Here is a 144179-nt window from a genome sequence, read left to right on the forward strand (position 1 = left end):
ACGTAGAAAATGTGGATTTGTGAAAACCTACGCAAATGTGAGAATTTGTCAGGTTAAACGTGGATCACAATGCTAATAGTTGGATATATGTTTAATTATACGATACGGAAACAATAAAAAAGTCGGTAGATTATTAAGAGGAGTCGGATTTTTGATGTTTGGAAGAACCAATACGCTGTTGTAACTGCCGGTTACCTGTATCTAGGATCTTTTTTTGAGCTCATTAACGCCTCACAGACCCCGCCCCTCTCCTGTGGATACTTAGTCTCCTGCGGGCGTTAACGGCAAAGTTGAGCTGTCGCTCCGGTGGTTCGGTCCCTCCGAGGAGGTCTCTCTCTCTTTTTCCTCTGTTTTCAAGTTTTCGGTTCAGGTGGACGAACTCACTCTCATCTCCGCCGTCAGGATGTCTCCGTCCACGTCCCCCCGGTTCTTCACGGAGAGGGAAGTGGCCCGACACAGCACCAGTGACTCCTGCTGGGTGCTGATGGGGACCAGGGTGTACGACGTGACCGCCTTCCTGCGGATGCATCCCGGCGGGGAGGCGCTGATACGCAGCCGCTCAGGGAAAGGACGTGAGGCAGGCGATGGAGGGTCCCCCGCACCGGCACTCGGAGAACGCCCGGCGGTGGATGGAGCAGTACTACATCGGGGAACTGGACCGGGACAGCGACCCTGACGGGGCACAGGTACGAAGCCAAGGATAACTCCTCCACACCCACCTGTAGCTAACCAGCTAACTTAACTTAACTAACTAACGTTAAGCTCAGCTAGCTTGACAGCTAACAAGAGTTTAAGGCATCAAAAAGTTAGAAAAACCTGGAACATTTGATTTTTAAAAAAGTTTTAAAAGGCCTCTCTCCTTCTTCACCTGTAGTGAGGTGTAAAAAAAACAAAAAAAAACAGAGAGAGTAGTATTTGTCCCAGGTAAATATCTCATTCCCTGGGTTAATAGATGTTGTCAGTCCTGATACATAAAGGGATCCAAAGCTTTGTTTATTAGCCACAAACTTTAGGGCAGGTGTATCAAGCATATTTTAGTTCAGGGTCCACAGTTTGATTTCCAGACAGCCGGACCAGTGACATAACTCCATATTCTTCCCTTTGTTTCAGTTCAAATAAGCATATTATGAATATTTAACCTTTTATAAATGTTACGAACAATCAGGCATGTCTTCAGATAACTTGCATGTCGTGTGTAATGTTTAGTTCTTTTGAGTAGCAGTTACTTTGATTGAAAATTTGTCGGTTCAAGTCAAATTCATGCCTCGGGACAGATTAGACCTTCTGCTGGGGGGGGGGGTCTGTTTTGGCCTGTGGGGCCGTATGTTAAACACCCCCACTTTATAGTATAGATCCTCCGTGATTAACAAATGTATAATCCTCCTGCTTGACTTTAAACTGGGCGAGAGGACTCCTCCTTCTTTCTCCTAGTTTCTCCTCTAGGACGGTATTGATAAGATGGGAGGGAATGAGGCGGCGAAGGACGCAAAGTGTAATTGTGTAATTGTTTACAGGTGATACGGTGTTGTTTGTGTGGGCAGGTTTCAGCCAATAATTCAAGAAGTCTCTCTCAGAATGAGGTGGGGTGGGTAGGTAGGGATAGAAAAAAAAAAGGGAACTGGTTTGTCTTGTCCCAGTCGACACAGAGGGGACAACATACAAGGGAAAACTTGTGGGAAACTGGAAACTTTCCATCTGCTGTTGTTACAAGGATCCACACCCAATTTAGCTTTTCTCTCCGTCCCCGCGTGTGTTTGTCTGTCCGAGAGGAGGGACTTTGCATAAATCTCTTGCACACGAGAGTCGACATTTACATGGCTTTCCCACTCTCATGTCTGTCCTCGCATGGTTTTCGGTTGCAGAAGCTGAAGCTACGATCACAGAGTAGCAATAGAGCAGTTGTCACGTTTAGACCGTCAGTTACCAGATCCTCTGTTCACAGGAATCATTTGTGTAACATGCATGGGCACTTTTTGTCACAGTCTGACTTGAGCTGTTCACACTTTAGAGACGGCGGTAGTTTCTTTTTCACAGTTTTTGCTCTCGCAGTCTTTTCATTTGGGCCTCTTCTGTTTAGACTTGATTCAGCGCTGAAGTAGACGACTTGCCCGACTCACGGCGTGCAGAGGGAAACCCGTTAATGGCTAGTTAAATATGACAGAGGAGGTCATGGGACAGCTTTTCTAGTGAAATATGGCACACTTTGTCCTCCACGTACGGCTGCGGAGCACTTTCTTTTGGGAAATGTTTAACTCGCCCCTCGCTTTTGTTCTTTTAATTACTGCCCTGATGGATTTAAAAGGCATGTTTCAGAAAAAGGGTGTAGCTTTCAGTCACACTGTGTGACTTTTAATGGAGTTTTAATGGCGACCGCTGAAAAGATTTTTTTCACAATGTTAAATATCATAGAAATCACAACTTTTGCATTCAGATAATAAATAATTTTGTTACACAACTAAATGGAAAAAGAGGCTCATGTTACTGGTAGAGTCGTTTATTGTGGTGCATAATGCCGGTGGCTTTAGTATTTTACCGCTCATAGTTTCTCTCTAAACTTTTCTGCCACCTCCTGCCAACTCTCAATTACAGTCTTAATTTAATGATTTATCCGAAAACGGAGATAAAACAAATTGGAGTTCAGCTTTTTATTAGGCCTGACTTGGAGGATGTTGTTCAGGTTAACCACGGTGACTTCCTGTTTATACCACTTTCAACCTTTACTCCTCGTGTCTTCAAGAAAACAATACTGGCTTTGTTTTTGTTTTTTGGATATATCATGTCCTGGATGGCTGTTTATATCTTCACAGGCAGCTTGATTGAAGTCAGAATATAAGGAAATGACTCATTAAAAATGTTACTTAATCCCTACGGATGCTGTCCGAGACGCAAGATTGCTAAATTGACTCAAAAAACACTTAAAGTCCGTCTCTAGGACTCTGTATAACTACAAATTCCCTGTGTCGATTCAGGTCTTATTCACAAATTTGATTCAAATTTCACTTTTGAAGCAGTTTTACTTAAAATTGATGCTAATGTCGTCATAGATTCCTAAGATTTTTTTCATCTTTGCTTTCACCCACCTCTTTCAAAAAATTTTTTGCAAGATTTGTCGTTCGATAGCAGCGTTGCGAGACCACAAAGCAAAATTTCTAACAAGAACATGCAGGAAAGGGCCTCAATAACTCAATATGTTGACTTTATTTCTGTTAATAAATCAGCTGCTAGTTAGGAAAGGATGTAATGTAATTTGATTCCATCTATGTCCAGGTGATAAAGGGTTCATGAATGCTGCGCAGACTCAGGGGAGACTTTTCTGTGATGTCAGACAGTGTGTATAAACAGATAAGCTGTCTAGAATGACTAGTGGACATTAAAGGACTCACTGAAGCACTATATTGGAGCCTGCTCATCGTGTATAAATATCTTTCCAAGAACTGTCAGTGACGTGTTTTCTTAACAATTATTTATTCTTGATTGGATTCGATTATTTTTCCCTCTGCGATGCCGGAGAATCCTGCGAGACCTGAACCCTGGATCCACGGGAGTAAGAAAGGAGGCGTTTGGGAGCAGGTTTACAATCAAACAGAGGTGCTGTTTGCACCGTCAACAGATTGAACAAGTTTGCATTAGGATGGATGGCGATCGTGTCTTCTCACAAACCAACGTCGCGCACAGCCAAGAATATTCACAGTTTATAGCATAAGTAAATAGTTTGAACATAAATCCGCCCTTTTAAGAATTTGCAAACACCCACCGCCTTCATTTGCCACATTCATAAAGTTTTCAGTTTATGGGATAAAATTAGTAAGTTGATATAGAGAAGCACGAGCATGAGCTACTGTGATCAAACTATTTCCCTTGTGGTCTAAGTCTAGTTAAATTGTTCTTTAACCTTTAACATTCAGCTGCGTCGTTTATGGGACAGCTGTAGCTTTCATCACACACAAATTGTGCTTGAGTAAAGTGCTGCATGTAATATAAAGTCAACACAGTCGACATGAAATAGCAATAAAATCAACAACAAAGCAAAACTTATTTTTTTTTAACTGTGTGCCAACTTTGATTGTTCAAGAACAACACCACTTGGAGTGATTCTGACTTTTGTAGTAGAAACTTGACTTTTAAAATAGACCAAGATCATGAATGAGCTCCAAAATGTTCATGAACAGCATTCAGTTTACATACTAAATAGGCATTTGGTTTTTCGTTTTTTTTTTTGCAAAAAGGCTGGAATGATAAGAGGTTAAGTAATATTTTGTGTAGCATCTTCCACGTCTTAACTATAAGTCCTGGTACAAGTGTAACAGCGTGTTTTTCATTGCAGGGTAAGTCACAGTGGCACCTTTATTTGCTCTGTACTCCCGCCTGTTTAGTTTTGAAATAAGAAGTGAGCCAGCACTACCTAGAAATAACCAGCTTAAAAAAAAAACTAAAAAAAAAAACGTACATTTCCGTTGTTTGTTTCTTGTTTGTCTCGTCGTAGAGAAATCCCCCCGGGGTATTAGGTGAGGCAGAGCCGAGATGTACAGGAAAATGTAGCTGCACGGTCATGAACTTGAGAGAATAGTAGTTGTATTGTCGAATAATAAGTGGTATCACAAATGAGGGAGTGTGTGAATGAATGAATGGACAATGGAGATGGTATAGAAGCAGAATTTGAACATATACAGACTAGTTTGACAACAATTTAGCGCGTGCTGTGCGTGTATGGGGTGGGGATTGTAATGAAGGATCGTAATAAAGTAGTTGATTAGAGCCGAGGTCGTGATGGTGAGTGTTGATAGGTTTTTTTTTTAGGCTGGAATGCCGGAGGGCGACCGGGTCGGGCCGGTGGAGCGAAGGCAGGAATGCAGAATGTTAACATCAATGATGGGTTTGTCTTTTGCCAGAGGGCACAGAGTAGGAAAAAGGAGGCAGAGGACTGACTCTAAGTTCAATATTAACAAGTCACATGTTGATAAAATTTACTTAGGTTAAGTTTGGTTAATTGTTAAAGACGTTGTCTTTGTAGGTAATCAGAGGTGAAACCATCTCTCAGTCGCATAAAAGGAAAATAACTACTAACATCTGGATGATTTAATTAATTAATCGCAAATGGAAAAAAGGTGCAGTCTCGTCCAGGGCTGGATTCTTATCGACCTGCATTTGAAAGATCCTATATCAATTCATTTTCTGCATCTTCTTTTTAGAAATCTTTTGAGACCACACAGTAATTCATATAAATAAAAAGATTAGGGTTATTTGAATTGAATTTGAATTGGATTTGGAAAAGTGATTTATTAAACCCAGCCCAAGACAAGGACGGTTGATTTTATCGATACTTTATTGACACCACTGTAAACATTTTATGTCGATCATAACTACCTGCAAGGGCATCATCTTTAATAGTTAACTAGACTTTATTCCTCTGCCGTGTTGCCAAAAATAATCACGTTTTATCAACCCCTCTGGTTTAATACTGAATTTAATGTTGACATGTGAGACATCCTCAGCTGACTGGATTGTAAAAATATGACGACAGGGAAGAGCTGCACAAAATCAAAGCCGCATGAAAAAGAGGGAAAGTACTGTGGAAAGGACACAAGTAAAATAGTTTTTTGGGACCCTGGGAATTAGAATCAAAATGATTCAAGAAACCAGCCCTGAATCCTGTTCGCACAGGATTAGTTTTGCCTGGGGTCCTCTAGTAATTTATAATAAGGTCATCCCTAATCTGTAAAGTAAAACTGACACCACACATTACTGACACTGCAGTGTGAGCGCAGCATCTATTTGATCTGAGAGTGTGTTTTTAGCATTTTTGAACATTTTATTTTTGGTTCATGCCCTCAAGGCTGTGTTATAAATCAAAGTATGGGCAGATGTTTGGGTGCAAGGTCAAGAAAAAGAAAACTCGACTCAAACGAAGAATGAAGGGTGATGAGATGGATGACATTTCTGGCAGCATATTTTGAAGTGTAGGATTTTATTTAGTGATCTTTTAACATGTTAATCAGATGGGTAAATGTAGAACTAATTTAAAAAACCTGACAGTAGCTGTAGTCTCATCACAACGTGTTTTATTTAATTTAAATATATGTTTTTATTATTAATCCATAACCTCAAAGTGAATAAAGCTGATGCAATAATATATAGTATTGAATCTGACATAGAGGCGTCGTAACCATGGACAAACTTGGTAAACTGGTGAATGAGCCACATGAAAGACAGACGTAGGGGGGTAATTTATATATCGCGTGCGCTCTGCAGATGGAAGTTATTTGCCTCACGACACATTTTGTGTTGTTCTCCACACGTGATGCGTTGCCTGCTCACAGTGGCGTGGTGGTTAGGTTGCAGCTTCAAGGTAGCGGCGCATATGATTTATTTTTATGTATTATTAGCCTCTCAAGCAGAAGCACGATGCAGCCATAACTACGAGATGCATACGTTAAAAGATGATGGTGCATTTTAATCTATTTCATGTCTAAAAGACAAATGTACAATTAATATTTAATTTCTCACTTGTAGTTAACTTTTAAGAAAAGGAAATTGTAAATTGGTTTTATTTTTAGGCCACATCCCCTAATCCTGCGTTACATCATGTCCCTCTCTTACAACTGTGAAGCGCTGCTCCCAGTTTATCACCGCGGTGACATTTTGCCTGGCACATTGTTTACCTCCGCAACCACGGAGACGGCCAACAATTAGCGCTCAGGTGCAGGCCACAGGTGACTCCCCTCATCGTCACGGTAACATCGTCAATGGATAAAAGACAGAGCAGGCGAGGTGGAGCAGGGGACAGCGGGCAGATGCTCGGAGGGGATGGAAATGAAACATACGCTTGGAAGGACACAATTGATTTGGGCAAAGGTCCCGCGGGAGTGATGCCAAAAGCTCGGCGGTGTTCTCGTCTTTAATAATAATAATAATAATGATATAATGCATTTCAACATCGTATTCTGTTCATATTCTATACCTTTTTCTGTTAATACAACCTTACAAAACTAATTGTTATGACTCATTTCGGGAGAGGTAATACGACGCATCAGTTTCCCTGTGTGACTTTTTAAATGCTCCTTCGCCAAACAAATACCACAGGCCACAGAAAAGAATGAGTTGGAGTTCCTCCGTCATGCCGCCCTGTGTCCATACAGAGTAGGTGGATGCGACAGAGCTGGCTCATAGCTCGGAGCGGGGGGTTGCTCCAGAAAAACAAACAGTTGGAAGGTGTGGAAGAAATGGGCAAGATTTAAAAGACACACCCCTTGAATAGGGAGGGAGGGAGGAGATAAAAAGGTATCCTTCCTGAAGGAGCAGCAGTCCACAGGGAGCCTGAACGTCTGGGGCAACAAAACACGTGGGTTTTCTACACCAGAGCAAGTGGGTTCTGAGTGGGATAAAAATACTGACAGAATATTGTGTTTTGTTTCAGTTAATCTCCCGTATGTAGTCATTTACGACTTAAATAAATCTTAGAGTTGGCAATTTTCCCCAAAAATAAGCGCTGGCAGGGTTGTGTTGCCAGCGTATTCTGAATTCCTGCATATTTTCATGCTGTGTTTGGACTCACTGGTCGATTTAAAATGATGCACAGCAGGAGTGGAGTGTGTGTCACAGTGAGATTTGGGTTGATTACTGAATATATCGTCACATTTCATTCATCATTTAAATGCTACACCATATTTAGTCAGTGCGGAGTGTCTCATCCAGAGTGTGATGAAGGAGGTTTTCTGTGTGTTCACAAGGCTCTTAGCTCACCGGTTACCGAGTGTACAGTAACACGACACCTTTCGACACAAGCCGGCTAGCTACACACAGCCTCTGATTCTTGCACATGCTCACAGAGAAACCTGCAACAGGTAAAGGAAGAGGGTGGAATTCAGAGTGCTGGTCAATCTGGTTTGACTGGTTCTTTTAGTTTTGTGTGATGAGTGAGCTTGTTATCTACACACACAAACACACATTCATGCATGTGTCATCACTCACCTTCATTTCTTTTCTTGACCCCCTCCGCCCCTCGGCCACTAAATAACTGAATGTGCTTTTGTGTGGAGTCTTCTGGTTGAAAATGATTGGGTACAGCACAAGCATGCGTCATGTATACACTAGACACTTCCAGTTGTGTTTGCATTGTGCCGTTTGTAAAGACGATGATGACAGAAAGGTTTACACAGGGATTTTGCAAGATTTGAAGGTGCTCGGTCATCCAGGTCTTGGTATATTCAATGGAGATGTGTCTGTCTAAGTAATACACTTAGGCAGAAACTGGCCCATCCCAAAGACAGAATGCCCATTCAAAAACAGAGCCATGTAGTTAATGCTGTTCAGTGTACACACTTGGATAAACCAAACAACCCATCCACAAACGCATGTACCATCACAGGAGAGTCAGCTCATCAGGAAATGATTCAGCAGTCCACCTCCACGTGAAGGACAAAGGACGCTGCTTTGAAGATAAAAATGTTCAAATCTTAGCCAGAGAAGACAGATGGTCTGGAAGAGGAGTAGTTTCCCTGAGAAGTTTCAACACCATTCACACATTGAGACTGGAGCCTCTGATTAACAAAGGCTTCTTCACAACACCATTCATAGGGAAAGAGGACAGAGACAAATGAGTTGCACCAGTCAAGTAAGTCAAGCAAGAAACCCACTGAGTTTCTCATTTAAACTTCCCACCAGTCCCATAGAACTGAAGAAGCTACATGGATGAGCGGTGAAATGTCTTCTCAGAACTCTGCAAGTCTTTTTAAATGCTGGCATAGCTGCAGTTATTGGGTTTTAATTTACACAGTAATGAGTTTATATGGTGAGAAAGCTTTCAGCACAAATATTGGATACCACAAGCACCTTAAACACACACAAGCCCAGTCTTGAAGCTTGAAGTCTTCACGTGTCATCACTGCTCAGATCTGGTATTAATATGTGTCCGAAGTGATCTGGGCACAAGTGGCCCACTTAAAGTACAAGTCTGAGTACAACCAAGACACATGCTTTTGAGATCTGATCATTCAGACCATATTCAGAGGTGGTCTGGACCACTAGTGACCATTTACTTTGAGTCCTGTGAACTAGGGTTTTCCTGGTCGGTATTGAGGCCAATGTAGGCATTTTTAAAATGGTGGGTATTGGGTTTCAGCCAACCCTGATCTTCTGTAGTTATTTATTTTATTTTCGGTCTGCCATAAACCAAAATCTGCCAAAAAAACAAATCAAGTAGAAGACAACTATTACGTCTTCATTTTCTTCTTCTTCTTCTTGTTTAGTGGTGGTTGTCTAGCATCACATCTGCCAAAAGTTCAAGATGCCAATAAATTAAGTCAGCCAGACAGAAATTTGTAAATTGTGCAATGTGGATGCTTGGTGTGGTGTTAGGGGATCACCATTTAACACTACCAAAGGCTGTAGTGAAAAAAACAACAACAAACTCTGCTGCATTTAAAATTAGAGACAGGTTTCCTGGAGACAGTTAAAGGTAAAGATATTCCACAGAGGGTTAGGGAGTTTATGGCCAGAACATTCGTGGAAAATACAGAAGTTCTGGAGCCAAGGTACGAACTACCCTCTCCACACTACATTAACTTTGACAGAGAGATTTATTGGACTGAATTGAGTGGCACCTAGGAGAACAAGTAAGATAATAAAAGTTTTAATGAATCTCCAGGGAAGGGAGGGAAGTTTGTTTATCTAAGATCGGATCAGCAGATACTCAGTATTAGAAGATGGATGTAGGATCAGGGTGCAAAAAAATGTTTGATCTGGAAATCCCTGGTGTGAACACACAATGCCACCTGGCCACACTGGTCGACTGCAACCACAAATTGCAGTTTGACTAATCTCCTGAAAAAACAACAAACACTGTAAGTGTGGTTTAATGAGGCCTCGCTCAAGCTGCAGTGACCTATGTCAGTAGATTTACGAGTTTGATTTCACGTGACCTGCTATTCAAGTTATGAATAGCTGTGTCACATGAACAAGTTGGCACCACAGTGTCGGCAAAACTATGAAAACACGATGGCGCTTTTGTGTTAAAGAGCATTTTGAAAGAACGTGATAAAACTGCAAGTGTTGACCGTTTATTTTACTACCCTTTGTCCTTATAGTTGTTAACTTTCTAAATGATAAATCAACGTTGAAGCCACAGGAATGGACCACAACCACAACTCCTATTCTGAATAATCCTCTGAAAAGACAAAAGAACCGTATGTGTTGTTTGTTCCATTTGATACCCTTTGTCCTTGTAGTTGTTAACGTAATAAATAAATAAATATGGAAGAATTAAAAGTAGTCTTTGTGTAATTATGTGGTTAAAGAAGGGTATTGACAGGTGGTTAATTAACAGTGTGTTCATGTTACTAGGCAGTTACCAGTAGTAATATTAGTGTATTTATTTTATTTTAGTCACAGCTCAGCAGGGACATTAGTCTGTTTGTGAAGGGTTCAAGTTATTACTTCTAATGGATAAGTAGTGACTTAACGTGTGTTTTTTCAGTGACCTGGACTTTACAGTTCATCATGTTCTACAATTTGTATCATATCCCCATGTCAGGGTGTACACACAACCACTATCACTGTTCTTGGTTCTGAAACAGTAGATAGCGACCCATTGAGACGGAAACTGTGTTTTGCATAAGGTTCTACTGGTTTGTTTGCATACAAAGCACAAAACTGAGACAGGATCTAATGTGCTGACTTTTATATGATTTCATTAATGGATCACAGCGCGACGTTTCTTTTAAAATAAAAATAGTTCTTAAAATGCCTGAAGTATTAGATCGACTCAGATTCAGATATGACGCTCCAGATGCTCTGCACACTCCTCACAGGCTGCGGTGTCATCGTGTGTGAGGGTTTGGCCGCATTCATCCAAACCCTGCTTTTTGCATTTAGGTCATTTGGGTGCACAGTGAAGAATCTTTCAGCCAAATATAAACGCTGTTTTGTGCAATAAAATGAATAATAGGTGCTGGTGTGATTGCGTCTGTGGGTTAAAATCCAGGCAAAGTACAGGTGTGTCTGTTTGCTGTTGTAACCTCATTTATGTCTGTCATGTGATCTTCCTCCTGACTCTCTTGTCATTGTTATCAAATCTGAACTGCAGATGAGGACAGTGACTTGTGTTGGTGTGTAAATGATTCAGACCTGATATATATGTCTGAATTATGTCTCGTGTTGCTCGCTTTTAAACGGTCTCCTCCTCCATTACTAACTAACTAGTTGTCGGTGCATGGTCGTTGGTTACAAGCATTGATTGTACGCACACATTAGGTACACTAGTATATAACAGCCCTGAGTTTCATGAAGGTTCTGGTATTCATTCAACTGTTTTCATTTCGGTAGCTGTGTTTCGTAGTATTATTGAATTGTTGTAACGACACATGCGTATTATTTTGACAACCCCATATTGGCCAGTGGGGTTTTGTTGCAGTTGTCTCCAGGTAAGGACAGTATAAAACCATCCAACCAGTTCCTCCACAAGAAACACACTTTGCTGCAGTTGGACGCATGATTTGCCCAGACATGCTTGATGTGAAACAAGAGTAGCAAATAAGAAACTTGAAACAAGTGCAACACAAGGCAGGTTCTGCTTTATTAGTGTGGCGTTCCTGACCACAAATGGTGACGTTAAATGAATGGAAGGATAAAAGGAAGGGGAGGAGATATTTAGTTATATTAGTTATATGTGATATCTTAAAAGGTAGATGTAATAAAACTACTTCACTCTCCCCAGGCTGGCTGACTGACCGTCTGTAACCTGAAACCATAGGGGTTATGAAATTGTTGTCTAACACCTAGGTCACCTGTGGAGCTGCTGCCTTCAAATCTTCACATCCAGCAGGGCTCAACATTAATCATTGTGCAGAAACATAGCAAAGATTAAGTTGTGATGCAGGTTTTTGGGGTTTTTTTAGTTAAGGGGCCATGTAGACAATTAGGAAGGAGTCGTCTCTGTGACTGAGCTAAAAAATCACGTCACGAGGATGACAAAAATAATTTCAGGAAGTTGTTTCTTTTTTTAGTTTTTTAGCAAAATGAAAGTTTTATGTTTCTACACCAGATAGTTTCTCCCTTTAATAGCAAAATCTCAACTGCACAAACCAACCGTGACCAGGTCTGCTTACACAGCGGCAACCCAGAGGTTGACGTCACCTCAACCTTTGCCCCTGACACACAGTTCTTCCACCTGCAGTAGGATCACTCGCCCTATCACCGGCCATAAACCTCACAGTAATAAAATGCAGTGATGGAAACGGGCACATACATATATTGTTTGTGTTTTGCTTGTTTAACCTTTTATAAAAGTCAAAAAATAAGATGATGGACAAAGAGACGCTCAGACTGATCAGCCACAAGATTAAAACCGGTGAAGTGAATAGCTTTGATGATCTCTACAGTGTGAAACCTGGGGTTTATGTGGCTCTTACTTCCAAGGTCCAGTGAAACAAACTGTGATGCACTGTTTGTTCTTACGCCTTTCTGTTATTTTTAGCTATACTTAGTCTTTTGAATCCGTTCATGATCTCGTCACGGGTTCACTGGTGGACCATATTTAATAGATACACCCCACCGAAGCTTTAGTTTGGGAGATTCTCCCACCCAGTTATCTGGCTGTCGCAATTAAGTCCTCATCAAAGTTGCTCAAGTTCTTCTACGTCAACACTATTTCTAACATCAGCTTTGACCCCGGACAAAAAGTTCCCTATTTATATCCTGCGCAGTGACAGGTACCGAGATAAACAGATAACTGGTGATTACGTATCAGTAGATTCCTTGTTCTTTTGAAGATGAACAGCAACTCTGAACCCTTTTTTTTTTTTCACGGAATGATAGGACTACAGCTCCTGAAATTCTCAAATGATTCAGGAGATCAGGCACTGGCAACGAAAGAAAGGTCGACGACTTTTTTTTTTTTTTTTTTGTCATTTGACATTGAAGCTAGGTCCATTCCAGCTAGTCTTGGTTGTTGCTTACGTCCTCCCTCCCCTTTGGTAACTTGGCAACAGTGGGTAACATCATGCAATCATTTACTGCGAGACTCTTTGCAGCCCCAGTGTTTTGTCACTATTGTTGAGGACTTCCATCGAGTTAATAAAGTTTCAGAAATTTGCATAAAATACGTACTATGACAGCACAGGTATTACGTTTTGAATATGGGTGCAGAAAAGTAGGGAAAGTCAAAAATTTACCTCCTGTTTGCCTTAATTTTGGAAAACCAACAAAAGAAAATGCAGCCTGGAACATATGCAGCTACTTCTGTATATATTTGTACAGCTAAACAGTGTCTTTAAATATTGGAATCTGCACCAACATACATTTAAACACCCTTCAAATCGGTTTATATGCTCCTCACTACATTCATTTAATTCATTATCCTCCTCCTCCTCCTCCTCCTCCTCTCACCATGGGGCCTGACTATAGTTTCAGTGTTGTGATGGTACCAGGCCACTCCAACCATCTCCTTTTGTTTTTTGTCTCTTTTAAATTTCTCCTCCTCCTGCCCGGGACAGAGCTCTCCGTATGTTTTTTTCTATTTGCTAAGAGGCATCTTTCTTTTTTTTCTTTTTTTTTTGTGTTGCGTCCATTTAATCACAACTTTGAAAGGGGCCTCAAAACTAAATGTCTCAATTAAAGATTGAGGTTTGGCCAAAATCAATATTGTTGTGCATCTCGTTGATGGCTCTCTGTCCGTTCTCTCAGTATTATCTAGTCAATCGGTGTCATTCTCGACCTGACAATGGGCCAACCTTCGGGTGAAAGTTATATCAACACTGCGGGCATACACCCCATTGTCTAAGCGCTGGCCTGAGGAGTGTACACAGGCACTCCCGCATGGGTAAAAACACAAATGAGCACCCACAAGTAGTTACTGAACGTCGATCTCTTCTGTGTTTGCTTAACAACGAGCAAATAACACGCCATTCATTTATGCTGTTGCGTTCTGGCTATAAGGTTATAATGCGTTAAGGTTATAATGTAGTGGGAGGTATATGAATATAGGGCCCGATGAAGAAATGTCTAAAGAGGCGGTTCGTCACCATGGCAACCTGTACCTGAGCTATGACACATAAGATAAATATCTAGACCTTTCATATTTGTAGTTATTCATTAGAAGTCTATGTAACGTGAATAACAATGAATTGCATTTAATGTGAATAACATTTAAAAGTAAAACTTCTGCATTCGTGTCTTTTTTCTTTAAAGAGTTCATTACTAATCTTCTGCATCAGCTTCCAGTTCTCTTGTGACTGTGCTTCCCCTTAAATTATGTTTGGCATTTGTCATCATGATATATGTTTTGAGGGTTTTTTGTATTTCACACATTATCTGTATTTTTATTTTTTTTACTTAAACAGGAACATTTCATATTTAGTTAGTTGACAGTAAATAGTTGACATTAGGAGGATTATATTTGGAAGAAAATGGGTTTATATTTTATCAAGGCTCATTTAGACATTGTCAGCTCGGTTATACAGATTTAAGGCGTTCCTATATGTTTCTCCATTAAATCTGTCCTAATCTAAAAGGACATTAATACTAGAGTAGAAAAAACAATCAACTTTCTTATGTGAGAAATTCAGACATTCACTTAATTTCACTTAATTCTCACGCTACATTGCACTACTTTCTGTGTGTATAAAAGGAGGAGTTGAAGGCAGCACCTGCCAATTCATTAGGTTCACTGGTGACAACATTCGAATATAACAGCCCTGCACGAAATCCTGTCTTCATGAATGTGTCTTGCGGTAGTACTGAACTGTTTTGTGTTTCTATTATTTTGGCAGTTTTATTCAATGGATGAAGCTAAATAACAGAGAGTTTAAAAGTGTAGATACCACCTTTTTGATGTTATTAAAACTTAATGTTTGACAGTCACAGGAGAGGATGTAGTTCGAGACTGTGATATAAGAATGCATTTGTTTTCATTAGTGTACCTAATGAAGTGTCAAGCAGGTGTATATACTAAATACCAATAAAGCCAATTTTCAATTTAGAATATATCTGAATTTCTACCAACAAAATGGCGTAAAATACACCAGGGATCTCCACTTATGAGGAGAACAGAAAAGAAAATGAAGTCTGGACGCATCTACACATGTCTGTCAAGCTTTCAAGACATTTTTAATCCCCCCCCACCCACCCCCTCTCCCCACCATGGAAAAACACTATTTCTAACATCAGCTTTGACCCCGGACAAAAAGTTCCCTATTTATATCCTGCGCAGTGACAGGTACCGAGATAAACAGATAACTTGTTATTACGTATCAGTAGATTCCTCGTTCTTTTGAAGATGAACAGCAACTCTGAACCCTTTTTTTTTTTTCACGGAATGATAGGACTACAGCTCCTGAAATTCTCAAATGATTCAGGCGATCAGGCACTGGCAACGAAAGAAAGGTCGACGACTTTTTTTTTTTTTTGTCATTTGACATTGAAGCTAGGTCCATTCCAGCTAGTCTTGGTTGTTGCTTACGTCCTCCCTCCCCTTTGGTAACTTGGCAACAGTGGGTAACATCATTCAGTCATTTACTGCGAGACTCTTTGCAGCCCCAGTGGATTGTCACTATTGTTGAGGACTTCCATCGAGTTAATAAAGTTTCAGAAATTTGCATAAAATACGTACTATGACAGCACAGGTATTACATTTTGAATATGGGTGCAGAAAAGTAGGGAAAGTCAAAAATTTACCTCCTCTTTGCCTTAATTGTGGATAACCAACAAAAGAAAATGCAGCCTGGAACATATGCAGCTACTTTTGTATATATTTGTACAGCTAAACAGTGTCTTTAAATATTGGAATCTGCACCAACATGCATTTAAACACCCTTCAAATCGGTTTATATGCTCCTCACTACATTCATTTAATTCATTATCCTCCTCCTCCTCCTCCTCCTCCTCCTCCTCTCACCATGGGGCCTGACTATAGTTTCAGTGTTGTGATGGTACCAGGCCACTCCAACCATCTCCTTTTGTTTTTTGTCTCTTTTAAATTTCTCCTCCTCCTGCCCGGGACAGAGCTCTCCGTATGTTTTTTTCTATTTGCTAAGAGGCATCTTTCTTTTTTTTCTTTTTTTTTGTGTTGCATCCATTTAATCACAACTTTGAAAGGGGCCTCAAAACTAAATGTCTCAATTAAAGATTGAGGTTTGGCCAAAATCAATATTGTTGTGCATCTCGTTGATGGCTCTCTGTCCGTTCTCTCAGTATTATCTAGTCAATCGGTGTCATTCTCGACCTGACAATGGGCCAACCTTCGGGTGAAAGTTATATCAACACTGCGGGCATACACCCCATTGTCTAAGCGCTGGCCTGAGGAGTGTACACAGGCACTCCCGCATGGGTAAAAACACAAATGAGCACCCACAAGTAGTTACTGAACGTCGATCTCTTCTGTGTTTGCTTAACAACGAGCAAATAACACGCCATTCATTTATGCTGTTGCGTTCTGGCTATAAGGTTATAATGCGTTAAGGTTATAATGTAGTGGGAGGTATATGAATATAGGGCCCGATGAAGAAATGTCTAAAGAGGCGGTTCGTCACCACGGCAACCTGTGCCTGAGTTATGACACATAAGATAAATATCTAGACCTTTCATATTTGTAGTTATTCATTAGAAGTCTATGTAACGTGAATAACAATGAATTGCATTTAATGTGAATAACATTTAAATGTAAAACTTCTGCATTCGTGCCTTTTTTCTTTAAAGAGTTCGTTACTAATCTTCTGCATCAGCTTCCAGTTCTCTTGTGACTGTGCTTCCCCTTAAATTATGTTTGGCATTTGTCATCATGATATATGTTTTGAGGGATTTTTGTATTTCACACATTATCTGTATTTTTATTTTTTTTACTTAAACAGGAACATTTCATATTTAGTTAGTTGACAGTAAATAGTTGACATTAGGAGGATTATATTTGGAAGAAAATGGGTTTATATTTTATCAAGGCTCATTTAGACATTGTCAGCTCGGTTATACAGATTTAAGGCGTTCCTATATGTTTCTCCATTAAATCTGTCCTAATCTAAAAGGACATTAATACTAGAGTAGAAAAACAATCAACTTTCTTATGTGAGAAATTCAGACATTCACTTAATTTCACTTAATTCTCACGCTACATTGCACTACTTTCTGTGTGTATAAAAGGAGGAGTTGAAGGCAGCACCTGCCAATTCATTAGGTTCACTGGTGACAACATTCGAATATAACAGCCCTGCACGAAATCCTGTCTTCATGAATGTGTCTTGCGGTACTACTGAACTGTTTTGTGTTTCTATTATTTTGGCAGTTTTATTCAATGGATGAAGCTAAATAACAGAGAGTTTAAAAGTGTAGATACCACCTTTTTGATGTTATTAAAACTTAATGTTTGACAGTCACAGGAGAGGATGTAGTTCGAGACTGTGATATAAGAATGCATTTGTTTTCATTAGTGTACCTAATGAAGTGTCAAGCAGGTGTATATACTAAATACCAATAAAGCCAATTTTCAATTTAGAATATATCTGAATTTCTACCAACAAAATGGCGTAAAATACACCAGGGATCTCCACTTATGAGGGGAACAGAAAAGAAAATGAAGTCTGGACGCATTTACACATGTCTGTCAAGCTTTCAAGACATTTTTAATCCCCCCCACCCCTCTCCCCACCATGGAAAATCTCAACCACAATAAACACCACAGACAAATTAGCACGTTCAGTTCAGGTAAATCTAACTCCAGTTGTGGTCGGAAAAGAAATTGTGGTCCAGTGTGCCATTTTTTTAATGTGTGGTGTTTCAAAAAAATTGATGAAAAGTAGGTCGCTGATGAGGAAGATGTGGTTTTGTTCAGTTGTCTCTGGTAAACGACAGACCTGGTTTCCGTCCAATAAGGTCTCATTGCTCGGTGAAATATTTTTAGGAAGGTTGTTAAATGCACTTCAACGGGGTCCTGATCACGTCTGCACACACACTCTAAAATATTGTCTTTATATTCACCTAAACCAAACAAACGCTCACTTTTGCGTTGTTCAAAGGTGAAGTCATAAAACAATAAATGGAAGTGCTCGCTAAGGCCACCGCTGAATTGCTTCCTGTCTTAGTTACTCCCGGTCAGATGCATTTGCCCAACAAAACTTTGGTGTGCCAGCATATGAACAGCACCGAGGAACACCTTGTCCTCATGGTGCCGTGGCTTTTAAATTTCCCTACTGACCGCGCTTTCCTCTATTACCAACTCAAAATGTCCAGCTTAGATAATATGCAAACCAAAAATCAGATGCTGAACATTCACGTGGGCCTCCTTTTACTGTCGGTGCTGCTATCTGCCACGTGACGCCTTTTAAAAGTGGATAAAAACCTGTGGATGGTTTCAGTGGATCATAAATTGTTAAAATTGCACGGCAAAACCTTGTGTAAGTTTACAAAGCTTTTCTCTGATAACATCCTAATTAAAAAAACATGAAAGTGTATAATTAAAATTCTGGTTTATAAACCTGGTGCAGACTGGAGGATTCCCATCTTGACCTCACTTGTGTCTTTTCCACCAATAAAGTATCAATGCCCTACTGTTTTGGTGATAATATAAAATAATCCCTAGCCTCCAGGAGTTGGCAGATTACTTTGGCAACTCTCTTAAAAGTATTATAAAAGTTATTTTGTCCCGTTAACTGGCGAAACTGTTCGTCTTTCTATATGAACCTCTGATTATCCCTCCATATGACAAATGCTTTAAACTCATTGGTGCACCGTTAGCTAAGTCATTCAGAATGAAAGACTGAGCGAGTCAAGTGAACCTACCCACCTATCAACTCAAAACTATCCACGTTAACTAGCTGTTTCACTTCTAGTACCAGTTGTTAGAACATTTTTGGGTAATATGTATAAATATATAAACTTTGTGGTGACGAAAATCCACCTTCCCGTGTTGCCATGAGAGTTTTCAGTTTGCTCATAGACGACTTCCTTTTATCTTTCAAAGCATTTCTGGTATTTAAGCCTCTGGGTATTTAATAGATTCCACTCACATGAAGTCCTTTCGAAGTAATAATTGACAAAACGTCTTCATGAAAACTCAAAACAAGTCCAGTAGCTTTTGCTTTATCTTTGTTTAAAAAAAATATTAACAGCAAATGCAGAATTGCACTTCTGTGAGGACCTAGAACTGCCACCAACACTCGTTTAATCTTCGATTAAACGCCTGAATGTAGCGTTCTCATCTGCTCTGATGGGTTGACTTGTGCAGGTCCTTTTTTAATTGTTTGTTTCCACTGTCAGCTCCTTGGAGATTAAGTCTCCGAGTTGCTCACTGGGTATGATTTGCTCTGTCAGGGCATTATACAACCGACGGTGCACATGTGGACTGACTGAGCCACTTTGAAGAGATTATGTCGAGGCATTACCTGCTCATGTGTTCGATTCCTAAACTTGTTCACATGTGCCAGATAGGATAAACAACTCAAAGTGCTTTACCAAGTCACTGAAAAGTGCAAGTCCGCATATTAAGAGATTGGCTCGTTGACCATCACAGTTGGCCGATAGTAGAGGGGTCCCAATCAAATGTTTGTGCCCCTTCGTCAAATACCTGTCAAATTTAACGTAGTGTGGAGAGGTTAGCTTGTATCTTGAAATACTTCAGAAATGGGATGGTTATTTAACGCTTTAAACTCTGTAAACTCACTCTACCTTTTTTAATTTTTTATGTATTTAAGGAAGTCAGAACTAAATTTTAGGCCCAGATTTCTTTTGCTAACGAGGAGCTTCTCTATATCTTTAGTGGAAGTGAAAGCTCTGATTTGATTTGTTTAAAATAATAAAACACAGCTTTGGTGTTCACGTTGAAGTTGCTTCTGTATTATTATGATCCAAAGGCTTCAGCTACATCAATCAGCATCAAAACTGACCTAAACTGATGCTCAAATGAATGTCACCCTAACACCTTTATCAGAGCAGTAACCCACCAGGAAACACGACTGTAGCCACAGAGACTGCTACATCTGTTGTGGTTTCACTCACACTCACACACTATAGAAGCTACAACTCTGAGAGCGTCGTTAGACCATGCAAGATGTCAAATTAGATGCTTTGTAATAAACTTGAATAATGCCTATTGAATCAGACCAGAGTCATCCCCTTTACGCCTTCCCGTCCCATTTTTGATGAAACTCTTGGTCACTGATGTCACAAATCATTAATCACTTTTTTTTTTTTGTTTTGTGAGGCCGTACATGTAAAGTGATATGAAGTGGAACATTTCAAACATCACGTTAATCACAGGCTCACGTAGGCCATGGCTGCCACTGATACAGAGGGTGTGTCCAACCATTACACTCACCATTACAAAGCTATCTGGCTGCTTGTTCTGGTGTGTGTCAGTAAACCATGGAAAAAAAAAAGGGGGAAATAAAAACACGTGCGCAATATTTAAATAGAGGTGTGTGTAGCTGTGTTACCTTTGGTGCTAGTTCTTGATACTGAGTGTTATAATGGCTGTATTGCTCATAACAACATAAAAAAAAATATATATTTTTTTAATATTGTGTTACCACTTCATCAATGTTTGCTAAACATTGTCTCACACTCACAAAGGATTGTCACTAGCTTGCGCGTTATCTCTCGTTTTTGTAACTGACACAATATAATGAGTTACAGAGCAATAATAAACAGTGTTATACAAAACCTTTGAGCTTCAGTATCATCGAGGAGGTTTGTCTGGTCAGAGGTAATGACTCAAAACATCCAGTGTGCAGATTAAATAAATCTCAGTTGATCCATTGTTATTGGGGTTAGTGAACAAATGGAGAAAAATATGATTAGTTGTGATAAAATGTATGCCGATTAGCGAGATGTTCAAGACATCTCGCTAATCGCCTCTTTCTGCCTGTTCTTCATCTGTTTGGCGTTTTCCGGTTAAAACACATGTAAGACTTTGTGAAAATGTATCTCCAGTCAAATGCTGGTTTGTAAAGAACACATGTAAGCATTGCAGTGTTCACCAAAAAATCTGTAAAGCCTTGTTAATATTTTCATCGTGCGGACGGCAGTGATACGATTTATGGGTCAAACCTGCCAAAATCTCAACAAAAAAGATAAGGTGGTTGCCAACTGTAGCTGTGCCGAGGAGTCGTTGTTGTATCCTTGTCAGTTGTTTTTGAGAAGGTAGTGTAGATGCTAATAGCGATGCCACCAGCTAGTAGTTTCTGCACTTATAGACTTTTAAAACAAAATGATGTAAATTTCAATCAACATTCAATCAACTAAGTGGGTACAGCAAAAGGTTGGGGTTTTTATGTGGAGTCGTAAAGATTGACTGACTACTCAGAAAATAGTTGATACGGTCGTTGATATGATCGTTTGTTGCACTCCCAATCCAGTCCAACAAAACCGTAGAAAAAAATACATTGAAGATTGAACTCTTAGCACAAAAAGCATGCGGCTCATGAGCAAAGACACACAATGCCCACGGTGAAGCATGGTGGTGGCAGCATCATGCCTTTGTCCCTGAGAACTGAAGCTCTGGTGAAGCGGGATGGAAAGATAAGAAGCTCAAAGTACAAGTTAATTTGGCACCGCACCTTCTGCCATCTTGTAGGAAACTTTGACGTTCTGCCATAACAATTGTTTTATTTCTTTATTTCTCTGTTTCTGACCCCCATTAGTCACTTTTTCCTGGGATCGGGGTCAGGATAAAATACAACAATTAAAGTGCAGTGGGTGGAGTTTGCATGTTCTCCCTGTGTCTGCGTGGGTTTTCTCGGGTACTCCGGTTTCCTCCCACCCTCCAAAGACAGCCTCCCATAGATATTTGACCAGTTTGTGAATTTGGAGGCCATGTCGATGTTCTTCATGTTTTCTGAGTTGATCCTGAAGCATTTTTGTGTGTGTTCCTGTGTCAGGCTGTATCCTGATGAGGATGGCTGCTGCCATCAAACAATGTCATTGCTATGAGGTGTGATGGCTTGGTCTGGTGTAGGTAGATGGTGCATTGTCTAAGTAACATCCACACAAATGCCAGGTCCAAAAGTTTCCCAGCAGAACATTGAGTTGTCACAAGATGGTTGATGTTATTCACTTCTACTGTCAGTGGTCATAATGTTGTGGCTGATTGACGAGTATCCACAATAATGATGTACATCCTTATATAATGTATTAGTAATGGCTGTACTTTGATTATATAGACAATGTTCTTTCTTAAATAAGATCACTACACTACACTCACTAAAGAAATATTCTCAAATTACCAGTCGTCACAATCCAGAAGGAGTTCCAACATTAACATCTATTCTGTCACGATGGACGAGACAATTTAATTGCCCACGAGTTTCTGTCTTTTGTTTTGTTTCAGCACAATGTGATAATGGGGAGGGGGGGTGTAGCGTTGCCTGTGCAGGTGTTGAATTTCTAAGGTGATGGGAATAAACCTTGGGAGACATTGTGTACTTGTCTGAGACCAATCAGCTGATAAATATTTCACCTGACTTTGAGAAACTGCCAGACTAATAGGATGTGGAGCAGCAGCCAAGTGCAGATTAGATCAGGGAGTTCATCACATGCCTCCCTGAACTGAGTTTTTTCTTACAAAGGAATATTCCACGGTTTTCTTTACAAATAGACGTGGATCATAATTTTATTTAAAAGCATAATCCACTAAATATCCACTGCATTTAATGCAACTTTAAAGGTGGTTTTCTGCATTTGGGTTGATGTCATTCACAAACAATCAAATCAAACCAGTTTCTTTGAAAATGTGTAAAAAGTGACAACTTTTTGATTTATCTCAATTACAAGTGTGGAGATTGTTGAAGTTTAGTATAAGACAATAGGGTCCAAAAATGGTTAATGTCTGTAGCTGCGTTTCCATTACAATATTTCACGAAATAAAAGCGATGTTTCTGAAATTTTGATGAAGTACATTTGCAATTACATTTGTACAAAGCGCAATCAATTGCACTTTGTACGTGTTTCCATTCAAAGGTGTTTTGTGAATGAACTGCAACTCTTGTAAAGTCTTGTCTCATGATATTCCATAATTATCTTAATGAAATCAAATGAACCGGTCACATGACCCCTTGCATCATCTCCAGTGACACTGATGATGGGGAAGAGCAAAAATTGTGTTTCGATTGCACTTTTGCAGTCAACACGTCTGAAAAACCACCTCATGAGAGCGTAAAAATGTTTTGGCGATATTTGAGAGTTTTTTTCGAAATGTATCCATTTTAATTACCTTTTTATTTGTTGCAATATTTATTTTTGGTGCATTTCTAGGGATAATGGAGATGCCGCAAATGTCTGCTTGGCAAAATATTCAACACATACATTCAGACGGACAAAACTGGTGTCAAACCTCTCTTCTCAAAAATCTTCTCATCACTAATCATTAACCACATATTTGGATGTCTGTTGTATGCTAGCTAACTGACATCACTTTAGTAGGAAAACATTGTATCTTAGCCCAACAAGCTCCAAATGTCATGAGAATTCACATTCAAATATGGAAGAAAAACTGGGGGGAAAGACAACATGAGAAGAAGTACTCTAAATATATATTATTTCTAAAGAAATATTTTTGTGCTCATCCAGACACATCCATCCTATAGCGCGGAGCCAGAAAAGCAAATGTGATGCAAATCTGACGATTCTGACGTGGCACTTTAATGGACTTAAATTCATACCGAGTTATATCCAGTGTCGACATGCAAAGGAGCACCATGGCAAACACTGGGCAGCTCTTCTCCTACACTGTTATTGCTCCCCACAAGCTCTTCTTCCTACATGTCAGTATTTTGATGAAGATTATTCAGCTGGTGTTGTAACATGTAGGGTTGGCTTGTTTTATACTCCTGCTACTGACCAACGGCTACTCATCAGTAGATGGTTTGTAGGAGGGAGGACTTAAAACATGAATGTGTAAATAATTTTTGAATCAATATTGTTGTAGCATAGCTATATGTCCGGCAAACCATATGGTAGCTTAGCAATAACATAATAAATGAAATAAGACTGGGCACATATAGGTTTAGGTCTGGCTCTTGATTCATTATTTATTTATTTAAAATACACTCTTTTTCCAGCATGGTCTCGTTCCCGAATCTCGTCACAGTCTTGTGAGACTGGTTTTGCAAGTTAAATATCACAAGACAAGATTACTCCCTGTCGGAGGGGAGGTCCAGAACACGACAGAAAGCACAACTCTGAGAGCAAAGGCAGAACTGAAAGCTGACAAGCACATGACGGACGTGAAACTGGGGGTTTTGAAATGATGTCTAAATGTCGCATAACACCACGACAACAGTCGTTTTAGTTTGAATTAAAATTGTTTTAAAACTGAAATATCTCTAAATCAATTCATGAAGAGACGTGTCCCTGCCGTGTCTTACCAAATACAAAAAGCTTAGAAAAATAGTTTTGAAACTATTTGTAAATTAAATGGATCCGATGATCAAATTAATTGATTTTGAATCAAACCAAATCATGTCAGGAAATCAGTAGCGATACGGAGCCCAGTGTTTCTGTTATTCACCCTAGTCCAGTGACCAAAACGGGGTCGCCAAAATAATAGAAACACAATAGCATAAACTAAAAACCACAGCCTCCAAAATGTTGAATTAACAGCTCTCTCAGGTATTTTAGACAAATTCTGAATACCAGATCCTTCTTGAAACCAAGATTTAGTGCGGGTCCATTGTTTTAGCATCTTGTGTGTTACGTTATGTGTTTATCTGTAACCATCTGCATGTCACACCTCATCTCTTCCTGTTACGTCTTAACCACGCACACATCTAATCGCATCTCTGCTTCTTCTTCTGACCGCGTCATTTTTTTCCTCTTTTTTTTTCAGACTCTGAGAGAGCGAAGGAAAACCAGTGAACAGGCCGGAGGAAAGACGGCAGGAGAAAAGACAACGCAGGAGGAGAAGGTGGAAGAAGACGACACGACCTCGCCGTACAGCCGCTGCGCCCCGGTGGACCTGGACAAGGTGTGTGTGTGCGATGACATGAAGAGAGAGCATTCCTGTGTGAAGCATCTCTTTGTGAAGCGTTTGTTGTGCAGGATTACGGGCACTGGCCAGGAAAAACAAACCGAGGGGTGGAAGACGGGCGAGCGTCCGTCAGGTCATTCACCCGGCGGTTTTTAGAAACTGACCTTCTCACGTTGTAGACGAAGAGCGTGTGCAGTCATGTGAAACGCCTCCCCCATTTAACCGTTTAACCTGTCTGGAGATTGGATTTGTTTTCCTTTATAAAAGGATAAAAACCTCTAATGATTGATTGATTCATCCATTCATTAACAATGTGCGATTGAGCAACCAGGCAGTTGTTTTTCAACTATCTGCCGCAGATACTACACGCCACAGTGCCACAAAGACAGATTCAACCAGTCCGTCTTGCTCGCTCTGCTGCCGGGCCACAATGACTTAAAAACAATACACTTGACTTTTCATAACATGAACCACACCTCGGCTGCAGCTTCTATAAACTGTTCCTCCGCTGTGCTCTAGACAAACTGGAGCGTTGGTATGTTTTTAGTAAAGTAAACAAAAACACACACAATCCACTTCATGAAAGTTGCTTATTACTATGTGGACGTCCTGATCCAGGCATTTTTAAATGGATCGGGATGGAAAAAATTACGACTGGCTGCAAACTGGTTGAAATCTGACCCACCTACAGTAGATAATTGCATTGTTAAGGAAATGTTCATGCACTGTGCTTGTTGTTTCTCAGTTTGAAATTGGAAAAAAGCGCAGTCTCTTATATTTTATCCATGAGCAAACACGTGCAAGCAAAGAGGAAAAAGAAGATGAAGCAGCAGAAGAACAAGATGAAGAAGCAGAGTGGCTGTTGGCTAGTGTCAAAGCAACCAAGAAAATACTATAACACTACCAAACTTTAATTAGCACCTGCAAAGAAAGTCCACTCAGGCAAACAACAAACACTGAACGCTGGGTTTAAAAGAAGAGAAACGTTTCCTGGAGGCAGCGTCAAGGACAAAAATATTCCAGGGAGGGTTAAGGAGTTTACGTCGATGGATTACCAGAACATTTGTAGATTAGAGAACCCAGGTTTTCTGGAGCCAAGGTACGAGCTACTCTCTACAAACTTAACTTTTACAGAAATATTTATCGGACTGAATCCAGATACAGCGAGGAGAATACAAGGAAAGACTTTAGGAATCTATAGGGGAGGATTATTAAAGATCGGATTGGGGCTGGGATCAGACAATACCGAGTATTAAAGTTTGTTGGACTAAAGAACTTGTTTGGAACATCCCTACTTATCACACTCATATATCTACAGCCTCGTGTGCATCTCATCACATTGTCTCTGAGGTGCCTCAAACTCAGGAATGTGAAGAACGTCTTCTCGTCTTTATTTACCTGTTAATGTTACACACACGCACACTGAAACCAGCCAGCTTCCTTATCTGTCTTTTCATGCATGGAAACTTCTTCGTTCAATTTTAGACGTTGGATTTGCCGAGTCAATGTTGACTTTGAGTTATTGTTCTTAATATTTACCTGGAAAATTAGCAAATGTCAGTCTGGTAGCTGCACGTTTCTTTCTTCTTAGGATTATCCTCCTTCGTGCTTCGCTCTTGTTTTTTTTGTTGTTGAGAGAAGGATTAAGTGACTTCCTCTTTTCTTGCTGATGCACTTTAATTTGCTAATAATCAGAGTTAATCATTATCTGTCTGTGGAAGCCGATCTCACTTTGTCACACTCCTCACTTTGACTATTGAGACTTAAGTTTATTCTCGTATTAATACTACAACTCGCAGACGCATAAGTACCAATTAAAGAGCTGCAAAGACTCTCACAGAACCATAGATTTCCTGTGTTAAATTTTTGCGATATGTATATGAATCTATTTGAGTGTGTTTGCACGTGCAGCTGCTTCTGAAGACGACAGGTTTGGTGGTTAAAGAAACGCACTTGTGGAGTTTAGAAGGATTCTGCAGCCACTTATCTTTGAGGCTAACATCCTTAACTCTAACACGTAAAACACTCCTTAATGTCCGGCCTGAAAAGTTGCACATTAACGTTGCAAGAAAAAAAAAAGAAAAAAGGACCAAGTCGGAATAAGCTGCGTTTATGACTTTGACACAGATGTATAAGCCTACGCAAAAACTCTTAAATCCCGCAGTGACATTGTGAGTTTCCATCACATGCTGAAGTGTCAGTGGGAACTAGCGTATTCACATGACGCTTGGCAGCAGCAGTGGAGATGTTAAACACAATAGTTGCACATTGACTAGTAGAAGCATCTTTGGCTTTCTTTGTGTCTGAATGTTTTCCAGTTTAGCAGGAACCTGTAATTATTTGTAATGAGCCCGAGATTCGATTTGGCATAAACATGGAACATAAGCTGCATTTTCTAGTAGAGAACAGATTTAAAAAAAAAAAAATCGTATTACTTTGATCTCCTGTGTCTATCATTTCCTCATAAATAGCTCTCATCACGAGTTTACACTTCAGATCTGCTCACCCGCCACCTCTCATTCCTCTCGATGTTAGAAAACTGAACACAGATCAGTGTGAAAGCCGACGTCCTTGGCCTGTTAGGCATGCCTCACGTGTTGCTGTAAACAGGAGGAGCTTGTAAAGAGCTTATAAACGTATCTCCGTCTCCGGCCTTTGGACGTGATGAACTATAACTTTTGCTGGCAGAATTTCAGTTAGAAGGGACCTTAAAAAGCACACGCATGCAAACTTATCCACTTAGACACTTCCTGGTCAAACCAGTCCGTGGGTTTGTTGTGATGGGGTTTCTAACTCTCTGCTGCCACCTACTGGAGAAGCCTATGCGTTCCCTGCAGCTTATGAAACGCTTAATTTCTCACTGGTTGTGCGTCCACAGGATTTGGTGGACTGGCGGAAGCCCCTGGCTTGGCAGGTGGGATACCTGGGGGAGAAGTACGACGCCTGGGTTCACCAGCCAGTCGACAGGCCGATCAGACTGTTTGGAAACCCCTTGCTGGAGGCCGGCACCAAAACGTCCTGGTAAGAGAGAACAGGCCGATTTTTCACCGGGCACGCATCAGGCATCACATGATTCTCCGTGTGGCCTCGAACTTTGGTTCGCGGACAAGGGCACGCCACAACTATGACACATGTTTAATGGAAAGAGGTGCAGATGAGTGATAGGAGTGAGGGAGAGGTTGGATATTCGGATCTTCTTGAAAAGGAGCCAATATTACATATCGTACGTGTTAGGTCAGTCCTTGTTTTCGGTATCTGCTGTGACATCTTTGTGCAGCAATAATAAGAACTAAACGTTTCTGGTATCGGCTGATCAGTCATCTACAGCAGCTTGGAGGATTTTAGCCCATTTCTTAGTTCTGAGATGCTGGTGTCTTTTTTTTTTTCTTCACATGAACTGTTTGCTTCAACAACTCTTCTATTGAAAGGGCCCGAAATGGTGGAAACAGAGTGAAATACATTTATTCCTTTAACCAGACTTTTTTTGATTATCTTTTTACAGGTACTGGGTACCGGTGGTGTGGCTCCCTATTGTGTTTTATTACAGCTGGTATTGCTACTCTACTCTGGCAAAGGGCACCACCAGGATAGTCCTCACTTCAGGTAACACACATCTGAGCCATCCACCGCAATCACAACCACATTTTAACACAACCGTACAACACGGCATGTTTGTTCTCATCGCCATGTGTCAGTATCTGTATATATATATTATATATATATATGTGTGTGTGTGTTGGTTCCCAGACATCTCCATCCCAGTCCATCAGTATGTTTTCCCGGTGCTCTTTTTGACGGGCTGGTTCTTGTGGTCGTTCATCGAGTACTGCATCCACCGCTTTGTCTTTCACATGAAACCGCCGGCTCATAACTACTACCTCATCACGCTACACTTCCTCCTGCACGGACAGCACCACAAGGTAATGAACGCCACATTTTATTGATCTTAAAACTGATATCTATTTATAAAGGCAATAATTTTCTATTGCTGGCAATAAATAAACCCTGTGTGGTTTCCTGGTTTCTATCTGTAGCATTTCTTTATTAATTTTTTTTTCTCCCCACAGTCTCCCTTCGACGGCTCCAGGCTGGTCTTCCCTCCAGGCCTGGCCTCTATAGTGGTGGGAATCTTCTACGCAATCCTCTGCTACACGCTCCCAGAGATCCTCGGGACGTCCGTGTTTGTCGGAGGACTGTGTGGCTATGTCGTGTACGACATGATCCACTACTATCTTCACTACGGCTCGCCCAAGAGGGGCTCGTACATGTACAGCCTGAAGGCCTACCACGTCAAACACCACTTTGAGCACCAGAGAGCAGGTGAGCAGCGTGAATGATTTTGGGGAGTTGCAGCAATGATAGACGAAAAAAAATAATTTCAAGTTCAAATAATCTTAATTTCGACATATGAAGCTAGCACAAAGTTCCCCAACCGTCTACCGCTTGCTTCTTACCACCAAAGAGACCTCCTCCTAGCTTCCTAGCCTCTCAGCTAATAGTAGCTCTTCATATGCTTCTAGCCTCCCAGCCAATTGTAACTCAGCCTAGCTCTTCCTGGCCTTTCAGCTAATAGTAGCTAGCTTCCCAAGTAATAGTAGCTCTTCCTAGCCGCCAGGCTAACAGAAGCTTTTCCTAGTGTCTCAGCTAATAGTAGCCTAGCTCTTCCTGGCCTCTCGGCCAATAGTGGCTCTTCCTAGATTCACATCTAACGGTAGCTCTTCCTGGCCTTTCAGCTAATAGTAGCTCTTCCTAGCTTCCCAGGTAACAGTAGCTCTTCGTAGCCGCCAGGCTAACAGAAGCTTTTCCTAGTGTCTCAGCTAATAGTAGCCTAGCTCTTCCTGGCCTCTCGGCCAATAGTGGCTCTTCCTAGATTCACATCTAACGGTAGCTCTTCCTGGCCTCTCAGCTAAAAGTAGCTCTTCCTAGGCTCCTAACCTCTCATCTAATAGTAGCTCTTCCTAGGCTCTGAACCTGTCATCTAATAGTTGCTCTTCCTAGCTTCCCAGCTAATAGTAGCCCATTCTAGCCTCTCAGCTAATAGTAGCTCATCGTAGCCTCCCAGCTAATTCTGTTTCCACTTTTGAATGACAAATACAAAACTGCTGCCACCTGCTGGTACAAAGGGTTATTTCCTCTCGGCTGCAGAATTTGTGCTCCAGCTTGGCTTTAGCCTTTGTGTTGTGTTCAAGTGCAACTTTTTGCGCCTTTAAGGTAGTTTTCCTGACATGATCTCTGTGTTACCCATGCAGGATTTGGAATCACCACCACCTTCTGGGATCACCCCTTTAACACAGTCATCCCCGACGAGGAATTCTGACGCAGACCCGGCTCTGATGAAGGGCCACAGGACTCGTCAACTCCTCAGCACCGAGCCCACATGCTACATCCACCCTCTTAGTTCAGTTTCTGCTGCCAAAGCTTCCGGGGAGGACTCCAGCCAAAAAAAACGTCATTGTAACACATTAATCAGCTCCGCCGCGTTATATTTTTCCTCTAGCTCAGTCATCTGAGCGCATGTCAGAATCCTCACTGTGATCTTCTCCACACAGCTGCAAGGCCGTCCTGTGCCATTTTTATTTCGCTTCTTTAAAGAAAATAACCAAACTCACACCTGCTGCCAAGCTTTCACCTGGTCGCCAGTCACAACACGGTAATGTACAGACAGAGGAACACATAGAAAAGCATGTGGACGTCTGCTGAATGTATTTAGCTTTAGATCTGATGCAGAATTGCACTGAAAACAGAAAATATATGCTTCTTGATGTTAAAAGGTACGCTGTCCAAGAGGGAAAAGGAAGTGATAGATGGTAGGTGATCGTGGAGAAACAAAATGTGGGTGAGAGGTAGAAAGAGAGAGAGCTTTTAAACCAATCACCAGGTGAACCTACTCAGGAATAATCCTCCTCTTCAATATCTGCAGCTTCCTGTTTTTGTTCTCCGCTGCTACGTACGCTGCTAACAGTCAACTAAAGATCCCTCCACCCCATCTGGGCTTACTGTACTTCATTTTACCTTTTCAAACGGCTGTGAACAGAAAAATAATAATAATAATAATAATAATAACATTTGGTTTCAGATATTTGAACGTCCAACAGCTTAGCGCTTTTAACTTATTAGCAGTAAAGCTGCAGACTTTATACAGTAGTATGAGTTTTTAAAAATGTTTGAAACCACTGTTGGAGATATATTTTTGCAAGTCTGTTTTTTTTTTCTTACTGATTAATTATATAACAAGAATGTTTTAAAAAAGAAAGAAAGGTTTTTGTACAGAGTGGGGAGATTCTTCGATTGCACCAGCTTCACTTCGAGTTGGATGCGTTTAGATTTAAAAAGGGTTGTCATGGTGACGGAGAGGAGACAGAGCTGCAGGCATGAAGCCAGTCTGATCGGGACTTCCTGCTGAGGAGATCCCAGGGTCGAAGCTAACAGGTTTTTTAATATTTTTTTAATTTTCAATTTTTTTTTTTGCTCCCCTGTGGATCTTCCTGCTGCAGGATGACGATCGACAAAACCATCTGACTGGACGGCGGGAGGTCTCGACCGGGACTGGCCGATCCTCAAAAACACTGTGTCTCCTCTTCTGGACACCAGATAACCAAAGCAGAACAAAACTTAATTCATGATTACGTAAATAGCACAGTGGGCATTACAGTATATCGGTCTGTGTACTTTTTTGTATTTCAAGTTTGGTTTTAGACTAAAAAAAATACGAGTTAATTTGATTTTTCCGTTTAAAAAGCAAAAACAAAATTAAAAAAAAAAAGCTAAACAAGTAAATTCACCTTTCATACTTTAATATTCTAAAAAACAAAACAAAAAGAGAACTATACAAAAAAGCAGTCGTTATTTGATTCATATAAAACTGGAGGTGATGATGAAGAAGAGGTTGTTTACAGAACAGACCACCGACATGACTTTGGAACAATATTCAGATGTAACTTTAGTGTCATCTGAATTTATGTCTTAGCGTTTGTCTGGTGAATACAAAGTAACATCAGGTTTAGTCAGTGCTGAACATACTGATCTGGGCCTGGGGGGAGCCGTGTTGAAGTGTTCCAGGTGAAGACTACTTCCTGGTTCATTCAAGTAAATGTGTATTTTTTTATTTTTCACTTGTTGCACTTTTGTTTTTTGAATCATAATAGTAGAAAGTCTTGTTTTAAACAACAGAATAAAAGAAAGCTTTCTTTTTCTTTTTTTTTTTTGTTTTTGGATTTTTTTTTTTTTTTTTAAAGAATCAAATAAATCTTTGTTTCTAGTTTTAAAAGCAAACTTGAAAAAAAAATTCACGGACTCATATTGTACCGCTATCCCACAGAATCATTTTATATTGAGCTTGGAGAAAAGACTGCATTAACCAAGTGCGCATATATTCATTCTTACATGTAAAAAAAAATTAAAAAATTTAAGGTTTCAACCAGATGAAAAATCAGCGACACTGTACGATACCTCCGTTTTCTTTAGTTTTATACAAGTTAATGCAGTAATAATAATGATGTAATAATAAGAAGGCTGTGTGACCAGAAATGTCTTTCAATATCACCAGGGCTTGAGCTAAACCAAATAAATGTTTATCTACAGATACCAGTGAATGTAAAACTCAGATGATAACAAATGTTGTTGCCTTTCCCGGCACTGATGTCAGATGTTTAGTTTTGTTAATACGACGCGAGGCTCGTCACAGTGATTCCACCCGTTGGAACTTTTTAAATCTTATTTATGTATATTTATGTGACAGCAGCAGCTTTGATTCTGACATCCACAGGCTAAATCATGCAGGATAAATAGTGATGATAATAATAGTAATAATATTTCCACAATCTGTTTACTTTAATGTCTGTTGTTTTGGAATTTTAAATGTCTATGCAAATGCAAATGTATTTGTAAATAAATGTATATTTCTGACGTCGGCCTGCGTTGTGCTTTTTGTTTGTTCGTTTTAGGACTTTTTGGCAAGTGCACTGTTAAAAATGTATAATGTAAAATATTTTAGTGAAATTGTATTTAAAACCTTTTCTCTGGATGGTCCATTCACAAATTAATTTCAAGTCAACGAAAGGAAACTAGTTAATGAGGACACCCATGACAGAAAGATACAAGTTAGGGAGGACAACGAGAAACCTTTAACTGTTATGAAGGACACTAGTTTGAGAGGACACCAAAATACCTGGGACACTAGTTGGGGAGGACAGAAGGAGGACATGTATGACTACTCCAAGGACACCAAGAAATCTATGACAACTCTAAAGGAGAGTTGTCATAGACTTTTTTTAGGACACCAACACAAATGGGACACTAGTAGGGAAGGACACAAAGACACCTATGACTACTCTAAAGAAGACACGTTAGAGAGGACACCAAGACACTTGGGAGACTATTCTGAGGACAAGAGTTTGGGAGGACACCAAAGTACCTAGGACAGTAGTAGAGGATGGCACCTAGAACTACTGTAAAGGAGTCAAATTAGCGCGGACACCAAGACACCTACGTCTATTTTGAAAGACACTAGCTATGGAGGACACCAAGACGCCTGGGAGACTAGTTAGAGGGCACACAAAGACACCTATGACCACTCTGAGGACACTGAGACACTTTGCTAGCGTACCCAGACCGATGCTAATGAAGTAAAGGTGGATATGCTACATGTGCAGGTTGCTACATGGTTAGCATACGTTCACACAGTGTTTGTTAGCAGATGACTCTCGGCTTCACTCACTATCCAATAATATTATCTCAGCCTGGCGCTAGCACGTTCCTGTGTTTAGCATCAAAATGTATTTACATTTGAATCACAAAAAACAGCAAATATCCACATTCAAGAAGCTGAAAAAGGTTGTTTTCCTATATTTTGTCTTAAAAGTTATATTTTTTTAACATTAAAAAAAATTGAAACACAGTCCAGGTGTGAGACAGTGAATAATTTACAAGTTTATTAAAGGTAAATGGTGCTCAACTCTGATTTTAAAGTGTATTTTTATCCTTTGGCAGCTGCTGCATCTCCACCATATTAGCTTTAAGAGTCAGAGGGTGGCTGGTGGCTGGCAGCAGCGGTGGTGCAGTAGGACCATGAAGCCTACAGGAGGGAGGAGCCTGAATAAAAACCAAACAACCCTCCACACCCTGCAGTCTGAGGGGAAGTTCCTCCGCATTCCTACCACACACACACACACATACACACACACACACACACCTACAAATACATACATACACACAGATCTCCTCAGAGAGGCAGCTGGGAGGAACCTGAGGCTGGGTGAGTGTGTGTGCAGAGAGTAAAAGTCTTCTTCCTGGTTCAGTTTTCAGAGCCGCCCAGCAGATGTTGTTGCCTTCATGTTGCACTCTGTGTTTGTGTGTCAGGAGTTTGGAGGGGGCCCTGCTGTAGGACCAGAGACCAGAACCTCATCCTCAACGCCGGGCCAGGTGGCTGTATTTGCTAACTCATCTTTTACTCTACTTGAATCCCTTTCTCTCACTCTGTTGCTGTGTATTTTCATAGCTTAATGCCAACAGGAAGTCACTGCACCACTTCCAATGATCTTATTCTTGAAAGGCTTCCACGAAATGTGTCTCTGGATCATGAGTGCGTCTTCTCTTGTGTTTCAGCACAAGTAACATGTTGTACTTTATATTGTTATTAACGGCGAAGTAACCGCAGCTTCCTCCCAGGAATCAGAAACGTTTACTGCACGTTTGTAGCTTAAAGGTGCAGCAAGTATAGTAAAATTGGACCTGAAATTACTGCATGTTCAGCTCCACATGCAAATCTTAAGGCTAATAACTGATGCAAATGCAAAAAAAATAAAAGCTGAATGATGTCACTCAAGTATGTAACTGATGGTCCATAAAAGGTTTGTTAGTTTAGATTAGAGACGAGTTTATAAGAGGTTTGATGGAGGCCGGCAGGGAGTATCTTTTTAAATTTTAACTTTCAAGTCTATATCTAAGATGTGATGTTTGTTTTAAATTGCAGGCTTTGGCTCCCCAAAGTTCACAAACATGCCGGATATTTACTTTTGATCAGAAACCAGATGTAATGTTAAACCAACCACTCGTGACATTGTTTAAACAGTAGCTGGCTACCTCAAAGATTACAAAACCTAATAAATACTTTTAATCTACACTGTTAAGCCAAAACAAGCATGAAAATAAGACTCATAGGTGTGGAAACGGGTATGAAAATGAAACTAAGAGAGTACTAGAGAGTAGTACAACTAATCCATGTCTGCAGCTGTGAGAGACTGTACTTTAGCATTTCAGCTAATATTATCATGCTAACGTCATCACAGTTGAAATGCTAATGTTTAGCAGGTACAGTAGCAAGAGTTTCTCTTCAGTTTGGTGTGTTAACAAGTCAGCATTTTCTAATCACACCACAGCTTGACATGATGTTTGTTTTTTTTGCTAAACATATATTTATCTTTTTCAAATGTATGTCTGTTAAGATGTCTCTGAAAGCTGTGATGTGCAAGCAATCCCACATATTCAAAAAATACCAAATGTTTACTTTTTACTTTGCTTTGTCAAGTTGAAAAAGGTGTAAAAATGAGACCTAAAGAGTGTCTTCCTCCATGCCAGCAGCTCTGTGAGGCTGTACTTTAGCACTTTATTACCACGCTAATGCTAGTATCTATCAGGTACAATAGCTAGCAGCTTTTCACTTCAGTTTGTTGTTTTACCAGAGTTAGCATTTGGTAACTGTCTGTAAAGAAAAGACATAACTTGATATTAGCTCCAGACCAAATAAAAAATAAAAGTACAAACCTACTCCTTCAAAATAAGAGCATGCAACACCAACCAAAACTTAATAAACAGGCTGTATAGAAGCCATGCCTTTCAAAAGAGAAATGTGTCTCAGAATCAACACACAATTTTAATATTGTTAAATAATGATGTAGTTCCACCAGCAGCTGTCCATGATGTCTGCTTTTACGACATGATAAAACTTTCACCTGCAAATAGCTCTGTGTATAGTCATTGTAGTGGTTAGGGTATTTCCTCGGGGTATTATATTTGAATATATTTTACTAAAAAGCCAGATATAAAGTCAGACATGTGTGAGTGAGTTGTTGTTATCCTCAGGGGACTATAAACAGCTGAACAATGAGAATAGTTTCAGGGAACATTGCAAATCTGAGAGCATAAATTTAACTTTTTGTTCCTTATTGTTGCCAGTCTCAACATGAGTAAGGCAGGTGGTGATGAAAGTGGAGCTGGTGACCACCACGACTCCCCCAAGGAGCCGGAGGTTAAGACCGGCGGAGAAAAGTCGGTGAACAAGCTGAGCGCCGCCGTCACTTCTGGACCTGGCTGGACCAAGGTGAGCTGCCCCTGCTGCGTGTCGGAGCGGGTGGAGCCGCTGGTCCTGGTGAAGCTCGGGGAGAAGGTCAGCCCCGAGACCAAGCGGTGGATCATCAGACTGATACAGGCGCCTCAGAAAGATGGAGGTGAGGGTTTTAGATGTCACTTCTATTGACTTTTCCTCACGCGTTTCAGCTGAACTGGTATCAAATTTTATGAGCTGCAAATCAATTGAACTAGAGACTGAACACAGGACAGTTCTTCACAGATAGGTCTTCATGTTTCTTTCTGCAAATGAAAAACTCATCCAAATACTTATACTGTAAGTATATATACTTTATCATTTTGGTATTATATTGTATTTTTTTATGACTTAATTTTTCATGGAACTATTTGAATCTTATTTGAGTTTTCAGATAACAGAGTCTGGCTTTTAATATTTCCCTCAAATAGAGTAGCCTACTGTAGCCTATATATTATTTAAGAGTTGGAACAAATGCTTTGTAATAATCTTAAAGGGAATTTTCTAATATTTTAGCCTATGTTTTGTCATATTCTGAGAAGGTTTACGACAATCTGAATGGCCACAGAAAGCTTAAATAACGTAATTTTAATCTGTATGTGTGAAATTTGATATATATTAACATTATAATTGAGATGTTACTCTCTGTATAAATAGTTTGTCTATAAAACAGGAGGCAGGCAAGTGTTTGTAATATTATATTTTTTAATAGTATTTTTTTGTAAATATGTATGTTTGTAAATTGTAAATATATGAGCAGACGTCAGGGAGACCAGCAGTTATTGCGAGCATGGTTAGCATGCTAACATTAGCTATAGTGCCAACAGAGCTGACGTTCACATTATACTTTAAGCTAATTTGCAAATGCTGGCATGCTAACATGCTAAACTAGGGGTGGAAATTGTAGCTATTATATTTGGTAGATATGGTTAGCATGGAAATATTAGCTACAGCCCTGGTAAAGCTGTGTTCTGACATTGACATCGGCTGTTCATAATAATTAAAGCTAATTATCAAATGCTAGCAGGCTAACGTGCCAAATTAAGATAATAAATTGCTGCTATTACACTAACTAGATATTACAGTTAGTGATTGTGAGAATATATCAGCTTTCTAACAGCTATAGCTGTAGCTATAGTGCTACAGAGCTGCTAGCGTGGATGGAGACTCCTGCAATAGAAGAAGGCCATGTGGTCTCATGAGTCCAGATTGACCCTGTTCCAGAGTGATGGGGCATCAGGGTAAGAAGAGAGACAGATGGAGTGAGGCCTCCATCATGCCTAGTGTCTTACTGTACCAGCCTGTGGGGGCAGTGCTATGATCTGGGGTCGCTGACGTTGCTCCGGTCTAGGTTCAGCAACATTATGCCCAAAGAATGAGGTCAACTGAATGACCAGGTTATTCCATGAATGGATGTTGATGATGGACCTGATGTCAGGATTCATGGGACTCAAATTATGAAAGAGTAGTTCAGGGAGCATAAGACATAATTTTCTCACATTGATTGGCCACCACAGAGTCCAGACCTGAACCCCATTGAGAATCTTTGGGATGTGCTGGAGAAGACTTTGATCAGTGGTCAGACTCTTCAATCATCATTACAAGATCTTGGTGAAAAATTAATGAAACACTAGATGGAAATAAATCTTGTGACATTTTTGGCCAGGCAGTGTATTTACACTTGATAAAGGTGATTTAATGTAAATATTTGACATTTAAAACCTTCTCACCGGAAGGTGCTGCACTACTGGCCCACCCGGGCGAGGACGCCAGTGGGGACATCATCGTGGTCTCGGCCCCGCGCTGCACGCTGCTACGAGCCACAGAGGAGCTGGGCCTTTGCAAGAAGTACCGCAGCGGAGACATGGAGGCGTTCTCCTACCACGACAAGGACAACTTTAAAGACTCAGGTACCGAAGTTTAATTTCGTTGAACAAATTCAACACTTACAGTTTAGCCTGAAGATAGTGGAGAATGGTAGAAACAAGCAAAGTATGAAACAATGGTGAAAGAGGAGGATAGGGACAAGTAAACATCCAAAACCTGCACCTGGAGGAGTTGGGGTTTTAAATTGGAACAATCTGTGGGTGTTACTCATCATAAACTGACATGGTGAGTTCCTGTTACCAGATACTTGCCTGTACCTGTACCTGTACGTGTTGGAGAAAATTATTATTGAACGAATCTAGTCTAGGGGGACATGAACAGGAAATGATGCAACCAGCTTATTTCCAGGAGACAACAGACACAGTTTCAGTAAGAAGAGGTAGTGGTGAGGTACATGAAACTTTTGTTTCGCCGCTGTTCCTCCTCTGAACTGTATTTGTACATCAAGAGTTACAATATTGAAACAAATCTTATAATTTCAAATGATATTGTTATGAAAAATAGTGAATTAAAATAAACTAAGATCATCTGTAGCCTCTGCTTAAACATATGCACTAGTGTAGTAAATAGTTGGTAACTTTCCTCCTGCCTCACTGGATTTTTATGTATTTATTATATTTTTTTGTATGTTTTCAATAAAGAATGAGAAAAATATTAGTGTAGTTAAAGGAATTAAATAATGCAGCCGAATTTACGTGAAATTCGAACATCCAGGACTTTCATTTTCAGCCTTCATCTCTGCAGCTGTTTAATCGTTAATGTTGTGTTTGTTCAGACAACATGGAGGTGTTTCTGACGCTGGCGGAGCGACAGTTCATCGTGAAGTACGAGCTGGACGGTCTTCGGGCGCTGAGGGACGTGAGGATTCCCGGCCTCCCCGACACCTACACTCTGCACAACCGGGACAACATCTGTGAGTTTAGTCCGGCTGAGAATCCAGACTTTAGGAAATAGGATGCACGTGCAGCTGAGTAATTTGCTTCTCGAGCAATTTGGGGACAATCTACCAGTGTTTAGTTAGATTTTTAAAACCTCGGGGCAAAAATGGACTCACAAACAAACAGCTCAGAAGCTCAGGGTTTACTGTGATGCTTAAAAGTTTTTTTAAAAAATTCTACATTTCTGCATAAAAATGATGATAATAAGAGAAGACAAAGAGAACAGGTGAAACAGAAACATTACACTTCTTCATTTATTTATTTCAGAAAATGAATCATTTGTTAGTTTAAAAAGTAAATGAACCCTTGTTTTCAGTATCTGCTGTGACCCCCTTTGTTTGACATTTCTGGAAACTGCTGATCTGTCGTCTGTCACCTCGTGCTGTATGTTCTCGGTCTCAGTAGTTTACAACACCCCCGGTTTATCTCTGTGGACAAACACAGTGTTTCATTATTAAAAGTATAGTTCGTATTCTCCCAAAAGGGCTCAGCGCTGTAGTTTATGGCAAACAGTGCAAAAAATATTAGTAAATGGTGCATTAGTTAGGGACTATTTTCAGTTGCGGATTAATACACATGTTTTTCTAACGTGTGTTTACAGCAGTGTTTATGGCAACCAGCTCAACTATGTGTAAACAACCACTTAGTTGTGTTTGTCACATTCCGCCTTCACTATCTATGTCTCGCTTGTCTCACATTTAAACATGAAAATGTTTTATTTAGCATCAAACTTCTCATTGTAACTGTATGCACACCAGTCAGCCACCACATTATGACCACTGACCACAGGAGAAGTAAATAATATTGACCACCTTGTGAGAATTCAGTGTTTTGCTGTGAAACTTTTGGACCTGACATTTGTGTGGGTGTAACAGACATGTAGCACCCACCTAGACCAGACCAGACACCCCCATAGTAATGACACTCTTGATGGCTGCAGCCATCCCCAGCAGGATGCAGCCTGACACAAAGACACAGAAACATGGTTTAACAACAACTCAAAAAAAAAAAACATGAAAAACAGCACAGGCCTCCAAAAACCCACAGATACAAGGGGTGAAAGATCCACAGATCCACAGAGGCCTCTCCCCTCAACCCATAGGACCCAAAGACCCCCACTAACAACATCCTGGTGCCAGATACCACAGATGTCCACACATGTCAATTCTCTGATGAGGGAGACCTACACAATATCAGGAAGGTGTTCATAATGTTATGCCTAATCAGTGTATGTGAGCTGAACTTTGAGTATGTTGCTGCAGGGCAGAAGCTTGGTTCAGCTCGAGTGATCGTGGACACGTTTCCTCTCCACAACCCGGAGAAGCTGAAGAGTCTCAGTGAAGCCTGGTACTCTGGGAATCAGCTGGCTCAGCCGCTCGGTGGGTGGAAGCGCAAAACACACAACAGTCACAAATCACGTTAGATGGCGACAAGAATATTAAACACGTCCCTACGTGTCATGATTTATCCAGATTCAGTCAACGAGTATTTCGGAAGCTCGATCGCTTTCTACTTCAGCTTCCTCGATTTCTACACCTGGTCTCTGCTCCCACCGGCCTTACTGGGCCTGTTCATCATGTACTTCTCAGGTAGGCGTCTGGATTTAACATTTATCTTTCTTCACGCTGATTGCAGTGCCATATTTGCAGTTTTATTGTTATTTATTGACTTTAATGATATAGCTGTTCAACCTGCACCTCAAAACCACCTAACTAACCCAAAGCTCTCCCTTCCCATCACAGGCGGGGCTCAGAAGGAGATGGTGGCGTCGGTCTCATCCTCAGCGGCCTCCGGCCTCCAGGACGACTCAGAACCGGCGGTCAGCGGCCACATGCTGCAGGCCGTGTTCAGCATGCTGTGGTCCACCGTGGTCATGGAGCTGTGGAAACGCCGGAGCGCCTCGCTGTCGTACCGATGGGGGACCCTGCACCTCGCCGAGCGCTTCGCGGAGCCCAGGCCCGGTTTCCACGGTGACCTCGGCGTCAACCCCGTGACGGGACGCGTGGAGCCGCTCTTCCCTGAGTGGCAGAGGGACCTGCGCATGGCGCTGGTGTCCGTTCCGGTGGTGGGGATGTTTATGGGTGAGTTATTAATTCAAAGATTGAAATATTTGACGGTGGCAGCGGGTGTCTGGTGAAGCCCCTCACGTGTCTGCTCCTGCAGGGCTGGTGGTGATGGGGATGGTGTGTTTCTACTGGGCGGAGGCTCAGGTGCAGCAGCTGCACAAAGACTGGGACTCCGTGCTGTCCCAGACTCTGCTCTACGTGCCCTCGGTGCTTCACATCGTCTACTCAAACGTGCTGGCGACCGGTTACAAGACGGTGGCGCAGTCTCTGACGGAGTATGGTGAGTGAGGCCGAGGCGACAGAGGATTCTGTTACAAATCACACAGATCTAATGAGCTGTTGTTATTGTGTCAACGCAGAGAACCACAGAGAACAGTCGGCCTTCGACAACCATCTGACGGCTAAAGTCCTCGTGGTTAGTTCCTCGTCTCCTCTCAGATCTGTAGCTCACACCTGCACACAACGGGCTCTTTGACCGGGTTTAATCTTCTCTCTCGTTCCTCAGTTCACCTTCTTCAACTACTTCCTGGTGCTCTTCCACATCGCCTTCTTCAAGCAGGACGTTCCTTTGCTTCGTAAGGTAACAGCCGAGCTCCACAATCCTCCTGAAAAGTTACTTTTTAAATAGCTCTACCAGTTAGAACAGGATGTCTGTTATCTTACATCTTATTCTCCAAGTTTGTAACACAGGTTTTGCCAGTTTATTAGGTACACGAGTGGAAACATTCTGTTGAAACAGTCCTACATTAAATCTTATCTACATGCAGGTTCTGGTATTCAGTATTTGTTTGTTTCAAGTTTTTTTTATTTTAAGCTCAAGTGTTATTTGTTTGAAGGTGCCTCCTCTGATAAAACCTGATGAAAATCCACATTTCTGCATAAAAAGTAGTGTAAAATATTCGGAGAAACCTCTCGCAAACCTGTAATGACTTCTAAAGAAAAAAGGCAGAATGAAACAAATTATTTATTTGCTTTCCGTCCTTCTCCGTCTCAAGCGTCTGGCCTCTTTGCTGATCGTGACCCAGCTGGTGAACCAGGTGACCGAGGTGGTCATACCTTTCCTGGTGGACCGGTTCATCAGCGCCCCCCACAGGGCGGAGAGCGAGGACGACCCGCAGGAGGACAAATTTAGAAACCAAAGCACCCTGCCTCCTTTTCCTGTGAGTACATAAGTACTCATAGAGAAGAACGATTTCATTTAAAATATTGACATAAAACACGACCCTTTTCTGTTGCACGTCTCAGGGTTTGTTTGCAGAATACATCGAGCTCCTGGTGCAGTTTGGGTATTTGAGCCTCTTCTCCTGCGTTTATCCCCTGACGGCCGTGCTGCTGCTCATCAACAACCTGACTGAGATCCGGTCGGACGCCTACAAGATTTGCAAGCTCTTCCGCAAGCCCTTCTCCCCACCTGTGGCCAACATGGGCGTCTGGCAGGTCAGCAGCAAATACACATAAAATGTATCAGCCACAACATTAAAACCAGCGGTTACGTGATTAACGCTGATGATTTTCTGAGAAAACTGGGTCATGGAATTTATGTGGACGTTGCTTTGGTGTTTAGCATAAATTGAACATTATTGCAGACACCATGGCAACGGCAGGGGAGGTGCAGTATGTAAGAAAACTAGATCTATCAGACTAGGCCACTTTCTTCCACGTCTCCCTGGTCCAGTTCCTCATGTGTCCATTGGAGGAGCTTAATGAGAGGTCAGAGGTCAACATCCTGACTGGTGTGCAGCTACACAGCCCCAAACTAAATAAACTGATTAGAGGATGAGAGGACACAATACGTCATTCTGCAATTCATAGGTCTTCAACAGGGGGTCCCCTAGGGGTCTGTGGAGGTACTGCAAGTCCGGGGGCTATCTTTGGTTGATTAGACATTTTTTATATATTTTTTAATTCCCCCCACAAATTTAAATTTCTTTTAAATACACATTAATGTGAATCCAACGTTTTTTAGTAAAGAGATAAGGGATAGCTTAATAATGACATTAGTAATAATGTCGTAATGTAGTGGCTGATGCGGTTGTTATCTATCCATGTTCTGTATTTTTTAATGTGAAATCTCAGCATGAATGAAAAGCCACTGTAGTACAGTTAGTACAGTGTCTGAGTTCATCCTGTGAAACACACTCATGCTTCTGTCGGCATATTTAATTCATTTTAAATGATAAAATACAGGAGAACAATCCCTATTTTAATAAATTAAATACAGTAAAAAAAAAAATAAGCTCATGCCTTGTGGCAGAGGTGCAGGTTTTAATCATAAAATCATAATGTTGTGGCTGATTGTTTTCGTGGGCCCACACACAGGTCGCCTTCGAGGTCCTGAGCTTCGTCTCCGTGGTGTCCAACTGCTGGCTGCTGCTGCTGTCGCCGCAGTTACAGGAGCTGTGTCGGGAGGGCGGCCTGAGCAGCAACAACGTTCTGCTGCTGGCGGTCCTGGTGGAGGTGGGACGGAGGACGGAGAGGCATTCGGTTAAAGATAAACGGATAAATAAATAACACACACATCTGTGCTTTCACCCCTTGTGTCTGCAGCACATCCTGATCTTAATCAAACTCGTCATGGCGGTTCTGATCCCAGATGAACCCGACTGGATCAGGAAGAAGAAAGAGCACATCGAGTACATGTCGATGCAAGCCCTGAGGCAGCAGGTCAGTAAACCTGTTCAGATATTTATTTGCATTTTCTGTGCTTTTACATCTTTTGTGACACGTTTTCTTTTATTTTTCCTGCAGAAGCTTCAGTCTGAAGAGTCCTAGTTTTGTTTCAAATGCAGCGATCCAAACCTGAAAAGAACCTCCATCGTGTAAAGGGTTTGAGCTGCTCTGTCACTATGGTGCACCTGCAACTGCATATTATTTTGTATTTAAACTGCAAATCCACATGAAGCAGCAGCTTCAGCTAAAGAAAAGTGTTTATCGGCCCTTTAAAGTGACTGTTTTTTTGTCAGTGCTGCCACCTAGTGGTATGTTTGATAATTTATATATATATATATATATTTTGTATATGTATATGTGATTTTCGTCACTGTTTTGGTTTTTCAGATATCATTAGCTATTATCACATGAACATTTATGATCCCGACAACCTCCTTTAGTGAAGAAAAGGAGAAGATGAATGTGCAAAAGTTCCAAATCTTATCTTAAAGGTGTAGTTTAGTGTCTTTAAAGTGTGGGTAAATGTGTTAGTTGAACTTACGGCTGGTTTTGGGCTTCTGTAGCTATGGCAACCAGGCAGACCCAAGCCTCATAGCTCGATGTAAACCTCCCCAGAAATTTAACAACGCACCGTGACGATGCAGACCGCAAGACCTGTGATCGGTCTGCTTGGTAGTAGCCTGTTTACTGCTTTCGTATTTCCAGCCGCTTGTCCATCTCCGCAGTTTTCTATTTGATTGTTTTGGATCAATGAAGATGGAACACATCGAGCGAAAGTTAACTGAGGAAGTTTTGTCTCACACTAGTGTAGGTTACATACCTAGGTTACTTTAAATAAGCCTGTCGTCTGCAGTAGGTGGTAGTTTGGAGAAGCAGGCGCTGACACAAACACTAAAAAAAAAATTAAAAAAGCATCCTCAGAAATAAACCACTCTCCCTTTAATGCTGTATTTTTTAGCTTATTAGAGCGCCACCAAGTGGCAAGAAATCACTGAAGCTTTAATATCTTCAAATCCTGAATTCTGTTAAAGTAAACTAATAATTTTATTTATGAAATTATGAGTTTTTCCTCCTATGATGAGATTGTAGTGGGAGATGAATTTAGTAAGCTTTGGGTCAAGAACTGCTGTGTGCTTAGTTGTGAAAATATTTTTTTATTATAAGTGGGTTTTATTTTTTTACACGCTTAATACTGCAATAATACGCCTTATAAGTCTGACCGTGTTCACGAGTGTTTACTGATTTAACTTTGAATTAATGTGCACAAGGAGAAGCCACCAGAGGAAATCCACTGTATCTCTCACTCTTGACCTGTGGCCTCTTCTTCTTCTATTTATTTTAGGAGGTAGCAGTGTTTCCGGCCACCAGGTGGCAGCACATGCTTTTACATTTATATCCAACATGCAGCTTTGTTTCTGCTGGAGGACTGATGCAGCAAAGGGGCAGGTGATAAGAGAGATTTACTCAGAAGTGGCTGCAGCTTCACATGTGCACTCCTGACACTAATCATAGAGCTGAATGTTCGTGAGGTAGAGAGTGTGTGTGATGTGTTCAAGGACATCCGGTACGAGTCCACAATGTTTGACAGTTACCTTATAATAAAGTCACAAAAGTGAAAAGTTTGTTGGTCGTTCTTTGGAGGTGAAGAGAATTAACATTTGTAGTCTGGTGCAGAATTTAGTGGCAAAAAAAATAGAAGCAAAACAGGTTCAGATTTTACTTTTGTTTTTGTTTTTTATTTCTGCTGTTTATATATAATATTAAAAATTTAAGCTCCTCGTTTCATTTTTTCTTTGCTCAAATGTCTCCTTCAGTTGATCAACAATCCAGAAAATAACTGTCTTGATTCACTGACAATGCAAAAAATTGATAATTAAATATATATACATTAATCAGCCATAACATTATGACCACCTGGCTTATATCACATGGATCCGTCTAGACATTAGCAAGTCCTGCAAGCTTAATGCTCCTCAAACCATTCTCTATTCGAGTAGATACTAGAATACTAGAGAGCTACTGGACAGATCATCACTTGTGTCAGTGTCTGAGGCGTGCAATGAACACAGAATAAATGTGGTCTTTGTCAAAGCTGCTCAAATTGTCGCCCATTTGATAACTGGAAAGACTCAGAGTGAAAGAGGAGGAGGTGGACGGAGATAAACAGTCTGATGAAGATGTCTGATGAAGCTGGAGTCTCTTTAGGTGATAACAGGTCATGGTTTTTAATGTTTTCTGTAACATTGCTTAGTTTTTTGTTTGTTTTTTTCTTGTGCTTTGTTTCATAATCAGATTTCTTGATAGATTTAAGTTTTACTTCCTGTCTGTCTCTGATTCCACTCACCTGTGTTGCCTTGTGTCTTTTGTCTCCTGCTCTTCCCCTCGTTGGTCTCATTCGTATGTAGCCATGTTTTTCCCTCTGTGGTTGTCTCTGCTGTTGTCATTCTTTGTTCTACACTCACGCTTCCTTGTGTTTCTCTTTGTTCCTGTCTGTCCAGCAGTGAACATGATTTAAAACTCCTTCCTCTTCTTTATGTCCTGCATTTTCACAGATTCCTCCAACTACTGAGATAATCTGCTCATTAACAGACAGACAAAACTCGCAGATGTATCTAAACCTCCACCAGTCGTTTAGATCTGAGGACTTGGATCAAATGTCTTCAAGATGTCTGGTTGCCCTTGTTTCATTTTTTTTTTTTTTTTTAGTTGTTCTTGTTTTAGGATGAACACACCATAAAGACTAGAGCAGTGGGGCTGGATTGCATCTAAATTAAATCCACTATTAACATTATTAGTTACCTGAGCTTAAAAATTCCAAAACAATTATTTTTGAGAGTTGACAATTAGATAAATTAACCATATAGTGTAGTAGAAGAGCCCTGCAGAGACAGGAACAAACAGTTGTAAATGACTAGTGTCTTTTGCCCAGATTTTGAAAAATAATATGAAGCAAGTGTAACTCAGTATGTGTTGGGTTTACGTTTATGACTGTTTGTCAAAAACTTGGATGAAATATCTTCAATAAACCCTACAAGTCTAGTTGCCTTTGTTTCAGCTTTGTTTCTTTTTTTTTTCTTTTTTTTGACATAACATGACTTTCACAAATATATATACCACTCCTTTTGTCCTGCTTCAATCTTGAGATGATATCTGTCTTGCTCTCAAATACATCCCACCTACAACAGCCAGATATCACCGGTCATAATGTTGTGGCTGATACAGTTGTTTATCATCAGGGAACCACTGGTTAAAATCAGTTTCATGTATTTTTCCTGTGAAATCACACGACACGAGCATTATTTCCTAGAAGCATATATCAATGTGTGTCCGGGAAAATAAACTCACTCCATTGTTCATCCATCCACTGTTGTCGATTTAATCCATTTTTAATAAATAAATACAGAAAAATAAGTTCACGGCTCCACAGAGACTGTGGTCGTAGTTACACTGCAAGTCAGTGGACGCAGCCGTCGCACAGGAACCGATCGTTTCATCCCTGGTTTGTTGCAGACGTCACGCCTCCAAGGCCGACTGGAGCCGAGCTGTAATCACATTTATTTTATTTTTGACGTGACGGAGCGATTCCCAGGTTATTGTACAGCTTTGGCTTTGGAAAGCTTCAAACGAGGAAAACAAATAAAACAACACCACAAGGAGGAGCTCTCTCACTGCTTGTACAAAACAAAAAAACAACCAACAAAATAAAACAACAACGAAAAAAAAAAAGCACCGGCTACAGTAGGAGCTGTGCAATTCATAATTCAGTGGTCCACCTCGGGGTACAGTTACACAAGACACATGGAGGTATATACTGTGATCAATAACATGCACAAAGTCCCATCTATGTCTGGTTACAAAATAAAGGTCCATAATTAAAAACAAAACAAAAAAACAAAAAGATCACACAGTGTGATCATAAGAGCGATGGAAGACCTGCATCCCAATCGATGATCAATGATCCTAGAAACAGTTTATTAATAAGACTTCTAAAAGAGTCACTCAGTCTTATATGTATATTATACAGTGTTATATTCAGAGCTTTCAATGTGAAGAACTAGATTCATGTAAAGAAAAAAAAAACTGAATAAAATCAGCAGCTTTAGTAAAAAAAAAAAAGAAAAAAAAAAGACATCTGATGGTCCTAACGAGTCAAATGTGACACTTATTTTCACCTTTTTTTGGTCTTAAATTATAATAAAATTCGATATTTATCTGTTTTGGTACATTTCAGATTTTTTTTTTAAAATCCACGTCTTTCACAGTTTTCTAGATGAACTAATTAGGTGGGTTATTATTATTAATAATAATATTAATAATAATAAAAGTAATAGCTGCTTGCTGTCTAATCTACTGGTTCTACTCAAAGCTTCTTACAGTCAGGGTTAAAAATGTTCAGTAGGGTTTTATCGCAGTAGGCACCTTCAAACAAACAAAAACGGACTTTAGCTTATTCAATAAAAACTCCAAAACATTAGGTACACCAGTGAAGGGATTCCTGCACTAAATCTTAGCTTCATGACCTGGATTAATATTCAGTTTGCGTTGAAATCCTGTTCAGACCTTCCGTTTACATCCGTCCTGGGGGATCTGATCACAAGTGGCTTTAAGTACATTTTGTTGCATGCACTTTAAAAACCTCATACTCAACACGTTTGCCTCTTTCATTTAGAAAAAAATACTCCACCGCTTTTAAAAAATGGTCACTAGTAATGAAATGAGGGCCTTTTAAGATATTTTGACTGTTAAATAACGTATCGGCATGTGGTTAATTATTGATCATGCTGGCAAGTGAAGCTAAGTGTTTTTCCTCTAAAATCTTTATTTTTGTCTTTATTTCACTGCTTGTATTGAACTCAGTCAGTAGATAATTAACTTTAATTTAAGTGAATGAGAAACATTTTAGAGTTGTTCTAAAATATGCATCATATCCCCAAGTCATGAACACGTGCACGTGTGTTCACAATTCTGAAACAGCTGTATGTAGAGATCAATTAGTTACAGTAGCAGTTAGAATAATCTGCTCCAAATGACGCGTGGGTTTACTTCTACAAAGAGAAATAACGAACAGATCTGAAGTGGTGGCCGGGGACGCATGTTTAATACCAGGTGTGAATGCACGTACTTAAAGCAGGACACCTGTGATCAGACAGTCCGGCTAATGAAAGGTCTGAACGAGGACTTTGATCATTTTGAAGGACGTCGTTTGTTGGTGCTTCTGTTATCTAGCCAAGCCCCCGCAGTACAGCGGGGTTTGTCAAAATAATAGGAACACCTCTGAAGACTGAACAGCTCTCTCAGTTGTTTTAAACTAATCCTGAATACCCTTACCTTCATGAAGCTGGACTAGAGCAAGACTTTGATATCTTTCACCCTTTTTCCTGTAGCAATAAAGGCACAAATGCCCCCCCCCCGCCACCCCTGCCCACGTCTCGCCATATTCACTAGTGCACCTCATGAACTGTCCAGTCAGTGTGTTTCTCCTTCTTTCTGCAGAAACAGTCTTCTGTGGTCGCTCCTGTTCCCAGCAGCACATTAATGAGGTTCTAATGAGTCCCACTACTGTGCTGCACACTGGTTTGTATCACATGGAGTCTATAAGCGTCTCTTAACGTACACTCTGCATGCTGAGGGCCTCGGTGTCTTTACAGCAGGAGCTTTGCTGAGAAGCCGGTCACCTGCCGACTGCAAACCAGCCTGTACGTCCCAGGAGGCCGAGCAGCACGTCTGGCGGTTTCTCTTATAGCACGTGGCAGCAGTTGTACTGAGCCAGCGGCAGGATCTTGGGTTTGTTGTTGGTCGGTATGTTGAAGGCCAGAGCTTTCTCACACAAAGGGAACTGAAAGAGTCTCTCTCGCAGCTTTAAGCTGTGTCGTTTGCCCTGCTCCGCCCTCGGCGCCGACTCCTCCCGGGTCCCCAGAGCGCCGTTGGGTGGACACTCGCCGTTCGTCTTCTCGTCTTGCTCTCTCTGCGCCTCCTTCCCGTTCGGGCTCAGTATGGCGGAGGGCACAGAGGCGGGAGAGGAATGATTCGAGTCAGATTGGGGCGGTTTGTTGGTGTTGTTGTTGGGCTCCATCTCCTCGTCCTTCCCTTCCTCTCGGGTCGTGGGCTCCGGTTGCCCCTGACAACACGGCACGCCAAACCCAGGCAGGGACGATGGAGGGACTTTGGGAGGCTGACTGACTGACCTGTCTCCATGACTGACTGGTTGATCTGAGATTACACAGTCGGCATCTTCTTCCTCCACTTCTATCACCATCTCCTCGTTCTCCTCCTCCTCCTCCACGATTATCTCCACCGAGCCTCTGGTTTCTAATAGGTTTTCTGCTCTATCCAACATCTCCTCAACTTCTCCTTCTGTCTCTTCCTCTAACAGAGACTCCAAACCGTGTCGCTCTTTCACAACACCTCCGTCGTCCCCTTCTTCTTCTTCTTCTTCCTCCTCCTCTTCTTCTTCTTCCTCACAGATCTGTTGCAGGGCTGGGAGGTTCTTGGTGAGAGGAGGCTCTTCCACTGGAGGAGCACGGAGGGTGAAGGTGAGACTGGGCTGCCATGGGGCGGGGAAAGCCTGCGGAGGCCTCACGGCGAGCAGATCCCCGCACTCTGGGACTCCTGAGCGTGGCGAGCTGGGAGAAAGAGCCCCCGAGAGCCAGTGTGGAGGGGCCTCCGGGCTGAGGAGAGCGCTATCCAGACCCTGCAGCCAGTGGTGGGCCTCTATCTCGTCGAGGGAGGCGCGATGACACGGATCCTTCTGCAGCATCCTGGAGATCAGACTGATAAGAAAAAGACAGAGAATTAGTTTTAATCTCTTTTTGCGACTGATCTGAAACAGAAACTGACCCTATTTTAATCGGATGTAGGAATCAGCACACATCCTTACAACCTGTAAATATGTCCAGAAGGTTGTTCTGCTCTATTCAACTCCTTGTGAATTCACTAAGCGGTAAAGTCATATGACGAGCGCCGGGTCATATGTTCCAGGATGTGTTTGCAGCCACAGATAATTTGAGAAAACTACTTGACTGGGTGTATTTATTCACTTCTTAACCACAGGTGACGAATAAGAAAGACAGATTTTCCTTTGTTGGGTCGTGTAGTTTGAAGGAAATCAGCAAAGTTTGTGTCTTTTAGATGCAGGGAGGTTCATGTGTAAAAGTTAAAAAGTTTTCTTTTTGTAAGAAATAAAGACAAAAACAATGGTCTCAGTGTTTTTACAACTTCGTCCCATGTCTTTGGCATTCTGGTGTCTGATCAAAGCAGCATTAACGGTTGTGGAAAGCAAGCAGAATCTGAAGTGCAGTCGTGGAAAAAAGTTTTTTACCCTGTGGGGGTGCAGCAACACATCTCAAAAACCTCAAAAGCATCAGAAGAAGAGAACATTTCATAGATATTAAAAAAATGGAAAAAATTTTAACCTCCTGAGGCCCGAACTCTTTTTGGTATTTTTGGGATTAGTAGGACCTAAAAAGTTCAACAGCCAATCATCATCTGTGAACAAGAAGTATACACACACACACACACACACACACACACACACACACACACACACACACACACATATATACATAGATAGATAGATAGATAGATAGATAGATAGATAGATAGATAGATAGATAGATAGATAGATAAAATGTTTTCTTCTTCTGATGCTTTTGAGGTTTTTAAGATGTGTTGCTGCACCCCCATGGGGTAAAACGATTTTCCATGAGTGTACTTCAAATTCTGCTTGCTTTCCAACCGTTAATGCTGCTTTGATCAGACAGCAGAATGCCAAAGACATGGGACGAAGATGAAACACTGAGAGCATTGTTTTTGTCTTCATATGTGGAGGATCTGAAATCCTATGTAATACAATAAACTCACCAGTGTCTAAGAAATTTTAAAACTATTTATTTCATTGCCGAGCAAAAACAGAACTGCAAACCATAAAATCTCAACGTCTTCAAAGGAGTAGCTGCCAATCAGTGATGTCGTAGCTCGTTAGTATTGACGAGTCCTAGTGTGGACGGTCCTCTGTGATGGCATTTCCTCACTAGGCCATCTGTGCTCAGCCATGTCACTAATTTTATCTGCGCTCTTTCTATCCCTGTCTCCTTTGTGTGTGTGCATGTGTTTAAGTGCATGTGTTTGCGTGCGTGTGTGTGTTGGGGTGGGAAGTGGGAGGGTTCTTAAGGCTTGTTTTATATTTGTTTGTTGTATGTGTAAAGCACCTTGGGTTGCAATTCATTTGTATGAAAGGTGCTATATAAATAAAGTTGATCTGATTTGATATTGATAAAATTGGTTAGGAGTCATATCAATCTGAAAAAGTCAATAGGCACAAATAAACAAGTTTCAGTCGTAGAATCTGATTTGGTTTTGTACCTTGTTTACTTTTGTCCTGTGACCAGGTGTTCTTACTCCGATTAGTGCATTGACCCTTTGCTACCTATAGATGGCAGACTAACACGTCCACTTATGAGGACAACAGGTCTAAATTAAGTGGAATAAGCTGCCACAAACCTAAAACAATAGCAGGCAAGCAAATGCATTTAAGATCATTCAATTAATAAACTCCTGCTGACCATTTTCATTTTTTATTGCATTGTTATGTAACTTTAGCAGAACTGAAATATGGTTCAAGGACAATGAGGATTCTGAAATAAAGTCAACAAAAGTCAATATTTGAGGAGACATAACGTTCATAAAGTATTTGCAGCAGATGGCAAAAGCCTTTGAGACAAGTAGGACGCTGAAATTATTCACTGAAACGCGCTAATGAGATGATTTTACGGTCAGCAGCTCCTTGAGACTCATCACATTTACTCCGCCAAAGAATCTGTCGAATCGACTCAGAAATAAAAGCACGCAAAGATGATTAAATCAACATCTGAGGCTGTGTTTTATTTATTTATTTATTTATTTATTTTAATGCATGCGTGACTATTCCACAGTACTCACTCTCTGCAGTCCTCAGAAATGTGAGCGGGGACGGAGTAGCGACAGTCCAGGATCATAACCAGAGTCTCGCTGTCGTTGGTTTCCTGGAAAGGAGGGACTCCGCACACCAGCATGTACAGGATCACCCCAAGAGACCAGATATCTGGAACACACAAAAAAATATCACTAAAATTAGCCTAAAATAGCAAATCATCTGAGGCCTTAAAAGATCCTCAGTTCTCTGATTATATTTGGACCGTCAGATGAGATGAAAAATCTCAAATATATACTGCTGCTTAAAGGTTCTTGAACACATTTCTGTATAAAAATGAATCAAAACATCAATAGATTTCAACACAAGTCCTGAAGGTAAACAAAGAGAACCCAGTGAATGAAAATGAAACAGAAATATTGCGCTTCTGTGTTTGTTTAATTCAATATTCTTGTTTCCAGTGTCTGGTGCGACTCCTTTAAGCAGCAATAACAACAACTAATTGTTTTACTGTTGCTGCTGATCTGCCACAAACAGTTTTCTGAACATCACATGGACAAGAAAGAGAAGACTGGTGGGAAAATATTTACATTTCATCTCATCCCGTCCATGAAACATAGGGGTGGTAATGTCTGGGTTTGGGCCTGTTTTGCTGCATCTGAGCCAGGATGATTGTCGTCATGAATGGATCAATGAATTCTGAATTATACTGGTGGTGGATAATAAAAATAAATGTCAAGACATCTGTCCATGAGCGGAATCAAACTCAAAGTCGTGACCATATGGTGCGTTCCATTTGTCGGAATTTCCGAGTTCTGTGTTTGAATTTTTAACTGGAATGTCGGATTTTCTACTCAGAAAGTCGTAGTATCTTTACTACCCCTGAGCTGAGTTACCAAGATGGCTGCCCCATGTGTAAACAATAATTAGAAGCTCCTGTAATATTCCATTCATTAGCACTTCTGATTAGTTTTTGTGGCCCTTAATCGGCATTTTTTTCAACACACATATGCTGAAATGCTGTTGCAGTTTAATCTATCTGTTTTTCATGTGTTATATGGGAACTACAAATCCATGTCGCGCTAACAACAGCTAAAAACAATAGCCTGGTAAAACTAAAACAGTGCAAAACACCATGGTGGCAAGTCTACAATTAATACTTTTTAAGATTTTTATAAATTTCTGCCTTGATTTCATTACTGTAAATAATTCTAAACTAAAAACTCATGAGTTGGTTCAAGTTATCTGTCCCATTTCCAATGTGTGTAGCTCAAATAGCTTAAATTTAGTTTAAGCTATTTAGGTCGTTATAGCAATAATATTAGTTAATTTCAAGATTTTTTTTGTAAACTTTCATTTCACTCTGCAGAAAATGTAAATGTGCAATACACCAAGTTTCCACCAAGTTATATTCGGACAAGGCAAGTGCTCTCCTGAACGTAGTCATCTAGTTTTCTGGCTCCTTCAACTGGAAGGCCAATAACTCAGGTGTGACGTCAATCCCAGTTCCGACTTCCGCCCTCCAAGGTGAATAGAAAGTGCCATTAGTCCAACAGAAATGTTTTGGAAGGACCTGAAGGTTGCGAGGAATGGGCTAAAATTCTGCTGAAGACGACAGATCAGCAGTTACCGGAAACGTTAAGTTGCCATTATGTCTGCACAGGACTAACTTTAACTGTCTAAACAAATACATATAAACAAAAAAAACATAACATTTCTGTTTCACTAGTTTGATTGAGTTCTCTTTGTCTACTTCCTGGACTTGAGTGAAAATCCATTGATGCTTTGAGTCTTGTTTATGCAGAAATGTATAAAATTCTGAAGGGGAGCAAACACTTAACACACAAAAGGAGTGCGTCTGGAGCAAGGTTAAGATACATTGGGTCGTGTCACTCAATGCGATGAAGAGGAAAGTCTGCGATTAATGGCTGGATGTCCGGTTTTTAAGTGTCAAATATGTGACACGTTTGAACCCCTGACTCAGAAACACACCCAGGCTTCCTGGTGCTGACCACCAACATTGCTGACAGTGTGTTCTTTCCTCGTCCCCTCCCTTTCCTTCCCCTTTGCCACTCGTCTCCCCCCTCCCTCCCTTCCCTCCTTCCCTACCTCCATGGACGTCCATGTGAACTCATAACAGCCTGAACCAAACGCGAACATATCAGCCGGTTCAAGGAAATGCACACATGCAAAGGAAAAGGGAGCTGAAGGCTGAAGGCCATAACAAACAGAGGGCTTGTTGTGGTGCTGTGCTATTCTGAGAATGATCTTCCCCCTCGTTCCTCTGCCTCCCAAACACTGGAAATAGGAACACTGCACTGTCTGTTCACATCGTGCTTTAACCCTGATGTTGGCACTGGAAATATCACAGATCATATATATAAATGTCACAGGCTACAGCTCTGATAATGTGTGAAATAAAGGGCAATAGTTTGACTTTTTATTAAACCTACATTAAATAGTTCTGCTATAATATTTGCAGCAAGATACATATAGGCTAACCATTAGCTTTTTAAGCAGCTACATTATCTGTGCAGGATGTCAGTAAGTCAGGTATATGGAGTTGTATGGACTTTTATTTAGGGTTGCAATGAGGCTATATTGTGTATAGAAGATTGAAGAAAATGGCTAAAGCATCTATCTATCTATCTATCTATCTATCTATCTATCTATCTATCTATCTATCTATCTATCTATCTATCTATCTATCTATCTAAACTGCTAAAAAAAAAATTTTAATTGTGTCAGAAAAACCACAATATTTTACATACAACTTCATATTTTACCATTTCACTGCAGGGATCTGGTTACTGTGCAGTGCTACTAATTTACTAGCGTGTGCATCTACAACTAAAACTTCATTAAAGCACAAACCAATCAGATAACGAAGGACTCAAACAATAAAACCATTGTGGTTCATTCAGCTCCTCACATGTACCAGTCTCATGTGTGGTGAAGCATTCAGCCATTGTCCCACATTTTTACTCATGATGGTCCAAACAACGGGCTTCAGTCCTCCACCGTACAAATGTACTCTCACGTGCACGCTCACGGGCACGCCCACGAGCACGCTCGACGCGGTCTAGAGGCGTGTTACGCAACTGGGAGAAGCTGCTGAGTGCTGGGAGTGTACTTTTCTCTGTTCTCTGGGGAATATCACACATTCTCAGTACGCATTAGAGGCCTGCTGACAGTACAAACATCAGCCCCACACACTGTGTATATATATAAACCAGATGTAGCTTGGTTGAATGGAAATTTTAACCATAAAAGCTTGTGCAAAAAAAAGTGAAGGGTCCTGGCTCAGTAGCTCTGCCTCCTTTGACTTATTAAGACCAGATACGTCATCAAGGGTCACCATGGCTGAGTCTGTTACAAAGGGTCCTGTAAGTTCACTCAAAAAAAAAACAAATGCAACCTACATTTAGAAGCTAAGACATGGGAGTTGAACTCTATGGTTAGAGATGGACCAATCAGGAAGACAAATCTCATTATTCTAATGGGATTATGTATTAACTCTGATATAAAGATCCTGATGAGGACAGAAAGCAGATGACAGTGTGTAGTTTCACTTAAACTGATAGAGGTATGATATTAATTGGGCTGGGTTTTAAAGAAATCTGTTTTCTGATTCTAATCTATTGTAATTTGAAAGATCTGATATTAATTCATAAAATCATGCTCCAGTCACCCGAAAAGATTAGTCCACGTTTGAAGAAGATTCAAAACATGACAGATGCCACAACACTGGGAGTTTTCAGGACTGAAAGCTGATTGGATTTAAAAAGAAACGACAGCAGAGAAGAGCTGGGCACAAGCAAAGCCGCGTGAAAGACGTAAAAACTAGAGAGAAAATAATGTCGAAATCCCTTAGATAAAGTGTCTTGTGCCATGACGTTAGCCTGACACTTCATTACTTCTGCCACTGGATTAGCTTCACAGATAATATCAGGATTTTTATTTAAATGAATATAATGGCCAGTTTTTGAATTGTAGCAGACAGCATTGGACGAGTCTGCGAGAGAGACCACTACGATTCATCTTAAAAAACGAATGTACAATCAGAGAAGTGATGAAAAGAAAAGGAAAAGCTAAAAAGGATGAATAGAAGATGATCTCATCTGAACATTTAAAATCAAAAATATTTCCACATCAACACGATGATCTGGAAAAAATTATCTGTAGAAAAACTGATCAGCGTGATCAGGCCCGCTCTGTACAACGGTAGCTCTCGCTAACTTCCTATCCTCACAGTTAATAGTAGCATTCTCATAGCTAACAGTAGCTCTCGCTAACTTCCTATCCTTCCAGCTAACAGCAGCTCTTGCTAGCTTCCTATCCTCACAGCTATCAGTAGCTCTTGCTAACTTCATATCCTCACAGCTATCAGTAGCTCTTGCTAACTTCCTATCCTCACAGCTATCAGTAGCTCTTGCTAACTTCCTATCCTTCCAGCTAACAGTAGCTCTTGCTAACTTCCTATCCTCACAGCTATCAGTAGCTCTTGCTAACTTCCTATCCTTCCGGCTAACAGTAGCTCTTGCCAACTTCCTATCCTCACAGCTATCAGTAGCTCTTGCTAACTTCCTATCCTCACAGCTATCAGTAGCTCTTGCTAACTTCCTTTTCTCACAGCTAATAGTAGCTCTTGCTAACTATCTATTCTCACAGCTAATAACAGCTCTTCCGAGTCTGGTAGCCAGACGACCTTCCCTCACAAATTCTTTGTAAGTAGAAAATTGGTCTGGAGTCTCTCTGTTGGGAAATGATTATGCCCCAGCAAAGACCTAAACGAGGCTACTGCCACCTGGTGGTATGAGGACGTATTTCCTCTCAGGTGCAGAACATTTGAACCAGCTGGTCTTTGATTGTAGTCTTTGTATTGTGTTCAAGTGCAACTTAAAGACACAGTTGGCCTTTGTTGCCGATAGCTCTATTTTTTTGTGTGTCCAGGTCTTAACGTACGTCTCTTTGAGACCTACAACTCTGTGGAATGATTTCCAAGTAATGATCAGCGCACAGATTAGATGATATTAATTGACAAGTTAAACAAAATTTAAATTATTTGTTTGTCTTGCCCTGTGGAAACAATAACAAGTTTTTTTTTCCAAAAATGTCCATTGTACAGTTTTAGTTATAAGGTTTGGTGCTTTCTTTTCAAACAATGTACCCTTGGTGATTATATCCAGACAACAAAAAGACAAAAAGTAAAAAGGCATTTCTTTCACGTGTCTTCACAGCATCTCTACACATTAGGACAAGCTGTGCCTGAAAATACTTATTTGCTCTCAGTGTTGCACAATTTCCTCCCAAAGTGATGTGTCTGTTTTTGGATTTTGTTGCTAAGACAGATGATTTCTTTGCGGCGCTATCACACTTGTATGTGGCAGTTTTGAAGCTCTGGAAAAGGAGTTGTTGGTATAAACAGTCCAGGAGCCTCCAGGTTGATATGAAAACACAAAGAGGTTTTGTCTGGAAGTTTTCTAGGGTTATGCAGCGCCATCCGTCCTTGATCTAAAGAAGGATGTTTACGGGGGAGGGGGGGGGGGTTTCCATGTGCTGCTACTGGCAGGTTAATGAGCAACCATTCACCATCCACCCTGCAGACATGAGCATTGTATATGATGTGGCACTTAGCCAAACGGGACCCTGGAAAGCTGTTATTCTAAATGAAACTTACAGATGAGTGCTGCACAAACACAACTTGACCGAGGACTCCATTACTGTGTCTGACTTAGCTTGAGTATTATAAAAACTTCCTTCCCTCCATCCAGTTATTATGTAATATACATATTATATAATTATCTCATTATCATGAGCACCAGGTCATGACACACCAATCAGGCATAACATTACGACGACGGACAAGATAAGTAATTAACTTTGACCATCTTGTGACAATTTAGTGCTCTGCTGGGAAACTATTGGACCTGGCATTGGTGTGTTACTTAGACACGTATCACCGTACCTAGACCAGACCAATCCACCCCTCCCCAGTAGGATGCAGTCAGAGACAGACACACAAAAACGGTTTAGGAACAACTAAAACAACATGAAGAACAGCAAAAAACATGCAGGAAGGCACAAGGTATTGACCTGGCCTCAAAATTCACTAGATCCCAAACTGATCAACTGACTGCGGGATGATCCACAGACAGCCCTCCACTTAACCCACAGGACCCAAAGACAAAAGACTAACAAATTCTGTGACCACACACTACAGGACACCCTCAGAAGGCCCATGTCCATTCTCTGATGAATCACAACGGATTTGGATTCACAAGGGAAACCTACACGATATTAGTAAGGTGGTCATAATGTTAGGCCTGCTTTTTTTTTTTTTTTTTTTTTGCATCTAAAAAAAATAAGACAATGAAACAACAAAATAATCCCAGAGGTGCGTCATCATTTTCGTTTCTTTCTTTTTTTTTTTTAAAGTTACAACATCTCAGTGAACGTTTCTATAGCAACCAAATGTCCCAATCATATACAGTGAGTACTATTTATAATAGTGTTTACAGCCTTCTGTCAAACACGCACAAGTTCCTCCTGCACAGAACAAACTCCACCTACCTATCTCTTCCTTCTTCCTTCTTATCGGACATCCGCAAACTTACTGCCAAGCCCAACTTTCTCAGCCGTAACATTTGCTCATAAACCTGTAGCATCTGTAATTTACGACTAAACCAAACTTGTGCAGCTTGTTTGCCTATTACAAAACAAATAATAATTTTCTCATCTGTGAAGTGAACACTTACGAAACCCTCACACCTACAGGTTGTGTTCACAGGCTGCTGGTGGTCAGCTGTTATGTAACCGTGGAGGCAGTGTTAATCTTTGTCAAGAGACCCCGTGGACATTCCTGCATCTACTCCACATCATATGATGATCATCAAACACACCCAATGTGTCCTCAAACACAGCACACGTAGGCTTACTTGCCAAAACATTAGGTACACTAGAGAAAACAAACTAGTTGTAATAAGGTTGGGTATCGATAAAGATATTTCAGTTGTTTTTTGTTTTTTTTTACTGAAAACTAAAGACGTTGTTCTAGAGATTTGTGTTATTTCAACAATATTTTACCTCTAGTTTCACGTCTATCATGTGTCTTTGCTTTTGCGCAACTATCCTCTGTCGTTAAATGTTTTACATCCAATCAGCTTTGAGGCCTCACGGTGCCCTCAGGGTTGAAGCTTCTGCCATGTTTTCATCACACGTGGACTCATCTTGTTGCACGATGTTGCAAGACTTGTCATGTAAGGTCACAGCGAGGGGAGGCAGGAAATGGAGTTTAAATTTTCATTTTATCATTCGATACCCAAATAATGAAATGTATTTGTTTATTGTGACATCATAGGTTAGTTGAAATTACTTTTTTTTTCTGGGGCACTTCCAAGGTCAGGATTAAAATGATATATTTTCAGATTTCTGTTTCAAACAAATAAAAAGAACTTTAACTCATACAACAATAAACAGTCTCCGGTCTTTATGCTCTCTTGCCAAAACATTAGGTACAGTAGTGACTGCATTCTCATGTCTGTGAATGTTGTAGTATATCCCAAATAAAAGCAGCTTATTCAGGACGTTTTGTTGATAAAGCTTTGTAATTTGTTGAATGAATGCGTCTGCACTAAATCTTTGCTATACAGTTTATGCAGAAACGGTGTCAAAAAGGTGGTAAGTTTGGAGGACGTAGTTTGTGGGGCCACTAAACTGGACTGAAATAAACACTGAATTGTTCCTGTTACTTGGAAAATAGAAACATGTGTCAGCACAAAACAATAAAATTCACTAATACCAGGACCTAGGTCTATTAGATTTGCATGTTTTCACGTGTGTATCTAATAAACCGGCCAGTGACTGTGCGCACTGAGGGGACCACAGAGGATTAAACAGCAGCTTGTTTCAATGAGATATCAAAGTCTGTGTGTGTGCTGATGAGTCACCTTGCTAAGCTGAGATCATGGAGGGACGTCTCGCATTCTAGACACAGCTCAAGACTACCACACACACACACATTTTACTTTTTATAGGTACATTTCATACATTTCTATCAAAGCGATGACACCTTATGAATAAAATAGAACAGACAAGTGCACTTCGGCTGAAGTGATGCAGAAAACAGGTCTTGAGGGAGGTAAATATAGACTTAAATGGAAGCCCTATGTGTGGTCGCTTTTAGAAACAGGAACTTACGTAAAAAAGGAGGAACTAATAATAAGTCATGCTGACGGCTGCGTGTGAACACAGTTTTATTCGGTGCAGATGAGTTTGAAGTTAAAACGCTGCCAAATCTAGATTAATAGATAAACCCCGCCTGAGATACAGAACACCAAATCCTTCCTGTTCTCCTACAACATCAAATCTCACCAGCAGATTTAGTAGCTGCTCGGGAGCTTTCTGTCATATTTTGCATCTTTTATCCATCTTTTACCTTTGAATCCTATCTTAAAATGTGTCCATTTATTTGTGACTGGATGGTAGATGAGTAAAAATGTCAAGGTTGTGATTAAAACGTTCAGCCATGTTCAACTAATAAAACAGACTTAAGCTTATTCAATAATGACAGCAGCCTTTATAGTCCCTCGTCACAACATTAGTTAAAGTAGTGAATGCAGTCTTTGAAAGCTGTAGTATAACAAGGGAAACAACTGTAGAGGTTTTTGAAGACATTTCAAAACTGATACACATAACACCAAATCTTTTCCAACAACAAATCCACCATCTATCAGCCTCTAATTAATGCAGGGTGCTTCCTCTTTTTTCTCCTACATATACTATAATAATAATAAATGCTTGCTGTGCAGTGTGAGAGCAGAGTAGTGAGCTGCAGTGTCTGGTTCCGCTGCAGAACGTGCCCACTTGGCTGATGCCCGGCTGGCTCGCATAGACTGACCCAGATACACAAACTAATCCTCAACGGACACACAAACACACGCTGATCCAGACACACACACAATCGCATCCTGGCATTTGAGTTATGCATGAACAAACAGAGCATGGACACACAAACAGATAAGAAAATACACACATATCTATATATATATATATATACAAGGTCATGGGAACGAACACAACCACGCAGATGAAAGTGATGACTCTGCAAACTGCCCGCACAGCCTCGTTGGTGCTATTTTTTGTGTGGTAGAAATTTCCAGAACAGCTACTAACTTTTAAATGACATTTTATATCCACACTTAAAATATTTTCAGTAGTAATGCTGTATCTTTCAGTAGTGTACCTAATGATTTGGCAAGTGTGTGTATGTAGAAGACCTTAAAAAGCTCGGCTAGCATGTCAAATGTGGAAATGTTCGAACAGAAAGCTGCCACAGAAATCTCTAGAGTGGCTACGAAATGGACCTCGCAGAAGATTTCAGTTGCAGATGCTTTGAATGAGTGTTTTACACCATATGTTCACTTAAACTCCCCTTAAAATTAAATTTAATTTTTTATGCATTTTGCAATATAGAAGAGGTCACAAACTAACAAAAAAGAACAGTTCGATCAAATTTGAGAGCGTATATATTCCTAGGAAAAGGTTTTAAAATGTTGATGAGTCATCCTGCACAAGGGGTGTGTCTTTTTTTTCCCTTCTAATTTTCAAGCCCCTCCCCTTTTTTCACTCTGACAGTTTTGGTTTGGCAAAGTCAAGTTTGGCTTGAACCTTAATGGAAGAAGTCTCCTCGGGACATTAGAACAGACCAATCGGAGCCAACAGTGTTTTTTTTGGGTCTAGTTGCTACCTGTTTTTACAGAAAATGCATAAATATATTTCAAAACAAATAGCACTCTGCTAATCGTTTTCAGAGGGACTTCAATGTAATTTAGCTACGAGCTTAATTACCCACATTGATGATTTGTCTAAAGTTGGTAGAAAATAAAAATGTCTTTGCTGCCATTTCTGAATAGTTGCAAATTAAACAATTACTCATCGCAATAGCAATTTTTCTGTGACCCTTTGTTATTGTAATTACCAAGTCACCTGCAGAGGGAGTGTTCCCCTGATATTAAACTAAAGTAGAACCTCGTTTCTCAGCTAAAACTTAATTTCTAATAATCCAGGACTGAAAGGAAATTAGAAATTTGCCGTCTCTCACCCACAGCCGGAGCATCGTACTCTTCTCCGAGCAGAATCTCCGGAGCAGAATACGCCAGCGACCCGCAGCTGGTGGCCAACATCGTGCCCGGTTGGAACAAGTTGCTGAACCCAAAGTCTGTCAGCTTCACCGCCCCCTGCTGGGGAAAGAACACCACGTTCTCGGGCTTCAGGTCTCGGTGAACCACGTGGAGCTGGTGGCAGTACGAGACGGCGCGAACGATCTGCGCAAAGTGGCGCTTGGCCGTGCCCTCGGCCACGCCGCCCTCGTGTCGGAGGATGTAGTCGTAGAGGTCGCCGCCCTCGGCCAGCTCCATGACCAGGTAGAGGGTGGTGGGTGTGTCGATGACCTCGTAGAGGCGAACCACGTTGGGATGCTGCACCAGCCTCATGCACCTGAAGGGAATTGGAAATAGTGGTGAGAGGTGCTATTCCTTCAGAGATATCAAGCGTTTGGCTCGACCGGTAATATAACAGTATAAGCAGAGTAACGATATTTTTTCCTTTTGTTTTGAAGAACAAGTTCATTATGAAAATGTCTAAATTTAATGAACTATCCTTTTTACAAAACATAAAATGTTTTGTAAACAACCTGAACAACCCGAACAAAATTTTGGCGCATTAATACTGTTCAGTTCCGGGTCTTGAACTAAAACAGTGCTGCCTCTAGTGGACAAATTAAGAATAGAAGTGACTTTTATTGAAAATTTCAATGTAACTTTCACACTTTGCAAAGTCTGGCTGGCTGGTTTTGGCCTGCGGGCCGCATGTTTGACACGTCTTGTCTAAAATCAGAATGTCTGATAGAAACCCTATTTAATTTGGCCTAAATAAAACTACAAAGTGCTCCCATTATTTTCACATTTTTCAACCCTTTTCTAACCTTAATCTGTTCTGTCTATTTAGAATAATTATTTCTCCTTACCTCACTTCCTGCAAGAGGTGACTCGTTGCCATTACGTCGAGCTTCGTCTTGTCAATCATCTTGACGGCCACCAGCTGCCCGGTGTTGACGTGACGGGCCAGTTTGACCACGGCAAAGTGGCCCCTGCCCAGTGTCCTGCCCAGATGGTACAACCCGCTGAGATCAGAGCGACCGGGGCTGCTGCTCCTGGGATCGAGGCGTCCATCCTGGGGCGAGGTTATGTCTCCAGAGGAGTCCATGATTGAAACAAACGGAGGGGCGGACTTGAAAAAAGGAGGAAGGGTTGAATGGGAGACGGGAAATAGTTGCGTCAAGGTGTCAGGAAAAAGGTCCTCACTGCTTGAGAGTCGCCTGGCAGGACAAAGAAAAAACAACACAATGAAGCCAAACAAGTGTGCTAATAATTCTGGCCTTTGGGCCCAAAGGGACAGGGGGCTTTCGATGAGGTCAGCTGCTGCTAATGCCTCATCCCTCCAGGCACTGGACCAGAAATAGATTGATAATACCCATCACAGGCACAGAAGGCAGAACATGTCCAGATTAAGTAGGGAACACTAGATTACTACAGTAGTAGAGTTATAGTATAATAAGAAGCAGCTGAGGGTGAAATATGATTCTCTCTGTTGTTAAAGGAGTGTTTGTTAGTCGTTGTGTCTCTTCTTGGTAGTTGTTGGGGTGGTTTTGTCTCTCTTAATGGTTGTTGTATGTATGTCGCCCTTGTGTGTCAATTTTTCATTATCTTGTGGTCTTTTACATCTCGTTGTAGTTTTTTTCTGCGTTTTTGTGCCACTCTGTAGTCATTTCATTTCTGTTTCCTTACGAACTTCCTCTCTGAAGCCGGTTTATGTCCATTTGATTAGCTTTTCAGCAACAGGCCCTACACCACTGAGCTCCTTGATGAAGTTTGTGCTTTTTTTGGAGTAGTTTTGCCATTCTGTAGTGTTGCGTTGGTTGGTTTTGTGTTTCTTTGAACACTTTCCGAATCTTTGAAATCGCTGGTATTTTACACAAATGCTTCAAGTGTCTTTCAGATGGTCCTTCCTTTTTCTTGTGGTTTTGCACCACTAAACACTTACATATGTGTTGCTGAGTTATGTGTTTTTTTAATATGTTTTTCCTATTTGTGGTTGTTTTGAGGTTATTTTTTCTATTATTTTGTAGAGTTTTTGCTGTTTCATCATGTTTTTGATGGGCTACACCCACAGATGTTCCTATTTACACCTCAAACTTCCTCCCAGTCCCTTTGAACTTCTACAAGGCTCTACTTGGTTTGGTTCTTGGTTATTTATGTTCTTTTATGCCTTAAGATCTAATAACAAAAAAAGCTTTTAGTTTCTCTGCTCCCTCTGCTTGGAATACCTTAAAATCTGACTGACGGGAATCCATTCAGCAGTGCCTGTGTTCTTAAATCTTAAATCTCTAAATTACTGAAGTCATCACTGCAGCATTTTAAATGCTAAACAGTTTGCATTTCTCTTTTAATGTGATCTCAATGGGTCTTTTATATAATTAGATAATGTTTAACATTTCTTAACATGTGATTAACATAATTTTTTTATTTTGCTTTATATTCAATGACTTTTCCTAATTTAATGGGAACACGCACACTGGCCCAGACAAAATATACGTTATTATTCTTGATGATAGTTGTGATAATAGTTTTCCATACCAAATATTATAGATAACAAGAATCTGTACTTAGAACTAACACTTGAATATATCTCTTCCAATTTAATGTCAACCAGTGAGATTTTTTTGTTGATGTGCATATTTCTCCATAGTCACGTAACAGGTATTTGTTTTATTGAAAAACCTATTTATGTAGTCAATAAACAAACATTTTTTTTTTTTAAATTATAATAATTTTTTTGGAGTGGTTTGCTCTGGTCAAATTGACCCCAAAGATAAAAAGATAATAGGAGGTTAAAATGTTTTTTTTTTTTTTTTTTTTGGGATATATCATGATATATTGAGAACCTTCACAGACGTATTTTTTTTTTGTAATTTTTCTTGCCCCTTTGTGCAACTAACACTAGATTACTATGTGGTACAGTTATAGTACAATAAGAAGTAGCAGAGGGTGAAATATTGTCTTGTCTGTTTGACTCTATCTCAAATAACGCCATCTAGCAGAAACGGCACGCCAAATCAATAGTGTAACCGGACACCGTAATGTATATTTGAGAGCGTGTGCACGTGAGAGTGTGTTTGTGTGTCACGACTGTGGTTAAGAGGGTCAGAGTGTGGTGCTGGACCTGATGTCATCATCAGAGCTCCCCCCCAGGGTAACAGGGGTTCAGGCCACCAACGCCATCTTCATTACCACGGTCACCATCGATGCTCCTGTCAACAACTGTTCGCTGACGGCGTCTTCGTTCTGTTTTAGCTTGATTGTATTTTTAAATATCCTATAACAACCTTAAAAGATGCGATCTGACCTCTGGTTCTTCACGGTTACATATTTTATCTTCGGCAAGGCCATTGGTGCACCTGCAGATCATCCTTTTGAATAATTTGAAAGCAGTTCTGTTTGTGTTACTTGGCAGTTGTGGTGGTTTTTAAATCTCCCTGTAGGTGTTTTGGGTCTATTTGCGGTTGCTTTGTATTTCTTTGCAGCCATTTTACACCTTTTTGTTATCATCTAGTCTTTTACAGTCTTTGTTTGTCTCTTTGTAGCTTTAATTTCATTGTGGGTAGGTTTCAGTCTTTTTGACGTAATTTTGTGCCATTTCGTGGTGGTTTTGTCTCTATTTCTGGCTATTTTGTGTCACTATGTGATGATTTTGAGACTGTTTGTGGCGCTTGGGACATCTCGTTGACATTTTGTTGTCTAAAATCTCTGTGCAGATCATTTCTCATCTCATCATTTCACATCCCTTTGAGAAAATAGACTCTGTTGTGGTTTTGTGGCTCTTACCGGTTGATTCTTTGAGATCGTTTTGCAACTATCTGAACTTATCTGAACAATCTTGAGTGGCTGTAAGATCATGATACTTCTTCATGGGTGTTTTGTGTCTTTACTGGTTGTTTGCAGTGTCTTTTTGTAGTAATTTTGCGTTTCTTAATGCAGTTGTTTGGAACGGTTCCCGTATGTTTTTATCTTTTAGTTTTGCACTGTTTTGTAGTTGTTCTGCACCTCTTTACAGAGTTGTTTATATCTTGTTTTGTGTCTACATTGGTAGATTTAAGGCTCTGTGGCAGTTTTGCATCATTGAGTTATGTTTTTTTCGTGTAGCTTTGTGCCTTTTTTGTGATCATTTTGTGTCCCTTCATGGTTACTTGGTCTCTTTGTGGTAGTTCTGTGTCTCTGCGTGATAGTTTTAGTTTAATTTGGAGCGTTTTGTCTCTGTTTGGCGTTGTCTTGTGCCTTTCTGTGGTAGCAGAACAGTTTTGAGTGGGATAATAAGTATTTTTTGTCTCTTGTTTGTTATTTTGAGTCTTTTTTATAGAGGTTTTGCACCTCTGAAGTTGGTTTGTGCTGATTTGATTGGATTTTCCACAACAAATGTCAACAATAAACATTAACAGTCATTATAATGGAAGCGTGGTAGATCATTTTGAGCTCACTGATGTAGTTTGTGCATTTTAACTTATTTTGAATCTCTTTGTGGCAGTTTCAAGTCTGTTTGTAATAGCTTTGTGTGTCTTTAAAATCGCTGCCATTTTTTCCCCCAACCACTTCAAGTAGGACAATTATTCAGCTTTGTTAAGTGCCTCTTGGTTGTTGTTTGAGTCTTTTTCTAGTGGTTGTGCACCTCCCTGAAGTTGGTTTCCGTGAATTTGATTGGCGTTTTATGAACATGTCAACAACAAACATTGATTGAGTCATTATAAAGCACAGGTTTGACAGAGATACATGATCTTAACAAACGAAAACAACAACAGCTTTACCATCATCACTTATGCATGACTGCTGTAAAGTGCAGCATCACTGTTGTCATTAAATATAGCAGCAGCCTTTTGCGGCATGTTTAAAGCCCCTCCACAGACAGTCACACAGTCAGACCGGCCTCCTCCGTGTTAAATATCTGCAGTTTTACCAGAACCACAGCACTGCATCATCTTTTCCCGGAGGCTGCTGCACTTGTGTTGAGGCCAGCTGTTCTGTACTTGGCCTCAGCTGCAGTCCCGAGGAGTTGGCAAATAACATGCGCATGTAGGAAACCCAGCCGACAACAACCGTCCCTGCAGGACTCTATGAACACGCACACAGCGGCGCTAACTTACCATTGTTGCGCAAATATCCCGTGGATGCGAGCGAGCGGCTCCGGTACCGGTTCTCCGCGAATTAGAGACGAAAGAGAGCGCCGCCTTCCCGTTCCCTTTCATAACCGCTCCATGTCCGCGGTACATGTGAGGGCGACGTTACTTTTCACTTGACCGCCTCCCAAGCTCGAGCTGACAGAGAGAGAGAGAGCGCCGCGCGACAGAGAGCGAGCGAGAGAGAGAGAGAGAGAGAAAGAGAGAGAGATGACACTCATAAGCGCGAGACAGGAATACAGCAGCAGGACAGAACATCCCGTGCGCGCCCCGCGTGCACGTACACAACAAGTACGCGCGCGCGCGTGTGTGTGTGTGTGTGTCCAGCAGCTTCCTTCTGACGTCAGTGCATTCCTCCATCTCGCTCCCGTGGCGGCGGCAGCGGTCGCGAGCCTCCGGTACGCACACCACAGGAGAGAAAATAACTGAATGAAGGGGATTATAAAACGAAATAGATAAATATGTATCTCCAGATAACAACAAGGAGGCAGAATGAGCTTCACCATAACCTATATACACAAGGCTGGCCCCTGTGAGGCTGAGGAGGCCCCGGGGAATATAGACACGGAGGCTTTTTGAGCCTCTTTGTGGTAGTTTTGAATCTATTTGTGGAGCTGTGTGTGTCACAGTAGATTTGTGTCAGTATTTGATAGTTATGAGTGCATTTGTGGTAGTTTTGAGTCACTTTGTGGTAGTTTCGGATGTATTTGTGGTAGTTGTGTGTGTCTTTGTGGTGTTTTTAAATGTAATTGTGTGTGTCATAGTAGATTTATGTCAGCGTGGGATGGTTTTGAGTCCCCTAGATGTAGCTGGTACCTCTCTAAGTGGTTTTATGTCTCTTTGTGGTAGTTGCTTGTCTCTTTGTGATAGTTTTGTGGTAGTTTTGTTTGCCGTTGCAGTAGGTTTGTGTCAGTTTTGGGTCTCCTTGATGTAGTCTGTGCCTCTTGGATTAATTTAATCTCTGACATAGTTTTTTTTTTTGTCTCTTTGTGGTAATTTTGAGTGATTCTCAGGTAGTTTTGTGTACTATTTTGATAGTTAGGCATCTATTTTGGGTATTTTTGGCATCACTTTGCAGTAGTTACGTGTCTCTTTGCGTCTTTGTCTGTGATTTCCACTTACTGTCATTTTGCCTGTCTTTGTATTTTATGGTTACTTTTTTTTTTAACCTCTGTTGTGGTTATTTTGTGTCTCTTTGTAACTGAAGAAGATGGGAACCATTCCCAGTCTTCTTCAGACTCTATGCAACTTAATGCTTAAATGAATTTGGTCAAAATTCACAGATTTACTCTAAAGGTCAGAAGGGAAATAATGATTTAAATAATTATTAATAATGAGTATCTCTGTATAGAATTAAACAGTGTCTGGTAGTGTTTACTACATATGTCATTGTGTAAATTTAAATTTATTTGTCCATTTATTGAGTCATTGTGCATATGTCCATTTATTTTACATGATGTCACTGGTATACTCATTCTTGAATCCACTGCATTTGTTGTCCTTTTGTTACTCTCTATCGGGCTCAGATTTCAAGTATTGTTCACTGTGAGGCTGCATTAGTCTGCAAGATGATCTCATCCAAGCTGCTCTTTGTTTCATTTAACATTCCAACCAGCAGAACAATGAGGCCATCTGGTGGTTTCTTTCTGTCCCACTCTTTCTCTCAAAAGACCTGTCTGTGACTCCATTGCATGGTTTGATTTATTCATTCACCGCTTATATGTTTAGTTGCTGTTATTGCTGCACAAGGGGATCACATACAATTTTCTGGAATAAACAAATGCACACATACAATGTTTCTGTCTCATTTTTTTAATTGGGTTCTCTTTGTCTATGCAAGTAAATGAATGGGAATGTTGTCGTTTTTCTAAATGATTAAATCAAGAGAAATATTTATTTTCAAGTAATAAATCTCAAAATAGAGCAAAGTAAATTGGTTTACATTTAATACACAACCACAAACCGGAGACCAGATAATTGGAATAAGTGCAATGACATTATAAATCTTGATCTTTAGTACTGCATTGGAGTGCATTAGATTAAGTAAAGATTCTTCTAGATTTTATCTTGGCGTTAGGTCATCACATAAAAAAAATAATCCTTAGTTCCTGAGTAGACTCATAATACACACACACACATTAGTTAAATTATTTCAATTATAGCGTATACATTATAAAAGTGCACATATAAACATTTCAAGCCATGTGCCTCCCAAGTAAATAAGTTTACATTTAATACAGAGCCACAAACCAGAGAACAGAAAATTGGAATAATTGCAACAACATTATAAATCTTTAAGGTGATATTTACATTCAAGTACATTAGATTTTGTAGAAATTCTTAATTTTATCTTGGTGTCAGTTTATCACATAAAAAAATATGTACTTTATTCCAGAGTAGGAAATGGTGTCATGAGTAGGAATGACACCATTAACAGTTTTTTTTTTTTTTAATTTTTATCCAGAGGTAGTGCAGGAAAGGTGACCCCACAGTAAATATAACGCCAACTCTTTCTCGATACATGCTTTGACCCACTATCATTGCTGTACGAAGCCTCTCTTCGACTCTAGGGCCTCTATTAGTTTCTCTTTCATGATCTCCCTGGTAGAGTATGAGGGAAGATCCAGATAAGAGTAGCACGTCAGGGCCTGAGGACAGTGCTGATCGTGAGAGCTGCTCTGGACTCTGCACTTTCGCACAGTCATCAGGATCTGGTCCATGCCGAGAATGGGAACCCTCTTAAAACCGGTCACGAACACTGAAAAAACAGAAATATTGAAGTTATTGTTTTTTGTCTGTTGGCATATTTCTGCACAAGAATCCATCTTCTGCCAAGCTTCAAACTATGTGCTTGAACCCAAGTAGTTGGACCAGTCAGAGAATAAGGAACTACAGGTAGCTACAGGTGTGTTTCAGATGTGACATACAAGAAGTTTAAAATCAACAATGGCAAGTGCTTTTTCCTGCCATCCCTGCAGCACCTTTTGTTACTCCTTTGTTGTCATTAAGTTCCTTTCATTACCAACTCTTGCCTCATCCCTCTATGTCTTGCATTTGGCTCCCACCTCACCGGAAATGGTGACACTTTTAAGCAGCACTATGTGAACCCTCTAATGATTAGATTCCAAAAATTCAACAAAAAAAAAAACAAAACAAAAAAAAAAACACAGCACATTTGACTCCAATGTACAAATTCTGTGATGTATTTCAAGTAGGTTCATTTGGTTTCACTTGCAGTAAAGATCATTCTTGCTTGAGAACTCTAGTGAGTGAATTTTCCATTCATGTATGCATGTAGCCAGCAGACAATAATGTTTAATAGTGAACAGCTGAGAACAAACATGAATATGATGGTATATTAAAACGGAAACAGTACTTACAAAATAATTTTTTCTTGTGGTCTTCACTTAGTTCATCAAAAACCTCCCAAAACATCAGTATGGTGGGGTGATTGTTATTGTAAGGCCACTTATAAGCTGTGTTCTGTATCACAGATAAAACAGATCGTTACAATGATTTATTATGAACACGTGAATATTCTGAGGCAATTTTGTCAATCGTACCCTTTTCATCTTCTCCCAGTCATAGTCATCTTTGCCCACCAGCACTCCCTGCAGCTCCTCTGGGCGAAACAGCTTCAACAAATGGCGGTCACACACCTGGAAGAAGCCTCGCTCAAACTCCTGGTACACACGCTCCACCGATGTGTTGAAGGCATAGTTCACATATGCATCCACAAATTCCTTCCTATTCAGAAGATTAAAGTAATAAATCAACGAACAGCTGCTCTGTGCCACTTTGCTTCTAGAGCAACAAAACTAACTCAAACTCTGTTCAGTTCTTACTTGTGGTGTACCTCAAGGATCTATCCACAGTTTATAATACAAAGTTTAACTTTTACATCAGCTAAACTTTCTACTCAAACAGACCTAACCCAAATATTAAATTGAAATATTTTACTTGTTTTCACTTGTCACTGGCTTTCCAGGATTTTGAGGATCAAGTTTAACCTCTGTCTTATCCCAGTCAATCTGTAAATGAGTGAGGAAGCAGGTGGGGTTAAGAACATCACTGAAAAACATTTGGGAAGAAATGTAACTTGAAAATTAACTCGAAAGGCAACACCAACCGTAAAACACATGCCCAGGTCATCATCTTCGTGGTCCAAGATGTACTGCAGAGCCCTTAAAATAGAGTTATATTAGAAGAACTGCACTCTACTGTCACAATGTGTTGGATGTTCAAACACCTAAAATTACTAAATAAATATTTACTGTCCGACACTTGGGTTAAACTCCATCATGTCCTCTAGTGTTGGTTCTACATTGAGTAGCTTCTTGAATAGAGCCAGTGGGAATGGTAACTGTATGATAACGCTGTTGTATAAGGCCAGTCCACACAGAAGCCCAAACACGTATAACTTTCTCTGAAGTTCGTCTGTTGGTTCCTGGATTTATAAAAGTAAAAAAACAAAAAAACCCATAAATGTCTTTAACCGCTCCATTATTGATTATTTTAAATAATTATTTCTCTCTAGTGCGTGTCAGTAAAAGCAGTGACACACCAAGCTGACATCAAACCCTTGTCAACGAAGGCTGATTGTGAATTTACTTCACATTGTCTCCTGTGTCTGGACTAAAAGTTGTACCAGTAGGTGGCAGTTATGTGTATTCATTATTCAATAGAGGAAACAGGAAGAGCTAAGATTAGCTGGGAGGCTAGTAAAAATCACTATTAGCTGGGAGGCTAGTAAGATAGGAAGAGCTACTGTTAGCTGGGAGGCTAGTATGCTAGGAAGAGCTATTATTAGCTGTGAGGTTAGCAAGCAACTATAAGCTCAGAGGCTAGGAAGAGCTACAAGCCATCACACAAAGCTGGCCTCTCCTGAATCATTTGGTCTACAGTTTATTTATTCTAGAGTGTCGTGTTGTTGTGGAAATATTTGTATATTTGATTGTCAAATATTCAACATGCCTGAAAAAACTAGCTACACAGACGCTAGCTGCCTGACGCTGACAAATGACCGACCGTCAACTTGGTGCATCACCACCATAAAGTCTTAAAGTCTTACCCTGGAGGGGAACCACGCCAGAGTTTTGGAGTCATTGAACATGAACATCTCGGTTTTCAACAAAAACATGTTGTCATGAAACAACTGGTGAAAAAAGTCTCTCCTGTAGACCTGTGAGACAGCTGTGTCCCCATCGAAAAAGACCTGTAACATAAATTAATTCTTAGATGAGAGAAACAATCAAACAATTTGGTTGTGATTTATCTATGAGGTAAAAAAAAATCAAATATTTACCATAAGTGGCTTCTTCATGGTGTTGGGAGGCGCTGCAGCTAACTGTGCGAAGGTTTCTTCCAAGAGCGACTCTCGCCTTAGGTTCAGTTGAAAAAACTGCTCGGGCTCACACCCCCAATTCCAGGGGAAAGGCATTATCGGCTGTTGGTGCTCTCCCTGATAGAAAGGAGGCAGAACATACAGTGCATGATCACACTTTGTTTTGTTTGGGGCTGCAGACCATTCAGGGTGTCCATGCCGACACCTGTGCACTGGTTAAAGTTCATACAACAGACACATCAGAACTGGACCAAGGAGACATTGAATATTGTGGTTCTCGTCTGATGGAGAAAGTTTTCTGTTATATTCACTTGACTGAGGAACACGTGGCACCAGGATTCAAGGAACACCCCCTCGCATGGTGGTACTAAAGTCCTACACATTAACGCCAAGAAGAGCAGCTCTGCCGTTTACTTCACCAGTTGATGGTTTTTATTTTGTATTAAGTTCTTCAGACCCAAGACTGTAGTTAGTTACCTGAGTCCAATTATTATTGGTTTGAAGAACCCATATCTTTGATTTCAGATCCAGCAGATATGCCGAGCTGCAAAGAAGAAGGAGTGGTGGATCATTTACAACCTGAAAAAAAAAAAAAAACACAAAAAGTTGATGCTGTTTGACTGTACACAATATGAAAAGTGAAACAATGGGATAAAAGAATGTGATAAATGACCTGAGTGCCATCTCGAGATGAATTTCTCCAACGCTGCAAATCCATGTTAAGGAAATTTTGGTTTATCTCTGAGCAAAAAGATGCTTCAGGGATTTTCTTCCTCTCGTTGGCCTTTAAACATATTAAATGATGAACAGTTAATCAGATGAAAAGATAGTTAGGATAGGTTGTACAATTAGATTTGCCGTGAGACAAATACTAACATTGTGCATATTGTGCAGGATCAGTAGCAGGTTGCTGACTGTGTTGCGTGACAGCTGGTTAGACATCAAGATCCCTGAGAGCGCGTTCTTCCACACCTCAACATGTCTGACCATGACAGAGGGTGACAGTGCGGACCACCACTCTACTGTGGATGACAAACATTAATGGCATTAATTGCAGAGAATTTCACAAGATGGTGTTTTCCATTTGAAGCCTGTCATTTTATAGAATTTAAAATCTCACTTTTTATCTATCTGGATGGTGATTTTAAGCAATACAGACACAGTGAGGTCTGACTGTGACTTTCCATCACATCTCCTGTGTCTGGACCAAAACGTTGCACTCGAACACACCACAAAGACTACGGCTAAAGACCAATTGGTATCCTGATTCTCTGGGCACATTCAACACGCCAAATTGGTGCTACAGAAGACTTTTAATTTTTATGTACTAATGAACTGGGAAGGTGCTTTTAAGGAATGGACACACTTAAGAATCACTGTAATGCTACCTCATATCTCCTGTTTCTGGACCAAAAGGTTGCACTTGAACACAACACAGAGATAAATACCAAAGACTGTGAGTGTCTGTATGAAATGAAATACGTCCTGATACCAGCAGGTGGCAGTAGTCACACAGTAGATTCATATTCAAAAAGGACAAATACTTTTGACTGGGAGGCTAGGACATTATGATGGTTATTCTAGATGAGCCTGCCATAAAAATATAAGAAAGACAACACCTCTAAGCGTCCTTTTCATTTAGTTAATTTTTTCATCTCACGTCATCTAGTTTGTGATTGTCAATAGCTTTTAGATTTCTGTACTTCAGACTCCACGAAGAGCAGAACTCACACTAACTTTTCTTCTATTCTTCTAATGCCAACATTTTCCTTTTAAATTCTTAATGACAAATTGCGTTTTTCTCTCAGTACCTATAATCTGGAGGCTCTCAGGAGAGAGTCTTTGTGCTGCAGCAGCGATCTCCTCAGCGAGCTTTGAGCTCTGTAGCCCTTTGCGTTTCTGGATCACATGCAGAAACTCAGTGAGAAGCAGGTAGATCCTCAACCCCTCCACTCCCACTGGTTTCTTATCGAGAGAGGGAAGCAGACGCAGAACAGCAGCCTCGACCTGCAGAGACAATAAAGCTTAATGACCGAGTAGAGTAAAAGCTTATTTGCTGATCAGGTCTCAGTTTACCTCTTCCAAAATAAAATCCATCTTCAGCAGTTTCCCAAAGTTACGATGTGCAAGTGACAAGTGCAAACCGGAGTACTTAGGCGACGTCTGGAAATGTTGGTCTTTCCTAACAAGACAAAATTGTGCATTTAAATCTAATAATGAAATAAATTTGGGCTAGTGATGATCATGCACAGAAGCTCCTGTGTTTACCTTCGGTCAAGGAAGCTTTGGTTCAAACAGGATGCAGAAGAAAACATCCCAAAAATTTCCCTGCAAAGGTTTCATACAGCATGTCAATAACACTGAGAGGATAGTGATAAAATCTTTTAGAGTCAAATAAATAATAGCTGTAACATTATACTTACAGTTTTATCCTTTTCTGTGACTTTGGATCACATTCAGAGATCCATTTGACGATCATATTATCAACAGAGTCCTGTGTTTCATTGATTTTAGGGCCTGTGTTTGAGTCTTCATGAACGTGCTGTTAAAAACAAACAGTTTAATTTAGAGAAATTACTTTGAATTTAAAAAAAAGAAAAAGATTCATGTATTTGTGCAAGTACCTCAGTAGCAAAAGAACTGTTCCCTCCTGCGTAGATGTTTTGAATTTTGTGGTCATTAGCGGTATCTACGATGATGATAAGAGAATAATTATTATAATTAAGACATAAGAAATGTTATTTACAGATAATTCACACTGACAACTTTACTGGAGGGGACCAGATGATACGCTGTGGATTTTTGTGACTTTGGTTTATTTTGTTTCTCAAGTTTTTAGGGATTTTACATACAAGTGTTACAACAAAATAGCTAGCTAAAACTATTTAAATACTACACAGTATATATATATATATACATGTATGAATTAGATAAAGAATGAATGAAAATAAAGAAAATTAAACAAAACGATCCATGCGTCTTTTCAGTGCAACATGTAATATGCAGCATCATGATTGGCTCAGCAGCGCTGAGTCCAAGAAGATCATATATATATGTGTGTGTGTGTGTGTATATTCACCCTGAGCCAGTTGGACAGGTAGCGGCACAGACGAATGACTCTCCTCTCCGTGTCCCAGCTGACCTTGATCACCACAACCAAAGGAGTAGATCCTCTGAGCGTCCGTCAGCACTAATGTGTGATGACTGAGAAAACAACAGGATTTTTAACATCAGCATATTTATTGAAATGTTTTGCAGCCTCCAAGCGTTTTATTTCCGAACCTGAAAATGTCACAGTTATAAGAACAGTTTCATTGTGTGTTTTACTCAAGGCTGAGAGGTCTGATAAACTCACTTAAAGGTATACGTTTGGATGTACACCGATCAGGCACAGCATTATGACCACCAACAGGTGAGGAGAATAACGCAAAGCTGATGTTAGAGGCAGGAAAAATGTTCAAGTGATAGATTTACTGTGATGGCTAGACGACTGGGTCAGAGCATCTCCAAAATCTCTATTTTATAAATTAGAAACAACTCATCTCTGCAGAGTTTGCTGTGACCTTGTTTCCAGTGTTGGTACGTATCAGAGTTACATCCACATAAATGCCAGGAGATTTCTTGGTTGCTGCTTTTAATGTTGTGGCTAACACCAACAATGCACTAGCGAGGATATGTTTTTATTTTATTTTTTTTGTCGTACCTTCCACATGCAACCTGGATGACCTTTGCGCCCCAGAGTTCTGCAACAACACGAGGACGTAGTTCGTTTTGTAACGAGTTGTGGCCGAGCTGTCCGTGTTGACCGTAGCCGAATGTGAACACTCCTCCATCCTGAGAACCAGACAAACACCGGTCAAAATGAATGAAGTCTAAAAAGTCAGCACGTTTTTGTATTTTCTGTATTTTTCCAAAGCCTCACTACTACAACCGTGCATGCCGCATGTCTACCTCTGAATCAAATAAATTTCAAATAATAATATATCCAAAACCAAAACTCATTAATCTAGACCAAACTTGATAAACTGAAAAAAGAAAGTTATATATATACATATATATGTATATATCTCATGTTAAATTTTCACAGCAGACAGGTGCTGTACTTGTAGTACAAGCTGATGTGTGGTAGCTGCTTTAGTGCCTAAATCTTCCACTCCCATATGAAGTATGTTAACATTTTTGTTTGTTTTTTATTCTTTTGCCTCTCTGGAGTTACGTTTTGCAGACTAACCTTTGTCAGAGCAGCAGTGTGGTCCTTTCCACAGGAAATATGAACAGTTTTCTTCATGTTCAGGTAATGAACAGGAGTTGGAGTATGTCGGTCTATAAAACAAACATAAAATTAAAGGTGTTAAAGGTGTTTTCAGCATATGTCACAGACAGGATAAATAAATAAATGAATTTTAACTAAATGTAACTGTCAGCACCTGTTGTGTCTCCCAGTCCGAGCTGGCCACAGTGGTTTCCTCCCCAGCCGAACACACCTCCAGAGACGGAGAGGGCGAAGCTGTGCTCCCCCCCTGCAGCCACGTGGACCACAGGGATCGCTGACAGAGTTTGGACCTGTTGGGGCGAACCAGCCCCAGCCTTCCTCCCCCCCAGACCCAGCTGACCCCTGGAGTCCTGGCCCCAGGTGAACACCTGACCACCTGTAGAGAAATCACATTGAGCCGGTTATAAAACACTAATCTCATAAGTTAATTATTAATCAGACTTGGTCTTCGTCTCAGTCACTTTGAAGCTATGTTTTCAGAACTGTGCAACAGTTCATAGATACTGTGCTCAAATGTATCAGGCATAACATTATGATCACTTTCCCAGTATTGTGTAGGTCTCCCTTGTGCCTCCAAAACAGTTGTGACTCATCAGAGAATGGACATGGACCTTCTCAGGGGGAACAGGGTGTTGTTAGTCTGGGGTCTCTTTGGATCATCCCACAGATACTGGATCAGTTTGGGATCTAGTGAATTTGGAGGCCAGGTCAGCAACTTGTGCCCTTCTTCACGTTTTTTCTGAGTTGTTCCTAATTCGTTTGTGTGTGTGTGTCTGTGTCAGGCTGCACCCTGCTAGGGATGGGTACTGCCATCAAGGAGTGTCATTGCTATGGGGTGGGGGTGTCTAGTCTGGTCTAGGTGGGTGGTACATGTCTAAGTAACATCCACACGAATACCAGGTCCAAAAGTTTCCCAGCAGAACATTTGAACAATTGAATTGTTATGAGATGGTGACATGGGGTTAAACACCTGCTATCAATTTATTTCTATCTATTTATTTAAAGGAAATAAAAAAAAGTTTTGACCAGTGTGATCAGACCACAGACTGTATATAAATATGGAAAATGTGTGGCAGCATCTCGAAACTTTGGAGCCAGAGTGAAGCTACGCAGAGGAATGTTATCTATGACCCCACACTTCCTCCTCCAGACTCACACAAAACTTAAGAAGAAGAGGAAGAGGTGAAAAAAAGATTAAACGCATAAAGAAAAGTGAAGATACATATAAGATACACATAGGAATGGAAATTAGTTGCAGGATACACACCAGGAAATTAAATTAATTAACATGACTTCATATATTTTTGCCTCTAGATTAGTAGCAGTTTGTTGTGCACCGACCTTTTGTCAAGACAACTGTGTGTTTGCTCCCACAAGCGACCTGAGACACAAGTATGTTGCCGAAACCCTTTGGAGTGCTGAAATAGTAAATTAAATACAGTATTAGAGCTCCAACACTCTGATACAGTACATTCAGATTAACATATAAACAGAGGTAAGGCCGGTTATTTCTCCTCACCTGGGGATGAAAGGAGTCTGAGTTGCGTCCACACAGAACAGTTTCCCTCCCTCAGACAGAAATGTGACCGAATCATCTCCGCAGCTCACAGCCTTGATCTTCTCTTTGCAGTCCACAAACTCTGCAAAAATTCACAAACGCAGAATGAGCCGATCGACTTCTTTAAACCTCCTGCGATGAAAACACGAGACTGAAACTCACTCAGCTTTCCTTTCACTCCTTTCCCGTCCGGGCTCTCATTTATGCGAATGATGAATGGGTCTCCGTTGCTTTTAACGAATGCGAGCACCCTGTGACCCGCACACAGGTCAGAGATCCGAAAAGTCAAGTTTAAAAAGTGGACGCCGTCACCGGTAGAGACTCCCTTCTTCAAGCGGAAGCCCTGCTGCCAGTCCTCTCCCCATGAAAACATTTTCGCTAAAGTGACTCTGCAGGAAACAGCGGCTGGTTTTTATGATTCGGGCGACGACCAAGAAGTGAAATTTGATTGGTTTGTTTGTGCGAACTACGCAGTGAGGTATGGAAAACAAAACTCTGAAACACGACGAAGTGAAAACAACACACCCAGTGAGTCAGACGTAGGTGAACGGGAGAAACGAAAGTGAAACTGGAGTTGATGTGCGCTGTTTTTGCATGACTACAGCATTGTTTGGGTCTTTCCTTTTTTTTTTCTTTTTTTTTTTTTTATAAACATCTACCAAAACAACTGGTTCAGAACATTTACAAAATAGTTCCTATAGTTGTCCTGAGAGTAGACAAAGAGAACCAAAATATTATGTTCATGTTTTCATTTCTTTAAGAGAATCTATTTACAGTGATGTGACCCTGACCTACATAATTTTTAACAATATGTCTATAAATATTAAATACATAGATATATTTTTAAATGTAAGTGAATAATAAGCAGTTATTTTGTGGGATGACAAATGAACAATAGTGTCTTACAAATAACAGTGTTATACACTTTATAGAATAGAGTATGTACTGTATATATTTGTTTCATTTTCTATTTTATTCTCCTACTTTCTATTTTGTTGAAACCAAAGCATGGATATCAGTGAAGGAAAAGGTGTGATTGAGCTCTGTGATGGATTCATCTGATAAGATAAGATAAGATAAGATAAGATAAGATAAGATAAGATAAGATACTGTTGTTGCAAAGAACTTTGTGGTGATGCCAGGTTCCTCAGGTTGTCTCTCCAGCTGGGACATGATCATGTCTTCAACATGTGGATCATCCAAGACTATAAGAATCCACACAGACTTTTTGGAGCAGTGCCACGTTTTGCAGATGTCCTTGACAATGGCTTTGTCCACATTCTTCAACTTGTCAGGGTTGATAATGAAGCCTTCACTCTCGACTTCATCCCCAATTTTGGTGAACAGCCGCTGGTCACCTTGACCTCATTAAGAGTCCGTGAAATCAGCTACTCTGTGACACTGCTCACAAATGGTTTTGTCTTTGCTCTTGCATCCTGTTCAGGTATTTCCTTAAATGCAAAGGCAGACTCCGAAGCTATGTCCAGAGGCACAGAGACATCCACAGCGGTGACCTCTGTAACATCGGGCGTCTGTGTTGGTGCAGGAGGTGACGCGTGGTTTTGCAAAGAAGCTCTTTATCTTGCTTGTCAGAGAGACTTTGTGGTTTGGTCTTGCATCTGTATCAGGTCTCTATTCCAAACTGCCTGCATCACTTTTTGTGGACTTGGATTGTGTCTTAAAAATATCTTCTCAGAACAAGGTTTAGTTATCACGAACTGTCTTCTCAGTGTAATGAATACTGAGTGAATTGGAATCTGTGAGCTATTTATACCCCTCCGGAATGCTGGTGTACCATAGGACTGTGACATCATCAGTGATTTACTAATGAAATGTGACATCATCAGTCAGGGCCAGGAGGACTTCACTCCATTCTATCCTGAGATCTACCTCTGAAACAACTAACTAATTTAACATCACTCAATGTGTTTGGACACCAGAACCTCAGAGTCCACTTTAGATATTTTAAATCTTCTGAAAAGACAACTTAATGAAAATACTTCAGTCTTGAATGCTCTTTATTGTGATGATACAAAGTGACACGAAGGTTTTTGGTTGGACGTGGTCTTAATGTTAATAACTATTCACAGTGAAAAAAGTCAGCATCCATTTCCAGCAAAGGAATACTATAGTGACCATAGACTATACTTATATATGATTCTAAAAGTACAGGTTCATGACGAACACCGTAGATATCAACTTCATTCTGCGACGGCTTGATCGTTCCTGCTTGTCTCCACTTTGCTGTGGTTGTCCCAGGCGTACAGTCATAGGTGTCCCCTTCTCTCTTCACAATCTTGATTTGACTCAAAGCTGCGCTGCAGTCTGGAGATGTTGAAAGAAAATGGGTTTTCACTGAACATCCTGGATCTTTTTGTTTTGGAGCGAGGAAGTTAAGGTTTAGAAAGTAATTGGATGACATGCAGGAAACAACATTGTACTGAAGACTCCTCATCCAGGCGAGCCATAAAGGCATCCATCACTCTGATGAAGTGAAACTGTTTCATTCATTCATTCATAAATTACTGCTTGAAATAAGACGTCCAGACAAGGCTACCTCAGGGGACTGAAAGTGGACAGATAACCCCTGACTACAGAAGAACAAAGTTGAGTGCACAGAAGGAGGCTAAGAATGGTCAATCTCCCAATAGTGATCATCATTCCTTCATCTTTATTAGAACTAAAGACAGTTTCCACAGATGCTTGACCACAATGATCGATAAACATTTCTGATATTCTGTTACAATGTCCACAGCCATTAAAGAAGCTCGTTATTAACACAAAACAAAGTGCAGTTATTAGTCAATATTGCAACTATAACAAGCATACAGCCAATAGACTGAAGGGCTGATGATGGATACATTACAGAGGTCTCTCACTTGCAGACAAACTCCTCGTCACTTGGATATTTGTGACCATTAACACAAATGTTTAAACACACCAACACACACATACATCTTTCTTGTCATCATGTTTTTTTTACACACAAAAAAAAGGATTATCAAAATCAATCCAATACAAGTACACAACTGTACACAGTTTCCAGGATCAGTAGCAGTTTCTCTAAAGACAGCAGTTTGGTCCATTTACATCAAAGCACTCTATCACAGTGTTGAGTCCTCTGTTCAGTAGCACTGATCACCGGTAGATCCCCAAATTGTTGTTCAGGGCCTCTATCAGTTTGGTTTTCATGATCTCCTTGGTTGAGTATAAGGGCAGCTCCAAGAGTGAGAAACACGTATGTGTCTCAGGGTAGTACTGGTCATTGTCGCAGTCGTTCACATTTTTAACTCCGACTTTCATCTTGATTTTGTCCTCGTCGACTATAGGCAGGCGTTCAAACCCTGTCACAAACCCTGGTGGAGGAAGACGTGGGAATCATTGAGCTTTTAGCTTTTTAAACTCTCTTATTTTTTACTTTTCTATGTATTTCACCACAAAAGCTGACATACATTGTAGTAAAAATTCCCTACCCCAACTATATGAAACTGGTTTGAGATGATAACACAATATTGATAACTGACTTAATTAGGCATCCTTTACCCCCATCTCTAGTCCAGTAGCAACTGGGATAAGCTCCAGGTATACAGCAAGTCTATTCATGCAGATTAGCATGTTTACAATGTTTAAGTGTCAAAATCAGATGCAATACTTAAAAGGAATCCAAAAACAAGCTGAAACAAGGGCAACAGGATGTGAGTTTCTGATGACCAACACCTACAAATGTTCCCATTTAAACCCCAAGCGTTTTAGAACTGAAGACGCCTTCTAGAAAAACTAAAAGTCCACCTGCCCTTGTCTTTTTTTGGACCTGGAGGACTGAGAACCTCCACAGACATACTTACAAAGAAGTGCTCTCTTCTGATCTTCACTTAGCTCATCGAAAACCTCCCAAAACATCTGTATGGTCGGGTGGGCGACATGGTATTCTCCCTTATAAACTGTGCTCTGATGACCATAAAAAAAACTTTAAGTCATCTGTTATTAAAGCTTGCAGTATTCAAAAGAAGAACCTGTTTTTTTTTTGTTTTTTTTTTTACTGTACCTGCTTCAGCTTTTCCCAGTCATTTAAGTCTTTGCCCACCATCAATTCCCGCAGCTCCTTTGGTCTGAAGAGCTTCACAATATCCCAGTCACACACCTGGAAGAAGCCTTGCTTGAAATCCTGAAACATTGCATCCACTGATGTGTTGAAGGCGTGATTCACATAGGCATCCACAAACTCCTTCCTGTTCAGCAGATAAGTCATAAATCAACAAATAGCTCCACACCCATTTCCAGTTATTAGCTGTTCTGTTGCACTTTTCAGTTCTTAGTTGTGGTGTACCCCAAGGATCTATTCTGGGTCCTAGAGTTTTCTCTTTGACGTTCTTCCCTTTGGATACACTATACGTAATATAACTTGGACTGTTAAATTTTGTTGTAGATGTGGCAGAACAGCACTGTGAAAAATATAGAGTACAATACAACATTCCTTCATTACAGTAAAATACCATAGTTTGTATTGGTCACTTCAACACCTTGTGCTGTTCTTCGTGTTGTTTTGGTTGTTCCTAAAGCTTTTTTGTGTGCATGTCCAGCTGCATTCTGCTGGGGATGACTGATGCCATAAAGGAGTGTCATTGCTATGGGGTGGGAATGCCTGGTCTGGTCTAGGTGTGTGCTACATGTCTAAGTAACACCTCAGCAATACGAATATAAAGGAATAAAACAAATATAAGGATAAACAAATATATTGTATGTCACAAGTTGGTCAGCGTTATTCACTTCTCTTGTGTGTGGTCAGGATGTTGTGACTGATCTGTATATTTATAGTGCATTGTTCTGATTTCACATTACTTCAAGTGATATTTAAAAAAAATAGACTAATAGGTACTTACTTGTTCTGACCCGTCAACATCTTTTCAGGGTTTTCAGGATCAAGGTCGACATCAGCATCGTCCCAGTTGATCTTTTATAAGAAAGAATACTGCGTTAGATGAAAATTTAATTATTTAAAACTTGATGTTAATAATCTGTAAAACACCTACATGAAAGTCCATGTCCAGGTTTTCTATGACATCATCACTGTAGTCATTCAGGATGGACTGAAGACTCCTTCAGACAAAAGAGATTTAGAAAAAGGAAGGAAAAAACTATGAATCCGAAACATAAATTTCCACTTACTCTGCAACACTTGGGCTGAACTCCATCATATCCTCCAGAGAAGGCTTTACACCGAGCAGCTTCTTGAACAGAACCAGTGGGAATGGTAAGTGGACGATGCACTGGTTGTACAAAGCCAGTCCACACAGAAGCCCAAGTTTGAGGAATCTCTGGTCCTCCTGTGTCACCTGATGTTGACGATGAGGACAATGAAAATTAGGATTGATGAACATCTCATTCTTTAAACATAAGGAATTTTTGAAAATGCTTAAAGTCTTACTCTGGAAGAGAACCATGCCAGCGTTCCAGAGTCATTGAACATAAACATCCCAGATTCAGCTGACACCATCTCATGAAAGACTTTATAAAAAAAAGTCTTTCTTGAAGACCTCATCAATGGTGTTGTTTTTATCAAAAACCACCTGCAAAGACAAAAGGGCACAAACAAACAAATGTTGCTGCCTTAGTAGGAAAATATACACGATAATGTGTTGTTTAATGTGACATGGGCCTCGGGTTGTTTACCACAAGTGGCCTCTTGTAGTCTGTCTGATTGCAGTCAGTGAGTTGTTTGAAGGTGTCCTCCAAAACTGATGCTCGCTCCAGGTCCAGCACAAAGCTCATCTCTCGATAACGTAGAGGAGAGAGTTCAATCATCCCGAATCGTTGATTGATGATGTCGTTCACTTCTGTAAACTGAAATAAAATTGAATCTATCACTGACCTTACTTCATTGTGCTTCACAAACAGAGTGTAGCTATATCTGTTCTACAATTTCACAATAGCACTAGGGCTGCAACAAACGATTATTTGGCTATGATTTCAGAGCAGCTGATTAATCCTTTGTTTAATTAAAACTGAGGACACACTACAAGATATTTGCCAGATTTTACCCACAATTCTCAGTTGGGCAAAGTCTTCACCAGTTTGCCATAGTTGGGGACAGTCGGTACAGAAATCTAATAGTGTGTGAGGGGAACAGGCCCCGTTAAGTCTGAGATTTCCAGCCAAGCTCAGTCTCCCTCAAATCTTCACCTTCAGCCTCATTCTGCCAGTATTAAAATAATTATCAGTTTTCACGACTAACCTCTTGATCTGTGCCCTGCTTCTGGGTTTTTGCATTGCCTCTGTGTCAAAACACTGTAAAAACGCTAACCATTAGCAATCCATATTGACTCTAGGGATTTTTTTTTCTGTCTGAAAAAACCTCAACTGAGAACAAAACGACTCCCACCAACCAACAATTGGATAAAACTCCCCAAGAAGCCTGTCACGGCCTCTGTAACCTTTATGCTCTGTTGCTGTTTGTGTGTCTGGATCACACGAAGAAGCTCATTGAGAAGCAGGTAGATCCTCAAGCCATCCACCCCCACAGGGTTCTTTTGGAGGCAAAATGACTCCCGCCAACCAACCGGTCCAAATACTGACCAAACGCTGACAGTATGCTGCTTCTCAGTGGTTTTACTGATGTTTATTTCAATATCTTGTTGGGTCTTTTAATCCCAACCTTAAGAGACCCAACCAGTTATTAACAAGGTCAAAGAAGCGAGACCAAATCATTCCTATTCTTGCATCATTACACTGACTCCCCGTTCTTTTTAGATAAGCTTCAAAATCTTCCTGATTGTTTGTAAATCCCTCCATGGTCTCGTCCCTTCATGTATCTCTGAGCTTCTCACTCCTTACATCACTACCAGAACCCTTAGATCCTCAGACCATGGAGAGAAAAAAGGCAGGGGATTGGGCCTTTTCTGTTGCAGTTTCTTGGCTCTGGAACATCTTGCCAGAATCTATTAGGAGCTCTGACTCTGTTGAGGCTTTTTAGAAGCACCTTAAGACCCATCTTTATTCCTTGGCTTTCAATGGCATTTGATCTCTTTTTCTTTTTTCATCTTGTCACCCTGGGTGTTAACAGCTCTTTGTTTGTTGATACATTGATGTTGATTTATATTTTACATGTTATATATGACATGTTGAATGCGAAGCACTTTGGTGTAAACGCTCTTTGCTTCTAAGGTGCTATATAAATTAAATAAACTTAAACTGTTTTAATCATATGAATTAAGCTTTTTGTTTCTGCATACCTCGAAGTTAGAGCTGCTATAATGGCAGAAAATCATTACAGTGTATTCTGACATTTCCACAACATTTTTACCTTTTGTTACTGAAATGATTGGTTCCAGTGTTATGATTACAGTATGTTGCAGCCCTAAACTATACTGGAGTATACGTAAAAGCTAGTTCTAACTAGGCTTCACTTACCTTGGTGTAAAAAGAGCTCATGTCAAAAACTTTTTTCTTCGACTGTAGATCCAACACAATCGGGAAGTTGCAAAGAACAAGTGTTTGCTTAGCTCGCCCAAACTAAAATGGGCAAAAGGGAAGAAGAAACAATTTAGGTTTAAAAATATGTTTCAATGGACACAAAAAACGTCAAAGATTCAAAATGAACCAGTGTTACCCTTTTTTGTGAATGCCACCGGACCACTTCCTCACCGAGGAACATGTCGCGAAACTCCAAACAAAAGACGCTCTCAGGGATCCTTTGAGATTCCTCAACTGTGCTGTTGACCTTTAAAGAAAACCCATTTTGTTCATTTACGAAGGTAAAAAGTATTTTGTAAACAGTAAACCTGAATGCAGGTTTTGGATGACGATACTGACATTGTACATGTATTGAAGGACCAGAAGCAGGTTTCTGACTCCAGAGCTGCGAGGAACACGATCATAGGACAGGATGACTGTGAGAGCCTGCTTCCACGCCTTGACATATTTAGTCATGGTGGAGGGCGACAGTGAGGACCACCAGTTCCCTGAAGAAGACAATGTGGAAACATGTCAGCTTTGTAAAACGGGAACACATGTTGAAGACATAACTTAACACTAGGACAGTACCTATGACCTGGAGGCTTTCCTTTGATAAGCCTGTCACGGCGGCGGCAGCGGCCTCTGCGAGCCTTGTGCTCTGTTGATATGTGTGTGTCTGGATCACATGGAGAAGCTCATTGAGAAGCAGGTAGATTCTCAAGCCCTCCACCCCGATAGGGTTCTCATCAAGAGAGGGAAGCAGCTGCAGGATAACAGCCTCGACCTATTGGTTGTTGATAGTCACCAGATTTAAAGTTTAACACAGATAATTAAAGAAAACATTTTATTTATTTTTTTAGGATCAGTTAAACACACCTTTAGCCAAAGCTTTTCCTTCTTCACCAGTTCCTTGAAAGACGCTTCAGCAAGTAACAGGTTCAAGCCGTGGTACTTTGGTGAAGTTTGGAAATGTTTTTCTCTGTTAATTAGACAAAAAAAAGAAAAGATTAAAGCAATGACGACTGTTGAGGAGCTGCTCAAGCGCTCATTGACATCGTTGGTCATTTGTTCAAATGTTAACTGATGAAACAAAAGCATGTGATTGGGTTGTTTGTTTTATTATGGACTGCTGTGCCATTGGAGCGTAGAAAAAACCTGAGGGGTAATATAATTTATGTGAGTTGCAATTCAGATTTTTGCAATTTTGAGAGTTTAGCAGATGGACCAGCAGATTACCACGATCTACTGCATCTCAACACTTTAAAGTGTTTCTGAACATAAATCAAAGTACTTTACATATTTAAAAGTTTGTCTGCTAATTTTGTGCTTTCTGTTAATCCTGCTAAAGGTGAAGCATCACAAAAGTCACTACTTTCTGTGTTAAAATTCTTGTGTTTAATTTCACGATCCGCTCGGTAATCAAGAACTTTTACCTGTTTTCGAGGAAGCTCTTATTCAGACAGGAAGCAGATTTGAACATCTGGTGGATTTCCCTGTGAAGATTTAACATCTCAGTAAAACTGTCAAACATCCCAAACATCTCCTAGTAGTTAATAACTATTTGTGTTATCCATGAATGTTCATTTAATTGCACTTTATTTAACTATTTGCTGTATATATTTTAAAGTAATATATTAATAGTAATATGAACTCACATTTTGATCTTCTTCCATGACTTGGACTCACATTCAGACGTCCATTTGTCAATCATGCTGTCAAGACAGGTCTGTGTTACTCTGCTGACACTGTCTGTGTTTGAATCCTGTAAAATAAACAGGTTGAGTCCAGGTTTATACTTCCTTACATCATCATCATCATCATCATCATCATCATCTTCATCGTCATCATCATCATCATATCTGCTCTTCACAGACCTGATCAGACGAGCACATTGCAAACGAGCAGTTTTCTCCTGCAAAGATGTTTCTAATTTGGCCGTCGCTGGTGTCTGAAAAGATGAGTGAGAATGTCTGATTAACTGCTTTCTTCATTAATGGAAGTCGTTAATGTAAGAAATGTTTCTTTGTTTTTACCCTGTGGCAGCTGAACAGGAAGTGGAACAGATGCATGACTCTCCTCTCCGTGTCTCAGCTGTCCTTGATCTCCACAACCGAAGGAGTAGATCCTCTTGGCTTCCGTCAGCACTAAGGTGTGATGTCTGAGAAGATCATATACAACAAACATGTTTCAGTCAAAGTTTTAGTAAAACAGACAACTACATCTTATTCATGTCGGTGCTCCTCTATTTGATTAACTGGAGCATCAGCATTGTCTTGCTTTCAGGCTTCTAAATGAACAGATATAGTACGGGTGTCGTACCTTCCACATGCGATCTTGGTGACCTTTGCCCCCCAGAGTTCTGCAACCAGACGAGGACGTAGTTCATTTCGTGACGAGTTGTGGCCGAGCTGTCCGTGTTGACCAGAGCCGAACGTGAACACTGCACCGTGCTGAGGCAACAACACAAGCACAGATTAAAGACTGACTTTGAACTCTAATGTCTGTGGAAACTTTATTAAGTCACTTTTTCCAATAATAATATGATACATGTATATTTCTTTTACTTTACATGTATCACCCTTTGAGATCCTTTGATTTTAATATACAAATATTAATAAACCAGAAAATTTCGGGTGAAAAGATGTTGAAATCTAAGCTGTCATTCTGTTTTAGAAGAAACATTCCTAAAACAACTGCAGACTTTCTTAAATTTATTTTCATAAAAATCGATTAACATTGATATTTTATTCAAAATCACAAATCAAACATACTTGGATGTGTCATCTGCTGAATGATTTAGAAAGCTCTCCCTTCTAAAGCTTCTCTAGTAAGTAATTTCCTTTCTGGCATTAAAACGTGCAACATTGTAAAACACTCTCAGGAAGCTTTTGTTGACTAACCTTGGTTAAGATGGCGGTGTGGTCTGTTCCACAGGAAATCTGACTTGTTTTCTTCATGTTCAAACATTGCACAGAAGTTGGCATATGTCTGTCTACAGGAAACACAAACAACCAATGTTGTATGAATGTTATTATGATCGTGAAGTGTGCACGATTTAAAGTGACATTAAAATAAAGAAATTAAAAACCCAAACCTGTTGTGTCTCCCAGTCCGAGCTGACCACAGTGGTTTCCTCCCCAGCCGAACACACCTCCAGAGACGGAGAGGGCGAAGCTCTGCTCCCCACCTGCAGCCACGTGGACCACAGGGATCGCTGACAGAGCTCGGAGCTGTTGGGGTGAACCAGCCCCAGCCTTCCTCTTCCCCAGACCCAGCTGACCCCTGGAGTCCTGGCCCCAGGTGAACACCTGACCACCTGTAGGGAAATCACCACGCGGTTTGAGTCCCAGCAAATACAGGCTTTACCCACCCGGTCGTTAGATATATTTCTTCAACCAACTTCAACTATCTATCTCATCTGTGATCGATTTATTGTGCCATACATTGGATTGTTTTTATTAGTTTTAAACAAACATATGTCTGTCGAACTTATCTGACAATTTGCCAAGTGTGGGTATTTCTCCTTTCTGTATTTTTATTATTACCTTTAGTCAGGGCGACCGAGTGCTGGCTCCCACAAGCAACTTGAGAAATAGTGATGTTAGAAAAACCTTCCAGAGGCCTGAGAGATAAAAAGGAAACAGAAAAAGTATTAAGATATTCATATTCAAACCACATTTAAATAACTGGATCACCTTGGACACTGTTTTACAAACTAATTTTTTACATTTGTTCATAATGTTTTTTTTTTATTATTATTATTTTAATCAAATTGTATTTTATCTTTTTAAACTATGGTTTTTAAGCATGTTTCTTTTGTGTGCAAAGTCTAAGTCTATATATATTAATATTTGCATAACATAATTTTATCACCTGGGGATGAAGGGAGAGCGAGTTGTGTCGACACAGAGGAGTCTTCCTCCCTTAGACAGAAGCGCGACCAAATCATCTCCACAGCTCACAGCCTCGATCTTCTCTTTACATTTCACAAACTCTGCGAGAAAAAAATAGGTCATAGATGCGATCTGAGTGCGTGCAGACAGACAGACAGACAGAGGACAGGTTCCTGATGCTCACTCTGCTTCCCCCTCACTCTTGTCCCGTCTTGTCGCTCGTTAATGCGTATGATGAACGTGTCGCCGTTGCTCTTGACGAAGGCGAGAACTCTGCGTCCTGCAGACACATCCGAGACCTGGCAGCCGAGCTCCAGGCGATGGACCCCGGCGTCCGAGGAGATGCTTTCTCCGCCTGCGCCTCCTTTCACCGAGAAGCCGCGCTGACAGTCCTCTCCCCACGACAACATGTTGACTCAGCCCGTCCAACAGCTGATCGGCTTTTATATACACAGTGAGCACGAAACGAAACTTAACAGAGTTGGTAAACAAAACTTAAGCATCAGCTGATCTGCTCCACTCGACGTGAGGAAAACGAAAGCGAAACTCAAGTAATCGCGTTAAATGGATAAAGAATTTAGACTGATTTTTTTTTTTTAAGTTGTGCTTTACTGTACAGACTAGAAAGTTTTATAATGCAATACATCCGCGGATTACCTCACTGAAGGAGAAAAGTTGCACATTTATTTATTGGTAAATTAGCCTTTATTGTCATTATAGAGTACGAGATTGGAGAGATTCTCCTTTTTAAATTTACAAATATATTCACAACTCTGATTCCTAGGCTACTAGCTAATAGTAGCCTAGCCTTCCTGTTTTCCCTTTTAAACAACAAATATGGACTACTGCCACCTGATGGTATGAAGAGATATTTCCTCAACATATAGTTGTTGGCTGCAGCCTTTATGGTCACATTAATCAAGGCGTCACCTCATGAACCTGCCAGTGTTTTGGGAAGTTTAAAGGCTGTGACACACAAAAACAAATGTTGGTTAGAGTGCACCGTTGGCACTTGCTGGACAGTTTCTTAGATTGTTGGTATCTGCCCAAGAATTTATTTTTATTACCCCGTCAAGCCTCCTAGCTAATAGTAGTTCTTGCTGTTTCCCCTTTTTAATAACAAGTACAGACACTGCCATCTGCTGGTTTGGAGAGTTAATCTGTCCACGCATGTGCAGAACATACCGTACATAGCAGCTGGTCATTAGTTGTAGTCTTTTTGGTGAGTTCAGGTGCAAATTTTTGGTCCAAACACCTTAGATCAGAGCAACAGTTGGCCTTCGATGCCTGTAGCTTTCAGATGCGTTTTAAAAATGAAGATTATCTGGTCTGAACCTCAGCACTGACAGAGGTCAGGATGGGTTTTACCTCCAGGAAAAACTCATCCTGAACTCGTAGTAGTAAACGCCGGCGATAACATTAGCCCAAAAGAGAATAATGTATGTGAGACTTTTCTTCTCTGCTTATCAAGTAAAGGCCTAATCCATGTTTCCTCTATCTGCTCTAAGTAGAACATTTAGATAGAGCGTCTAATGTGACTACTGGAAGTGGGCAAAGCTGCAGTTAACGTGAGGTTGGGACATGCTGGAAATGCTAAGGCAGACCCTGAAGCTACGTCTGGAGGCACAAAGACGTTCACAGCGGTGACCTCTGTAACATCAGGCTCTTTATCTTGCTTGTCAGAGAGACTGTGCAGTTTGGTCTTGCATCTGGATCAGGTCTCTCTTCCAAACTGTCTGCGACACCACTTTTTGTGGAGTCCAGATCTTCTTGGTCTTCTTCAGTGTGTCTTGGTATAGATGTGACCAGGCTGAGTTTCAGCTTCAGTGGTTGAGGTTTGCAGCTCACTTTCTTCTTCTCACTGCACTCTTTCAGCATTTTCATGGTGTGATGAAGCATTTCATCCATGGTTAGGAGGGCAGTAGTGTACTGTCCACATAGTCTTGCAGTGTACATGCCAGTAAAGTGCATGAAGTTGACATGTGCTGCCGATTCTTTGGCAATTATGCTCTTCAAAGAGCCTGAGCTCTCACGGCAAACCTCATCTGGAACATCCAAAATTTGAGCAAAAGTACAAGGTACTGTGTCCTTCAAACTGGACAACAAGTACTCCTGAGGCTTAACTCCTTGACTTCTGCCAGCATTGATCGTGTAAGGAGCGATATCATGTCCGTTAGCAGCTCTGCCAGCATGTACTTGGTTTCATCATCAGGATTTCCTGAGATCAAACGTGCCCACTGGTTGGGTTCAAGCCTCCTTATGAAAGACTCACTAACAGGCCCAATCACGTCCACTGTGGTCGGAGGAGTCTCCTCTTCGCGTGGACTGCTTGTTTGGTCCATGCCACTTGTTGTGTTCGTTGCCATCACTCAAAATCGGATTGTCTTGAAAATATCTTCTCAGAACAAGGTTTAGTTATCACGAACTGTCTTCTCAGTGTAATGAATACTGAGTGAATTGGAATCTGTGAGCTATTTATACCCCTCCGGAATGCTGTGGTACCATAGGACTGTGACATCATCAGTGATTTACTAATGGAATGTGACATCATCAGTCGGGGTCTGATTTTCAGAAATTTGAATCAGAAATACTACATAAAATACAAAACATACCATGTACTTGTCACAACTTGTAAAAATGTGGCAGTCCTTTCAGTTCAGTCCTCCCAAAACATGATGTATTAATGACAGCAGCTAATTTAACATCACTCAATATGTTTGGACACCAGAACCTCAGAGTCCACTTTAAATATTTTTAATTTTCTGAAAAGACAACTTAATAAAAATACTTGAGTCTTGAATGCTCTTTATTGTGATGATATAAAGTGATACAGAAGGAGGCTAAGAATAGTGATCGTCATTCCTTCATCTTTATTAGAACTAAAGACAGTTTCCACAGATGCTTGACCACAATGATCGATAAACATTTCTGATATTCTGGTACCTTAGGTGTCCACAGCCATTAAAGAAGCTCATTATTAACACAAAACAAAGTGCAGTTATTTAGTCTTATATTAAAGTATTATACAGATTCAAAATTCAGGGCTCACTAAATACAAAAATGATTCCCTCTGAGAAACTGTTAATATTGTAACTATAACAAGCATACAGCCAATAGACTGAAGGGCTGATGATGGATACATTACAGAGGGCTCTCGCTTGCAGACAAACTCCTCGTCACTTGGATATTTGTGACCATTAACACAAATGTTTAAACACACCAACACACACATACATCTTTCTTGTCATCATGTTTTTTTTACACACAAAAAAAGGATTATCAAAATCAATCCAATACAGTTGGAAGTACACAACTGTACACAGTTTCCAGGATCAGCAGCAGTTTCTCTAAAGACAGCAGTTTGGTCCATTTACATCAAAGCACTCTATCACAGTGTTGAGTCCTCTGTTCAGTAGCACTGATCACCGGTAGATCCCCAAATTGTTGTTCAGGGCCTCTATCAGTTTGGTTTTCATGATCTCCTTGGTTGAGTATAAGGGCAGCTCCAAGAGTGAAAAACACGTATGTGTCTCAGGGTAGTACTGGTCATTGTCGCAGTCGTTCACATTTTTAACTCCGACTTTCATCTTGATTTTGTCCCCGCCGACAATAGGCAGGCGTTCAAACCCTGTCACAAACCCTGGTGGAGGAAGAAGTGGGAATCAGTGAGCTTCTAGCTTTTTAAACTCTCTTATTTTTTACTTTTCTATGTATTTCACCACAAACGCTGACATACATTGTAGTAAAAATTCCCTAAACCAACTATATGAAACTGGTTTGAGATGATAACACAATATTGATAATTGACTTAATTAGGCATCCTTTACCCCCATCTCTAGTCCAGTAGCAACTGGGATAAGCTCCAGGTATACAGCAAGTCTATTCATGCAGATTAGCATGTTTACAATGTTTAAGTGTCAAAATCAGATGCAATACTTAAAAGGAATCCAAAAACAAGCTGAAACAAGGGCAACAGGATGTGAGTTTCTGATGACCAACACCTACAAATGTTCCCATTTAAACCCCAAGCGTTTTAGAACTGAAGACGCCTTCTAGAAACCCTAAAAGTCCACCTGCCCTTGTTACACTTTGTCTTTTTTTGGACCTGGAGGACTGAGAACCTCCACAGACATACTTACAAAGAAGTGCTCTCTTCTGATCTTCACTTAGGTCATCAAAAACCTCCCAAAACATCTGTATGGTCGGGTGACTGACATGGTATTCTCCCTCATAAGTTGTGCTCTGATGACCACAAGAAAAAACTTTAATTCATCTGTTATTAAAGCTTGCAGTATTCAAAAGAAGAACCTCTTTTTGATTTGTTTTTTACTTTACCTGTTTCAGCTTTTCCCAGTCATTTAAGTCTTTGCCCACCATCAATTCCCGCAGCTCCTTTGGCCTGAAGAGCTTTACAATATCCCAGTCACACACCTGGAAGAAGCCTTGCTTGAAATCCTGAAACACTGCATCAACTGATGTGTTGAAGGCGTGATTCACATAGGCATCCACAAACTCCTTCCTGTTGAGCAGATTAAAGTCATAAATCAACAAATAGCTCCACACCCATTTCCAGTTATTAGCTGATCTGTTGCACTTTTCAGTTCTTAGTTGTGGTGTACCCCAAGGATCTATTCTGGGTCCTAGAGTTTTCTCTTTGACGTTCTTCCCTTTGGATACACTATACGTAATATAACTTGGACTGTTAAATTTCGTTGTAGATGTGGCAGAACAGCACTGTGGAAAAATATAGAGTACAATACAACATTCCTTTATTACAATAAAATACCATAGTTTGTATTGGTCACTTCAACACATTGTGCTGTTCTTCGTGTTGTTTTGGTTGTTCCTAAAGCTTTTTTGTGTGCATGTCCGGCTGCATCCTGCTGGGGATGACTGATGCCATAAAGGAGTGTCATTGCTATGGGGTGGGAATGCCTGGTCTGGTTTAGATGTGTGCTACATGTCTAAGTAACACCTCAGCAATACGAATATAAAGGAATAAAACAAATACAAGGATAAACAAACATATTGTATAGTCACAAGTTGGTCAGTGTTATTCACTTCTCATGTGTGTGGTCAGGATGTTGTGACTGATCTGTATATTTATAGTGCATTGTTCTGATTTCACATTACTTCAAGTGATATTTAAATAACAAAACACACAAAAGAAAATTAGAGTAATAGATACTTACTTGTTCTGACCCGTCAACATCTTTTCAGGGTTTTCAGGATCAAGGTCAACGTCGGCACCATCCCAGTTGATCTTTTATAAGAAAGAATACTGCGTTAGATGGAAATTAAATTATTTAAAACTTGCTATTAACAATCTGTAAAACACCTACAATAAAATCCTTGTACAGCCCTTCTATTTCCTCATCACTGTAGTCGTTCAGGATGGCTTGAAGACTCCTTCAGACAAAAGAGAGACAAAAGAGATTTAGAAGAAGAAAGGAAAAAACTATGAATCTGAAACATAAATTTCCACTTACTTTGCAACACTTGGGCTGAACTCCATCATATCCTCAAGAGAAGGCTTTACACCGAGTAGCTTCTTGAACAGAACCAGTGGGAATGGTAAGTGGATGATGCACTGGTTGTACAAAGCCAGTCCACACAGAAGTCCGAGTTTGAGGAATCTCTGGTCCTCCTGTGTCGCCTAATGTTGACGGTAAGGACGATGAAAATTAGGATTGATGGACATCTCATTCTTTAATCATTAGGAATTTTTGAAAATGCTTAAAGTCTTACTCTGGAAGAGAACCATGCCAGCGTTTCAGAGTCACTGAACACAAACATCCCAGATTTAGCTGACACCATCTCATGAAAGACTTTATAAAAAAAGTCTTTCTTGAAGACATCGTCGATGGTGTAGTTTTTATCAAAAACCACCTGTAAAGACAAAAGGGCACAAACAAACAAAAGTTGCTGCTTTAACAAGAAAATCTACACGATAATGTGTTTTTAATGTGACATGGGGCTTGGGTTGTTTACCACAAGTGGCCTCTTGTAGTCTCGGTGTTTGCGATCAGTGAGTTGTTTGAAGGTGTCCTCCAAAACTGATGCTCGCTCCAGGTCCAGCACAAAATACACATCTGGAGGACTTGGAGGAGAGAATTCAAACATCCAAAATCGTTCCTTCATGATGCGATGCACTTCTGTAAACTGGAATAAAGGTTAATTTATTACTGACCTTACGTCATTGTGCTGCTAAAACAGAGGGTAGATATATCTGTTCTTCAATTGCACAATAATACTAGGGCTCCAACAAACAATTATTTGACTTTGATTAGTTAATTAATCCCTTATTTTCTGAATAATCCTTTCTTTAACTAAAGCTGAGAAAACACTACAATATATTTGCCAGATTTTTCCCACGATTCCCAGTTGGGCAAAGTCTACATCAGTTTGCTGTCGTTGGGGACAGTCGACACAGAAATCTATTAGTGTATGAGAGGAACATACCCTGTGACCCCCAGTCTTTAAGTTGTCATGCAAAAATCTGCTGAAGCAAGTCTGTTGTATGTACATTTAGGTAGTACGTACACTACGTTAAGTGCACATCAGTTGTGGTTTTGGTGTTTTCCTGCCGTGTGTCTTTTGTCTGGCAAGGTATGGCACTTGCCATCCCTTGACTTTGCTAGAAAATGTATGGAACAGAATATGCTAGTGGCACTTCTAGATTTTAACTAAAATAATTATCAGTTTTCACGACTAACCACTTGATCTGTTCCCTGCTTCTGGGTTTTTGCATTGCCTCAGTGTCAAAACGCTTTCTCATAATTCCTTTGTTGCAATTACGTTGCAGCCCTGAACTATATCAGAGAAAACAATGTATGTAAAAGTTAGTCCTAACCAGGCTTCACTTACCTTGGAGTAATCAGTGTTCATGTCAAAAACTTTCTTCTTCGACTGCAGATCCAACACAATCGGGAAGTTGCAAAGGACAAGTGGTGGCTCAGCTCGCCCAAACTAAAATGGGCAAAAGGGAAGAAGAAACAATTTAGTTTTAAAAATATGTTTCAATGGACACAAACAAAAGTCAACAGAAAGTGTTGGTTTTTTTACCCTTTTTTGTGACTGTGAATGCCACAGGTCCAGTTCCTCACCGAGGAACATGTCGTCAAACACCAAACAAAAGAAGCTCTCTGGGATCCTTCGAGATTCTGCAACCCTGCTGTTGACCTTTGAAGAAATCCCATTTTGTTCTACATTTATTATCATTCACAAAGGTAAAAGGTATTTTGTGGTAAACAGTAAACCTGAATGCAGGTTTTTGGATGATGATACTGACATTGTACATGTATTGAAGGACCAGAAGCAGGTTTCTGACTCCAGAGCTGCGAGGAACAGGTTCGTAGGACAGGATGACGGTGAGGGCCTGCTTCCACACCTTGACATATTTAGTCATGGTGGAGGGCGACAGTGAGGACCACCAGTTCCCTGAAGAAGACAATGTGGAAACGTGAGCTTTTTAAAACGGGAACACACGTTGAAGACATAACTTAACACTAAGACAGTACCTATGACCTGCAGGTTTTTCCCTGACAAGCCTGTCACAGCAGCGGCGACGGCCTCAGCGAGCTTTGTGCTCTGTTGCTGTGTGTGTTTCTGGATCACATGAAGGAGCTCGTTGAGAAGCAGGTAGATCCTCAAACCCTCCACCCCCACAGGGTTCTTATCAAGAGAGGGAAGCAGCTGCAGGATGGCAGCCTCGACCTGTTGGGTGAAGAGGTCGTTGATAGTCACCAGATTTAAACTTTAACATAGATAATTAAAGAAAACACACTTTATTTTTAAGTTAAACACACCTCTGTCCAAAGCTTTTCCTTCTTCACCAGTTCCTTGAAAGCAGCTCGAGCAAGTAACAGGTTCAAGCCGTGGAATTTTGGTGAAGTTTGGAAATGTTTTTCTCTGTTAATAATAATAATAAAAAAAAGTAAAGCTATGACAACTGTTGAGGAGCTGCTCAAGCGCTCATTGACATTGTTGGTCATTTGTTTAAATATTAACTGATAAAACAAAGGCATGTGATTGGTTCGTTTGTTTTATTATTGATCCCCATTAGTCTTCACCGCACTGAACAATAGGGTACAAGAATAGATTTGCAATTTTGCAAAAGAATCTTAGAGTTGAATACTAACTTCATGAAATCTCATATCAAGAGTTTAGCAGATGCGACATTCACCACAATATGCTTCGTAGTTAAGGGTATCTTAATATTTAAAAGTGTATTTGAACATAAACTCCCCATGTTGGGGCCATACATACAGTCTCATACAGCACCTCTCAGGTTGTGAGTGCCGCAAGGCTCTATATTTGGCCCTCTTCTGTTTTCTCTCTACTTACATTCTATTGGATCAATTCTCCAGAAACATGGCATTGCATTTAGTTATTACGCTGATGACTATCAAATATATTTGCCACAAGCTGATAATTACTCTGCAAAACAACTGCTAGAGTGCTTTGCAGAAATCAAAGCATGGCTGGCCATGAATTTTCTGCACCTAAATGACAATAAAACTGAGGTGATCTGGGGCCTATAAATCAATATTTGACGCAGACAGCAACTATCCTTGGTGTAAACCTCGACAGCGCCCTCAAAATTGATGCACATCAGTGGTCAAGTCCATGCTTTTATCACAACTCGTTTAGATTATTGCAATGCACTTTATGTTGGGCTTAGCAACACGTCACTTTCTCGTCTGCAGCTGGTTCAAAATGCTGCTGCCCGACTTTTAGCTGGAACCAAAAGACAAGAGCACTTTACCCCAATTTTGGCTGAACTTCACTAGTTTCCAGTTCATTTCCATATTCATTTTAAAATTCTTTAATTTATTTTGACCTGCTCCAGCTCTACGCTCCCTCACACTCTCAGGTTGGCAGATAAGTCATTATTGGCTGTCCCTAAAACAAATGGGAAGCTGAGAGGTGACTGCGCCTTTGCACATCAGGCAGGCCATCTCACTTCTTCTTTTTAAATCCTCTCTTAAAACAATTATTTTTTCTCTTTAGCTTTTAACTCAGTTTGAGATGTTAGCTCTTATTGTTTGTTTGTTTTATAATTTTAATATTGTTTTATCGGTCCTTATGTCTGTTCACAGCCCTTTTATTGTATGCTTGTTTTATGATTTTAGTCTTTTTATCTCTCCTAATACAGTATATGTGTGCTTCATGAATAAAGATTGACGAGACTGATAAACCAAAGTTCTTTACACATTTAAAAGTTGTTCTGCTACTAATGCTGCTAACTATAAGTTGGAGCATCACGGTAATCAAGAATTTTTACCTTTTCTTGAGGAAGCTTTTATTCAGACAGGAAGCAGAGGTAAACATCTGGTGGATTTCCCTGTGAACATTTAACATCTTAGTGAAACTGTCAAACATCCCAAACATTGCCTCTCATCCTCTGTATGAAACATTTTGGACCTTAAGTAGTTCATTCAGTCAGAAACTATTGAGGATGAAGAAGAAATACTGAAGATCCTTTGTCCCTGCAGCAGTCAAACTCTTTAACATTAGCTTGAGTTTCCTTGTGTGATATTTTTTTTCTTAAGAATAATTCTCATATTGGAGTTAATAACTATTTGTGTTTTCCATGAATGTTCATTTAACTGCATTTTATTTAACTATGTATATATTTGAAAGTAATATTTTAATAGTAATATGAACTCACAGTTTGATCTTCTTCCATGATTTGGACTCACATTCAGACGTCCATTTGTCGATCATGCCGTCAAGACAGGTCTGTGTTACACTGCTGACACTGTCTGTGTTTGAATCCTGTAAAATAAACAGGTTGAGTCCAGGTTTATACTTCCTTACATCATCATCATCATCATCATCATATCTGCTCTACACAGACCTGATCAGACGAGCATGTTGCAAACGAGCAGTTTTCTCCTGCAAAGATGTTTCTAATTTGGTCGTCGCTGGTGTCTGAAAAATGAGTGAGAATGGTTCATTAGCTGCTTCCTTCATTAAAGGAAGTCGTTAACGTAAGAAATGTTTGTTTGTTTGTTTGTTTCTACCCTGTGGCAGCTGAACAGGAAGTGGAACAGATGCATGACTCTCCTCTCCATGACCAAGCTGCCCTTGATCTCCACAACCGAAGGAGTAGATCCTCTTGGCTTCCGTCAGCACTAAGGTGTGATGTCTGAGGAGATCATATACAACAAACATGTTTCAGTCATAGTTTTCATTGATAATGCTGTGTGCTGTACAACAGATAACTTCAGTGCTCCTCCATCCATATTACTGCAGCTTTTTATTTATCCTTCCTATGTAAATAATGTACATCCATTACTACTACTTTTAAATTCTTTGCTTAGACTATTTTATTGTATTAATATATATAATATATGAAATAAAGATAAAATGATGAAACACATCTAAACTATTTGATTAACTGGAGCATAATCAGTGCTTTAGACTCACAGAAGAACTTTCTGCCACAAAAAGTTTGTTTTGCTTTCAGGCTTCTAAATGAACAGATATAGTACGGGTTTCATACCTTCCACATGCGATCTTGGTGACCTTTGCCCCCCAGAGTTCTGCGACCAGACGAGGACGTAGTTCATTTCGTGACGAGTTGTGGCCGAGCTGTCCGTGTTGACCAGAGCCGAACGTGAACACTGCACCGTGCTGAGGAGGCAACAACACAAGCACAGATTAAAGACTGACTTTGAACTCTAATGTCTGTGGAAACTTTATTCAGTCACTTTTTCCAATAATAATATGATACATGTATATATATATATATATATATATATATATATATATATATATATATATATATATATATATATATATATATACATATATTTCTTTTACTTTACATGTATGATTTTAGTTTACAGATATTAATAAACCAGAAAATTGCAGGTGAAAAGATGGTGAAATCTAATGTAGAATTCAGTTTTTCTGGCAGTAAAGACTGGTTTCAGAAGAAATGTTCCTCAAACATCTTGTAACTGCAAACTTTCTTTAAATTATTTTCCAAAAATCGATTTACATTGACATTTTATTCAAAATCACAAATCAAACATACTTGGGTGTGTCATCTGCTGAATGATTTAGAAAGCTCTCCCTTCTAAAGCTTCTCTAGAAAGTAATTTCCTTTCTGGCATTAAAACGTGCAACATTGTGAAACACTCTCAGGAAGCTTTTGTTGGCCAACCTTGGTTAAGATGGCGGTGTGGTCTGTTCCACAGGAAATCTGACTTGTTTTCTTCATGTTCAAACATTGCACAGAAGTTGGCATATGTCTGTCTACAAGAAACACAAACAACCAATGTTGTACAAATGTTATTATGATCGTGAAGTGTGCACGATTTAAAGCGACATTAAAATAAAGAAATTAAAAACCCAAACCTGTTGTGTCTCCCAGTCCGAGCTGGCCACAGTGGTTTCCTCCCCAGCCGAACACACCTCCAGAGACGGAGAGGGCGAAGCTCTGCTCCCCACCTGCAGCCACGTGGACCACAGGGATCGCTGACAGAGCTCGTAGCTGTTGGGGTGAACCAGCCCCGGCCTTCCTCTTCCCCAGACCCAGCTGACCCTTGGAGTCCTGGCCCCAGGTGAACACCTGACCACCTGTAGGGAAATCACCACGCGGTTTGAGTCCCAGCAAATACAGGCTTTACCCACCCGGTCATTAGATATATTTTCTTCAACCAGCATTTATCTAAAGGCAATTTGTATTTAACTTTAGAATAAGCAGCTGTAAGATGGTGCTGTCATAACAAAAATAAACAGCTCAGAAGAACCACAAACCCAACCCTAGGTACAACTAGTCTATCCTCAGTCATACAGTATTCTCTCACAGTGGCAAACTACACCATTGCCAATAAAGTTAGAATAATTTTGTTTGCAGACACATTCCTCTTTTCATTCCTATTTTAACACATCGTTTTTCATCTGTGGAAGAGATTGATAAATAAAGTTTTGAGAAGGTCCAATCAGGCATAACATTATGACCTAAAACAGTGTCAGTTAGCATATACTAATTGTGTTTTCATGAGTGGTTCTGTCGGTTATGCAGCTGTGTGATTCCCTGTCGAGGATTGGTCCTTCTGGAGCTAAGACCGCCTACTTCCTGGTTGCTGTCCCCTGGCATCTGTGTTTGGTGTGGCTGTGACATGCCAATCGGGTGTCATCAATCAAAATAGCTTGTGAGTAGCTTGCTGTAGGTTGCATACCATTAGAGAGTATTTAGAGTGTTTGTACTGCAATCCATTCAACTTCAATTAGTGTACTGGTTATTTGTCAACACCTGCATAGCCTGTCTTTGTTACATTTCCTTGTGCAAGTGCATTCTCCTTGGTTAATTAAACACCTGACTTTAACCAGAGCCCGTCTTAGTTGTCGCTTCCACCTCATATCCAATCTCAGTCATATGTTACTGCTCTCCAAAACGAGCCGGGTCGTAACACTTCTGGCTGTCTTATCGCCTCTGCCCGATCAAGTGTACCTAATAATTTGTCAGGTATTTCTTTTTTGTTTCTGTATTTTTATTATTACCTTTGGTCAGGGCGACCGAGTGCTGGCTCCCACAAGCAACTTGAGAAATGGTGATGTTAGAAAAACCTTCCAGAGGCCTAAGAGATAACAGGAAACAGAAAAAGTATTAATATATTCATATTCAAATCATATCCAAACAAGTGGATCACCTTGGACACTGTTTTGCAAACTTTATTTCTGTTTTTACATTTGTTTATAATGGTAATAGCCTACTTTTTATTATTATTTCAATCATATATTATATGACATGTAACATTTAATCTTTTTAAACTATGGTTTTTAAGTATGTTTCTCTTATGTGCAAAGTCTATATATATATATATATTACTATATGAAGCATAACACAATGTTATTGACTCATTCCAGGACACACCTGGGGGTGAAGGGAGAGCGAGTTGTGTCGACACAGAGGAGTCTTCCTCCCTCAGACAGAAGCGCGACCAAATCATCTCCACAGCTCACAGCCTCGATCTTCTCTTTACATTTCACAAACTCTGCGAGAAAATAAATAGGTCATAGATAAGATCTGAGTGCAGACAGACAGACAAACAGGGGACAGGTTCCTGATGCTCACTCTGCTTCCCCCTCACTCTTGTCCCGTCTTGTCTCTCGTTCGTCCGTATGATGAACGCGTTGCCGTTGCTCTTGACGAAGGCGAGAACTCTGCTTCCTGCAGACACATCCGAGACCTGGCAGCCGAGCTCCAGGCGATGGACCCCGGCGTCCGAGGAGATGCTTTCTCCTTTCACCGAGAAGCCGCGCTGACAGTCCTCTCCCCACGACCACATGTTGACTCAGCCCGTCCAACAGCTGATCGGCTTTTATATACACAGTGAGCACGAAACGAAACTTAACAGAACTAGTAAACAAAACTTAAGCATGAGCTGATCTGCTCCACTCGACGTGAGGAAAACGACAGCGAAACTCAAGTAATCGCGTTAAATGAATAAAGGATTTTGTAAGTTGTGCTTTACTGTACAGATTATAATAATCAATAATACACATATCGATGATGCTTGAAAGATTTTGCAACCTTCATCAGAATTTTCCACGTTTGAATATGAAAATGATGCAAAACATCCGCGGATTATCTCAGGCATCCTGAAAGAAGAGAACTCAGTCAAAAAATGAAACTGAAGGAGAAAAGTTGCACATTTGTTTATTGACAAATTTGCCTGTATTGTCATTATAGAGTACGAGATTTGAGAGCTTCTCATTTTCAGTGCAGACACAAAGTATATAGACTAGTATGTATTGTACTAATACTGCAAAATGTACTGCTTATAAGAGATGTATGTATCATGTATGTATGAGTTGCAAAATGTTTAACTTAAAAATTGCCTCTGTCTGATCTTCACAGCACATGTTTGTGGAAGTGCAGGATGGCACTTTCTGAGGAGCTCAGAAAAAGAGTTGTCGTTGCTCATGAGGCTGAGAACGGAGAAAAGATCACCAACAATAGTCCATTAATACTCTGAATAAAAGTATCAGCCACAACATCAAAACCACTGACAGGATAAATAAATAACATCAACCATCTTGTTGCAATTCAGTAATGTTCTTCTGTGAAAGTTTTGGACCCTCAGAAGGTTCATGTCCCTTCCCTGATGAGTTTGGAGGCACACCAACACAATACTAGGTAGGTGGTCATAATGTTTTAACAGTACATTTAGAGATGAGGACACAAGTCGACCACAAGGTGGAGGCAGAGTCCCTCCAGTGACCTTGATTAAACTCACAAAAAAAAAAAAAAAAAAAAATCTTAGTTTGTTGTGATCTTTCTGAAACTCCAGGAGGATTTTTCTCATTCTCTTCTTCTATAACCTCTTAGAGGGTCTTGGGGGGCGCTGGAGCCCATTCCAGCTGTCATCGGGCAAGAGGCCGGGTACACCCAGTCTATCGCAGGAAAGTCATACAACCATTCACCTGAACTGACCGGCATGTCTTCGGATGGTGGGAGGAAGCCAAAGTACCTGGAGAGCCTATATTTGAACCTGGAACCTTATTACTATGAGGCATCAGCACTAACCAATTTCAAGTTTTTCATCCAAGTAAAATCCGAAGAGCTGAATCTAATAAACTGCTGACTACACGATGAAGCACCGGCAGAAAAACTCAAGATGAATGTGCTGCTGTTCAGCCTAATGGGACCTGGAAAAAGGTTATCTTGAGGACAATGTTCTCTGTGCAACAGAAAACAACGTGGCTCACGGGAAAGTTCGTTTTGTCCTTTATAATCACTTAAACATATTTTTCACAAAATATTCAGTGATAGAGAGACGATAATGACTTCTCTAAAAGGCATTATACTTCAAGTTAAATTTAAAAACTATATATTTAAACTGTTTTGGACTCTCTTTATTGTTCACCTGACTTTACTGAAGATTAAAACCATATTGGAAGCGATTCGCCCATCAGCCTTTCACTCCTTTAATCTACTACAGCTAGAAACTGTCTATGAACATCTTCTTCTTCTGGTTTGGTGCCACTGAGCAATAAAAAATGGATTTCAACATTCAAACCAGACCAAAACATACAAGCTGTTGGTTGTTGCTGCCAAACTCCCTTCAAATAATGTGACTGTTGATGTTTAAATGAGCCCAGCAGGAGCCTTAAAACCCTACCCTGGTTTGAAAACATCAGATACTTTAAAGAGAAACTGAACGCTGGAATGACTTGCTGCAAAGCTACTGAACCTCACTCCAGTCCAGCAGGAGGCAGAGAGGCCGACTGTTCAGAGATAAGTGGCGGTGGAGGTAGTATCACCATCAGTAGGCGTGCTTATTGTGGACATTTATGATTCAAGATGATATATATATATATATACATAAATTAAACAAAGCGATCCATTTTGACCTCCACCAAAGCTGCACTGTTAGCGTCTTTTCAGCGCAACGTGTAATATGCAGCCTCGTGATTGGCTCAGCAGCGCTAGAGGCGGGGCCTACTGAGTACCGGAAGTTTAGATTGACACGTGTGTCGCTCTGTGTGAAACACTGCGCTGTTGAGACAGCTCCTTTGTTGAATTCGTGTTAGTATGTATTTAAAGAAAGTACAATTTGTGGGGGGGGGATTAAATATATATATATATATATATTAATGTCTAATCAACCAAAGACTGCGATTAGAACATACAATTAATTTTTCACTCTGTACGTCAAAGAAATTGTGTTTTTTTTTTTTTACTTCGGAACATTTTCTTTAACCTGTTTCCTTGTGTTCCCTATCTCCTTTTTGAATCTACCTTGTTGCCTAATTTCCTGTCTAAGTTTCCCTGCATTGATTATTTGATCGGTTTCTCCTGGTGTGTGCTCCTCCCTCAGTGCTCTCCACTTATGCCTCCTTAGCCTCATCGTGTATAAATAGTCCTGCCTTTGCCTTTGTCTACACATGTTTCCTTATTGTCTGAGTTGTGTCTTATCTTGTGTGTGTATATATATATATATATATATATATATATATATATATATATATATATATATATAAATTAGATGTATTGACCTGTCTTTTGTTACTTGTACAGTCTGTGATTGTGATGGGGGAAGTGATGCAGTGTTAAATGTGTGCAGGTGTCCAATGGCTTGAGGGTAGAAACATACTGCACTCTGCATTTTGGCATTTAGTTTGAGCCTGTGAGAGGTTTGGGTTAAACAGTTAGAGGTTGTGACGTCGTTGGCACATTCTGAACCTTTTGTCAGTTTAGCGTCTTGAATTGTCCAGAGTTGCAGAGCAGCTTTTATGGTGACATTAATTAAGGCGTCACCTCATGAACCTGCCAGTGTTTTGGGAAGTTTAAAGGCTGTGACACACAAAGACAAATGTCGGTTAGAGTGCATTGTTGGCACTTGCTTTTTGTAGCTCTTCCATTTCCCCTTTTGAATAACAAGTCCAGACTACTGCCACCTGCTGGTTTGGAGAGTTAATCTGTTCACGCATGTGCAGAATGTACCGTACATAGCAGATGGTCGTTGGTTGTGTCTTTTTGGTGAGTTCAGGTGCAACTTTTTGGTCCAAATATCTTAGATCAGAGCAACAGTTGGTCTTCGATGCCCGTAGCTTTCAGATGCGTTTTAAAAAATAAATCGGTAAACACGTCACATTACCAGATTTTCTGGTCTGAACCTCAGCTCTGACAGAGGTTGGGATGGGTTTTAACTCCAGGAAAAGATTAATTTAGTGATAAATTGGCCTGAAATCTGACATCCTCTTATCCCAGTTTATGAGAAGTACCAGAAAAATGATAAATGAATGAATTTTCTTGCTGTAATTTCTGTTTATTCAGCACTTACGCTGCACTTCTTGATATTAATGGTTTTGCTGTACTCTGAATTTTTATCCTCTTGAAGAAACTATGACAGGCCATGATGGAGTGCAGCCTCTTCCAGCACTCGGTGTCTATGTGTGTGAGTGCACATGTGTGCTGTGTGTGTTGAATCGGCTCCAGGGAGCTGTGCTGAGCCGTACCAGGACCTAAACAGCCACAGTATCATCCCTCTGCTTCCACGTATCACAGAGCAACACACAACTGCTGAGGATGTTTTTTTTTTTTGTCTGACTTTTACTCTTTCCCCCAGTTTCTTTTCTGTGCTGCAGGCTTTCTTCTCTTCTCTCTATTCTGGAAAAATAAGTGAGATTATTCTTTGTCAACCCTGCCCTTATCTGTAGACGCAAAATATGAGTCAGACATTTTTTGTTTCTAACAGACAGACCCAACCCTGTGGGCATGAATACGACATGACAGTCAGCACACTGCCAACACCACAACTGGATTAACTCGCAAGGGGGCAAAGGTTCACTTTATCAGCAAGTTATCAACACCGGAGTCCTCCTGCATGCACCTTGTGTCATAAATTAAATGTATTATTTGGGGAAAGGACTTATTTTGTTCAGGGTTGATTTGTTCGGCAAAATCCTAAAATATTACCTGAGTATTATGCAGGAGGTTTATCTTATTAAGTGAAGCTACACGGGAACATTTCCCTAAAGTTTAAATACAGACGTTGTCAAAATAAAAAAGAAATGGGAGTTGATTTAAGGCTGTGCAAACCAATTTGAGACCACTAGGGGGCAGAGAAAATTCAAAGCAATCTCACAAACAGACTGGACTTATCTATAAGGTTCCTATAGCGGAAAGTTAGCAAAGCTAGGAAATGTTCAGGCCTTTAGCACCAAGACGTTCTGCTTTCTTCACCGATTACTCACTAGTAATTAGTCTTAAATAGACTTAAATTTGACCAATTTGTGGCCACTAAGAGGAAGAATTTGTCACAACAAGCCTGAAAACACCTCAGACATATTTTCTATAACGTTATTAGCTAACTTTTAGCCTTGATAGCCTCTTTACCAGGGGTATCAAGCTCATTTAGTTTGGGAGCCACATATCGCACAAATCTGATTTCAAGTGGGCTGGACCAGAAAGAAAATAGCATAAAAATCTATTTTTCCATTTGTTTTAGTACAAAGAAGAACAAGTAAATTATTATAATTATAATTATTAGAATGTAGAATTGAACTATCCTTCAAAAAAAAATCTATTTCTAAATAAAAATAATTTGGGCACGTTGCTGTTTAGTCCTGGGTCTCAGTGTTGTGCTCTGCCCACTTCTCTTACTTAGGGATACCATTTATTTTCATTGAAACGTTTTCTGTGTCGTTATCGCACTTTGCAAATTCATGCAGTGGGCCAGATTAGACCCAATGGTGGATACGGGTCGTATGTTTACGGACACCCGTGCTCTAGATCTCTAGGTGAGAAATCCACAACTTATGGTGAATGTCATGATATTAACAACTTCCCATCAACCACAGACTCGTTAGCATTTCTTTAACGGCCGATGATAAACCTCTGAAACATTTCTATGAATTCTTAGTAGCCAACACCGGCGATAAATTAGCTCAAAATAAAACAAACAAAAGAAAATAATGTATGTGTATGTCTTTTCTTCTCTGCTTATCAAGCAAAGGCCTAATCCATGTTTCCGCTATCTGCTCTAAGTAGAACATTTAGATAGAGCGTCTAATGTGACTACTGGAAGTGGACAAAGCTGCAGTTAACACTGACCAGCTATGTGGCTTCAAAGGGCCTTAGCGGCATGAGGCTGGGACAGAGATGAAACACCGAAAACACACACACACACACACAAAGACACTCACACAAAGAGCAGAAAGACAAGATGGGAGATATAGGCCTCGTCCGACAGCTGAGATATAGCACCAGAGCCCTGGGGAGTTTCAGGGGATTTCCACCAAGGGAATCGGACACGTTGTCTGATTTACACTAACACTTTGGCTAAACTTATGATAAAAGTTCACAAAAGAAACATCGCCATATCTCTATTTATCCATCTCTGCACCCATCTGTCTAGGCCTGTTTTCTTTCTCTCGCCATAGAAGACACAGACAAAAAAAAAAAAAAAAGATACAGAAGACACGTTTTAAAGCTGTTTTCATGTTTGTTGACTGTCTGCTTTCTTCCATAAAAAAAAAAGGTGGCGCTAAAATAAAAGAACAGGATGGTAGCTTTTAGTTAACGCAAACGAAGCCGCTTCGAGAAAGAGTTTGAAAGAAAACATTCATTTTTATCTGTTTGTACTGCTTTTTTTTTTTTTTTTTTTTTAAACCGAGCGGAGAGCCAAGGAATGCAAAGAGGAATCTGGTGAGAGATAAAGAGAGGAAAGTGGATGGCACTGTACTGCACTGTGTGTGTGTGTTATTGTGCAACTGAACAAAAGGACCTAAAAGTCTCACAATCCTGCTTTGGATTTTAATATTAAAACTTTTTTTTTTTTTTTTGAAGTCATAAACAGGTCAGGATGCAGGATGTACTGCAGAGAGGAAGAAAAATGTCTCTTTTGTGCTATGGGAGGGAAGTTTGGTCAAGGTCAGATCATTATTTCATTTCTTTTTTGCAACATTTATGCAGTTTAATATTTTTTAAAATGAATCTGACTCTCGCTTTGACATTCCTCTCCGTGCACAAGAAGGAACCGATGTTATATTACGCCCAGAGACTGTGAAGTGAATAAATAAAGACCACAAAGACAAATGTATTGTATCAAAACAGTCACATTACAATTAGACAGAGAGAAAGCATTGTTTTCAGTTATCCCACACTTCTTGAGTACAAAAATGTTTCACCGACGTTCGCTGTTTTACGACTCAAATATTAAGACACATCAAAGAAGAGGAAAATAAGTATAAACAGTTCCCGGAGTCCAACAGTATATCAGTTAAGTTACATGGAAAGAGCTCGGTTCCCATGGTGAGGAAGCATTATTTACATCTTGACCACGATGTCCTCGGCCACAGAGCCAGTGTGACCCAGCAGACATATTTTAGAGCGTGCAGCGATGAAAACACTGCCAAAGTCCAGCGATATTTACACACCACAGAGACAAGAGACGATTCAGCTCCGACGAGAAAAAAAAGAGTTCAGCTTTGTACATGTTTGCAAACGCTGCATTTGGAGCCGGATGCAAATCCTTCTGCTTGTTTTGAGCAGGTTAAAACCAGAATTAGCTTAAAAGGCAAGGTAACTGAAAAATTAAAAGAACAGGCAGAGATGTTTGTTCCACCTCTTTCCCTTTAAATCATTCCAGTGAAAGCATTGTTTGTTTGTTTTTTGTCCAGAAAAATATAATAAATAAGCCAAAGTAGTTCAACATAAAAGATATTTACAACAGCCGAAAATGAGCTAAACCGCAGGAGCATGTGTGACGTTAATGGTAACCTTTGACTTTCATTCTGGACCGGTTCAGAAGTCCTGAGCACAAAGACCTTCAATGTAAATTAGATGTTTGTTTTTTTTTTTACGTCTGCATTCAGTTTTAATATATTTACATTTGCCTGATACGACGGAAACATGTTGAAGTTACAAAATGGATTTTGTTCCGATATTTTTTGACAAATAATCCCATAAAAAGACCAAAAACAACAATGATCTCAAGCTGCTGACACGTCAAGTTAGAAGCAAAACTGATTCACACCTGTCAAAACCTGCAGTTCATCTAACGTCCACTAGAGGCTAGCTACACAAAGCTTGACGTTACACATTATTAAGGGTGTGGTTTGTGCTTAGTAGCTGCCATCTAGAATTGTCTGATGTGATGTTTACGCCTGAAACTTTTACACTAGAATAACTTTTACCTTTCCAGGCCAGTTTTACCCAACATAACACTCTTCACTTAGATGCTAACGAATGAACCAAGCTCAAACATCTTGTATAACAACCTAAACAGCTTTAAATATTGCAGATTTCTTTGTTGATTTTGGATTTTTGCTCCACTAATTGTTGAAATCTATGTATCTCAAATCTTAAAGTCAGGCATAATAAAGGGCGTCGTGGTCATTTTGAGTGATGACCACCCACTGACCTTAGCTCCACCTCTTTCTGATTTAACTGGGATATAGGTGGAGTCCCGCACGGCCAAAAGTCTGGGAGCAACTTCAAGTTTCTGTTCACAATTCTTTTCTCAAAAAAACAGCATGAGTTATATTTATTATGGGATGTATTTACGGCATTATCAGACTTGGCTTTTATTGATATGAACAATTTTCCTCAACTTATCTCAGGGTGTAGATTGATGTTACCAAATCATTGCTGAATAAATATCAGCAAAAGAAAAGAAGGGCTTAGTTTTGGGGTCGAGAAGATTTGCAAGAGTCACAACTTCAGTGAAAAAGTAAAAAAAAAATAAAATAAAAAATCAGTTTGTATTATTTACTTTAACTCTCTTCATACAAATATCCCGTGTGGAACGAATGCCTCGTATATGCCATGCTGTTGTTAAAGCCAGAGGAGGTTACTTTGAAGAAAGAAAAACTCAAACACCTGATAATTATAGTAGAAATGTCTTCTGACAAGCTACTCTTTATATAATAATCATGTTTATTTTGATGTAAACCACACCGATGAAACTATGATCTTTCATGAACATATTTGATCTTGCTTCCAAACGTTTGGCCCGTAGTGTATATATACACTGTCAATGTTGAGAAATGTTTGGATATTTGTCTTGCTGTTTTGAACGAGTATCCACAGTATGTTGCACGTCTTCTACAGGAACAACAGTGTAAACAAACTGAGAACAGATGTGCTATAAGTAGAACGTTGCATTTTTGTTCACTAATTAATGAGGAATATTAATCTGTACAATATTAATATTTTAAAGAGCTTTTAAAAATACTATGAAGTGCTTTTCAGATGCAGCTCCGCTCTCCTGTGGATTAAAATGATACGGAAGGATTTCATGCTTCGTTTAATCATCGGTGGAAGGGTGTAATCTACCTGGATTGTGCAGCTTTGCACAGAAGCTGCGTTTTTTTCACACATTGTTGGTTTTGGTCTCCTCGTGGGATTTGTCGGCGGTAACGACAACACATCTCGTGTGCGGTGCGTACGTACGTGGTTTAGTACAGATTAAGTGGTAAGGGACCTACAGTATGACGCTGTTTCTGTCCAGGCTGGATTAACCAGTGACAGCAAAGTATACGCAGATGAAACTCATCTGTTTACATTTAAAGATATGAGCTGCAAAAAAAGAAAAAAAGAAAAGAAAAAGCCTCAGATAGAAAGCTGGAGTTTGGTGAGGTTCCTCTGGTGCATGTTGTGGTGCCGCACCAACTCATCGCTCCGGGCAAACTTCTTCTGACAGTTCGGCCACCGACAGTTAAACGGCTTCTCACCTGAGAGAGGAGGATGGTGAGGTAACGACAGGAGGGGGAACGATTAGCCACCAAATAACCACTAATATTCAGCAACTATAATATATATAAACATCAAATGGATAAGGAAGAAATGGAAAAATAAAAGTTTACGCACTTGTTTTACCTGTATGAGTCCGTGTGTGAGTCTTAAGGTGGTCAGACCGAGAGAACTTTCTCTCACACGTCTCGCATTGGAACGGTTTAACTCCTAAACACATGTACAGTAAGCATGCGCACACATCCGACACACACACACACACAAACACGGCACACACACGTACAGAAAACACATGTTCAACATAACACACGCACAGGCAAAAACACACACACAAACACACAGAGGGAGATAGAAAAATACAGTAGAGCAGAGGCTGGCAGTGAAGCCATTCCAAAGTTTGGGCAGCTTTTAGCGACTTCGTCTGAGGAAAGTTGAGTGTGGTGCATCGCTGTACAGAGGAAGGCAAACTAAAGAGGCTTTAACTGTGCAAATACGTGGCCGTCATGCAAACAGGAGCGGAGGAGGACGAGGAGGGAGAAATGAGCAAAGACTAGAGAGCGAAAAAGTGAAATAAAATAAGATAAGAGAGCGGGAGTGAAATGAGAATCATTCGAACCTGTGTGCCTCCTCTGGTGTCGTTTCAGCTGATCAGAGCGAGAAAATCGGCGGCCGCAGTCTGGGAAGTCACACGGGTAGGGTTTCTCCCCTGAACCAGGACAGAATAACAAAAAGCATACGCATGAAATTTATAAAATTCACTGTATGCCCATGAAGGCATCACGGGTAACACACATACACAGAGGACAAAAGAAATTACATGAACAAGAAATGACAAAGTGCTTTACATAAAATGCACAGAACACCAATAAAATGCAATAAAAGCCCTAATAAAACATGGCATTTTGTAACATACAGTTGAATCAGTATATCTGCTTTTGCCCAATATCATGGAAACATGGTGAAGCTGTAAAACTGATGATGTTCTGCGTTTGACCTGCTAACATATAGTATAATCTAACATATAAATTAGACCTGTCTGAAAAAAGTGAAATCAACACAATGTCAAAAACTGCAGTTCCTCTACTGTCCACTAGAGGCTGGCTACAAAGTGTCCTATTTAATGGAAGAAATAAACATGTTTACAGCCTGACTACTTTGGTCTAGAATAGTTGCACAAGGGATAATTTTATTATAACTCACCTCTTTAAATTAATAGCATGGCTTAAAATGCATCATAATTAAGGGAGTGGCAGGTAGCGTGTGTTGCTATTGGTTAGCTCTTGATAATGACAGCGGGAATATCGTTTCTTTGTAGAATTTTTGCTTGACTAAATGTTGAATTCTAGGACTTTGTGACATGTATTTATTTATTTATTTTTTGCTGTTTTCTGACATCCAATAGACTAACTGGCCAATTATGTGGGTCTATGAGGAGATTTACTGAATAATAATGAGAATTGAGGCCCTATATATGAGTGCAAAGGAAACCACATCCAAACATAGAGATGAAAAAATTAACCTGTGTCAGTATATATGAAATCCATAATAACTGTTTCAAAAAAAAATGTTAATATAACTGAACAAAACAAAGATTGTTTAAGTGAAGTTAATATGCAAATCTACTCCAGCAACCTAATCATATAGTAATTAATATAGATAATAGTTAAAAACCTAAAGGTCGTGCATATGTTTTTACTTTGAGTCATGAAAAAAAAAAACAAACATGAATCTGCCCTGAGATTTCCTGCATCATTTCTCTAGTTCACAAAATAGGAAGTGTTGCCTGGCAACAGCAGACAAGGAAATTATTGCCAATGGAAACTTGACTTGAAGATGTTTGTCCTCCTTAAGCTCAACAAAAAAAAAAGAAAGAAAGAAAACTTTTAAGTGAAGCAGGAACTCCGTGACACTAACGGCGCTTCTGGGAAATGCGTCTTGCAGCGCGCAGACACACTGGCACTGCGGCTGTCGGCAGCGATGATGAATGCAATATCGCAGCACGTTTTCCAGATTCCGTTGCTCTCACCTGTGTGTTTGCGGCCGTGCATCTGCAGATGAGACAGCTTGAAGTAGCGCTTGTTGCATCCCGGGTGGGCGCACATGAACGGACGCTTCTCGCCGCCCTCTGACCGCACGATAGCCGGAGCAATGCTGGGCACCCGCCTCACATCCTGCACACAGACAAACACTTTGATTTAAAGCTAAAAAAAAAAAAAAACACTTAAAGCAGAATTAACAAAAAACTCTCCCAGGACATCAATAACTGAAAATGTAATTTAGAAAAACAGGCTATTAAATCTGCTCCGTGTGTAAATAAAGTGTATGTGATCTGTCTGGCTTGTGGGGATCATTATAATGAAATGGTCGTATATTCATTAGATGGGAATTAGCAGTAAAATGACCCCAGACTGACTGCAGTCCAAAGGGAGCTGTTAGTCACGCCTCTTAGACAGAGCCGCCGTCCACAGAGCCCCACTGCATTGCTCACTGCAGACGTCACTAGAGAAGAATAACAGGAAATAATTCAGATTTAGTATAAAACTAAACATCACCATTTCCTACGTCCTCTATTTAGATGTGAGAGTCATATATACTTCATTCAAACGCAATCCTCGTGCTTTGTCTGTTGCTTTCTCTTTTCTCCCTCCCTCCCTCCTTCCACGCTGCCTCCATCTCTCCTCGCTGCCATCTGCTCTTCATTTCCTCAGTGTTTAACATAATGACCAGAGAGCCTTAGAGGTCAGCCCTGTTGTAATTTGTACCGTTTGTGCTGCAGTTATTGATAAGTGCATTACAGCTGTTACAAAGCAGAAGAGCCGCCTGCAGTGTCTATGTCAAGGTCACAACACTGTAAGTTAAAAAAAATATATATAAAGTACAGAAACTATCTGAATTCAGGAAGTACTGAAACATACATTTAATGAAACCTAATGAGCATGTAACTTGTTTTTCAATAGTGCAAAAAAATAAAAAACTCATTCCACAATTCATTATTGGGGACATTATTATTGATTGTTATGCTCTCAGAAACTAAAGATTTACTGTACGCTGATGTACAACGTCCAAAAATGTACAGTGTTAAATAAATACCAATAATAAAAAACTAATAAATAAACACTTAAAAATGTGAAATACTGGAAAAGTGTTGTTTTCTCGTTCTTATTTTATGGTGTGGTTGGCTAGTTTCCATAATAAGAATAACATTCTTTGTTTTGTTTTACATTATAATGTCACATTCTAATTTTAGCAAGCTAGTTAGCAAGCTATGTAGCATAAGTATATTGGTCTGCACCTTTACTTTACTCAAAATACTTCTGGTATTTTTAATACAGTTGTTGCTGTAGGAGCTAAGTGGCTAAATCTGGTAGCTTGTTTTAGGCTAGCTAAGAGAAGCTGGGTAAAACACTGTCAAGTTAAAGCAGTAACACGCTAAGCCCCATAGAATAAAAGAAGAAGAAACATGTAAATGTGTCTTCTAAAACTTTAATTTTGAGTAGCAGTTTGAGCTCAGTAGGTAGCATGTGTAGTTAAAATTTGGTGTTTAGGAAAGACTGAAAGCTTAAGCTGTAATAAGTTAGCCCATATCGCATACAATTCCTTTACTTTTACATTCATTATGAGGGGACCTTTGCTATTCAGCAAAAAGGTAGGCTAGGTAGGTAGCATGTGTAGCTAAATACAGTAGCTGTTGTTGGGCAGTCGATGTGCGTCTAAACGATTAAAAAATAAAAATAAGAATGAAATTAAGGATAAAAATTAAAAAGTGTCTTTGCTTTTGTGTTATCTTGAGTATTATTTCTTCTTTGGCCTAAACAGCTAATTAGCTGTTTAGCAACGTCACAACTCTGCGTAGCTAGTTGTCAGGCTAAGTAGGTAGCATGTGTAGCTAAATACAGTAGCTGTTGTTGGACGGTCCATTGTACTTAAATGATTAAGAATAAAAATAAAAATGGAATTAAGGACAAAAATAAAAAAGAAGTCTCTTCACTTATGTGTTATCTTATTTCTTCTTTGGCCTACGCATCTAATTAACTGGTTAGTAAATATCACAGCTCTGCGTAGGTAGGTAGCATGTGTAGCTAAATTTGGTAGCTGCAGAGGAGAAAAATTTACTCAAACTTAAGTCATAAAAACAACTATAATGGAATGTGACTATAAATAAAACAAGAAATTAGGAGAGTGCCATCATAAAAAAAAGTTTAGTTTATATTATTCATACGATTATTTACTTCTGCTTATGTGTTTAATCCATAGTGAACACACTGGGCCTCCATACAAAACAAACGGAGATCTAATCCATTGTTAGTTAACATAATTAAAGATAAACAAAACTGACTTCAGGGCAATTATCTGATCATGGGAGTCAATGATGGACATGAAGCAACAGACATAAAGTATTAATTTCCACGGCTGTCAACTGCGTTTTCCTTGGCAGTGAGTGAGAATTAAAGCCTGGATATACCACTCATTGTGTTATCCCACATTTTAGCAGCTCTTAAATTACACTTTAAAAGGTATAGAAGTGAGGTATTGTTTCTTCTTTTGTATTGAGCCAGACCTCAAAGAAAAAAAAAAGACAAAAAAAAGGAAAAGTAGGTGAATAATGAAACAGGCCCCAACAAGAAGGACCTCAGTAAGTCCTGTTGTGGACTAAAGAGCAGGTCTGGAGAATCTCCTGCTCCCTGTCCTTTAGAGCCACTGACAGACAATAATTAAAACCTAATGATTTATTAACATGCTGGTCCTCGAATGGAAACTGTATCTTTACCCAGTGCAACCATGTGCGCGTCTGTATGTGTGGTTGTTTCTCCACTGCTAATGGATTTGTGGAAAAAAGATTCCTCTTGACCTTTAAAAACCGCCGTCTAAGGATCTCTGTATGTAAGTGTGTGGCATGTTTGTTAATATGTGCTACATGTCAGTATTTCCCCTTTATATATAGGGTGTTAATTGTTTCAAGCTCCCATATTAAATTCAAAATACTTGCCATAAAAACTAATTGCTGGAAAGCTAAAAAAAAATAACAGAAGATGAATTTAAAGTCAGCTACTAAAACTGTCTTCACTTTAATAATAAAACTTAGATTCCTTGAAACTGGGTAGCACATATGTTAAATTTCGTAGGCCTGGCTGTTGTTAAGCTAGCTTGAAATTCGTTTATAGTGCTAAACAGAGACATGGATTCTTCTAATTAATAAAATAAGACTAAACAACTAGGTGCAGCTACTAAAACTGTCTTTCCATGTTTAGCTTGTTTGTGCTATGACCTCACATTTGCAGATGGTGTTGCACACAGAATATTCGCAGGACCTCATGTTGACTTCTCGACAGTAAATAAAGACGTGCGGCAGTCCTACCTGAATGCCCCTGAAGACGCCGTGAGTGTGTATGCGGTACTGTGTGCTGCAGCTGTACACCATCGGGGTGCTGGGGTCGCTGTCGTAGCCTGCTGCATGGCTGCCAACACAGAAAGAGAGACAAGTCTTTTCAAGACAACTGAACATCTGTGTCCAACCTACGCTGGCTCTCAGAGGAGAAAACTATTCAATCAATAAATTTCAGCTCCAGTATATCAATGTTTGCTGCGCTGCTAAACGTCACCGGGGCTCGGAAGAGTGAAAAAACACACAGCTGCCCCAGAGAATAAACGTAAAGCGGCAGACATCACATGACAAGATGCAAGAATATAATTCAGAGCTTATACATTCACATAGTGTATCATGCATCGGTGACATTATTCAAACTCGCTCGCCCTGTCACATACAGTCTGTAATGCAAAACACAGACCAGTCATTTGTGGACTCAGAGTTCACTCCATAGATGACGTTGATCTATGAGGATGATTTCTTTTCCCTTGTTTGTCGGAGCTCCATAAATCTCGCTTATGGCTGTAGATGTTTTGTCTGTGAAGGTTAAACTTTTGCCACAAAATCAGCTGATGGGAGTTCACATTTGAACAATTATCAGAGGGAACGTGGAACCACTAATATATTCCTGGCCAAAGTGCCAGAGATGGAAGAGACAGAAATATCTCAGCAAACCCTTGAATGAGTTGTCAACTATGTACAGATATTTATGATTCCCAGAGGAGGAATCCTTATGAATACTGTTCTCCTTGACCTCAGGCAAAGGTTCACGGTTTTAGCTTGAATTCAGTGAAAGTATTTATTTTCCTTTCATGAAAAAATATAAATAAATAAATAAACTGTAATAACTTCAATGTGTGAATGGATGTTTAAAGTACTTGTCCTTAGCAAATGTTGCACGATAACACACCAAACTAAGATGGTGAACATCCTACATTTTAAAATATCGCTACTAAATATTAGCATTAGCATTAGCACCAGATAGACACATGTATTGCTTTATTAAGGTCCACACTTTAAAGTCTGATCAGCATTTTTATACAAACTTCTACATTTTATATTATTGTCAACTTATAGTCTAATGTATTATTTTATTATAATATTATTTTTATTCCATTTTTTTATTAATTGCTTTCATTATTTTTAATCTGAAGTCTAAAGACATCAAACCTCCCACTCTAAACATTAGAGATATATTTGTTCAAAATTTTCAGCACATTTTCTGCTGATCAGGTAACTAACGAACTGTGAACTACTTGTGTCTGACTTAAAGTGCAGAACAAAACCTCCTCTGTTTGACACAGCTGCATGTGTTGCCTCTCATATCTTCTAACGATAACACACAGGGAGAAACAGAAAACGCTTGTCTATGAAACGCGTTATATTTCAGTCTGACTAACCAAACGAGGAGGACGGGAGTTTGCATCCTGCAGCGTCCACAAGGTGCCCTTTGTTTGGCTTGACTTGTCCCGAGGAGGAGGAGGACAGACTTTGAAATTATTTTAAATTATTTACTGAAGTTTATTCATTCAACCTTTTAAAGAAATATCTGATTGGTAATGGGGGGGGGGGGACAAAACTCTCAAACACCATAATTACAAATACAATAGTAAATACATCTAAAAGATTAAAACAGAAGCAGAGTGACGATTATTAACGTTCAAGGCCAGCACACTACAAGCCAATGGTTGGCATCACCAATGGGCATCTGTGACTATAGTATTTGTTGCATGTTCTGCATCATTGCCCCTAGCAGGACATTTAAATATATTCATAACAGCATGTTAATTACAAATAAATAAACTGTAGATCAGCACAATTCAGGAGAGGTCAGCAGCTATGCACAATGGTTTGTAGTTGAAGTTGCGCTTCCTGTTTCCCATTTGAATGACAGACGTGGACTATTGCCACCTGCTGGTATGATGAATTATTTCCTATTACAAAGACTTACTAATAGACTTTCTGGTGGTTTTTTGATGACTATTTTGTAAATCTGTACCCTAAAGGTCATTTACACAAACCTTTGTGATCAGTTAGCAGCCAGCAGCTAGATAGCGTAGCTTACCATAGAAACTAGAGGCAAAGAGACACAGCTAGCCTGGCTTTGTCCAAAGGTAACAAAATCGTTTAGTAAAACCACAATTTGTATTTTTTTGTATAGTTATAATCTTCAGTAATGCTGGAAGAAAGTGCTGTTGTTCTGTATTCCCTGTTTTTAGCTTTTAGGCTAAGTAACCCAACTAGCTTCTGGTTCCAGCTTCACATTTAGAGCCACAATAATAATTTCCCAAAACAAATAGTCTTTAATGCATAAATCATCATCCAGCCTGAAACATTTAGATAAATCACCTGCACATTGGTTCCCACCTGTTTAAACTGTAAGAGCTAAGCTCCAAGGCTCACTGTGAGGAACATCAATACATGATGTGCAAAGGCCCAAAGAGCACTTTTCTCATACACAAACCTAGGATTCAACAATTTTCCATCAGAAGTCTCTGCTCACATTTTGCAGTCGAGAACAAACTGCAAAAGACTAACACAAACCTACAGAAACAATAGACTCTGTGAAAACTTACATCTGTGTTCGTACTGTGTGAAAAATGTGCTACTTCACACTACTTGATTTATTTTTATACTAAATTAAACATCAATAAAGCACCTTCTCATCAAAAATATCCCTCCAGCTGGTGCCAGTAAAACAAAATGGCCAAAATAGAACCAAAACTTGAGCCTTGTCTACGGTGGGGTCACTGCGTCTCCATCCACTTCAAACATCTGACGTGTGGTTCACAGCTTCAGTGTGTGAACGCTGGGAACAAACCAATCTGCTCTTCCTCTCTAAGGTCAACTCCCCTACACTTCCTCTTCCTTGCGTCCTGCTCCTCAGCCTTTTTATCTCCACTGACTCCCTCTTGCTGCTTTCCTTTCTCTTCCTCCTCATTCTTACTACTCCCTCACAACCTCCTCCCTACTCCTGCTGCCCATCACCGACAGCAGCATTCAAACAGAATTGAAGCCACAACACGTTTGATAATTTGTCTCTCCATTCATTCGAGTGAACAGAAACGTACTCAGGTTTTCGCCAGCCACCACAAAGAGGCTACACACCCAAATCCTCACTATTCAGCAACACCCTAATAAAAACAACAAAAAAAAAAGACATTCCTTCGTGCAACCACCCATTTGCGCGCGCGCACAAGCCTCCATCAGACGCACACATTCATCTGTTAACTATGATGAATGCCTGCTGGCTCGGAGCAGAAAGGTTTCTGTGAGTCGGCACAGATGCTGACCTGCATCCAGCCTCTGTAGGTCACAGTGACACACAGTACAGCACACGGTGAACTTCACTATTTTAATGCTTCTGATGTACTCCGTGCACGGTTTATTTGACCCATCAGATGACGCTTCAAATGTTATCAGCAAACTTGTTTCTGCCAGTCTGCAGCGTTAGATTTTTACTTGGTTTCCTGGTCCTGTTTGTATGTCCACACCTTTCTTCTGAAACGTTTCCCGTGTAAATTTTGATTCCTGAGATTCATGTCTTTCTACGAGTGGGTATAAGGCTCTATAATGTTCGGAGACTTAAGCTTAATCACCTGGGAGTTATGAATATACACATTAAGAAACCTTTTCAGAAAGCAGCTTAAGGCTAATGGCTAATGTGAAAACAAAATCTCTAATTTTTGGCAACTTAACCTTGAAATATGCAGGTAAAATCTTTCTATTTTCTGAAAACTAGCTTTCAAAAAGTTATATATTTAGTATTTTTAAAGAAATGCATTTAGGATCTTTATCGTGACTTAAACATAAACTATGCTAATGTATCATCATGGGGATACGCCATTTACTCGCATGTGCAAGTAAATCATAGCAGTCACTTTGGTGGTGAGAGAGCAACAGGCTCCAAATTATTTTCAATGGACACCGGCGTTAGGAAGCGGCAAAATGACACCCGACACTTGCACTACAAATCAGATGGCTTCAACTTTCCAATAATACCCAATAATAAGCTGCTGCTCTGATTGGTTGTTGGACAATCAAAATGCTTGAAGAGGTATTTTTTTTCCTGTGTATCGAATGAAACACCATAATAAAATCCAAAATGGCGTGTTATCAGACTGATATTCTTATAGGCAGGAATTTTGAGCCCCACGAAAAAAAAAAATCACATTGGGCCCCATTCCCTCACTGTAAAGGCTGAAGGGTTGGTCCGTGTACCATTCCTTCATTTGAGTTTCAATTCAGATGGGAAAAAATATTTTTTTTTTTAATGTAGAAAATCAAGTTCAACGAAGGGATCATATAACGTTACTGTATCTAACACTTATCACTACATGATTTTCTTAGGGCCACATTACCTCATGAAGTACAGATTTAAATGTAACCAATTGAATACCAGAAATAGAGATCAAAGTTTGACATTGAAAAACTAATGATGAAATAACAAACAGTTTTTTCATTTTATTGATTTTCTGGTCTGAATTGAAATCCAAATTAATGAATGAATGGTACATGGACCCTAACTAGCCTGTAGCTAGCCACCTAGCTTATTGCACTACGAACAGGTTAATTTTTGCCATTCACAAACTTTAGAGGGTACACACCTTTCTTACAGAAGATGTGACTCACATACTGGCACCTTTTTTTTACTCTCTTCCCTCTCCTTTCCCTCTTTCCTTTTTTAAAACACAGTTTTTCATTGATACTGGGCAGCATTTTGACTGATGTTGCCATAGTAGCGGCCTGCACAACGGATGCGCTAACTGAGGAGCAAACCATTTCATGCAGAATCACGGGGGTGGTTGGTCAATATTATTTACCTTTTGATTGGCAGATATTTAACTTTTCCAGCTAAAAGGGATTATTTATTTCACTACTACATTTAATTATTATATTGCAAAATAATATTTTGATAATGATGGTTTAATAATGATGGGCCCTTGAAATTGTCCTAACTTTTCCCCCCTATATGGCGCCACTGCTTATAGGGATCGGGCTACGTCACAGCAACGACACAGGTGAAATAAGTTTAGACACTGGAACTAATCAGTCTGTTCACTCTCTTCTATCTATACAACCCTGGTCGTTTTATTAAGCACTGCCTTACTGACCGTGAACTTGACCGTTTAAAGAGAGCGGTGGGTGAGTTCCTACCTCTTTAAGGTGGATGCCAGTGTATTGACAGGGTTCCATGCCACACACTCCAACTGAGAGGTCATTTGATATAAATTGTCACCACTGTGGAGGAAAAACAGAACGTAGAAGAGAAGCTCGTGAGCTGTGCAGTGGACTGTCATTCACCAAGTCACGGTTTGAGTGTGTGTGAGTGTCCGTTCGCTGTGTTTGGTTTGCAGTGATGAATTATGCCCAAACCCGGAGAGACTGGGATTTAAAAAAAAAAATAGCTAAAAAAAAAGAAAAAATAGAAATTCTTTCATAACAGTCATCTTTCATTAAACCCGGCCAACTGCACCATCATCATTCAGAGCCACACACTGGATTTATAGCTCTCACCCCCCTCTAACAGCAAAGTCCCTCTATCACACCACCTGCAGGCTCATGGCAGCCCGGGTCGGGGTGGACGCCGTGCCTGGTACCCTGCTCATTACGCAGCTATTATTTTACAGTGCAGCAACCCGGCTGAGCCAAATGGTATTTCTGCTGAATTACTGCTGGAATGGAGATTTAAAGTAATGATCCATGACATTTTCAAATAAATATGTGTCTGCTTTTCTTCTCTCTACGGCTGACCGATGGAGCCCATCACCGATTCGGCTCGCATCCATTTTATGACCTCTCTCTGTAATTTCTCCCCCAGCCCTTATAGTATGTCTTCCCTGGGAATCCCCCCTGCTCCAGTAGTAGATAGCAGAAATAGCAGTTTATTTAATTATAGTTGCTTAAAATACACAGTATTTGCTCTTATTTATATAGCATGCTAAAGAACAGCTAGGGCTCACTGGAATACAACCTTTTGCTTGGTGCAATTCCTCCTGTCTCTGTGTAATGATGCTGCTGGATACCTAATCTATCTGTAATGGACACATTTTTGAGCTGAAGGGAAATGTCAAGAAATAACCAGTTATATTATACGACACGCTGTGAGTGTCCAAGCCCAAATTCATGGGAGACATCGCACTAATAAAGCTAGGAATCTGTCGGTGTGTGTGCGAGTTGCGGGTTGGCAAAATACTCCAGAGGAATGTCTAAGGATCTGCCAGCTGCAGTGACCTAGTCTGTAGCTACTAGCAATGGATGATTTGCAATTACGTCTCTGAAGCGTATGAACAATTTTGAAGTCAATCAGACATCAGTAATAGTTAACCTATAAATTGGCCCACATTGTTCAAGTCACCTTTTCTAAAGCTGCTGTAATCTGCTGATGCAAATACAGTGTCTTTGACTGAAGCTTCCTTGAAGGGCTTCCTTCTAGCTAATTTGAAATAGTATGCAAAGTTATAACAGCCTGATGCAATGTTATTTGTGGCGACTATCAGGTCTATTTAACAGGTGGGAAGTAATGAAGGACAAATACTTCTTATCTTATCTGTACTTTACATTTGTTTTTCTTACGTCTTTTTACTTTTACTCCCTACATTTATACACAAATATCTGCACTCTCTACTGGTTTCATTGGAAAAGCAGACTCGTTACTTTTTAAAGCTCCACAGATGGCATGACGTAAAAGACGTGACGTGATCGGACCTGACTCGAGATAGGGAAAGTGGAAGGAGAAGAAGAAGAAGAGGGACAGTTGACCACTTTAGAGGATTTGGAAAAGCAAGACCTTCCCCGTCCGTGGCCGTATTTAAGAGAACTGTTCGATGGTGTTGGCTTCCAAGGATGATTCATGGCGAATATGTTGTGTCTTAACCTAAAATCCACGAGCTTCTGGTGTTCAAGAAGATAGAAGCTGTTAAAACTTATCCAGATGCTCATGGAGAACCTCTGGTCAGTTCAGTCTAGATTATGTCATAATTATCAACTGATGTATTATTACATTAATGGCAAAAAAATTTACTTAAGTACATTTCAGAGCCTGTACTTTATTACTTTTATTTCAGTGAATGAGTTTACTTTCACCAGAATATTTTTTTAATTTTTTTTTTTACAAAAGTATTTGTACTTTTACTTAAGTGTAGAATGTGAGTAGTTTGACTTGGTTTACATTGACTCTATACTTCTGTCTTCTGCGACATCCAGTACAACACTGTTGTCAAGCCATGTTATAGTCTGAATTGTGTTGCTCCTGAAGTTGTGTGTCATCGCAGGTGTTTGTTGTCAGAGTTTCTGGACGAACTGCTCTGGCAAAAGTTACAAGCTGAGATCGTCTTGTTCTAAACACGTGTTTGTTGTCAGAAACTCTGACAACAAACACCTGCGATGACACACAACTTCAGGAGCAACACAATTCTAATCAATTGTGCTAGTACTGGTGGTTGTACAAGGTTGATATTTCACTGTAAACCAAAGTAACTGACCAACAGACAATAAAAAAAAAACAACAAAAACAACAAACAAAAACGCAGCATATTTTGTGGACGTGGCCGCATGTTAATTTGTGCCTCTAAAAATGTAACTGCAGTGAAAAGATGACAAAATAAAGTTTTCTTTTCAGACTGAATTCTTGCCAACACCGCCGCTCCCTCTCTTCATTAACCTTAATTATTATATTAACTGCTGTTGCTGATCGGTGTGCCAGGGAGAAGAGGTCTCATTTGAATGATTTAGTTACAAACGTCAACCAAGAAATACTACAGACGGTGCATTTGTTACTTGAGGGAATAAACTGAAATCAACCTTGAATCTGAAAAGATGAACCCCAAATAGTCTGAAATGTTTTGTTGCCTCTTTTCATTAACCTCAAGCTATCCAAACATCAGCTGCTCTGACAGTGTTAGTCGTTGAGCCAGGGAGACGAGGTTTAGTTTAAATGACTTAAACGCAGACATTAACCAACTAAATGGTGCCTTGGTTACTTGAGTGAATGAACAGAAATCAACCCTGTCTCATATAGTGACTCTGTCAACATTTATTCATCTTTACTTCAAATGCCCAATAGATGTCAACACATAATACATTTTGTCACTTTGGGAAAAACGTACCTTCAATGGAGCCGTTGGGGGGAATTTTGAATGTTTCTAGAAATTAATATAAAGCAGCAAAATAATGTGTCCATTGAGTACGACAGGAAATATATCTGTGGTTTAACAAACAGTAGATTCAAAAATGAAGAAGTGAGGTAACATAAATTCCGAAGAGAAGTTAGAGCTGACTAAAAGTCCTGTTTTAATGAGCCAAGTTTACACAGGAAAAGGCCAGGGCTAATAGATCTTACGTGACACCCATCAAATATGCAAAGAACTCGACGCTCCATTTTGACCGGCCCAGTGGGAGAAGCCGGATTACTCGTCAAGATACGAAACTTACGAGGCTGTTGTGACACACTGTATCAGAACATCAAGATCCATTTTTTCATCTCATGCCGTTTCTGTGCCAGTGCTCATCACCCTAGTAAGACCTTCGGCATGTTTTCATTTCATGTTGTTCCAGCGGGCCGAGCTGACGACCTGCAGAGTAAATACAGGCCTGTTGGTACCAGGCTGCAAGATTAGACGACTGACTCAGCTCATATGAGGCTTTCCAGCTATTTGTGTGTGTGTGTGTGTGTGTGTGTGTGTGTGTGCGTACTAGGTTGGATATCAGTTATGTTTATGACAAAGACGACCCTCTCGCTGAGACTTTCAGGACATGTCCGCTCCCATCTCCCCTTTTGCTTTCACACACACACACAGAAACACAGAGTATACATCCCTGCTGTGGTATTTACAGAAGATTCCTCCATTGATAGAAAACACTGCATCAGTGGCATGCGAAGAATGTTTCATTTATAAAACACAACAAAAGGCAAACTGGTTGGAGAGTGCACGGAGATGAGAATTACCTCCTTGAAATATTTTGTCTCTTAAAATTACTTTATTCAGGGGAAGATGAGGGTTTTTTTTAGTGGAATATTTTGCTGTGAGACTCACGTCTATCTTTGTTTCCATGCAGTTAACGTATTTCAGTGAATTATCTTCATTGTGGTAGTGGGGAAAAAAAATGACAAGTTTCTAGGAACGTTTGGTTCTGGTGTGTGGGAGAAGAAGGGAGGATAGGAAGGGATTAAAGGTTGAGGTGGGGTGTGGTTGGAGGTGAGTTGGCCATGACAAACAGTTTTTGGTATGTAAGGGGTTTATAAGGATTCACACTGTAATCATAAAGATATTATCTACAGGGTTGTTTTTTTTCTCCAAATACGTTCTGCTTCAAAGTTTTAATAAATAAGTTTATCCCATAAAAGTGACCCACCAGAAATGTGTGATGTGTTTCACAGATCAGCTCTGACACCATCTGAATGTGCATATATGAATCATCCATCCACAACCCACAGGAAAGATTGATTTTCTCTGATGTAAAGGCCCGCACCCAATCATGCACAATGATTTATCAGATTTAAAATAGATAAATAAAGATGCATTTTAAAACATTTACTGATGTAGGCTGTTATTTCATCCACCCACACCCCATATGCTATTAGTCTGAAGTGTAATTTTAAGACAAAGCCCATCCAACATGCAGATTAACTCCGGTCCCTATTGATATAACCGTGACCAGTGCAGTACCCTTCTACTTTAGATGAAACTGTCAACGAGATGAAACCATTTAAACAAATTATGAAAACGTGCCACCTTGCCCCAGATTTGTAAGGAGGATTTTAATCTGTGCTTCAGAATGTAACTGCCATAAAAAGATCACAATAAGTTTAATTTCAAGCATTCACTTTGTAGTTGCCGCTCCCTCTCTTCATTAACCTTCATTAAACTGTTGCTCTCTCTGCCTCAGTCAAGGACGACAGGCTTAGCCTGAAGCACTAATCAAAAAGACACTATCGCACATCTACAATGCTTTGTTCTCACTAACACCACCACCTCTCTTCATTAACCATCATGTTCTACTAACTGCTGCTGCTTTCTCTTCATCTCACTCATTGAGCCAGGGAAGAGACATCTAAATTAAATATTTAAATAATACAAACATCAACTGACAAATACTATCAATGGTGTCTTTATTAACTCTGTGAATGAACAGGAATCAACTCTGGATCTGAAAAAAATAAACCTCAAGTTGTCTTCACACAACTAACGCCGCTCCCTCTCTTCATTAACCTACTAACTACTGCTGCTCTCTCTCGATCTCAGTCAGTGAGTCAAGGAGAACAAAAATCAAGCTAATATAAACAAAACAAACCTCAAGTAATCTACAGAGGTGGTCTTCAATAGTAGTAGTAACACCGCTCCCTCTCTTCATTAACCCAAATCTCTCCTAACTGCTGCTACTCTTTCTTGATCTTGATCACTGAGCCAGGGAGTAGAGGCCTACTTTAAATGATTTATTTACAAACGTCAACCAGCCTCAGGTGGTTTTCTGAGGTGGTCTGCATTTTTGGATTTTTGGGGATGAGGATGGTCTTAAAATGCATTTATCTCTACTTCAAAATTCCCAATAGATGTTCAAAATGGAAATTAAGTAAAAAAATAAAAATAAAAATAAAAAAAGCAGAGATTCAACGAAGCCATCAGATGACATGTGAATGTTCAATGCCAAGCAGCAGAAAAATAGTAAATAAATCATCAATGTACAGTTTGACAGGAAAGAAATGTGCGGTTTCTCTCCACGGACAGAAGTTTGTTGAGTGGAAACATTTCTGAACTGTACTGTTACAGTCATTCATGCGCAGGCTAATTCGGAAAATGCCTTAATGTGATTTAACCATATGAGAAGTAGTGGGCTGTCACTGCAGAATTTGGCATTTTAGTTTTAGATGAACACAGACGTTTTCTTAACTTATTTCTGACCATTACATCAACCTCAGCTGATGCTTCATAAATAGCATTCACAGCTCATGCAAACATTTAACAGCAGATAAAGTCAAAATTTAAAAGTATGAATTCCCCATCATCTGTTCCTTAAGAAAACATTAGGATATTTCAAATAAAACTCCACTGGCGAATGAGAAGAGTTAATAAATCACCTTGTCAACCGCATGCAGATGAACTTGTTCCAAAATTCAATATTTTCCAATCAGTAAATCATCTCTTGTATTTTTGGAACTTCCTGCCTCTGTTTCTTCACTTCCTTCGGTAGTACCACGACTTTCAGGAACTGCTGAACCGCTCAGAAGCAAAAAGGGTTATTGCATTCAGAAAATCCTCGCCTCTAATTGGCTCAACGGAAGCCGAACAAATACCAAAGAGGAAGCCGCCGTGGCAGACAGACCTGTCCTGAAGGTGAACATCCTGTTCAAAGCAGCATCCTGCTACCTTTCACTGAATTACTGCAGTCTGACATGAAACAATCAACAATGGTTTTCTGAAGAGCGTCCAGCTGTAACTGACGCTGTTTGTTCGATGTTAAAAAATAGATTTTGGTAGGTGTGCTACTGCGGTATGCTGCGTGAGTAAATGTTACCTGTTGTAAGGGTTCCTCAGCAGCAGAGCCTGGCTGCTCGGACAGCTGTCTGAAGGTGTGTGGCATCCATAAACAGGAGGAGGTACAGGATACTGCTGCTCACCTTTAATGCACACACACACACATGGTAAATACGTGATAATAATCTCTCCTTCTCAAAATCCCTGACTCTCTCAGACGTAGTTCCAATAACAATTTCCAGCTCCAGCTGCGTATAGCAGCCACATTTAAATATTTACCAATAACACGCACCAGAAGGAGATTAAAAGAGATAGGTGGGTGGATGAAAGAAGGGACGAGAGGAGGAGGCGAGGGAGTTTGTGAGTCAGGATGTTGGTGATTTATACCTCCGACAGTCGAGGTCAGAGCAGAGACACTCCCTAGGTGAGGGCTGCCATTTAAAACTATCACAGTGCAAAATTATATGTAACATTTTGTTCATAAACTTTTGTTCTGTTCTCTTCTCTGTATAAAATAGTCTCATATAGGTTGGTGCAGAAGACGACCGCCTGACTGCAGTCAAGTCCACTCACTTATATAAAAGTTATATATTAACTCTCCTAAAAGGGCAAAAAAAATGTGACTGCTCTTATGGAATTTGGCCAAAATTAACCTGGATCTGACTTATAAGACATCAGTTCTACCAACAGAGTGCAGATAAAATACTGGAAAAACCAGTGGACAGGGGCGTCACTAGGTTTTAAGGAGGCCAAGCCCCCAGGAGATGCACCGGACGTGAGAGAACGTAAGGCGTGAGCACAAAATTTCACCTAACACCAATTAAATACTGACAATTTATTTGTTATTATTATTTTAATCTGCTTTTATACACATTGCACAGCTCCAAGAGTGACGGTTAATAAAGAAAAGTGAAAAAGCTTACTTAAGTACTTGAATTAAATTAATATTAATGCTAAAAAATAAATAAATAAAACAACACCGAATTATTTAGGGGCGGCTTAAGAATATTTTATGGAGGGTTCACCCCCCCAATGATGCCAGGACCAGTGGAAAATTTGCTGTAATAACAACAAAACAAAACACAACAAAATTGCCACAATATGACATAAAACAGTCAGAGCTTTTTGTACATATTTACAGCCCAGACTTTTAGTTATATTTTGTTATATTTTTCTTATTTCTAATTATATTTATACAATATTATCACATATAGTAACAACCAAGTCAAATTCCTTGTATTGTATGTGGCAATAAATGTCAGTTTATATGTATTCAATCTGGAATTAATTTCAGTATTAGTTGGACAAGCAGATATACAACTAAATTTTATAATTTTTTTTTAGCTATTTTCTAAAACAAACTGGATCAAATGGTCATAAAAACACACACACGGTGGTAGATAATGTATTTCTCCACATAATATCCAAATTAACTGCATTTTATAATAATAATAAACAAGTCTAAAAATAAATAGCCTCACTAAAAGGGATAAAACATTACGTCTGTTTGCGTCCATCGCCTTGAACCACCTTCACTTCTCCACATCTTTAGAACAAAGAAATAAAAAAAACCCTTGTTCCTTATAATAGGAACAGCGGAGGCAGACACATACCCATAGCGTTCTGCTGAGTTAAAGCGTCTTCGTGTTTGAAGGTGTGGTTGGAGAACTGCGAGCTGTGGTGTGTGGGAGTGTGGCCGTAATTACCGGCTCCATCGAACGCAACCGCGCTGTAACCTGCAACACACAAACAAACAAAAAAAACGCACACAGGACGGTTAGATTTAAATCCTGCAAACGGTGAAATCCGTGAATTCAGTTTTAAACCTCATCTGCAGGGTGGCAGTGTCACAGAACCTGTGAGCTTGTGAAATCTGTATTTAATTGTTTAATTGTGCGTTAAATGATCATTTTTTGCAGAGGAGAATGTTATAATTTAGTCATGTGACCTCGAAGTCTGATGTATTTTGCAGTAAAATCAAAAACTTATAGAATATAAATGCAAATTACTTCACTTCCCTTACTTCACGTTTTGTTTCAGTAGCATCAATAAGAGTTCAGATTGTCTCAGGACACTTTACAGGATCCCGCTGATGAGTTTCTTAGTTGATCCTTCATATTTTCTTTTTAAACTTTGTAATATATATATATTTGTTTGTGCATTAAATTATAATTTTGTCAAGAGGAGAGCAAAATAATGTCACGTTAGATTGAAGTTTTTGTGATGAACGTCTCACTGAAGAGTTTGTCTATTGATGCCTCAGACTTAGCTGGTAAATATATTTATTTGTGCATTAAATCGTCATTTTCTAAAGAGTATAAAGAAGAGTAAATCAGTTCATTTGTATTATATATATATATAGTATCTATAACAATTCAGATTGTCTCAAAACGCTTTACAGAACCTCGTAGATGAATTTCAGACTGAGACATTAACCGTTGCTTCAGAGTTTCTTAACTGATTCTGCAGACTTTGCTTGTAAAACTGTGGAATATCTTTATTTATTTGTGCATTAAATTAATAAGTCATGTCATGTTGCATCAAAGTGTTTTTTTTTTCATAGTAAAAACAAAACTGGTGCATTTCAGGGCTCAGAATTACTTTGACTTCTACAGACTGAGCTAAATCCAATGTTATCTATCTTAAGACAAGTAAAGTATGTGTTTATTTATCCGTTAAAAGAATTTTCTGCATAGTGGAACAAAAAAGTCCAGTCACGTCACTTTAAACTCAGATTTGTAGTATTTTGCAGTTAAGTGTATCTTTCTGCAGAGGAGAACAAAATAACGTCACGCTGCAAGCTTTCACGCAGTAAAGTCAGAACCTTTAGAAAGAAAACCTCATTGTTAGACTTCCTGTACGTCTCTGCTTTTACTGTAACTGACGAGTTTAACTGATCACGCAGACTCTACGTGAAAATTGGTGTAAAATCACATTTATTTGTACATTAAAACCACAATTTTCTGCGAAGGGGAACAAAATACTGCAAAATACACGTGACTTTGAGGTGGCATGAGTGAATTAAAGTGCATTTTCCTGCAGAGAAGAAGAAAATAATGTCATAGTGCATAAAAATCAGACGTATATTGTAGTAAAGTCGAAGCATTTTAAACCTCTATATTACGTTAATTTTTCTTAAGAATAGAGAACATTTGTTCTTAATTTCTTAATTTAGTTGAATGTTTATTCAATTATTATACTTAATGTTTGATAAATATGAACCTGGAGCGTTTTCACACACATGTTCACACACTGGGTCCAGACCTGACTCATGACTTCTACTGACCTAAAGGCCACAACTCACTCCCATAAATCACAAACACACACACACACACACTATCTCACACACGCATGCTTCATTAATTAAAACACAGCACTTTCACTTTTTTTTTTTTTTTTAACTTTGCCGTGGAGGAGAGGAGGTGAAAGAAGGGAGGAGCGGGAGGGAAAAAAACTCATTAAACATCTCCATTTATCTTCCACTCACCCCTGTCTGACTTTCCGGCCTCTACGTTGAGTGTGAGTGTGTGTGTGTGTGTGTGTGCTTTGTATCGTGATACTTTTGTTGCCTTGAAGTGCGGCACTGAGGTGACAAGCGATGGGGTCAATTTGTACTCAACTGGAAAACCCAAAGTCTGGAAATACCCCCATTACTTTTCCCACCAGTTTTCTCATTTGTGACAGTGTTGAAACTCGTTCACAAACCCAAGGAACAAAAAAAAGTGTCAGTGTTTCAGCTGCACCTTTACCTCTTTTTTTAAATTTTTTTTATTTATTTTTAATATAAAACATTTAATGCATTAAATAAAAAAACGCGGCCAGTCTGGGTGTGACCCCGCGGTGCTATCAGCTCTACTGTGTGACCCGGGTCCTGCAGTAAGTTTGTTTGCCTGTGCTCGTCCAGCCACAGCGGGGAGCAGATAAAAACGGGGTGAGGGGTCGGCGGAGCTTCTTTGATTGCAATGTTATTCCTAAATTATCTGCCTGATAAGCATGTTATTACTAATTAATCTGCTGGGTAATCCCTAACAGATTAATTATCCTGCGTGAAAAGAGCAGCAGATTAGAACAACAGAGAAAAAAACAAAGTTGTATCGCTGACCTTTGACATCTTAAGGATTTTACACTTTAAGTGTAAACTTTTAAGCTAAAAAACAGTAAATGAAAGGACTTAAAAAGCAGATGTGATGTCATTCACACTCCAGCACATGGTCTGGGTTTTTAATTTTTAGTCCAAACTAAAATTACAGTTGAGCCAAACAGACGGATAAGCTGTGAGGCGTGACAAACACCAGACTCTTAGAAAAGTCAAAATGATAAATTAGGATCAACTTATCGGTGCGCCGAGGCTCAGAACTTCCTCCTTTTATCAATAAGCGGACAGAAAATCAACAGGGCTGATTGGGAAATATTTATTATTTAATAATAGTAATTATATCATAATGAAAAGTTGTTCAAGTCTTGAGAATGTCTTTCATACGAAGTCCTGATATTGGAATTATGAGCATTTCTTTTCAGGTGTTTAGTTGAGAAATGTACAGAATTGTTAAAAAAAAAAAATTTCCAGGAGAAACACAAGTCATACTGGCACAAAAAACAAACGGAGGTCATAAATTCTGTATTTTTACTTGGAAATGTCCGTTAATGCAAATTTGATCAAACACCATCAGCGCAGGCTCACAATGAGTTCTTGAATGTAACTTATTCACGGTTTTTAAGGCTCACGCATCTTTAGTTGAAGGTTTAATTAATAAATACGAAAACAATTCCTCAGCGAATAACAAGTCAAGCTGCATTATCTTTCAGTGAAGTCTAACGAGTCAGTGAAGGCAACACTTCGCACAATTTTAACCACATTAAATCATCAATCAATCACCTTCAACAGCTAACAGAGGTGTGATGTTGTGTGTGAAGGTGTTTTATTAGTAAATTCTCTAAAGCAGAAAAGAGCACAAATAAAAGATATCGTGTCGTTCACTCTCCCTCCTGCTTAAAGTTTGGGTTTTATTTTTTAAGTCCATATTTGAGAACTTACAGGATCAAACTAAAATTATAGATTAAACTAATTGTTAGAACAAAAAAACAACAAAAAAGATAAAATAATTATGTGTTTCTGTTACTACAGGTTGATTAATGCAAAAATGATTAAACACCGTCAGCACAAAGCTCAAAACGAGTTCTTGAACGTGACTTGCTCACAGTTATAAAATCTAATCTGACTTTTTAATGAAGAATTTGCCCAAACGTCACCAATCTGCCAGCTCATGACTTTAGTTGAACTTTTAGTGTCTTAATATGAAAACTATTCCTCAGCAAATGACAAAAAAATCTGAGTTTTCTGCACGTTTTCTTCTTAATTAAAGGCGAACGAGTCGTTTCAAACCAGTAACAGAGGTGTGGTGCTACTGACAAATATAAACGTGACTGATGAACTGTGAGTGATCGTGACTCAGGCTCACAGGTGTTTGCACTTAGGATTAGTCGACTCTCTTAATGTGAAAGTAATTCCTCAGCAAATATCCTCCACCTGTTCTTTTATATGTTTCTCTTAATTATTTACACAGAAATCAGTTTTGTGTATATTCAAACCCAGCGAGCTCGGGACTTTGTACGAAAGATGCAGCAACATTTTTAATACTTGCATCACGTCTTTTCCCTTAATCAAAACAAAACAAAAAAAACCCTCACATATATTTTAAGTCTAATCTGACCTTTTAATGAACAATTTGCACAAGCTCACACATCTTTGGTTGAAAGTTTAATGCCTCCACAAACGACTCTTTGGTCAATTTAAACCATGTTAAACGGCTTAAATCCAGCTAACGTGGGCGTAATGAACTGTGAATGAACAGGACTCAGACTCATATCAGGTGTTTTGCACTTCAAATTTGTATCAGAAAGTGAGCGACACTGTCACGACTGAACAAAAAGGACGTGTGGAGATGAGGTGAAGGCAGGAGTACGGCAGATACCTTCAGGAATAAACGAGGCAGACATCACGTCATTGATCAGTGATCTCAGATTTGTGTGAGTTTCAGAAGCTTCCTTTTAAATCAGATTTCACAGTTTAAAACCTGTTTAATCGTTTTTTAAACAGCTGATGCACTGTGAGCCCTCGTGGTTCAGACTCACATCCAGTGTTTGCACCTAAAATTCGTTCTGAAAAGTGAACTTCACCCCCACGAGTGGAACAGACGGGACCTCACCTGTCTGGTTGCGGGCCGCCTGCTGCGTGTCCATGCAGTTTGTCAGGTAGGGAGTGTTGCTGAACATCCTGCCGGGGGTCTGGTGGTGGTGTGAGGCGGTCACCGACGGAGGCTGGCTGGGGGCCGGCGCCGGAGGAGGGGGCGCCCCGAACGCCGCCCCGTACCTGCAAGCCCCGGTGCCCGTGAACTGCCCCGAGAAGTGGACGGTGAAGGCGCTGAGTCCGCAGTGGGGGTCCGTGTCGTGGTGGTGGGGGTCCCCGGCGGCTCCCCAGCTGGGCTCCTGTTTGATGAAGGAGTGCGCCCCCAGGGAGGTGTGGGGTCCGGCCAGGGAGGAGTAAGGGGAGGCGGCGGTGTGGAAGTCCAAGACGGGAGCCCACTGAGGGGCCGTGCTGACGGGGAGGGCCGGGCAGCCGGGGCTGGGGCCCGCCGGGACCGGCGGCAGTAGGGAGTTCAGGTCACGGACGTCTGAACCCATCGTGGTCCAGGGGAGAAAACTGGGACAAAGGGAAGCTATCTTTAAAACCGGTCTGAGCCCACTTTCAAAATCCAGCGAGCTTCTGAAGATCAGCCGCCTGTCAGTCGTCTAAGACACCACGCAGACGCTCTGGAAACTCCTCAAGTCCGGCAAAAGTTCATGGCGACGAGGGAAAGTCACTGCAGTCAAGTCGAAAGAGCAGCAGGAGAAGAAAGTGAGGACGGGATGAGACCGTCAGCTTCCACACGGCAGCAACAGAGCGTCTTTGGCTCAGAGAGATGGGGTCCATTCAGGGAGGAGGAGACGAGTCTCTGCTCTTCTCTGTGAATGGAGAAAGAGGAGTGAGGAGGAGGAGGAGAAGGAGGAGAAGGAGTAGACCTCTACACTCAGCCCCCGAGCATGTGTGTGTGTGTGTGTGAGGGGGTGGAGTCAGGAGGTGATGAGGGACAGGACCCTCTGACTTCATTCATTTACTGTAACAGAAAAAAACAAAAAATACAAAACAGGAAGATAAAACACAACTCTGACTCCAGCAGCAACGTTTTAAATATAAAAAATAAAATATACTTATATTTTTAATATTTTTTTGTTAATATGAAAATGTTTTATTGTTTAGCTGTTGTCTTAAAAAGGTGCAGAGAAACAATCGTCTCTGTCTGACGGATGTAAATCCATAAATCTATTTTATATCTAAGAGGCTGATACTGAAGCCATATTTCCTTCTTATTTTTAAGTCAAGATGTGCAACGCAATAAATACCCACCACTACATTTAATCGTCTTGTAAGATAAATATTTTTCAGGCGGTTGTGGTCGAGAAACAAAATTTAAACCGTGAAATTCACCTGATGGAAACGCGCGCATTTGAGGCCTTGCGCAGGAATTCATATAAAAATACAGAAATGAACTAAATAAACAACTCACATATTAAACCTTTTATTGTATATAGTCGGTAATTAATACGTTTATTCTATGTTAAATAAAAAACAAAGAAAAGGGGCTAACGGTGTGATTTTGTTAGCAAATGAAACATCTTTTACGCATGAACGGCCTGCAGGAATAAATCTTCTCTGATTGATCTTTTTAAGTCATGCGACTTTAAATGTTTATTTCAATCATGTCATTATTATTATTGTTAAACTGTAGATATTAAAAATCAAGCTAATACCAATAAAGTCAGTGAGATCAGAAAAAAAAATATTACGATAAGATAAAAATACACGAGGCTGCTGGTTAAAATGAATACATTAACTATTGTTTCTACTGGTATTTAACCAGATTTATATTATTAGAATAGTAGCATTTGTTTTATTTTTAATCTTTATTTATTTATTTTTGCCTTATTGCTCCTTAATTCCGGGCGCTGCCTCGCATCCTTTCTATCTTTGACTTTTGGTAATTTTCACGATGATTAATGTTCGCACGGTGTCCGGGGAAAGTCCGTTTGTGTCGTTTATGTGTGTGCGTCGAAGGGAGGACAACGTCTTATTTAATGCAAATATCATCTCGACCTTTACCACGTGTTTGAGCACTAACAGAAACAAACCCCCACAAATATATATATAAAAAGATAATATGTAATAAATAATAATAGAGAATGGAACTATTTTAGATATATTTTTCTTTACAGTAAAAACACAAAAATCTAAGCGAATTGTTACAATATATGCACGTATATAATAACCCGTTTTTTCTTATATGTATATATAAGGTTTTAAATAACAATAAAAAAAACACCATCCTGTCGGTGTTTCATTCTGCACTCAAACCAACTCTATACATAAATACAAAGTATCATTTCTGCAGCCTGAGGCCTACGACTGCGTCTAAATCCTTTTTACGCTAATCTTTTTTTCATGGGATAAACTCTTTCCGTCGTTTCTTGTCTCCCACATTTAAACTAATACCGACTCCAGCTTGTCACTGAATGAACTTACCACCAAGAAACAGCCTCCGGTTCATGTTTGTGACCCCGCAGCTGTAATTTAAGACGACCTGAAGACACCGAGACGCAGGAGGACAAGCGTGATGAAGCGTCTCCACAGATACAGTACAACGCTTCCCTGCACTCTCCGCGGTCCCTTTTATTGGTTCTCTGTGTGTTAATTTGCTCGTTTGTGTTTTCAAAACAGAATCTGGTTGATTTATGCGAGAAGATATTGTTTAACCCATTTTTTATTTAAAACTAACATTATTAGATTATTGGTGCAATTAAAATGTCCTGTTCCATATAATTAAATATGCAAAAGATGCAAAGAGTTGTAAGCTTTATTTTTGTTTTATTGTTCATTTGTTATGACACCCGAAAATTTTGCAAGAGAGAAGAGGTTATAGCCGAGGTTATAATCCTCACACATCTCACCACAGGGTGAAGGCTGGAATCGAACCTGCGCTATTTACTACACATTTCCCACCACATCACACAAAAAGATAATAATAAAAAAGATGAGTTTAAAAAGAGGAGCTCAACTCTTATTTGTGTTTGAGCAATAAAAAGTAATTTTCAACAAAGATTAAAATCAGAATTTTAAAGTATTTGACTTTGATGGCAGTGACTTCAAACTGTTTTGAGATGCTAGAAATGGTGTTAATCTATGTTTCTGTTGAAATAAAAATAAAAATGTGACGTCAGCTTTCTCTCCTCGTGTGTGTTAATGGGGGCCGGCAACATATATGCAATCATTTTAACTATAAAATGAAAGTTTTATTGCTGGTTTCGAAAAGTTTGGTCAAAAATTTTAAGGAGTCATACCCTAGTGGCCATTAGACAAACTGCAGCCTAGCAAACCTCTCACCTCCGACCTCCACTCCCTTACTTTCCACGTCACTGCAGTAAATAACGAGAGCTCTTCTGCCCCACACGCTGGAGGTAAATCTTACACTACACAAATTGTCTAGTTTTTATCTGGAGCTGCAGCCTAGAAAAAAAAAAAATTAAAACCAGAACCCTGATCAGAAAGCAGACACTAAAGATCGTTAATCTCCAAGGCCAACGTTCAGACTTTGCATTAACATCTGTCCTGGGATTAGATCACAAGCGTACAGCTGTGGACCCACCCAGGATGCTTTTGAGAGATCCCATCTCGGTCCACATTTGGAGGTGAGACACATTTGATCCTTTGGTAGTGTGAACACACAATTGAAGACCACCAGACTTTCCTCATTCATTCAGAGAAAAAAGAGGGTATGCAGGTGATGTCACAGCCAGCTGAAGTCTCCATGGTTACGGCCACTAAGTGGCAAAAAGTGACAGTTGATCATGGAGATTAGCAGCTTTAGTTTGAATCATAATTTTAAAATTATTAATAATAATAATAATAATAATAAAAAAGAGATTGACTGAACCAACAGATTTGAAAATCAGTCAGAGATGTATTTTTACAGATGTAAAAAGTTGAAATATGTCCTGTTCTTATCTAATTAACTAATTATAGTGTTTAATATGAATAGGCTGTAACTGAGTCATTAAGAAATGTGTCGGCATGTGGTGAATTATTGAAGTAATCATGCTGATTTATAAGGAGCCAGGTATCTCCTCAGTGCGTATGGAAACTTCCGCGGTTATAATCTTGTGCAGGTCCAACTAACGTCAGGGTGCAGATTAATAAATAATATCTTGTGCACAAGTCAGGAGGTGCATAACGAAAAACTCATGGTGCCGAAGCCTAAATTGTGTCAGTGTTTATTTGCATTCAAATCAAACCTGATGGGGTCACGGGCGATGCATGTAGAGACGCATTTTAATGCCAGGTGTAAACACAGGAACTAACAGCTGGTCACTAAAGATCAGATTGTCCAGGTCAGATGTTAACGTGAGGCCTGAATACAGTTATTATAGAGTCTTGTTGTATTCTGACCTTCTGGGTGTGTGAAAATGTGAATTAAGTACAGATAGGCAGAAAAGTGCTAGATTTAGGATTTTTTTTTTTTTTTTTTACAGAGGCCACACTCACGTTGTCCTTTCTAAACTTTTTAAGGTTTAATTCTTGGGTAAAAGCTGTAATTAGCATTAGATTAGAGGTTAGACACGAGGATGGTTAGGGAACGTATTATGTCAATGGAATGTCCTCACAAAGACAGAAATGTGTGTGCATATGCATGTCTCTGTGTGTGTGTGTGTGTGTTTGCGTGTATGTGCGATGTCCTTGAGCCACTGCTTCTGATTTAAGGCTGCAGGCGTATATTTACAGTTATCTCACTCTGACGGATGATGGATGCGCCCGGTGTTGCCAACTATCCTGCCGTCATGGCAACAAGCAAACAAACACACACTGATGCTGATAGGAGCGTTAGATTGTGAGAATAATGTTATTTAGACCAGGGATAGACCAGCTTTTGCTCTTGTATTGGGCAGAGCAACGAGATATATAAGCTAACTAGCTAATACAACGTTGAACACAAACAACATTAATTTGAAGCTGTGATTCTTTTGACTCGATAAGTGGTTTAATCTGAAGTTTCCTCTGCTTTTAGCTCTGGTTTAGTCTCCACCATCTCTGTCTATTGTTTGTTGACATCTGTTTAATGTCAGAAATACAAACAAATTACAAAGCCAAAAACGTAAGTTCATATGTCGAAGGAAGGAAAGAAGAATATAAGGAGCCAGCTTGTCATTTAGGACCACATCTCTGCTTAATCACAAAGTCACTGAACATATGATGTATTTACTTAATGTGCAAATGTGGACCTTTCTTTGCCTGTTTTATCAAGAACATCCGCTTTAAATTCAACATGTTTGACTAAGTTTACACGGACAAGATTTCTCCATAACTAGATTCAATATCAAAAAAGTGGTTCTGCTGCTGTGGAGCATCACATCTGCTGGAAGTATAACACAAGAAAAAGAAGTTTTTCCTCTCAATGTTATTAACGACACATAATTGATGAAGTAGAAGAAGATGAGGAGGATGTCTCCACGTCTCCAGGAGCATTTAAAACTTTGAAAATGAGATAAGAATCCATAAAGATTTGATAGTTGTCTAGATCAAGAATATTTTTAGATTTTCTTTTGTTTTGTTTTTAGGTCATTACAACAATGAAAGTGAAAAAAGTGAAGAAAGTCAACTTATTCCTACCAGAGAGAAACCAGCACATCGTGGTTATTATAAGTTATTAGTTTACCTAATTCTAATCGTTGTCCTAAAACTAAGTTTTAACAGGTTTTAACTCTGATCATTGTCGGGTCCTATAAAGAAATTTGTCCCCACAACTTAAGTAATCCACAAGAGTTTTGTTCCCACAACGTAATGAAAATACGACGACACACACACACACACACACACACACACACACACAGGCGTCACTTTTGGTAACTTTATTCTTTTGGGGATTTATTTTTGAAAACCACCTTCCAGAACTGAAACGATCTCCTCGTTATCTCGTTCCGTTGTCAGACAGCTGGACGCATTTGGTCTTAAGCCTTATTAAAAAGACATCTCCAGATTTAACGTGACGTCTCGGTTCTGGGACATATTTGTGTTTTTCCTGGTTGTTCCTCTCTGTCGGAGACAAATGGACGTTCAGCAGGCCAAGGATGCTGGCACGCTGCCACCGGTGGACAGACACGCACTGAGAGACGCACATGGACGCGGACTGAAGCATGAACATGTCACAGCTAAAGTGGGCTTTGCCTCCTCTCTGTTAATGGAAGTGTCCACTCAGCACTTTTCTTCCCATCATGCTCCTCTCTTGGAAGCGATTACAGCACTGACATGTCTCAATTCATTCAGTGCATCACAGGAAGTAGACAGCTGTGTGTTGTTGTTGTTTCCTGTCTGTTTACATGCACATTTGCTATACGTCTTGTGTGCATCCTGGGTGTACATGTGCATGTGAGTTTTTTGGTGTATCTGCGTTAAACTGATGAGCAGAGATAGATGGTGACTTCACCATCTGGAAATCTAGTCTGGCTCTCTGCGCAAAGAGAGCTGCTGACCCACGATTCAACTCTTCAACTCTGCAAAGAACAGAGAGCGCAAGAGAGAGGGAGATAGGGGGAGGTTAGGGGGAGGAGAGGGAGGCAGCGGTGCGGTGTTAAAAGTGCTTGTCATGAGCAGAGTCAGTGCGTCAGACTACTTTGTTCAGCCGTCAACAAGAGTTGTGGAAACAAGAGAATCAGACGTGCCGACACACACACGGTCGCGTTTCCATCACTTCAGAGGACACCGCGTTGACTTTCGCTCATTTGCTGGAGACTTCAGCTTAACTTAACCTCTAATTTTGGACCGGTTTTCACCCCAAAAAGAAGAGTTTTTAACATGACTAATGCAAAGTCTCACCAACACATTGGTTTACTTTATGACTGTGAAGGTTCTCTGTCATCCAGGTCATGGTTCATCCAAAGAAAAGCTGAAAATAAGGGAATTTGGCTTTCTCCAACAAACTCTACAAGTGCTGTTGCCCTCATTGTATTACATATGTATTTCTATTGTGTCCTTCAGAGTCAGGGTGTTTTTATGTTATCGCAGACGCCAATATTTCACTTATAATGAGAATTAAAATGCCTCGTGTAACTATTACAATCAGAACAGACTAATTGGGAGGAGTTTTCAGATTGAGAGAGGTGATGTAAACCTTGAAAAGTGGTGGTTTCTCTCTGGTTGGAATAAATCTGTTCTCTCTTGAGTAGGATGGACAGAAACATGGAGGTAGGAAGACAACAAGTTGTTGAAACAAGTGTTTGGAAAGACGGACCAAGCTGGCTGGGATCAATGTGGACATCTTGGTTCTTGCTTCTTCTGTTAAATCAATTCAAGGTTGTCAATAAACTTCCAGCAGATTTGATGCCCCACAGCAGAAAAAACTGACTGACTGACTATATGTGTCATGTGAACACGTGTATCTCATCAGATCTTTTTATTTAGCATCCATGTAAACAATTTAACTGAAATCTAATCAGATTTTAATCCATTCGAAAATACTGTCCATGTAAACTTTGTCAAACATGAAGAAGAAGAGTGAAATGGATGTTGAGGTTAATGAAGTGTGAACCTGTGTGCATGCAGCCATCAGTAGAAATGTGGTCGTTTTCTGCATAAGTGGTAATGTTTTGTTCTCCCAACACTAAAGCTGCATTTTTACATTTGTGTGTAATCTGACTGGTGATGCTTGCAGTGATGAACCCAGAGAGAATAGAAATGTATGACGCACTGTACGCCTCCTGCTACATCGACAAACAACAGAATGAACTGGTGGAGACTAAAACGGAGCCAAAAAGAGAGGAACATTTAAATAAACCCAATCGAGAATCCTAAAACATTCATGTTGTTCTGCCCAATACAAGACCAAAAGCAGCTTTGTCCCATATTGAAGCATGGTGGAACAAACATCGTTCTCTCCATCTAATGCTGCTATCAGCTTCAGTGAGGTTGAACACAAAGACGTCTTTTGTTCTGTGTTTTGCTGATAAATTTACACTGATCCATCATGATAAGCCTTCTCATCTCTGATAGGACTCAGGCTGAGAAATAAGCCAGCAGCACCAGGAAGTCCGTCTGCTGTTCCTCGTCTTTTTCTTTTTTATTTATTTTTTCTCCCTCTGCTCGTTCCTTTTTTCTTGCTACAAACATAAAGAAAGACAATCGCAGAGACTCTCCACACTAGCGTGGCTGCCTCTTATCCCAGAGGAGCGCTCAGGCATCCGACCAGTCCACCGATCTGGTTTGAAGATTGATGGCCCCCACGGCTAATGGAACACATTCCTGCTCTACGAACAACAAATTATCTTCAAATGAAAACTCGACAACCTTACCCCCAGTGCTTTCTCTAGACACACAGTGATTCCAGTGACCCGGGAAATATTTTGTTTTTCCATACGCAGCAGACTGGTCTCAAGGTGGAGCTTCTTTAAATTAAGAGCACATAAGTGTCACTCCTTTTTTTTGGCTTAAAAAGGATAATTATG

General features: G+C 40.0%; 6 protein-coding genes and 1 pseudogene across 9 annotated transcripts; 2 read left to right on the forward strand and 5 right to left on the reverse strand.

The window, feature by feature from the left end:
- The first annotated feature begins 245 nt into the window (after positions 1-245).
- fa2h (fatty acid 2-hydroxylase) lies at positions 246-32845 on the forward strand. Its single transcript, XM_047596512.1, is given in 8 exon segments — positions 246-562; positions 564-686; positions 24800-24937; positions 27819-27961; positions 28443-28543; positions 28688-28860; positions 29008-29260; positions 30190-32845. Coding segments are annotated over 8 exon segments (1158 nt in total). The 5' UTR covers positions 246-403; the 3' UTR covers positions 30258-32845.
- Positions 32846-34028: 1183 nt separating this feature from the next.
- Positions 34029-45606, forward strand: ano10b (anoctamin 10b). The gene is made up of 16 exons (XM_047595575.1): positions 34029-34193; positions 34298-34360; positions 36113-36384; positions 37997-38170; positions 38923-39060; positions 40348-40464; positions 40558-40674; positions 40828-41166; positions 41249-41431; positions 41511-41566; positions 41657-41731; positions 42147-42311; positions 42397-42588; positions 43471-43608; positions 43699-43815; positions 43900-45606. Exons 3-16 carry the CDS (start codon positions 36120-36122, stop codon positions 43921-43923), a joined length of 2100 nt encoding a protein of 699 aa, XP_047451531.1. The 5' UTR covers positions 34029-34193; positions 34298-34360; positions 36113-36119; the 3' UTR covers positions 43924-45606.
- Positions 45607-47170: 1564 nt separating this feature from the next.
- snrkb (SNF related kinase b) lies at positions 47171-68528 on the reverse strand. The gene is made up of 5 exons (XM_047595577.1): positions 67983-68528; positions 63756-64106; positions 62832-63226; positions 52759-52900; positions 47171-50591 (listed from the first exon to the last, which is right to left on the reverse strand). The coding sequence occupies exons 2-5, from the start codon at positions 63992-63994 to the stop codon at positions 49559-49561; spliced, it is 1809 nt and encodes a 602-aa protein (XP_047451533.1). The 5' UTR covers positions 63995-64106; positions 67983-68528; the 3' UTR covers positions 47171-49558.
- Positions 68529-69804: 1276 nt separating this feature from the next.
- On the reverse strand, positions 69805-79742 carry LOC125014485 (probable E3 ubiquitin-protein ligase HERC3). The gene is made up of 23 exons (XM_047595574.1): positions 79353-79742; positions 79152-79272; positions 78974-79050; positions 77787-78008; positions 77591-77682; positions 77063-77193; positions 76439-76563; positions 75984-76048; positions 75783-75901; positions 75628-75687; positions 75436-75541; positions 75171-75366; positions 74236-74381; positions 74033-74143; positions 73837-73938; positions 73321-73476; positions 73087-73230; positions 72290-72462; positions 72145-72199; positions 71976-72046; positions 71579-71762; positions 71396-71498; positions 69805-70773 (listed from the first exon to the last, which is right to left on the reverse strand). Exons 1-23 carry the CDS (start codon positions 79561-79563, stop codon positions 70553-70555), a joined length of 2991 nt encoding a protein of 996 aa, XP_047451530.1. The 5' UTR covers positions 79564-79742; the 3' UTR covers positions 69805-70552.
- A 2102-nt stretch (positions 79743-81844) lies between these two features.
- LOC125015499 lies at positions 81845-90986 on the reverse strand (annotated as a pseudogene).
- A 2337-nt stretch (positions 90987-93323) lies between these two features.
- Positions 93324-103863, reverse strand: LOC125015500 (probable E3 ubiquitin-protein ligase HERC3). Its single transcript, XM_047597440.1, has 23 exons — positions 103629-103863; positions 103428-103548; positions 103055-103131; positions 101906-102127; positions 101712-101803; positions 101046-101176; positions 100564-100688; positions 100398-100471; positions 100209-100315; positions 99822-99881; positions 98344-98446; positions 98056-98251; positions 97827-97975; positions 97601-97717; positions 97403-97504; positions 96527-96697; positions 96284-96424; positions 96025-96191; positions 95878-95944; positions 95728-95798; positions 94871-95054; positions 94675-94777; positions 93324-94175 (listed from the first exon to the last, which is right to left on the reverse strand). The coding sequence occupies exons 1-23, from the start codon at positions 103840-103842 to the stop codon at positions 93958-93960; spliced, it is 3012 nt and encodes a 1003-aa protein (XP_047453396.1). The 5' UTR covers positions 103843-103863; the 3' UTR covers positions 93324-93957.
- A 6238-nt stretch (positions 103864-110101) lies between these two features.
- On the reverse strand, positions 110102-136626 carry wt1a (WT1 transcription factor a). Of its 4 annotated transcripts, none has more exons than XM_047597357.1 (9): positions 135803-136626; positions 131210-131332; positions 129637-129739; positions 123280-123363; positions 118114-118213; positions 114784-114928; positions 113374-113463; positions 112884-112967; positions 110102-112738 (listed from the first exon to the last, which is right to left on the reverse strand). In XM_047597357.1, the coding sequence occupies exons 1-9, from the start codon at positions 136275-136277 to the stop codon at positions 112617-112619; spliced, it is 1326 nt and encodes a 441-aa protein (XP_047453313.1). In that variant the 5' UTR covers positions 136278-136626; the 3' UTR covers positions 110102-112616. The 4 variants fall into 4 exon arrangements, with proteins under 4 accessions (XP_047453313.1, XP_047453312.1, XP_047453315.1 ...); XM_047597356.1 differs by having other exon boundaries at positions 112875-112967; positions 135803-136625; XM_047597359.1 differs by lacking the exon at positions 123280-123363 and having other exon boundaries at positions 135803-136625.
- Between the last annotated feature and the right edge of the window lie 7553 nt (positions 136627-144179).

Source organism: Mugil cephalus, chromosome 10, assembly GCF_022458985.1.
Source record: "Mugil cephalus isolate CIBA_MC_2020 chromosome 10, CIBA_Mcephalus_1.1, whole genome shotgun sequence".
NCBI lineage: Eukaryota > Metazoa > Chordata > Actinopteri > Mugiliformes > Mugilidae > Mugil > Mugil cephalus.

Excerpts from the sequence above, each read along its gene's own strand:
- wt1a (XM_047597356.1), bottom strand. The coding sequence starts at position 136,277 with ATGGGTTCAGACGTCCGTGACCTGAACTCCCTACTGCCGCCGGTCCCG. Across the intron at positions 114,929-118,113 it reads GCGTCTTCAGGGGCATTCAG|GATGTGAGGCGGGTGCCCAG; the intron begins GTAGGACTGCCG and ends GTCTGTGTGCAG. Across the intron at positions 112,739-112,874 it reads GACTCATACAGGTAAAACAA|GTGAGAAGCCGTTTAACTGT; the intron begins GTGCGTAAACTT and ends CTCCTCTCTCAG.
- LOC125014485 (XM_047595574.1), bottom strand. The coding sequence starts at position 79,563 with ATGTTTTCATGGGGAGAGGACTGGCAGCAGGGCTTCCGCTTGAAGAAG. Across the intron at positions 79,273-79,352 it reads AGGAGTGAAAGGAAAGCTGA|AGTTTGTGGACTGCAAAGAG; the intron begins GTGAGTTTCAGT and ends GAATTTTTGCAG. Across the intron at positions 71,763-71,975 it reads CCAGTGACAAGTGAAAACAA|GAAGGAATTTGTGGATGCAT; the intron begins GTAAAATATTTC and ends TCTTCTGAATAG.
- ano10b (XM_047595575.1), top strand. The coding sequence starts at position 36,120 with ATGAGTAAGGCAGGTGGTGATGAAAGTGGAGCTGGTGACCACCACGAC. Across the intron at positions 40,675-40,827 it reads GTTCATCATGTACTTCTCAG|GCGGGGCTCAGAAGGAGATG; the intron begins GTAGGCGTCTGG and ends TTCCCATCACAG. Across the intron at positions 41,567-41,656 it reads TGACGGCTAAAGTCCTCGTG|TTCACCTTCTTCAACTACTT; the intron begins GTTAGTTCCTCG and ends CTCGTTCCTCAG.
- snrkb (XM_047595577.1), bottom strand. The coding sequence starts at position 63,994 with ATGGACTCCTCTGGAGACATAACCTCGCCCCAGGATGGACGCCTCGAT. Across the intron at positions 52,901-62,831 it reads GTACGATGCTCCGGCTGTGG|ATATCTGGTCTCTTGGGGTG; the intron begins GTGAGAGACGGC and ends TGTGTGTTCCAG. Across the intron at positions 50,592-52,758 it reads ATTTCTGAGGACTGCAGAGA|TCTGATCTCCAGGATGCTGC; the intron begins GTGAGTACTGTG and ends TTTTCTTATCAG.
- LOC125015500 (XM_047597440.1), bottom strand. The coding sequence starts at position 103,842 with ATGTGGTCGTGGGGAGAGGACTGTCAGCGCGGCTTCTCGGTGAAAGGA. Across the intron at positions 103,549-103,628 it reads AAGAGTGAGGGGGAAGCAGA|AGTTTGTGAAATGTAAAGAG; the intron begins GTGAGCATCAGG and ends ATTTTCTCGCAG. Across the intron at positions 95,799-95,877 it reads GGCTGTACAAGGATTTTATT|ATCAACTGGGATGGTGCCGA; the intron begins GTAGGTGTTTTA and ends TTCTTATAAAAG.